This window comes from Myotis nattereri, assembly GCF_964212035.1.
Source record: "Myotis nattereri genome assembly, chromosome: 9".
In the NCBI taxonomy this organism is placed as follows: domain Eukaryota; kingdom Metazoa; phylum Chordata; class Mammalia; order Chiroptera; family Vespertilionidae; genus Myotis; species Myotis nattereri.
The window spans coordinates 10,512,838-10,655,796 of NC_138084.1; the positions used below are offsets into that span (position 1 = coordinate 10,512,838).

General features: G+C 48.0%; 2 protein-coding genes across 3 annotated transcripts; one reads left to right on the forward strand and one right to left on the reverse strand.

Annotated features, from left to right (window-relative positions):
* Positions 1-7,584: 7,584 nt before the first annotated feature.
* Positions 7,585-83,587, forward strand: PRR5L (proline rich 5 like). 2 transcript variants are annotated; one of them, XM_081099335.1, is made up of 10 exons: positions 7,585-7,713; positions 15,083-15,203; positions 39,431-39,719; positions 41,176-41,256; positions 54,897-54,945; positions 65,970-66,027; positions 71,570-71,661; positions 74,720-74,860; positions 77,273-77,399; positions 82,356-83,587. In XM_081099335.1, exons 3-10 carry the CDS (start codon positions 39,556-39,558, stop codon positions 82,748-82,750), a joined length of 1,107 nt encoding a protein of 368 aa, XP_080955461.1. In that variant the 5' UTR covers positions 7,585-7,713; positions 15,083-15,203; positions 39,431-39,555; the 3' UTR covers positions 82,751-83,587. The 2 variants fall into 2 exon arrangements, with proteins under 2 accessions (XP_080955461.1, XP_080955462.1); XM_081099336.1 differs by lacking the exon at positions 15,083-15,203 and having other exon boundaries at positions 7,633-7,713.
* Positions 83,588-101,952: 18,365 nt separating this feature from the next.
* TRAF6 (TNF receptor associated factor 6) lies at positions 101,953-122,309 on the reverse strand. Its single transcript, XM_081099059.1, has 7 exons — positions 122,120-122,309; positions 115,615-115,932; positions 112,068-112,218; positions 110,827-110,985; positions 108,691-108,762; positions 106,692-106,769; positions 101,953-105,605 (listed from the first exon to the last, which is right to left on the reverse strand). The coding sequence occupies exons 2-7, from the start codon at positions 115,908-115,910 to the stop codon at positions 104,748-104,750; spliced, it is 1,614 nt and encodes a 537-aa protein (XP_080955185.1). The 5' UTR covers positions 115,911-115,932; positions 122,120-122,309; the 3' UTR covers positions 101,953-104,747.
* Positions 122,310-142,959: the final 20,650 nt, after the last annotated feature.

A 142,959-nucleotide genomic window follows, 5' to 3' on the forward strand; every position in this document is an offset into this window, starting at 1 on the left:
AGAAAGAGCTTGGTCATAGAGTTTTAATAATAGCCTTTGTAGGGGAGGAAAAACTATTTCTCTATCCTCTTAGGTTCTGAGCCTCAGGATTGTAAATGACAGCATAACAGGGAAAAGCATACATATTTTACTGGATATTCATATTTTTACATGGCAGAGGGCTTCATAGAAAAGAAGTGATCAACTCAAAGAAACAGACTCAGGGGCTAACACACCATTTTAACAAAGGCGAGAAATTGTGGAAAAGAGATTAGACAAAGGAAAGGGGTGTAGGCCCCTCGGGGTGGTAAACTGGGGGAAAGTGACTAGGAAGTATATGGGGGAAACTAATGGAAGATAAGGGTCGTTTTATCAAGGGTTATGTGTGCAGGCTCATCTCATTGTCAGCTCCCTGTCTTTGGGTAATAAGAATGTTTATTTCTTCCTGGCACCATGGAAATTACTGCCCTGCTTTTAGGCAGAAAGGGGTAGTAGAGTGTGGGCAAAGAAGAGGCAAGTCTGCTGACTTCGGGGGACCACCATGAAGAAGGATTCTGAATCATCAGTGGCTCTCAGGGGAAGGTGGAGAGAGTGTGAAGAGGAGGGAAAATGTGCCTTCCGGTCACAACTGGGGGCTGCTGGTAATCCAGGCCAAACTCCTGCATCTCACAGGATTTAGCCCTGGAGAAACGGATGTGGATTAGGAATTTCAACCTATAATGCAGGTGGTGATAAGGAGGGCCTGAGGGGAGAAAGTCTGTCTGTGTGTGTGTGTGTGTGTGTGTGTGTGTGTGTGTGTGTGTGTAAGAAGAGATTGTCAAAGAGTGAAAAGAGGCAATTGCAAGAGATTCTTACAAGTAAATATAAAGCTTTACTTACAGAAGGATACAAAAGGAAGGGAGAAAGGGGGAGAGAGAAAGAAAGTTCAACTTTCAGAATTTGTTAAAACTAGAGAATTTTAGAGTTATGAGGGCTCACCCCAAACCTTGCCTAAACACCCCCCCTTTTCAGATGAAAAGTTGAGCCCAACCACTTGCAGGAAATCATGTTAGTTCCAGGTTTCAGGGTCAGAAATTAGATTCCTGGACCCCCAAGCTGCATCCCCAGTTTTTTCCTGTTCCCTTCATTAAAATAGCAGGGCAGTGCTAACAGGGGAGCTTACTGTCCCTGGCCCATTTCAGCCACTAAGGCACACGTTTTAGGAAGAACAAACTCTTATATCAGGTTTCTCAACCTCAGCACTATCAACATTTGGGGCCAGGTAGTTCCTTGTTGTGGTGACTGTCCTGTGTGTTGGAGGATGTTTAGCGACATCCTGGCTACCAGATGTAAAGTGCCATTGGCATTTGCCCCTGCTCCCAGTTGTAAGAATTAAAAATGTTTCTAGACATTGCTAAATGTCCCCAGTGGGGTAGAGGTGGGGTACCAAATCACCCCTGGTTGAGAACCAGTGCCTTATATCAATGTGCTTACAATGAGTTCCAGCATCTCATGGACTAAAAAACCCATAAAATCTTAAAGGTTGAGGGCCTTAGGTCATTCATCAAGAATTAAATTATTAATATATTCCAAATGATTTTTAAAAAAATGAATTTCTATTGATTTCAGAGAAGGGGGAGAGAGAGACAGAAACATCAATGATGAGAGGGAATCACTGATGGGCTGCCTCCTGCACACCCCACACTGGGAATCAAGCCCGCAACCAAGGCATGTGCCCTGACTGGAATCAAACCATGATGTCCTATTTCATAGGTCAACACTCAACCACTGAGCCATGCCAGCCGGTCTCCAGATAATCTTTAGAAAGGTGATTTGTTTATCCATTAATTCAACAAACATGTATTGTTTAAGGACTGTGTACCAGGGGCTGTGGATGACTTTAGAGAGACAGTGGTGAATGAGATGGCTTTCAAGGATTTAAAGCAAGACCAATGATGTGACAATGAATGGTCATCGTTAGGATTTAAAGGGTTCCACAAAAAATGGGAGAAGGGAAAGAAGCCAGAGAAGAATTCAATAGTTAGAGGATGTGGACAGAAAACCAGAGAACATACCGCCATACAAGTGAATCTAGGATTGGACTGCTGAGAGCATGGACTTCAAAGTCAATTGCACCTGGGTCTGAATCTCGGCTTGATATGACTTGAGCAAATGCTTTTCTTACCCTCAGTTTCCTTATCTGTAGAATGGAAATAATAACAATACTCAGTTCATGACTGTTTTTGAAGATTCAATAAGATAATGCATGTAAAGTTCTTTGCACATAGCCTGGGACCTGGTAAACAGTAATTCTGCAGAAGTTCCTCTACTCACCTTTCAGCTCTTACTAGTCTACAGTCAGGAACAAAGTCCTGCTCGAGGCAAAAGCACACGACTGCTACCAAAGAGAGGAATAAGTCCTTGGGCAGTTATTTTGATTTCAGGCATCTGATTGTCCCTTATTTATGGCCTATTGGTTGTATGTGTGCTTGGTTTTGAGGTGTCTTATGAATATTACAACATCCTTTATTTCCTATATGCACAAAAGCAATGAGAATGTTGAATGTGCTACTTTACAGGAGATGTTTGATCATAATGGAAATGCAAGTGGAGGTCATTTTTTTTTTAATTGAAAGTCAGATCATGGAGAATTTGCATGTGCATTTAAAGCAAAGCATTGGGCAGTGGGGACCATGATACATATAAAGTGCTTAGTAACTAGCTTGGCACACAGTAGGCACTCAAGAAATATCTTCCATCATCATCACCATGCAGAAAAGAGGGAATCCCAGAGTAAGTAAAAATTATAGAGATTATGCACTCTACAGTTACCAGCCAGAGGCAAGGAAAAGAGACAAGCAAGTTGGAAAAAATCTCAAATATGTGGCTAGAGTTGGGCATCAACCTCAGAAGCCTCATGCAAATTTAGGAGGCAACTGGGGATTGGAGACAGAGGGGCTTAGCTCCCAGAAAGTGGAACTTGCCGCTTGGAGATGTTTGTTGCAAGCCATGGGTTTTCCACGAATTTAAGGTTCCTTTCAATCTGTTCCTCGTTAAAATGAATCGTGGGTGGTTGGGGTATGGATCCCATAGATCTCTGAGCCCTTTATGGAAACCATCTGGGAAGGGAGTGTCATTTGCCTCAACAAACGTCCAAATTGATGTCTTTTAAGGAACTATGCCAAGGGAAGGCTGTATGACTGCAGCAAGGAGAAACAGTAACTTCAGAGCATAACACGTTCTCTTGCGTGGATATGCAAACTTAAACTCTGCTTGGTCACCTTACATTTACAACTCATTTTTATTGACGATGTAATATGTGCCGGACAGTGTTCTAAGCATATTTCATGGCCTTTCACCAAAACTCTATGAGCTGGATACTGTTATGTTCTCATTTTATACATACGGAAGCTGAGGCTCAACTCGCTTAAGGGATCCATGTAGTCAATTGTGCAAGCAAGAGGCGAGCCAAGCAGTCTGCCTCCCCAGGCCATTACCAACTGGCCCTTTAACACCTGACCTATTTTTATGTATAAAAGCTTCTGTAATATCATCATATCGCTATCAGGGAAACACAGTCATTGAATTGACGTCAAGGAGAATTATGATCAAGACAAAGCCATTTGATTTAGAAACAAGCACATCATTGACCCTTGAGTGGGTGAATTCTGTGAAGCTTAGGGAAGTCAAGGGAGGTGAGAAAAGGGAGCTCTGGGTATATATGTCACATCCAGGAGTTTGGCAGAAACAGGTGAAAAGAAATAGAATTTTAACTACAAGGAGCAGCCAGCCATGTAAAGGCTTGTTTCTCCTTCTCCCCAAGGTGAGGAAGGCACACTGGAAGGCAGGAAAGGAGGCTGGTAGAGGGGACGAGGATGAAAGGGAGGAAAGATGCTTCATGGGAACACGTGGGAAGGGATGGTGCTCAGGACAGTAGGGGGAGATTTGACGTCCAGTTAGATTTGGAGATGATTTGGGCTTTACTTGTTAACGATCCCCCGATGAATCAGTGGTTAAATTTTTAGTAATCTGGACCCACACCAAACTGAAAGCCCACATCCTCCCGGTGTGGATGGTTCATGTTCTAATTATTAGAGGAAGTGGGTGTGCCTCTCAGAGCTGCTACTAAATAGCTCTGTGATCTTGGACCAATAAGTCACTTCTTATCTCTGAGCCTCAATTTCCCCATCTGGAAAATGGCAGATTTCAACGAGAGATCCTAGGGTCTTTTGCAAAGTAGTAACTTCCAATAGGAATAGAAGAATATCCTGCCCCTTTATGAAGGATTAATACCCTTACTGTGTGAGCCTTACCTTAGAGTGGGAGAGCGGCCACAGTCACTTCCCTCCATGCTGAAGAGAGAGAGGTGCTTTGACCAAAACTGTAAACAAACCTGTATTATATTCATAAATGCATATAATGCTCATTGACATTGTCTAATTTGTTACCGGGATTCTAAGGGCATCATTCTAAATACTATGAAAACTCATGACCTTCATTAGCCGTGTACGTATCTGAGCCTCAGGAACATCATGGCTGTGGCTGGCTTGTTGCTGGAGAATGACATTATTGTCATCTGAACGTACAGGTCCACCCGTTAGTAGAGGGATTACTGAGCCCCCTACGAGGCCCATTCTCAGGAAGGAGACACATGGTGAATTTGTGTTGCCAACCACCAGCCATTAGCAGCAGCTAATAAGCAGAAGTTCCGCTCACCATCGGAACTATCCGATTCAGCTCGGCTAATGCGCAGAGTGCCTACTACGTGTCAGCCACCAAACAGGAAAATGGGGACCGTAGACACCAGTTTTGCTGATCAAAGCCTGTAACCACAATACAAAACACAAAACAGGAAACCCTGACAAGTATCTGACTAACTGGTATGCGACCATTAGGAATACAAGGGGCACAGCCCATCAGCTAGAGGGGTGTGTGTGTTTGTATGCATCTGTGGTGTGTGTTCAGTGTGACCAAATAGGCTGAAGGAGGTAGAAGGTCTTGAGGTAGGCCCCCACACAGAACACCTGCACTAGTGATGCTTTTTTTTTTTAATTTTATTTAATTTTATTTTCTAGTGATGCTTTTATCTCATTATGGATCTGCTATTGCTCATGACCATGTATCATGTATACCTGGTGTTCCAGCAGCTCCAACACACACACACACACACACACACACACACACACACACACACACACCTCTAGAGTGCCTTGCTGTACACTAATGGCCCTGAACCAGCCATTTGATTCAAGATGTAGGCAGTATATTACAGTAGCAGGGCCCCAGGCTCAGTCGAATGCCCTGCTGCAGCTGCCTGGAAATTCTTAATGACTTTTTTAATTTTGTTTTTAAATCTTCACCCGAGGATATTTTTCCATGGATTTTAGAAAGAGTGGAAGACAGAGGGAGAAACAGAAAGAAATATCCATGTGAGAGAAACACATTAATTGGTTGCCTCCTGCATGCCCTTGACCAGGGCCTGGGCCGGGGAGGAGCCTGCAACTGAGGTACATGCCCTTGACTGGAATCGAACCCGGGACCCTTTGGCCTGCAGGCCGACACTCTATTCACTGAGCCAAACTGGCTCGGGCCTTAATAACCTTTGAGCAAGGCACCCCACATTTTCAGTGTGCACTACAAACTATGTAGCTGCTCTTCGTTGCTTGATACCCTTTTGTGGGGCCCGTGAGCTTAAAACGATTTTAATAATAATAACAACACACAAGAATAATACACAATTTGCCTTTCCCACTCTCCTCTCACACAAGTCCACAGTGGCGTTTTCCTGAGGCCGCATCACATAGGTATTGTTACAGAGTGAATGCAGAAGCAGATACGAGAATCCAGCTGTTTTTGTCTGCAGGAAAGCACTGGAGAAACTTCCAGAAATAAACCGATGCCACTCTTCTCACTGTATGCATGGTATGCATGCTGCTTTTGGAAAATATAGTCAGTTTTCACAAAAATATGTTACTTGTGTTCTTAAAATTGTTATTAAAGGAATGAATAAACTTAATTTTTTCTTCAGTTTTAGTTTTTAACATATTAAAATATGGATAGATACAATTCACAAAGAAACAGGGTTTTTTTTGAGTCACAAATAAATTCTAAGAGTAAACAGAGGCACACAATGCAATATACAGATCATGTATCCTAGAAATGCGCCCTTGAAAACTATAGGATCTTATTAACCAATGTCACTCCAATAAATTTAATTAAAAAAATAAAGGGGTATTGAGTTCAAAAAGTTTGAGAGCCATGGTTCCACAGATAACTACTGTTTCTACTAGAAGAAAAGGACCATGAAGGAGTGTGATAAAAAAAGATACAGTGGGTTTGGTTATACTTGCTATATTAGCCAGGGTTCCACAGAAAAACAGAAAATTTGGGAAATGAATGTAAATGGAGGCTTAGGATAGGGATCAGCTCACGTGACTACGGAGGCCAAGAAGTCCCATGACCTGCCCTCTGCCAGCTGGGGACCTGGGAGAGCCAGTGGTGTCGTTCAATTTGCGTCCCAGAGCCTGAGAACCTGGGGCCCTCGTGTCCAAGGGAGAGAAGACGGCTGTCCCACTCAAGCAGAGGGCAAATTCCCCCTTCCTCTGCTTTGTGTTTGTTTTTGTCCTATTTATACTCTCAATGGATGGGACGATGCCCATCCACATTGGGGAAGGCCAGCTTCTTCACTTAGTCTACCAATGCACAGGCTAATCTCTTCCAGAAACGTCCTCACCGACACACCTAGCAATGATGTTTCATCAGCTCTCTTGGCATCCTTTAGCCCAGGCAAGTTGACACATAAAATTAACCATCATACTTGTTTATGTAGATAAAGATATGTCTATGAGGCACAGAGATCATCTTTTCCTTACCCTTGAACTTCTGCACAATTTCCCAAACTGTCATCTAACACAATGCACTTGTTTTTACTTGTTTTTCTCCTTCGTAGAAGTTCCAGAGTGGCAGGTTTGGGGTTCTACCTAGCCATTGGAGCGTTCCAGAATGGAGTGGCTGCTTAGAGAGGCAGAGAACACCCCTCCCCTCAGAGGGTTCCAGCAGAAGCTAGCTGCCCACTTCTGGGGGGTGCTGCCCACTTCTTGGGGGGAAGTGTTGTCCACTTGTGGAGGGGGTGCTGGAGAGGAGTTGAGCATGAGGCAGAGAATTGGACAAAGTGACCCGAGAGGTCTTCGGCACGTCTGGAATGTTAGCACATGACAGAGTGTTCTTCCTGACCACATCCAAACTCAGGGCTGAAGTAGTAATGAAAGGGTACAAAAGTTGAAAGAAAAGAAAAGGAAAGAGAGAGGCTATTCTGCCAGCTCCTAAGCAGTGGGTAGACACCAGAGGTTCTGGTCTTGCCCAGAACGGGCACCAGCTGGAGCCTGGGGAGGGGAACTTTCTCTGAGTGACGCGTGTACGTGAGGGACAATGGGGTGGGCAGGGCAGGGCAGGGCACAGTGGGAATGAAATGGCATGTTCTCATTCTCATGACTCTGACTCATGGAGATTGACATTTTTTAAAGCCACGGATCGCTCCCTTCCCTTTTAGGGGCCTCATTCCTCTACTTCTAGCACCAAAGTATTGACGTGCTTTCTCCCCACTTGCCCTTTGAAAGTCCATCTTGTACGGGAATGCTGAGGTGTTTGCTGTTGATAGTTCAACACCTCACCCCTGGGAAAGAAACAAGGAGATCCTGGAGACCCTGTCTTTACTGCAAGGAGCAGATCTCCCAAGGAGGAAATCCGAGGCACTGGGTAAGCGAAGAAGGCATTTGGGTGGGTGGGTAGGAGCTTCCTAGAATTTTTCCAACTGTGCCTACTGTTCTAAAGGCGTAATTGGTTACATCTGACCTTTTTTCTCTGCATCTATCTTTCCCTCTCCGTCCCCGCTTTCCCTCTTTTCTCCCAAAAAATCTTTTACGGAGCCTCTGGTTATATCCCAGGCATTGCCTACGTGCCATACTGGGGATTCAGAGATCGATAATGCTGTTATTCATTTTGTAGTTTGTGAGCAGAAACACAGGTGAGCTGATCACTGTGCCAGATGGAGGCAAAGGCTCTAGGGGAAGGAGAACCAAATGCTAGGGCGCCCCGCCTGGGATGGGGAAGGACACTCCTGGCCTCGCTCCTGGAGGGGAAGTGGGTGTTTAGATGGGGAACGAGAGGACGAGGCGCTCCAGGCCCCGAGAGGGGAGGTCGTGTGCCCAAGGCCGCGCTGGTGCGTGGCTGGACCAGCGCTGACACCTGGTTCCATAGCCTGTACCCTGGACTTAAACATAAGCAGCTCACTTGGCCCAGGGTGAGGAGGAAGAAAAGGAAGAGTGACCGGAATGAGTCAAACTTCACACCGCAGCAGCCCTGTCGTCACTCTGGTGAGCAGGTAGAGGGGCAGGCACGGATGGACCAGAGGCAAATAAAGCCCACTTCTTTGAGGTGCTGGGAGCTTGTAGTCACATCACAAGCTGTCTGGCATCTATCCACTGAGCGCCTGCCGTGGGCCAGGACAGACATCACTGCCTCCCCTTCCGGAGCTCTTGTCGTTCCCCAGTAGCTCCGGGCAGACTGTGCTAAGCAGGACTCACTGTTCACGGCTCAACATCATTTCTGTAGATGCTGTGGTTGCCACTTCTCACCGCTTCCTCAGAAGACCTCCTGCCCCTCCTCCTAACAAAAACCCCCCACTCACGCCTGTTCTCTCTCCTTTCCTTCCTCCTGCTCCCCCGTCAGGGGTGCGGAAGAGTTGGCAGCTGACCCCAGGGCAGGTTTCCTGCGAAGAGGGGAGGCAGGGGCCCTGTGGAATAAGCAAGAGTTGGCCGACGCCCGCCAGCCAGCTCGCTTGACAAAGCCATTTGGTCGCCTTTACCTGCCTGACGCCCCGCGGAGAGCTTACTCTCCCGGAACCAGCGGCCCAGGGAGAATGGCCACCCCTCCCACAAGAATGCAAATAAACAATTGGCTCTTAATTTCAAGTAGCAAGGACAGGAACCCATCCAGCCAGGAAATCCAAATTGAAGAGTGATTAAGTCATTCAAGTCCCTGGCTGGGTTTAACCTCCAGGCTTCCAGGGCCGCAGATGGCTCTGCATTCCTCTTAGAGACTGTGGTTGTTTGTTTGTAGCCACAGGTCTGAGGAGAGGACTTCACCTCTCAGTGAGGGGCCACCTTGTTCTTGTCTGGCAGCTCTCTGGGTGGGCAAGCCCGAGGACAAGGGAGCCAGACTGCTTGGGCTTGAGCCCTGCCCTGCCACTTGCTGTGGGACTTTGGGCAGATTCTTTAACTCCCTGTGCCTCAGTTTCCTCATCTGTGAAATGGAAATGATAATGCGGCCAGCCTCATACCGCTGTTTTGTGGTATGGGGAGAATGACATTAGTTGATATTGGTGATGTGCTTGGAACTATGTGGACGATTTTAAGAGTTAGTTAAACTCACAAAATAAATACATGATGCAGCTGTGGGTGGTACTTGCTTCTCTCTTGTCCTTCGCTCACGATGTCAGTGATTGGACAGAAGGAGTGGATTTAGCAAAGAGGCTTAAGGGCCAGGAACTTTGGGGTCAAACTCCGTTTAAATCCTGACTCCACCACTTAATTAGCAGTTGTCAGAGAATCTCTCAGTTTCCTGGTCTATAAAATGGGTTTATGACTGCACCTATTTCTTAGGATGGTCATGGGGAATGAGCTGTGTCAAGTTCTCAGTGAAGTGCATGGAAATAGGAAGCATGCACTAAGTTTTAGCTATTATTTTCAAGCATTCTGCAAAAAAAAACAACAACTGCTGTATAAACACAGCAATTTTAATGGCATAAGTTACAATAAGTCCAAAGCTAACACACTGAGCAAATGTGGCCAGAGCCCCAGCCAGCTCCTAGAAGCTGGCCCTGTGCAAGTTAATGAACAACTTGGCAGCTTGGCGAGGTGTGGACGAACTGCGCTGTCCTGCCTCTGACTCCTGGCTCTCCGGCTTGCTAGAGGCGCGATGTTGGGCAAGTTAACATCTCCAAACCTCAATCTGCTTCCTTCCGCCCACCCTTCCTTCCTTTAATAAAGATTTATTGAGTGTCGACTCAGTGGAGGCACCGTGCCAGGCTCTGGGTCTTCCCCTACGGGACAAGTCAGGGATGCAGCCCAGGCAGCTGTAAGGATGAGAGGAGTCACTGTCTGCTGGGGGCCCAGCCTGGGACCTGGGATCCAGTGAGCCCTGCTCATGCTAAGCTCATGTCCTCAGCTCACCTCTGTACTCGGGTTCGTCATCCCTTCTCGTGGCTGGACAGGTCAGGGGAAATCATTGTTCAAAGTTACTCGTTTTGTTTCTGTAGTGGCAAGTGAGCGGGGATAATTTTCCCCGTAAATTTAGGATATTATTGGTTGATTAGTCATCCAAGAAATTAAAAAAGCAGAAAGCACAGGCTACCAAGTAGACTCAGTGAAGATTTCCTCTCGATCTTATTTAGTCCTGGGCTCTTTTCAAGGCAAATTTGGCCAACATACAGGTCTGCTCTCTAGGACAGCATTTCCCCAATTACACTGTGGAATGCTAGATCCTCAACTGTTAATAGTATTCCAGGGAAAGAAATGAAATTATTGAATGTTTCTCCCCTGCAGACCACCACCAAGTTATTTTTTTGAAAAAAATATTTTTATTTTTTATTGATTTCAGAGAGGAAGGGAGAAGGAGAGAGATAGAAACATCCATGATGGGAGAGAATCATTGATCGGCTGCCTCCTACACGCCCCACACTGGGGATCGAGCCCGCAACCTGGTCATGTGTCCCTGACCGGAATCGAATCTGAGACCCTTCAGTCCACAGGCCGACACTCTATCCACTGAACTAAACCAGCTAGGGCCAAGGTCTTGATATACTCGTGCATATTACGCTATTGTATGCAGTATTTCCAAACATTATTTGACTAAGGCAGCAGTTCTCAACCTGTGGGTCGCGACCCCTTTGGCGGTCAAAGACCCTTTCACAGGGATCACCTAAGACCATCCTGCATATCAGATATTTGCATTACGATTCATAACAGTAGCAACATTACAGTTATGAAGTAGCAATGAAAATAATTTTATGGTTGGGTCACAACATGAGGAAGTGTATTTAAAGGGCCAGAAGGTTGAGAACCACTGAACTAAGGGATCTTTCTCCAGCAACACTGGGCACATCCTGTGGTATCAGCCTTCCTCGGAGACCAATTTAAGAAATGTCCAGCTGGGAGACCTAAGACAGACTTCAGTGATGAAAGCCAGGCCGAAACACCCAAACTCCGGTACTGTGAGTATCATATTTATAAGGAGAAGTGAAACAGGTGTTGAGTGAGGGGCTGGTCTGTGTTCTTGTCAGGCCAGAACTGCCCCAGTTAATGCTGGAGAACGAACAGAGAGTCTTTGTGAAGGGCGGCCATCTACACGCTGGCTCGGCTTACCTTGACTGGGGTGGACACCAGACCCTGCCAGGGACCGTTGTTCTAGCGGACGGGGCATCTTTGCTCCACCCACTTTCTGCCACTGCGGAATTCTCATTCCCCACATGCAGCAGGCAGGCAGCCTCCCGACAGTTGGTGGTTTGGATGAGAATATTTATCTTCCCCAAGCAGCAATGCAACTCCCTCTTCCTAAATTGGGAAAAAGTCGGGAAGAACTTACAATGGGAAAGAAAACCGTGTGCGTGTGGTTATTTCTACCTCTGAAGAGCTGTGTGACCCTGGGAAAGGACTAAACCACTTATTTTAGTCTCAATTTCTTCATCTGTAAAATGGGGATAATAATAGCGTGCATGTCATAGTGTTGTCTGAAGAAAGAGAGTTGTAATGGTAACCACGTGTGTGTGTGTGTGTGAGAGAGAGAAAGAGAGAGAGAGAGAGAGAGAGAGAGAGAGAGAGAGAGAAAGATTCTGTCTTTTTTCCTTTTAAAGGGGCCACTAATCCCATCATGAGGGCCCCATCTTCATGACCTCACCTAGCCCTCATTACGATGCAGAAACATTGATGTGAGGAAGACACATTGATTGGTTGCCTCCCACACGTGCACTGACTGGGGCTGGGGATCAATCCTGCAACCCTGGTACATGCCCTTGATCGGGATTGAACCCATGATCCTTTGGTGCGAGGGCCGATGCTCTAACCTCTGATCTGCATGCTCTAACCTGGCAGGCAGGCCAGTGCACAGGGGGGCAAGGAAAACAACTACTCTTTATCACAGTCCAGTGATACAGAGTGCTAGAGAGGAACCGCCAAGAGAGAGGATTTTGCGGGGGGGGGGGGGGGCGCGGAGAGGGTCCTCCAGGGAAAGCCAGGGTTCAGTTACAACAGTGGTTCTCAAAGTGTGGTTTGGGAACCCAGGGAGTCTCTGAAAACTCTCAGAGGCTCACAAATCCAAAAGTGTTTTCATGGTGATACTAAGATATTTTTTGCCGTTCATTCTCATTCTCTCAAAAATGTTCAGTGGAATTTTCCAGAGGCTACATGATGTGTGATAACACAACAGATTGAATGCAGAAGTGGTTGGGAACCCAGCTGTCTTCTATTACACCAGAAGTTAAAGAGTTTCACAGAAATGTAAATCAATGCCATTCTTCCCCTGACTTAGAAAAATACATAGTGATTTTTCATAAAATATGTGATAGTTTTATTAGTTATTTTATAATAAATTAATTTTAATGTTTAATTTCAAAATCAGGAAGTATTGATAGATATAACCCACAAACAAAAGCTCTTTGGGGTCCCCAGTGATTTTTCAGAGTACCCTGAGACCGAAGGGTGTGAGAACCACTGAGTTAGGGCACCAAGGCTAACAAAATGTTTAGAAAAAAAGGTGAAGATATAGGAGATTCTGCTGATGATGGACGATGAGTTGCAGAACAATAATTAATCCCAATGGGTTAAATCTGAAAAGAAAACAATAAGAATACTATACACACTGTTAAATGTGTATAAATTTTGGGGGGGACACCCTGTACAATCAGATGGAGTTAAATACCAGCCCTTTAGAACGGATGACAGATATTTCCAAAGACAAAGAAGAGAGTAAAAAAGCCAATATACCGGAAATACCCCATTGCTACCAAGAAAAGGGAGTGAAAACTGTTTTATCTGTATCATCCAAACAGAGCAAACTTCAAGGCTCTCAGTTTTCTTCTGGAAGTTAAGAAGGGAGCAGAAGGAAGGAAAGCTAGTTTTCATGTGCGCATGAAGCTTTGCTGCTGGGCCAAAGGTCACTGATTTTACGCCCTGGTGCCAGATCAGATGCTCAGCGTATTCTCCAATGGTCCCGTTTTTATGGAGGGTGCGATACTGCTGATGCATAGAGAGGGCTGATGCAAGTTCTATGTCTAGATGAGTATTTCTCATGAGTAAATACATTAACTTATTTTATGACTGGAGCTTGGAGGACCTGAAAAACTGTGTGTTTTAACACTGCCCAGGCCTGGGGGACCTACCTATACTCCTCACAACCTCTGTACCAGGCATCAGCAAAGGGTCTTCCCAGGGCCTCCATGTGTTCCATCTACATTAAGGAGCTAAGTTATGGAAGGATATGAGGCTTTCCTTCACTGGCATAAATTTTTTGACGTAGTATGAGATGTGGAAGTATTATGGAAGGAAGTCCAACCTGGAGATCAGACCTTGAACACCTCAGTTCAGTTTATTCCCTGCCTGTTATAGATCAGATCCCAAGGCATTAAGTGCCATGATTCTGTAAAACGGAAGTGGGTTTCCCTAGTAGTCTGGGGTGGACGCCTTCAGACCTGGAAGGAGTACAGTGTAGCTCAAGAGCACTGAATTGGGATCAGGGATCCCTGTCCTGTCCGTTCTTGTCTGTGTATAACTTTGGACGAACACCTAACCCCGAACTCAGTCTGGTACGTCTTTGGGGATGGATGTGCGTCACGGGCATGGGGTGGGCAGGCACTGTTCTGGAAACAAAGGAAAAGTAGAACAGGCCTCTGGATGAACAGGAAGTGGATGGTGCTTTTGATCCCAAGGCCCTAGGGGGGGCATCTGCTTCTTTGCCCTGTCTTGAGACGTGCCAGCTTCCCTTCTCTAGCTGCATTGCTGGCAGGGGAACGGGTGAGTAGGTTGGGAACAAGAGAAGGGGGGGCGGGTAGGAAGTGCCTGGGCTTGTGGCAAACTGGAAGCTGCATGCCCTGTCCAAGGGGAGAGGGGTGCCCCAGCTCTAGCTGACTGTGGCTGTGCGGGCCCACAACATGATCAACGCCAGGTCTTCCAGAGTGCTCAAGGCAAGCCGAAAAACCATATTTTTGCATGAAGTTTTCTGATGGTTACATGTGAGCAACTATTTTTTTAAATGTTGACACACTGGGGATCAAAAGATAAACACGGAATGTCCATCTAACTGGTCCACGGGCAGCCCGTCTGCAGCTGCTAGAGTCTGGAGTTCAGATGGTCATGACCTCTTAGCTTTTGTTCTAGATTCCTGCTACAGTGTGTGTGTGCACACGGGTTCACATTCCAGTACAGGAATCTGATGGCTCAGTGTACCTCTTTCATGCCAGCGTTTGTCACAAAGTTTGGCTGCATTTGGGTCAAGAGCTTAAAAGGGGCTGCCTGAGGCCTACCTTATCAGCAGGGACTGGATTGGGCCAACTTTCATTTCAGCAGCTGTTGTGCCTAATAAAGATCTAGGATTTTCCTCTTCCATAAATGAGTGTTTAAATAGTGATCTGTATTGGTTTGTCCTAAAAAAATTTTTTTTTTATTTCTTAATAAGAAAAGGCAAGGTTCCAGTGACCTTTAGTTAGAATTTTGGTAAAAATTTGGGTGGTGACAAGTACAATGTATTAATCATCCTTAGGGCAAAGTTCTGATTTCACCAAAATGTCAGCTACTTCTTATTTTAAGAAAATTCCGTTTACAGCCCAGCCAGTGTGGCTCCTTGGTTGAGCGTCGACCCATGAACCAAGAGGTCCCAGGTTCCATTCCCTGTCAGGGCACAAGCCTGGCTGCAGGCTCGATCCCCAGTATTGGGTGTGCAGGAGGTGGCCATTCTCATCCATGATTCTCTCTCTCCCACTCCTTTCCTCTCTAAGAATCAATAAAAACATATTTAAAAAAAATTACCAACCTCTAGGATTAGAAGAGACTTTAACCTCTATAAACCTTTGTTCCAGTCTCTGAATACTCTTTTATGGCATCTCCACGGAGCTGGCATCGCCTACATTGTGGATACTCCTCTTTACCAGCCAGTGTACTTCTCCCAGAGGGAGCTTCTTTTATCCTTGGCTAGGCCCGGTGAGTATGTTTTAGCTTTTTTTTAAAAAAAAAGTTAATTGCACAGTGCCCAACCCGCCATAAGCACTCAGTATAGAATAAATTTGCTAAATGAATCCACTTATTCCCTTATCATCATTTACTGGGTGCACGGGATATGCCAGGCACTGTTCCAGAACAGAACAAGCCCACGATCTTGTAGAGTTGAGTTGGCCTGGGAAGGAAGAGGTGGTGCAAGCCACTTTTTTAAAGAAGTAAATTATGTGATATGTTACAAGTCACAGATGCCATGGAAAAAGAAAAAATAGAATTGAATGAAGGTGGGGGAGGGAGTGAGTTACCATTTTAAATAGACCCAGTAGGATGGAGCTCATTGAACAAAGACTTCAAGGAGAAGAGGGAGTTTGCAACATTTAATGAATGTTCCCAAGCCAGTCTTCCTGTAGCCCTGTAGAAATAGTTTCCTTTTCACCTCCCGGACCTGCGGGATAATTATAGTCATAATAGCTTAATATCTGTTGCACCTCAGCAGAAACTCTAAGCACTTTCTCTGTATGAATTCACTGAATCCTCATAACAACCCTCAGAGATAGCTACTCTGTTATACCCATTTTCCTGGTTGCAAACTGACACACAGCACGATTAAGTAACTGGCTCATACCCTGCAGCCAAAAGAAAGACGTGGCACACGAGCCCCCACCTTCCGGCTCCGGGCTTTGGCGCCGAAGCCCTTGGAACAGCTGCCTGGAAGACATAGCTCAAATTCCCTCCCAGCCCGCACTGCCCCCTCAAGCCTTTCTTTCTTTCTCAGCCACGTGCCTGGCGCCGCGTTCCTTTCACTGGGTGCGATTCTTGGGATAAGATTTAAAGCGTCTCCAACATGCCGGGGTTTGTACTGAGAATGCTTTAGCTTTCACTGATGTCACTGGACAAGTGAGGCACCCAGAGCTCCACCGGTTCCGCTCCCCTTTGGGCGCACCATGACCAGCCCCTTAGGTAGGCATTGTAAGGGCGCAGTGATAAAAATAAACACGATTCTCTCCCCTCTCCCCCCCAGTTCTGACTTAAAAAGACATATCTTTTCTTCAGCAAATGTCACTGTGGTTTCAAAGACAAAGTGTGATGTGTAAGTGGGCAGCATTTTTTAAGTATTTCCTGCTCAACCATTGGGTGAAATTATGCAAGGCAGTGAGTCCTGAAAAACAGCTGCGTCTAATTCTTAACACCTGCAAAAGAAAAAAAAAGTTTTGAAAATAATTTTACGTTGTTTTTCATTTTGGGATTGGGTGGTTTTCTATTGTTTCAAGCTCCCAGGGACCTTCCAATTCATGAAACCTTCATCTGGAAAGAGACTTTGGGAGCTTTCAAAGAGCTCTGCCCATCTAAGGGACAGGCTGCACTGAAATGATACTTGCATTTACAAATGCACTTCGAACAACTTCTGGAATGGGCCACGGGGCTGCTCCTTAAAACAACAGAAGCTCTAATTCTCTAGGGAGCCTTAGAATCACCCCTTGGCTTATCCGTGGTGTTTCTAGTCCCGGGTGGGGGGTGGGGAGGGATGATCCTGTCGTGGAGGGGGAGGGGGCAGGGGAGGGGGTGTGTGGTCTTGTGTGAGGGAAGCGCAGCACCGGCTTCCCAGACCTGTGGCATCCTCCCAGGCTTTTCAAGTTCAAGAGTTGGATTTCCTGAAATTGTTGAACTGGATGTAAGTGCAGGCGCCCCCCTCCCCCTTCTGCCCTCCTGCCTGGCAGCGCGAGAGTGGCTTCTGGGGAGGAGTGGGATGGAGGGAGGTGGGGACCCTCGGAGAAAAACTGAAGGGATGAACACTGAACAGGAAAAGTGGGAGGAGGGGGGGGGGGTGGAGAGGAGGAGGGGGAGGGGGAGGGGGAGGAGGAGGAGGAGGAGGAGGAGGAGGAGGAGGAGGAGGAGGAGGAGGCTGTAAGATGAGAGAGGAGGGAAACGTGTCACCAGCCCGGCTGTGGGAGCTCCGCAGCCGCCTGGTTTGCTGACTCGCGCTGGAGAGGACTGGAGGCTGGACGGGACCCCGCGGAGGGCAGAGCTGGGAGGGGACGGAGGAAGGAGAGCTGGGCAGAGCGCGGCGGGGAGAGCCCCCCAATCCCTCATTTCTCTCGGGTGAGAAAACGTTCTCGGGAAGACAGGAAACTTTTTCCTAGGCGCGGCGCGCGGCGTCCGGGGAGGCGGCGAGCTGCGGGTGTGCACGACTCGGAGTGACTCACCCCGGGGACCCCGAGGGCGTGCGCGGGGAAGTCTCCCGCGGGGCCGGAGTCCTCGGCTCGGCAGTGGCACGGGATTGAGAACAAAATTTCCGGGCACAATCGGGTGGGGCACAGGGAAAGGGGACTTGGGGAAAGCGTCACTTTTGGGGTCGACCGGCTGGGGATCCTCCAATCAGACGCTGCGGGCGGGCGTAGAGGATCGGACTGGAGACCCCCCCCCCCCCACCTCGTGGGGCCGGGAGAAGGCGCGCCCGCGTCCGCGATTGGGGTGGGCGAGGCACCCATGTGGGCGTGGGGTGGGGGATGCCGCCGATCGTGGGCGGGCTGAGCCCAGAGATCGAAAAAGAAAGTTCGCTTGTCTCTCTCACCCTCCGTAGGCCGGTGGGGCAGATCGCTGCCGTGCTCCGGCGCGGGCGACTCTGCGCCCCCAACAGCCCATCTTTTCCTGCCGCCCCCTTTTTCCGGGGGGAGGCGTGGGAGGGGAGGGCCGGGAGCGCCGCCGCTTTGTCCCGCGCGCGGCTGGACCTGCGCCGACTGGGGGCCGGGGCGCAGCCCGCGGGACGCCCTGCTGGGGCTGGCGGTTCTCGGCGCCGCCGGGCGTCCCCTTTCGCTTCATCTTTCCCGCCCGCCCTCCATTCGGCTAGGCTTTCCCCCGCGCGCCTACGGTGCGTGCGCCGTGTGCTCACCGCGCACAGGGGGCGCTCTGGAGCCCCCGCCCGAGCGCTCGGACCCTCCCTTCCCAGCCCTCTTCCCATCCGCTGCCGCCCCGGATCGATCGGGCTGTGTACTCGCCAACAGTGCTTCAGGAATCGGCTCTGGGGTGCCTCCCTGGTCGGCAGCAGGGTTTTCCCCTCTTCTACCCGGCCCCTGCCGTCGGTCACACGCCGCCGCCTCTTCCCCCGCGGTGGCGGGAACCCGCGTTCCGTGCGTCAGCAGAAAAGCGGTGTTTATGGAGACCACGGCGGCCCCGCGGTGCGCGCGGTTTCAATTACTGCGATGCGCACGTCGCTTGCAAGACCAGCACGGACAAAGCTCTGGGCCCGGAGTCTCCAGGCGCCCTTGCTGGGGTGCTGTTCTGGGCCAGAGGCGACGGGCACATTCAAATGACCCGTGCAAAGGACCAAAGCGGTCAAGGACGCTAAAGGTCCAGTGATCCCCAACCTCTGCCCTCCACTCGCACCAAAGGGTGCTCACTGATCAAGCTCGGGAGCCTGCCCCTTTTGCCCACCCCCCCCCCCCCCCTCCCCGCCGCTTTGGTGACTCCGACCACCCTGCTTTGCAGACTTGACATTTCGTTGGCCTACATGCAGCAAAATGTCACAGTGCCGCGCTCTGGCACACTGCTCTGGGCTGGAAAGCTCTATTATTGACAACAGGCAGCAGCGAGTCAGGAGGGGAAACGGAGCTTGCAGAAACGAATTTAGCCACATTTTAAATTTAGCTCGCGGTGAGGTTCCTAGTGCGACTGAGAATGGGGCGGCTAGCTAGCCTGGCTGGCCTGCCTTCTCTGCTTGCAGGATTGAGACCCAGAATCTGACCTGGGTGCTGCGCAGAGCCTAGGAGGTATGCAGCAGATAAAGGAAACAATGTTGTCCGTTCACAAGTTGTCTTCCGGTTTTCCAACCCCAACCACTGTCCTTTCAGTATTTCAGTGAAGCTTCTAACAGCCAGAAGCATTAATGGTGTAAAAAAGAAAGGCATTCGAGAGAAGTTTGTACAGTTGGCTTATTTCTCAAGGCCTCAGTTCAGACCAGCTTGTTTTGAATGAGACCTCATTTCTTTCAGATACAGAAGGTTATGGATGAATATCTCAATGAGTCAGATTTCGATAATAGTCTGTATTTAAACATTACAAAAATGTTCCCTATTTTAAAATGGTTCAACATCACACACACACACACACACACACACACACACACACACACGAGGTGGAGTTGAGAATGGATTCCATTGGCTACTCCAGGCTTACAGTGCCAGCCTGTACTGGAGCTGTCTCTCCCCTCAGCTCTTCAGCAGTTGATTAGAGTATAGTTGATTAACCCTTTAGTTCCATTCCTTCCCTTCCCTTCCTTCCTTCCTTCCTTCCTTCCTTCCTTCCTTCCTTCCTTCCTTCCATCTCATAATACACAGAATGGCTCAATTATTGAAAGAAAAAAAAATACACCCTGGTTGGTGTCCTCCCACGCCCTGAAAAGTTGCTGGTTTGATTTCTGATCAGGGCACATGCCTGGATTTCGGGGCTGGAGCCCTGGTGGGGGGTGTGCAGGAGGCATCTGGATGTTTTTCTCTCACATTGATGTTTCTCTCTCTCCCTCTCTCCCCCTCCCCCTCTCCCCCCTCCCTCTCTCCCTCTCCCTTCCTCTCTCTAAAATCAATAAAAACATATTTAAAAAGAAAAAATCCTAATATTGTCTTTAGAACCCTGTTATACTGGTATGTGAAAACTTCATGCTGGCCAAAACCGGTTTGGCTCAGTGGATAGAGCGTTGGCCTGCGGACTGAAGGGTCCCAGGTTCGATTCCGGTCAAGGGCATGTACCTCGGTTGCGGGCACATTCCCCGGTGGGAGATGTGCAGGAGGCAGCTGATCGATGTTTCTAACTCTCTATCTCTCTCCCTTCCTCTCTGTAAAAAATCAATAAAATACATTAAAAAAAGAAAAAAAGAAAACTTCATGCTGGCAATCCAGACCTATAGGTCATAATCTTTTTTGTTCATTGATGATCTATATGCAATATTTAAACTATTTATCAATAGAAAATTGAGTTTAGTAAGGACTTCGTGGCTTTCTTAAGTATTTCTCTACCCTAAGGGTTTGTATGCATGTATATATTTCCCTGTGTCCTGCCCTTGCGAAAGGTAAAATGTACCAAAATCTTGATTGAGTTGCAGCCTTTTTTCTTTTAATCTTTTTGCAGAGCTAGATCAATACAGAATTGATTGGAGAAATAGAGTCCGAGTCCCTCTGAAAGTCCCCTACTGTGTTTAACATCCGTCATTAAAAGGTTGTTCCCTGAGTTGCCTCTACATGCAGAATGTAAATGCTTGTTAAAAGCAAAGCTTACAGAAACAACCAGTGTGAAGTAATATCTCAGTTGCTGAAATTTGGGAATCAAACATTTTGTGGGGTTTTATGGAGGATGGGATTAGGAATTTGGCAACAGAGAGAACAGTGACCGGTTAAGCAGAAGGCACGGTTTTACAAGGGGAGATCCCACTTTGGTGCCTACAAGGAAGATGGGAGCGTGGATGGTGCAAGGTGATGATGGGGCATTAGAGGTGAACTTGATTCAATTTACATGTTTGTTAAGGGCTGGGGGGTTAAATGAGCTAACTGATGTATTGGGGAAATACTGTGAACCAGGTACAGCCACGGTTATGTTATTTGAGCCACCCAACAACCTGAGCAGATAGATATTCTATTCTCTGAGGTGTAAAGAGGTTCATAAGTTAATGTCACACAGCCGTTAACCTAAGCTCCTTCCCAGGACATTTTGACACCTAACCTGGAAGGCCTTCCATGAAGAACCCAGGGTCCCAAGTACTCAGGAAGGGCCTAGTGATTCACCTGGAAGTTTCTGGATCGGAAGTCAGGACCAGAGCAGTGCAGGAGCTCTGAAATGAGGGGACAGGAGGTGGGTGGACAGCGGGGGAACTGAAGGGACGGTCAGGATAATGCTGACAGTAGTAGTTATTCTGCAGAAGGAGAGAGGCCCTGTAGGAAGTGTGACGATAGAATTACTAGCACTGATCTGGCAGGGGATGGCTGTCATGTTGCAGAGCAGGACCAGGCAGGCGACTGGCATGCCAGACGAGGTGCCCAGAGGGGAAGACGGTGGTGGTGTCGGGGGAAGTCCCCTTGACCTCCTTTGGCATATAAATGAGGGAGCCCCATGAGACCTGCTTTCATTTTCACTGGACTTGGCCCTTTAACATTTGCCCAGTCACTCTCTTTCAATATTCTTTTCTTATGCTTTGCCAGTTTATGGCCTTTGTAGGTCAATTCTTGCATTTTATTTAGGGGAGAGGGAGGGAGGGAGAGAGAAAGAGGAAAAAAAAGCAAAGATTACTGATTACCAAAATTGGATTAAGTTCTGTCTGGCAGGGTTTAAAGAAATAGTGTTTACTCTCTAATTACCATCAACTAGGAATTTAAACGCTCTATTAAATTTGACTTATTTTTTTTAAAACTCTCGATTGTTCCAGCTCTAACGTGTTCTGGGATTTGGGAGGCTTTTGCTATTCTTCAAATGTCTGGAGGAAATTCTCTGCCTCCCCCCCCGCCCCGCCCCCCCCCATACACACACACACTGCTTTTTAAACATATTATATATCTGTAGCAGGATAGTACATATTATATAGACTGGCTTCCTTAAAAAGCAGAAGCTTGCCCAGCCAGCATGGCTCAGTGGTGGAGCATTGACCTATGAACCAGGAGGTCATGGTTCAATTCCCGGTCAGGGCACATGCCCAGGTTGTGGCTTGATTCCCAGTGTGGGGTGTGCAGGAGGCAGCCAATCAGTGATTCTCATCATTGATGTCTCTCCCTTTCTTTCTCTCTCTCTCTCTCTCTCTCTCTCTCTCTCTCTCTCTCTCTCCCCTGTCCTCTCTGAAATCAATATGAATATATATTTTTTAAAAAGCTGAAGCTCACAGCCAGGTGCAGCTGGCTCTGCCAGCCTCTGGAGAGCAAACGGTTCACCAAGTTCTTGGTCAGAAATTTAAGGACGCCTGAGTGATGCCTTTTGGATAGAGTGTGGCTTGTTCATCACCCTCCCCCCCTTCTGTAGTAAAAGATTATGCCTAGAATGAAAACCAACCACCTTTATTGTGTGTTTGAGCTTTGGAAAAAAGGTATGAGTATTCCTTATCAAAGCGGGTGGTGTGTGGGCATGGGACTTGGCTGAGGCAAGAAGGGTGTAAGCCTGACCCTCAGGGAATGCCTCGCTGGCCTGACCCTGTTCTCCAGGGCCTCATGTGCTCATGGGTCGACTGTGCCTTGAAGGGTTTGGGGAGCTACGAAACTCACCGAAAGATCTCTCTCCCTCTTTATTAAAGTAGGTTTTTATTGGTTTTCAGAGAGAGAGGAAGGGAGAGATGGAGCGAGAGAAACATCGATGAGAGAGAAACATCTATTGGCTGCCTCCTGTGCGCTCCCTGTTGAGCCCGAAACTGGGACGTGTGCCCTGACCTGTAATTGGCAACCTCTTGGTGCATGGGATGATGCTCAACCAACTGAGCCACAGCAGCCAAGACGCTCTCTCCCTCTTTAAAAAAATGTGTTTATTGTTTTACTTATTTATGCGCTCACTGGTTGATACTTGTGTTTGCCCTGACTGGGGAATAAACCCACAACCTTGGTGTATCTGGACAACGATCTAACCAACTGAGCTCCCAGGACAGTTCGTTCTCTCTCTCTCTCTCTCTCTCTCTCTCTCTCTCTCTCTCTCTCTCATGGCCTATGGGAAAACCTGGTCAACATCTACCCCGTTCCTGCCCAAACGGCCTAGTGTAATTATTTGCGCAGTTTATTTTGCGTATAATCATAGGTTACATGAAGGCATCTGTTTACCTCTCCAGGCTTTCATCTGTTTCCCTCTCCTCAATTCTGAGGTGTAGATTTCTGTCATGCACCCTTCAGTGTTCTGTTTCATTTTAGGGGCTTGCCACACACCAGCAATACCTCCAGTTTCTTTTCTTTAAAAAAATTTTTTTTTATTGATTTCAGAGAGGAAGGGAGAGGGAGAGAGAGAGATAGAAACATCAATGATGAGAGAGAACAATTGATCAGCTGCCTCCTGTACAACCCACACGGGATGGAGCCTGAAACCCGGGCATGTGCCCTTGACCCGAATTGAACCCGGGACCCTTCAATTTGGAGGTTGACACTCTACCCACTGAGCCAAACTGGGCAACACCTCCAGTTTCTTGCTTCTTTCCTCACTGGTTCCAGAACTTTCTCCAGTTTGTTGGTTCTTTTTGACACAGGCCGGGTTCTGTTTTTCATTTTTTAATAGTTTATTGCTTTTTAGAGAGAGAGAGGAAGGGAAGAGGGAGAGAAAGAGAGAGAGAAACAGCGATGTAAGAGTGTAGTGACTCCATCAGCTGCCTTATGCATGCCCCCTACCAGGGATCGAGCCTGAAACCTGGGCATGTGCCCTGACTTGGAAGCAATCCCACAACCTTTCAGTGCATGGGACTACACCCAACTGATGAGGTACACCAGCCAAGGCCAGATTCCGAGTTTTGTTGAAGGCCTCTGTGTCAGCAGTTCGATCTCAAGCAAAGACTAGGGTTAAGGGACCACTCGGGCTCCCTGGCCATTCAGGAGCTAGACGAGGTGTCCGCTTAAGCCGAGCCTGGGAGAATACCCGAGCGAACTTGTTTTTGTCTTTTTCCCAAGGACTGGGGCAGAAATCCAGCAAGGGCTGTGATGTGTGTCTGCATTATTCTGCACTAAGCTGCCTGCCACCCTGCCACAACCTGCTCATGACCTCAGCTGCGTAAATCCTCCGGGGAAAGCCTTTAACACTTGCTGCTTCATTCTGAACCCGGCTCTGGAACGGGTTTGGGACCGCTCCCCAGGTGTCTCTGGGGGAGGCCACGCCAGCCGCTGCGGTCATTTTGGAGAACTCTGCTGCGGCCTGCTGGCTGCTGGCCGCTGGGGCCCACCGCCGTGGGAGCCGCGTGGCCACCTTCATGGTAAACGTCTGGGGTCAGAATTAGCGGGCAAACATGGTAATCCTTTGCGAGGTTCTGAGATAATGAAAAATGTCATTGACTGAGAGGACAAGCAGTTCCTTCTAAGTTTCCCAAAAGCTCTCAAACCACCCAAATGTCCTTTCCAGTCCCCACGGGCCACACTCTCCTGCAGAACGGGACGAGGCAATGGAGGCCTCACCTTTTTCGGTTGACCTTGCCTTAGTTTTGCCTTGTAACTCGAGAAGAGGATGTCACCTTTCTGCCTCCGTCTTGTTTCAACTGCCCATCAATCACAGCCCTTGGTGTGTCCAGCTGCATGTATAACATGGCTTTGGAGTGTTTCCTGTGAGCCCCGGAGCCCCTGGGGCACGGGAGCCCATACTCCCTTCTTTGCCCCAAACGGCTTCCTCTCCTCAGATCCTGGCACCCCGTGAGCCTTCCATCATCTGGTGTTTAATGCACCGGAGTTGAACTCGTGACCTCCGGGCAGTGATGGCTCTGAGAGCCCATTCGGCTTTTTGACCCCCCGATGTTCAAGGCTGTCAGGCCTGACGGCGTGACCCGGGAGAAGGTTCCTTCCCCTTCATCTCCTTGTCTTCTGAACAGGCGTTTCATCTGTCCGTGCGGCTGAGAGCGCGCAGCTAAGTCTTAATAAGTAGCACATGTCCGTCTAGAGCACATTTCCCCGTCGTTAAAACTCCCGCTGGCTGCCAGACAGTAGCGTTGGCCTGCTCTGTCCCCCACCGAGGTTTTGTGTATGTTACGTGTCAGAAATGTAATTGCTCCCATAATGGCCAGTTAAGCTCCCGCTGGCCGATGTCTAGACTTTTGGTTTATCATCTGCGCCAGGCACTGCAGAATCACCCTGGACGGCGTGTCCGAGCCACGCCCAAACGATTTGCACTCGGAGAAACTCGGTACTTAAACGTGAGGTTTAGAGATGAGTAAGTAAGATGTGTGGTTCTTCCCCACAGTTTTGCTTGACTGGTACCAAAGCGGGGGTGGGGGGTGGCAGAGAGGGAGAGGATTTCTGGTGATTACACAGTGGCTTGCAGGCCAGGGGGATGGTGATGGGGTGATGAAACGATCATTGCTAGACGGTTGGTGTTAGTTGTCAGTGCCTGGAGTCCTGTGGACGTTTAGCGAACGCTGTTAAGCAGACAGAGACACTCGAGCTTGCATCCTGTGCGCGCAGTGTTTACTGCCTCACACATTCGGACTTCCAGGCTCTTCTGTCTGCACTCGCTTTCCAGTGAAGTGCTGAGGAACTTGTCTCATTCTTCCTGGGGAGCCTTTTCCGTAGTCCAAACGCGACCTTAACATTTTCTTCTTTGTAGGAGTGAGTGTCTGTCTCCGGCCGGCCTTTGTCTCCTAAGAGTTGGGAAGTTGGTCCTCGATCAAAACAAACAGGCTGCGCTATGCAGAAGGCCTGTCTCCTCTGCCAAGTTTGTAGGCTCCACTAGCCAGCAAACAGACCCAGGGGCCACGTTCAATAACGCTTAGGTGGCCCGTGTGGCTCAGTGGTTGAGCGTCGACCTATGAACCAGGAGGTCCTGGTTCTATTCCTGGTCAGGGCACGTGCCCGGGTGGTGGGCTCAGTCCCCAGTGAGGGGCGTACAGGAGGCAGCCGATCGATGATTCTCTCTCATCATTGATGTTTCTATCTCTCTCTCCCTCTCCCTTCCTCTCTGAAATCAATACAATTATTAAAAAATAATAATGCTTAGGTGGACCTGAGTTCAGTCCACTGTGAAGGGGATGTTTCTGGTCCCTTTTAAATGGGAAGACCGTTCTCCCTGGTGGCTTGAAAGTCCACGTTTCATTCCGTCACTCAAGACTGCTTTCCTGTGGCCAGCGCTGCGCTCACAGCAGGATGCTGCAGTGAACGAGCCGGGCAAGGGCTGTGACTTTGAGGAACTTGCATGCTCTCAGGGCTGGTCAGACGATGAACAAGTAAACAAGCACGGTGACTTCAGCTCGCTTCGCAAGTGCTGTGAAGAAACAGCCTCCTTCCTGTAAGGGCAGAGAGCGCGCGCTTGCTGCCTGGACAAGGTAAGAAGCTGTCGGCGACCTTCAAGAAGGGAAGCCGCGGGTGGCGTTCAGGTCTCGTCTCTTGCACTGGCAGACGGTGTTGCTTAACAGAGAGGGCTTAGGAGCTCAGGCCCTGGAGTCAGAGAGCATTTGACTCTGCGTCCCTCTGACCAGTCTTCTGACCTTGGGCAACTTAATTCCCAAGTTTCTTCATTTACAAAATGGGAATATAAAACCTACCTCACTGGTGTAGGGTGGAAGTGAACTGAGATGTTAGATGCCAAGAGTCTTGGTGCCCTCTGACCATCATGACCAGCCTGTGATGGTAGATGCTATATTCTTATCAGCAGTAAATATAATACAACAGTCTATGATAGGCAATTGATTTGCAAAATGGTCTCACTGCTCTTGAAAACCTACTTCTGATTTGGTTTCCCTCCAGTGGGCAGGGCGTGGTGTGGAGTTCAGACCCCGTTTCTCAGGTTGGCTCAGTGGGCTCTGTTCGCTGTGTGTTTCTTTCAGCCACAGCCCGGGTGCTGCTGGCTTGCCCTGTTGGAACTGTGGATCTGTGGGTTCAACGCAAAGGGGAATTGGGGACTCGGTGGTGGGGTAAGAGTGAGATGAGACCGAGAGCTGGTCAGTTGAGAGGCTGGCCAACTAGATGCTGTGGTAGGTGGGAGTGAAGCCTCAGCAGAAGGTTCTGGGTTTGCGCTGTGCCACCTGCTCTCTCAGAGGTGACCAGGGCTCTCGGGCAGGGGCTGACTGTATACCTGGTGATGCTGAAAGATCATCATGGCCATTGATTAGGCTGAACTCTGAATGGATAAGTCAGAAACCCCAGGGAAGGGAAGGGACTGGCCCAAGGCCACAGTGGCAGCGTAGCCCTTGGGTAAAAGGTGTGAGAAGGCTGGTGGCCATAGCTGGGATGGGATCAAATAAAAGTCACACACCTATAGGTCAGGCTCCTAAAGTGCCTGTCGGCTTGGTGAATTCATTGCCAACACGTACACAAAAATCGGGTGATTTTGCATTTCTAAAAATCTGGATTTCTTGAAAAAGTCAGACCTGGCAAAAATTGGGCTTCTATCCTGAGACGGTAAAAACCAGATTGGATGAGTCGTGGCTGCCTCCCGTAAGCAGGTGGTGTTGGAGGAAATGAAGGCAGGCCAGGGAGCTGGCACACTGTGGCGGGAGGGGAGGGTGTTGAGAGGATGGACTGTAATGGATAGAGCGCTGAGCTTGGGATCGGATCAGAAGCCAAGTTGGAAGCCTGACTCCCTCCGTGAGCTGAGCGATGTTGAACAAATCCTATAAGCTGTCTTTCTGTCTTTCTTTTTTAGGGGGCAGGGCAGGGGGCCCATGGCTGTTCTCACTTACGTATTTGGATAAGTCCTACATTTTCATGTTTCAAGATCCAAAGGCACAGGAAGGTTTATAGAGACAAGTCTTCTCCACTGGGTTCCTGCCACCCAGCTCCCTCCCCCGGGAAACCAGTGTTAGCGGTTTCCGGTGGGTCCTTTCAAAGGCGTCTTACTCACATTTGATGAACTATGTAAACGCTCTTCTCATCTTTCTTTTATGTCGATGGTGGCATGATGTGTACACCCACGGTTCTACGTTTAGCTTTTTAGCACCCTTGCATTCAGTGTGTCCCCTGGAGAGCACCCCGATCAAGGCAGAGTTTTCACCCTTCCTTGAGCTGCATGGGGTTCCAGCGCAGGGGACACGCTAGGTCCCACGGCCAGCCCTCTGTTGGCCGACATTTAGGTTCTTTCCCATCTGTTCCCGTCACAAAGAAGGCTGCAGTAAAATCCCTCCTTATGTGGGTCACTTGACACGCCTGGTGTAAAATTCCTGGAAGTAGAATTGCTGGGTCAGAGGCGGTAGCTTTTGTCTTTGCGGTCGGTCTTGTCAAATTTCCCTCCATAGCAGCTGCCCCACACTGCTGCCCAAGCAGTGTGTGAGAGGGCCCATTGCCCCATACCCTGGCCCTGTGTCACCTTTTGGAGTCTGTGAGGGTTTAGTGAAGAACACAGTGTTTTATAAAATGTTAATGCTAGCTACAGTTTTTGGGGGACCCTACCATGGGCCAGGCTATGATCTAAGCTGTCTTATTTAATCTTCACAACGTTGAGAGCAGTATCACACTCATTTGACACACGAGGAAACAAGATTCAGGGAGTTTGAGTCATTTACCCAGGTCACGCAGCTCATACATTGTAGAGGCTGAATTTAAACCTAGAATGATCTAATTTCAAAACCAGGATATTTGCATCGGTAAAGCCCTAGTTTTGGGTGTTGGTGTTCTCAGGTGATACTTGCTTACAGTTCCTGTGTCCCTCCCAGCCACAGCTCGCCTCGCATGGCTGGTTCCTTTGCTCATTCATCAAATATCTGCGAATCTCTGCACTGCAGTAAGCCCTGGGGATGCATCTGAGAACAAGATAGACATAGTCCCTGCCCTTATGGACTGAACCAAAGCAATAAGAAATAGATCCGTAGTCATTTATTGTGGTAGACTGTGACAGGACAAAAAAGGAGGTGAGGAGAGTGGTCCATGGGGTGATGTGATCTAATCAGGGGTAGAGGTGAAGGAGGGCCTCTGAACAGGTGATAAAACGTGTGCAGGTTTGACCCTGGACAAGTGGGGGAAAGTATTTCACACAGGGGGCACAGCATGTGCAAAGGTCCTGGGGTAGGGAAGAGCAGGTGGTGTTGGAGGAAATGAAGGAAGGCCAATGAGCTGGCATGCAGTGGTGGGAGGTGAGGGTGTGAGGATGGGGTTTGGGGATTTATCCTGAGAGCTCGATGGAACCTTTGAAGGCATTGAAGCTGCAAGGTGATGTGAGTGTAGTGGGCTCTGGACTGTTGGGTTCTTGCCCCAGCACCTCCTGTCACAAGCCGTATGACCTTAGACAAGTTAATCACCTGGCACTTCCATTTCCTTCTCTGTAACATGAGGATGGTAATACCATCCTGGAGGTTGTGAAGATCAGACGTGGGGGCTCTCACACATTTTGACTGCTACATACAGTCTGAAGTATGTGATACATTTCCTGTGGGTTCACATGAGTACACATGTAACCTATATGTCTCCCCAACATGCGATTGATGCGCTCTGATGTTTTCTATTCTAACCTATTTCATTAAAGATTGTTGGTTGAGACCCTCTCCATTCATTTTATTTTTAAATATATTTTATTGACTTTTTTACAGAGAGGAAGGGAGAGGGATAGAGAGTGAGAAACATCGATGAGAGAGGAACATCGATTCAGCTGCCTCCTGCACACTCCCTACTGGGTATATGCCCACAACCAAGGTACATGCCCTTGACCGGAATCGAACCCGGGACCCTTGAGTCTGCAGGCTGACGCTCTATCCACTGAGCCAAACCAGTTAGGGCCTCTCCATTCATTTTAAAAACACAGAAACGATACATGTCGAGTGCCTGTCCCACAGTTGGCCTCATGAAAGGGTCCTGTTGCTCTCATCCTTGTCGTCATGATAAAGGTAATTCCGGCTGCAGTTCGAGTGGATGGGTCGAGGTCAATGACAGTGTCTGAGTCCCGGTGGCTGAAGGACGCTGGCCTCCCTGCCCCTGTCCCGGGACGGGGAAGAGCCCCACGCTGGGCCTCCTGACTGCGGGAGCTCCCGAGGGGCGCCTGTGAAACGGGCCGCCTGGGTGGTTTCCTGGGAACTGGCTTTCCCTCCTTTTCAGGCTGCCACTTCAGACTGTGCTGTTTTCTTTGACTTCTTTGTTACTTACGCGCAGAGTGGCTTTTTCCTGGAAGCCTCAGTCATTACCAGCCTCCCACTTCTTTATTTCAAGTTGTGCCATGATTCGACTTCCCTTTTCAGAGCCAAGGGTCGCTGCCTTAGTGGAATTCATTTGCATTTTCCACGAAGGGTACCACCTTCTTCTGCCCGCTGGCCCCGCCTGCTGGCTGTGCCTGGTCCCTGAGCCCTGCCCTAGGCCGCTGGGATGAGAAAGCAAGATCCCACCTTCTTTGTCTCCAGGAAACACATCCTGGATTCTGAGTGTGGAGGTTCTCAAGGTGAGCCTGGAGACCGAGGGCAGCGATCGGGCCCAGTCACCCCGTGTCCGCCACAGTGTGTCACGAGCCCAGCACCCCAGCTTTCCAGGCAATGGAAGCGAACCCTTTAAGCACCAAAAACTTAACCTTGAAATCACATTTTCCTAAAAGTTAACCGCCTTGGTCCTTCAAAAGAGAACACCTACCAAAAGACAGTGGTTTCTTTATTTTTATTTTTATTTCCAATATATTTTATTGACTTCAGAGCGGAAGGGAGAGGGAGAGAGATAGAAACATCCATGATGAGAGAGAACCATTGATCGGCTGCCTCCTGCACACCCTCTACTGGGAATCAAGTCCACAACCCGGGCATGTGCCCTTGACCGGAATCGAACCTGGGACCTTTCAGTCCACAGGCTGACACTCTATCCACTGAGCAAAACTAGCTAGGGCAACACTTTGGTTTCTTTAACTCAGAGACATTAGATAAAGAACTTTTTGTGATGATGATGATGATGATGATGATGACAATGATGGTGGTAGTTGTGGTGGAATTGTGTCCTCAAATTCATATGTTGAAGAGCTAGCCTCCAGCACCGCGGAATGTGACTGCATTCGGAGATAGGGCCTTCAAAGGGGAGGGTAAGTTAAAATGAGGTCGTGAGAGTGGGCCCTCATCCAGTCTCTCTGGTGTCCTCATAGGAAGAGATTTGGACACACAGGGAGACACGCCAGGGATGCTCACCCACAGAGGAAAGGCCACGTGAGGACACAGTCAGATGGTGGCTGTTTGCAAGCCAAGGCGAGAGGCCTCAGAAGAAACCAAGCCGGCTGCCACCTTCACCCTGAGCTTCTAGCCTCCAGAACTGTGAGAAAATTAACGTCTGCCGTTCAAGTCTCAGTCTGTGGTATTTGGTTACGGCAGCCCTAGATGGTGGTAACAAAAATAAACAATAGGTACCCTTTACCAAGCACTTACCGCAGGCCAGGACTATTTTAAACCATAGTTGAATCATCTCATCCAACCCCTTAGCAATCCCGGGTTACATGCCCGGGTCACACAGGAAGCCTGGTGCTGGCACCTTCGCTTGACCCTCCACTGCACCTGTGTCTGGCACCTGCATAGTTCCGGGAATCCTGGCAGGCACTGCGTAGGCAATCTTTCTCATCGCCACAGCGGCTCGCCAAGGTGGCTTCCTATTCCCACTTTTCAGATGTACACACTGCAGTTCAGAGTGGTCCCACAGTGAGTGAATTCCTTTCTTGTGGCTGCCGTAACAACTGTGGCTGCTTTAAACAATAGAAATTTATTCTCTCACAGTTCTGGAGGTCAAGAGACCAGAATCAGGGTGTCACAGGGCCATATTCCCTCAAGAGGCTCTCGGGGAGAACCCCCCAGCTGTGCCCGCTACCCCCCCCCCCCCAGCATATCAGTTTCTAGCTGATACTAGGAAATCGGGGAAATCGGTTTCTTTTCTCTTCCAGCTTCCTTGGCTTGGGGCTGCATCCCTCCAGTCTCCGCCTCCATCTTCACATCACCTTCTCCTCTTTGTAACTGTGTTTTTGTTTTCCCTCTTCTGTTTCCAATCTCCTCTGCATCCCTCTTACCAGGATACAGGTGATTATATTTATAGGCCCCCCCGGATAATCACATCTTCCGCCATCGAAGGTAATATTCAGAGGTTCTGGGGACTAAGAGGTGACTATATCTTTGGGGCGCCACTTTTTCTTCCCACCACAGTCAGTGAGTGGCAGAGTAAGCATTGATGCCAGGGGTTGTCTGATCCCAAAGCCTCTAGTGACTGCTCATGCTTTGGAGCTCCAGGCCTGGCGCCTCTCGGCTCCTTTCTGCAGGGGCGGGTGTCGCTAGCTAAGAATTCCCCGGGCGCTTTGACCCTGCAGTTCCACTGCTGGAATGCATCCACACGAAGGGTCATGCGGTTGCTAAGACTGGCAAAAATGCTCATTCTTTGTGGTAACAAAAACTAGGAACTACTGAAAATCCACCTGTAGGGGACTGGTTAAATGAAGTTTGGTAACCCTTAAATGAAATAGTTAAGAAACTATCCTGTATAATAAAAGGCTAGTATGCAAATCGACCGAACAGCGGAATGACGGGTCACTGTGATGCGCACTGACCACCAGGGGGCAGACGCTCAATGCAGGAACTGCCCCCTGGTGGTCAGTGTGCTCCCACAGGGGGCACCGCTCAGCCAGAAGCCAGGCTCATGACTGGCACGCACAGTGGTGATGGCAGGAGCCTCTCCCGCTCCACAGCAGTGCTAAGGATGTCCATCAGTTGGACTTCTCCGAGGGCTCCCGGACTGCAAGAGGGCGCAGGCTGGGCTGAGAGAGGGCCCCCCCCCCCCGCCCGAGTGCATGAATTTCATGCACCGGGCCTCTAGTTAAAAATAATGAAGTAGGTAAATGCATAGCAAGTGATATGGGAAGATGTCCATGATATATTATTAAAAGGAAAGAACAAATTACCCATTTTTTAAAAATATATTTATTAATTTGTATTTTTTTAATATATTTTATTGATTTTTTACAGAGAATAAGAGAGAGGGATAGAGAGCTAGGAACATTGATTAGCTGCCTCCTGCACACCTCCCACTGGGGATGTGCCTGCAAACAAGGAACATGCCCTTGACTGGACTCGAACCTGGGACCTTTCAGTCCACAGGCTGATGCTCTATCCACTGAGCCAAACCAGTTAGGGCAAATTACCCATTTTTATTAAAATATTATGTGTGCACTTGAGTTTGGCTATTAAAAAGTAAATTAAAATTTAGTCCCTCAACCATGAAACAATATTTCAAGGGCTCAGTAGCCACATATGGCTCATGGCTATCAGATTAGACACACAGACGGAGAACGTTTCTGTCGTCTCAGGAAGTTCTGGCCAGAGCTTCCTACGTTATTACGTGGCCAAAGGGAGGCCTTTCATTCTGTATGTGGTGGCCTTCTGTGAATTTACATTTTTTTATAACAAATCAGCAGGTTTGCCATTATCAGAAAAATAGAAGCACATTCTATTTCTAAGAAAACATTCTATTTCTTAAGTTGGCGGTAGTTTATTACCATTATTGGAGGTGTATGTGCTGGTGGGTGTATAGCCTCCTTTTAAAGTATGTGTCATGAAAATATTTAAGCATATACGGGGGGGGGGGGGGGAGGAGACTTGCCTGGTGGGGCACAGGTGGCAGGCCAGGCCTGAGGCTGGAGGACTTGCAGCCGAGTCTGGTTCCTGAACCCAGGGCTTCCCAGCTTGGCCACATCACTCAGCCAGTTTGAGACTCAGTTTCCTAATTTGACAGAATTCTGCTCGACCTGCTTTATAGGGTTAGAGTAAATCTTAGAAGTGTGATGATCTGTGGAAAACTCCGAAACTGCCTGGCCTGCGTGGCTCAGTGGTTGAGCATCTACCTAGGAACCAGGAGGTCACGGTTCAATTCCCGGTCAGGACACGTGCCCGGGTTGCAGTTTGCTGGTTGATCCCCAGGAGGAGGCGTGAGGGAGGCAGCCAATCAGTGATTCTCTCTCATCCTTGATGTTTGTATTTCTCTCCCTTCCTCTCCCTCCCGCTCTGAAATCAATAAAAATATATTAAAAAAAAAACACACCACATGAAAAGAAAAACTCTGAAACTGAGGAACATGCTACAGAGACTGGAGGAAGGGTCAGTAAACAACACGTGGGTTACTAAAGGCCTGGGGAGGTGAGGTCCCAGTACAGCCCTGTGACCACCACTGGGACCAGCGACCTTGCCTGCTCCCGGATGTTTTCTAGGTCTCGCTGAGGTCGCCATGAGCAGGAGGAAGTGTTGCCACAGTCCCACTAATGACCTCGCTTGGAGATTTAGAAACAACCGTTTATTGTATTTATTGGACAAGCAGTGATGTGGCGTTTGCTGTTTGCCATGCACAGTTCTAGGTGCTTTACAAACACGTACTCATTTTATCCGAATGCAACCCTGAGGTAGCCACTGTGAGCATGCTCATTTCATGCAGGAGGAAATAGAGGCTCAGAGAGGTCAAGTCACTTGCCTGAGGCCACACAGCTAGGGAGGGGTGGCTGTCCAACTTAGGCCGTCTCTGCTTTCTCCTTTCACCCTGCTCCTCTTGCCCCCATCAACTGTGGTCAGAGAGTCCCTTGTGCCAGTTTCTCTATCTCAGGGGCACGAGGTTCAAATTTTGATATGAAATCTCGTGACTGAGTGTTCCTGACTAACCTGTTAGGCGCGATTCCGATGTTCTGGCTGAGCTTGGTAGCATGACTAGGTGGGAGTGGGCTGTAGCATTAGGCCAGTCCGGGCGCCGGTCCGTGATTTGCCACTCATTCGCTGTGTGACTTCTGGCAAGTTGCTTAACGTCTCTGATCTTCCAGGGGGGTTTGTAAAGGTGACGTTTACAGACTGTGACAGTGCTCATCGTCCTGTCGGGCAGGCGGTCGAGGCCTCCCTAGTCGCTCTCCTTTCCTTCCTCCTTATCTGCAGCCGCAGTGTGCTTCAGAGATGAGGTCCCCATGCCTGTCTTCCAGGAGTCCACAGAAGGCCTAGGTGGGGGCTGGGGAACCTTTGAGATCAGGAGTCAGGGGACTTGCGCTGGTGCCATTGGACAGGTTTCTCTGATTACCTGTAAGTGGGCGCCTGGGCAGGCAGCTTTCTGATTTGTCACGTTTAGGCCAGGACAGGCCTGTGCTGGCGGGGCCAGCGCCGCGGCGGGTGGGCATGGGGAGCGTCACCTTTTCCCTTCAGGCCACTCTTGTCACCGCTGTGCAGCTTCCTCTCCACAGAGCTCTGCAGAGCCTGCTGGCTCTGTCCAGAGTCGGAGTGGCGGGAACACAAGCAGCTTCGGGTGCCCTCCGCCCGCCAGGACCTGGGGGCGGCAGGTTCTGCAGGTGCAGCATGAGTCAGATGCAGCTCCTCATGTTGTGGGTTCCTCTGCTGTGAGGTTGGGGTGGTGGTGGGGAGGCTGTGGGAGCTGCAGGCATCGCCCCTTTTGGCTGAAAATTATGGAAATGGGTCATTTGTGTGGATGGGGCTGCCCATGGGTCTTGCTGGATATGCCCGTGGCTTGGCGTGGGAGGCCTGGGGGACACCAGGTGGGAAGTGGAGGGGGACTCCTGGTGTCACGCAGCCTCCTGGAGAAGTGGCCGTCTTGGCAGGCAGCCGGAAGGTGAACACGTGGAGGAATCCATCCAGCTCACTTTTCTACTTGCCCGTACAGCTGCCACTGAAGGGGAGGCGGTTCCATCACCCCAAGTTTAAGATTCTCGTAAAGGGCGTTAATATCCTGTGATGACACAGAGGAATTGCACTTAGCAGGCCCATTTAAAGAGGGGCTGGGAAATGGACCGTCTTTTACTGAGCAAGTTAACTCCTTAAGCCAGCCAGTGTCAGGATCTGAGGGGGTGTCTGTGGTTTTAGGGCTTCTTTGCCTCATTCATTGATTTGTATAGATCTTTCCAAATTCCGGTGGCACCTGTGGGGTTATGGAGAGCCTCTGAAATGTGAGCATGCGTATGATGATGCCCCCAGCATTCACTGATAAATCTTCGTCACCACTGACTCATTCTGAGAATGGGGTGGAGGGGCAGGAGACTGGAAAAGAAAATGGGGCATGACTCTGCTTTCCTCTAAATTTCACAAGTGGAGGACAAGCCATTCCCTCTTTGGCTCTTGGTCTCACAAGTTCATTGTCACTGGGCCCATTGCCTGTGGACAGCTGCAAGCCCCTCCTATGCTCTCTGGATGGCTGGCCTCAGTGCCTGTCTGACAGCCTCGTTCCTCTTCTGACCAGAGCAGCATTGAATTGGGAGGTGACACCTCCATGTCTCTTTCTTCAAATGTAAAACCCTCTCCCCCTCTCAACCCGAGGATGGACATTTATGGCCAAAATGTCTCCTTTTCTTTCAGCGTTGGTTTTTGGGTCATAGCAGAGTTAGCTGGTGAGAGAGGTGGCCATGGGAATACTTCTGGGCTAACCTGTAAACCCTGGAGAAAAAAAGTGACCATAACCCTGGTGATGTTTCCTTTTGTTCTTCACTCTGATGGGATCCAAAACTCACTCTAAGCCACTGACTGAGACTTGAGGTTCACTAAAGAATAAGCGACTGACAGGACAGGTGTAGAGGTGCCAGAAAGAATGCAATTGGTCTGACAAATTGGCAATTACAAAGTAGTCATGGGGCGTAAAGTGCAGCATCAAGAATACAGTCAAGCCCTAACCGGTTTGGCTCAATGGATAGAGCATCGGCCTGCGGACTCAAGGGTCCCAGGTTCGATTCCGGTCAAGGGCATGTACCTTGGTTGCGGGCACATCCCCAGTAGCGGGTGTGCAGGAGGCAGCTTATTGATGTTTCTAACTCTCTATCCCTCTCCCTTCCTCTCTGTAAAAAATCAATAAGACATATTTAAAAAAAAAAAAGAATACAGTCAATAACATTGTAATAGCTGCGTAAGTGCCGGTGAGAATGGAAATATCGAGGGGAACACTAGGTAGAGTATATGATTGTCTAACCACTAAGCTGTACACCTGAAACCCAGCCATATATATAAAAGCCTAAGCGACCATCTGATCATTTGACCATCCGGCCCATAGCTATGATGTGCAATGACCACCAAGGGGGCAGATGCTCATCACAGGAGCTGCTGAGCTGCAGTAACTTGGCAGCTGGTGTTCTCGGGTGACACATCCAGAACCAGAGAGGAGGGAGCCCAGTTCTGGTGTGCATCACCTGAGAACTGCCCTCTTGTAATCCAGGACCCCTCGGGGGATGTTGGAGAGCTGGTTTCGGCCCGATCCCGGCAGGCCAGGCCGAGGGACCCCACCAGTGCACAAATCTGTGCACCAGGCCTCTAGTACCAAATAAAATTGAAAGGTAAAAAGGAAAGGAAAGCTATCGGTCTGAATGGAAATAGACAATTCCTGTGGGTGTTGGGTCTGATGTCTGCTGGGTATGTCATTTCACATCTCGTCAGCCCTGTGAGGTTGGCGGCTGACAGCTAAGGACTCTTAGACTCCGTGTACCCAAAGTCTCACCACTTGGGAGTGGCCTCATTAAGACTCGAACCAAGGTTCACTCCAAAGCTATTGCCATTAACCAGGAAGCCATAAAGTCTCCCAGGAACTGCTCAGGGGACAGTATCCATGAACTCAGTTAGATTTAGATACGCAGAGAGGAAAAGGAAGAGAGTTCTGGTCAAGAGGAGCAGTCAATACAATCAGAAAGCCTGAGAAAGGGAATAGAATGAGGACATGGAACAGTGCCTGCTGGTTGTAAGCTACAGAGGGCAGAGGTCGTTCTCCAGGGTCACCGTGGTCTCCCCAATGCCTGAGTGAGGGCCTGCTGCATAGTTGGTGCTCAACAGATATTTATTGCATGAATGAATACACTGACAGTTATCTTTTCCACAGACAAGGAGCCTCTTGAGGGCAGGGACCAGGCCTTGGAAATCTTTGGATGGCCTACAGCTCCTGGTGGTGGTAAACACGTAATAAATCTGTTCTGATGGGATGAATGAATGAACGGCAGGTCAGGGATGGTGGGAGATGTGCCCGAGTGAAGAGACACTGAGCAATACTTTACGAAATCCTGAGTACTGCACATGGGCTGGCACGGTGAGGGCATCCCTAAAAGGCTTTCAGTGCCAGGACAAGGAGCTGTTGTGTTCTCCTCAAGGCATTTTTTTAAGCTATCTTTTAATGCACCCTCTGGGGGCTCTGCAGAAACCCAGCCAGTGCCTAAACTTTGATGGCATTGCAAGGGAACTACAGTCAAGCATAGCTTAGGAATCACGTTTCTTTTTTCGCTTTCTTTCTTTAATATATTTTTACTAGTGACCCAGTGCACTGCTTCGTGCACATCGGAAGGAAATTAATTAAAATTCCTGGGGCAACATTGTGGCTCAAAGGGAGTGTTTGGAGTGAGGGGTGGGGGAGGAGAAAAAGAAAGAAAACTCACGCTCGGGTCTTCCGGCTCGCAGCACTGGCTCCAGCACAGGGACTAATGCAGGCGGTCCAGCGTGGTGGCCAGGGGGATGGGACTAGGCAAGATGGACAGGACACGCCCTGGAGCCAACCTCCCGCAGTCCCTCCCCAGCTGGCTGCACCTGGGGTGGCGCCACAGCTCAAGGGCATCTGTGGAGTGAGCGGGCTCCCTTTGGCAGGTGGGGTCCCTTGGCCTGGCCTGCAGGGGTCGGGCCGAAACCAGCTCTCCGACATCCCCCGAGGGGTCCCAGAGTGTGAGAGGGCGCTCTGCAAAGTTGCTGTCGCACAGGGTGTGGAATGCAAACACAAGTGTGCAGTAAACCAGATTCGGCTGACAGTGCCCCAGCAACAAATAACCCACGGCCAAAGGTGGAATTGCATGGCTCTGCGAGGAATTGGGCTCTCTCCTCTCTGGTTTCGGGGTGCGTCACCTGAGAACCACCACTGCCAAGTCACTGCAGCTCGGCAGCTCCTGCATTGAGCATCTGCCCCCGGTGGTCAGTGCGTGTCATAGGTGCCAGATGGTCGGACGGTCACTTGGCCATATATATGTATGTATAGATTTCAGACAGAGGAAGGGAGAGGGAGAGAGAGATGGAGACATCAATGATGAGAAAGAATCATTGATTGGCTGCCTCCTGCACATCCCCCACTGGGGATCGAGCCTGCAACCCCAGCATGTGCCCTGACCAAGAATAGAACCATGACCTCCTGGTTCATAGGTTGATGCTCAACCACTGAACCACACTAGCTGAACTAGAAATCACTTTTCTTTCTGGTTGGTCTCAAACTGACCCCCTTCACTCCCTTCCTACTGTGGGGTGACCACACTGTTTAAACCAGTGGTTCTCAACCCTCTGGCCCGTTAAATACAGTTCCTCATGTTGTGACCCAACCATAAAATTATTTCTGTTGCTGCTTCATAACTTTAATGTTGCTACTGTTATGAATCATAATGTAAATATCTGATATGCAGGATGGTCTTAGGCGACCAGGGTGAAAGGGTCGTTCGACTGCCAAAGGGGTCGTGACTCACAGGTTGAGAACCGCTGGTTTAAACCAAAACAGACCTGTTAAAACTTCTGGATGGGACCCCGTAGGGTAGAGGTGCTATGGGGGGGGGGGGGGGCGGGGGGGTGTCTTGGAGTTGTTTTTAGGATCGTTTGGCTCGAAAGTCCCAGCTGACTTCCTCCAAAACGTGGTCTCTCAGCCCAGGATTTCTCAATAAACGCCGCCCTCTCTTTCCAGGTGTTGGCTAAATTTGTGGTTTTAAGAAAACCCGAGCCTGCAGGCAGCCGCCCTGGGAGAAGCCCTTTCCGTGGGCAGTCGGAACCTTCTGGACCAGAGGAGAAGCCGTCCCCTCACCTGGACTTATGACCCGCGGCTTCGCCCCCAGCCTGCCTGCCGAGGTCCACAAGATGGGCTCCTTCCGCAGGCCCCGGCCGCGCTTCATGAGCTCCCCTGTGCTCAGCGACCTGCCCCGGTTCCAAGCCACCCGCCAGGCCCTGCAGCTGAGCTCCAACTCGGCCTGGAACAGGTAGAGGAGGCGGCCACGGGTGGGGTGGGGGCCGCCCGGGCCAGAGCAGCGCCGGGGCCGGGCTTGGCGTCTGCTGCTTCCGAGGTCTCTGCGTCAGAAGGTCATGGTTACAGGGACAATGGACGAAGAGAGGATGCTTTCCTACAGGGACTGTATCCGAGCTGTCCTGGTTTTAGCAGGGGCAGAGTGGACCCCTGGGGGCCTCCAGGCCAGCAGAGCCAGTTACCTAGCCCTGGACAGTGGGGTGGGAACTGACAAGACTGTTGATGCTCATTTGTCACATCCCTACTCAGAGGACCCACGGGTGGGACCATCTAAGTAAACTCAAGTCACCTTCTACCTATGTGGGAAGGTAAGACGTGTATCTTTGAACTATGTGGGAAGGTAAGACGCGTATCTGTGAAAAGCTAAGAGACCATCACATGACGTGAGCCGCAGGCGGCTGGGAGAGGAGACACTGGGCTTTTTTATTTTGTTTATTTTATTACTGTGTCTACTCCTCCATGGAGAGTAGCAAGTCTAAACTCTAGAAAGAGAAAGTCCTTTGTGCTGTTAACATTTCCAAGTTGGGTGATAAATAATTGCTACCCATTTGCTGAGGTGGTTCGGGACACTGGGCTTCTTTGTAAGGTGTCTCGCCGACCTTTTGCACACCAAGCAGAGGAGAGCATCAATACTCTGCCTTGCACTCCTGTGGCCACTATTTTTCAAATCTCTGCACTTACTCTCCGGATAAATTAAAGGCAGCATTCTCTGGAAGCATCACTGACTGCTTTGGGGTCAGAAGTTGTGGATTTTCTCAGTGAACGTGGCTCTTATGATGGGGAAAGAGCGGAGGCTCTGAAATGTTTTGATGTTCACTGGATCCTTGTTCTTTAAAAAAGGCCTGGGACCCTTGGAATCAGCTCCTTGCGGAACTATTGGGGTCCCAGAGAAGGTGGAGTGGAGACTTGACTGTGGCCCTTTAAGAGATTAACTTGGGCGGGAGCGGAAGGGGCAGTGAGGCTGGCCCCAGTGAGATTCTTCCAAGGAAAGTACTGTTAGAAAAAGTAAGACAAGGAATGGTCATTTCCCACGAGCCCCAGGCTGCCCTCTGAAGACAGGGCCTCCTGGGAGAAGGAACCCCAGGCCTAGGTCCCCGCTGCTTGCAGAAAGCACCATCAGGTTCCTCCAGGCTCAGCAGGGCTGCCAGTGAGGGAGGAGGAAGGCTGCCGGCCTGGAGAAAGCAGGGCGGGGGGCGGGAGGGGGGGAGGGCTGCCTTGGGGTCCTCGTGACTTCAGTCTTCCTTCCTCTCCGAGGGCCCTGGTCAGAAAATGATGGGCTCCGGGGATGAAAATGTGGCCCTGTTTATGCCGCGTTTTTTTCCCTTCCAGCCCCCCTCATCCCCGAGCTGTTTGTTGACATGGCTGTGGGCAGATCCTCTAACCAGAACTTGCTTCTATTTATTTCCCTGCAGCGTGCAGACCGCCGTGATCAACGTTTTCAAAGGCGGAGGCTTGCAGGGCAACGAGCTCTATGCACTGAATGAAAACATCAGGTACGCGCAGGCCCGGCCAGAGGGCAGATGGCGCTAGCCCACCCGGGGCCTTACCTTAAGTTTTGTTTTCTGCTTGATTCTTATTGCTGCTTCTGCTGGCTTTGTGCCTCTTATGGCTGTTCAGTTCTGAGACCCTGATTGGTCTAGGTCAGGGGTCCTCAAACTACGGCCCGCGGGCCACATGCAAACACAAATGTTGTATTTGTTCCCGTTTTGTTTTTTTACTTCAAAATAAGATATGTGCAGTGTGCATAGGAATTTGTTCATAGTTTATTTTAAAACTATAGTCCGGCCCTCCAACGGTCTGAGGGGCAGTGAACTGGCCCCCTGTTTAAAAAGTTTGAGGACCCCTGGTCTAGACTTTTACTCCAGAGGGGCCCATCCATTTGTTCATGGATGTAGTGTGTGTGTGTGTGTGTGTGTGTGTGGCGGGGGGGGGGGGGGGTAGAGGGCTCATGGATGGTAGCTGTCTTCTGTTCTATAAACACTGACTGTGCTCTGCTTAACCTTCAGGCACCATGTTAGGCAAGATGCCACGCAGTTGTAATCACTCTGCTGGGGATTTTACTGCAGGTCTTTTTACTAAGTGAATGACGGACTTTTTTGTGCCTCAGTTTCCTCTTATGCGAAACAGGGATAGAAAACATGTCTACATCCATAGGACTCATGTGTAGATTCGAGTGAGTTGTTACACAAATTATCCGTTAGAACACGGTTGGAACACACTAAGTACTTGGTCCTTGTTGCTCTTTCTGTTGTTGTAGTTGAGGCGACATTTATTCTTTCTTGTTCTCCCCATGTGTGGACTCACTTCATAATTGTTACTATCAGAATACAGGCTGCTGTCAGGAGCAAAAATCTGACAAATGGGACTTCAGCAAGTAAGGGATTTTATTGTCTCACTGTCTAGGGAGGCCGGTCCAGGGCTTGAGTGGCAGCTACACTTGTCCTTCAGCTTTGCCATCAGAATCTTGGGGCCTTTGTGCCTTGGGCACCTGTGGGCATCGCTTCTTCATTCAAAAAGAAATTAAAGGCCAAAACGCCATGCAAGTCCAGTTTTCCCAGAGCTCTTCAGGCAGGACTGGGGCCCTTAATTGCAAGGGAGTCATTTTTACTGGGCACATTACCCTCAACAAAAGGAGCGGAGTGAACACCTAAGCCATCTTCCTCCTGGGGGCTGATGCCACTGGGGTGTGTGAGTCCTTGTAGTTCTTAACATCGTTATCAGTTACTGTCATTCCTGGTAGGTTTTGGGGATACAAGCCTCAATAAGACATGGTCCTTGAGGAGTTCATTGTCTTCCAGAATCTTCCCAGTGGAGTAGTGTCAGCATTCATTCATTCATTCATTCATCTACTCATTCCTACATTCATCAAATACTTGAGTCCCAATAGGGTAGTGTCAACTTTCATTCATTCATCTACCCATTCATACATTCATCAAATACTTGAGTGCCTCCCTACTGGCCAGGGACTAGAGAGACATCTGAACAAAGACAGACATGGACCTTGCTCCTCTGGAATTTATAGTCTGTCAGGGAGATAATCATTAGTCAGCCAGTCACGCTTGTAAAATGTAGAAGTGCAGCTGTGACAGCTGCTACCACACAGCTGATTGAGGAAAGCATATGTCCCCATAACCCGATCCTGCCCAGGAGGCCAGGAATGGTGCTGGGATGCTTGTGCTGTGAGTTGAGGCATCAGTGGGAATTAACTAGGCGAAGAGGGCTCCAGGCGGTGGGAACTGCAGGTGAGAGGTCCCGTGGTGGCAGTGAGCAAGGAACTGGGTAAAGACCCATGTGCATGGAGCACCAGAGGTCGGGTGGTGGTGGTGGGAAGTGAGGGCATTGAGGCGGGCAGGGCCCTGAGCCCCAGGGCCTCCTGGGGGCAGGAGGTTAAAGATCAGATCTTTTCATGCCCTGGTGTTCATTCCTCTCTGCTGTGTTAAGTACAGACATGAAGGCAGAAGATTCCACCCTGGAGTGGGCAGAACAATAAACAAGGCCATTATTCAGGTCCTGTTTACATTTAGTCAAGGTCTGTGTTAAGGGTCAACGAGGTGTTTGAAGAGCCCTGCTTTCCTGAAAACCTTTCCAGCTCAGAAGTAAACAGGGTTGTGTTACATTTCTACCCAGGTGCTTGAATTTCACATCATAATTACACAAATATGGGAAGAGTCCATGGAGAGCATCCAGCGCAAGGGCAAGGCCTCCTCCCGCAGAGGAGGAAGCCCAGGCCCCAAGACAGAGGCAAAGCTGGGTCAGCCAAGCCCAAGGTATGGGAGCTCAGTTTTCCGCTCAGAACTCAGGCCCTGGCCTCTCCTGGGGGTTCCTCAGCTCACAATCAAAGCGTAAATAAAAACAGTGACTCAGGAATGTGCTAATTGTTCCTCACCTCGGGAGACCTATCCTGAAATTGTATTTAAAACCTTTGTCGGTGGGCAGCCAGGAAAAGTGGAGGCCTGGCCAGATTTTACCAGCTCAGGGCTGCTAACTCGGAAGCCTCTGGGTGCCAAGCAGGTCTTCCACATGGGTGAGGCCGGCCTGGTGCAGGGAGGCGAGAGCTCACCCCCTGCGAAGGGGATTACCCCGGCAGAACACAGGTCCAGCGACTTGTCATCTTATTTCTCAAGAAGAACAGGAAATTGGGATTTTTATGTGAAATTTCCTGGCTTTTAAATGTTGATAACGAATCCACATTTCCTCAAACATTGGCGCAGGCCAAACAAAACACATCTGTGGGCTGAATTTGACCAACAGGCTACCTGTCTATTAGGTCAGCTGTGGCCTGCATAGGACAGGCATTGCTGATGGGGATGGGGGGGGGGGGCGTGGGGGGGTGTCGCATCCCAGAGTCTAGTCCAGGGGTGGGCAAACTTTTTGACTCGAGGGCCACAATGGGTTCTTAAACTGGACCGGAGGGCCGGAACAAAAGCATGGATGGAGTGTTTGTGTGAACTAATATAAATTCAAAGTAAACATCATTATATAAAAGGGTACGATCTTTTTTTTTTTTTAGTTTTATTCATTTCAAATGGGCCAGATCCGGCCCGTGGGCCATAGTTTGCCCACGGCTGGCTCTAGTCTCAAGGCCTCTCGAGGGGGAAGAAGGGAGCCTGGAAAAGCCAGGCACCTTTCATATCCATCAATACATTTACTCTCCTCACTGCCCTGTGAGGCAACCACTGTCATCAGTAGCTTATCCACAAAATTGTGGATAAGTAAAACCAAATACCTTGTCCAAGGTCATGCAGCCAGAAGGGTAGAATCAGGATTCGAACTCCTGTCTGACTTAGATGCCTGTATTAGTTTGTTCAGGCTGCTATAACAAATGCCATGGACTGGGTGGCTTAAACAATAGATATTTCTCACTCTTTTAGAAGTGGGAAGTATGAGATCAAGATGCTGGCAGATTTGGTTCCCAGTGAGAGCACTCTTTCTGGCCAACATCTTGCTGTGTCCACACGGCTTCTTTCTTATGTACACCAGCGGGGAGAGAGCACGCTCTCTGGTGTCCCTTCTTAGAAGGGCACTAATCCCACCATGGGGCCCCACCCTCATGGCCTCATCTAACCCCAGTTACCTCCCAAAGAGCCCATCTCCAAATACCATCATATTGGTGGGGGTGGGTGGAGGGCTTCGATATATGAATTTTCCGGGGGAACACAATTCAGTTCATAGCAACACCTGTGCTCTTTGCACTCTACTGTAGTGTCAGAGAGAGGGGTTTTAGGTTGGAAGAAGGTTAAGGCGATGGTCTTGAACTTCCTGCCATCGTCCCTTTCATGAGCCTGTGAGCCCATCCCTCATCATGTGCTGTGATTCTCAACACCCTCTGAGGAGCATCACACACACACACACACACACACACACACACACCGCTGATGGGTTTTGGGGGCTGCTGGAGGTTCCCTTCTCTGTTTTGAGTGATTTTCAGGTTGATGGGAAATACATATGGTTGGGGTTTGTTCCTATGTGAATTGAACCCAGAGTCAAAGCTGTTAAAAACCAGAGCTTCTGTTACCCATGTTCTGAACCGTCCATCTCCTGGCCCTTCTCTGGGAGGGTGGCCCTTCTCTGGGAGGGTGGCTAGGCTGGAGATGGGCTTTCACATCACGGGAACAACTCAGAGTCTAACTGAGAACGTGAAACACGCCCCAGGCCTCGATGTGACCTGGTCATCTAAGTTGAATGAAGCGGGCTAACCTTCACATGGCCCACATCTGTAAGTGCCTGCACAGAAATGAGATAAGGCCCTTCTTTCAGCGATTAAAATGCCAAAAGAGACACGTTATTCTCTACTTAACATTCACATCGAGAGTTGGGTTTTGCTCTTCCTTTTCTCTTCTTTTTCCTTTTGGAACACCTGTTGGCAGCCTACATCCAGAAACCCCACAGGTTGAGGCATGACTGGTGGGGTGCGTGCATGGGGCGGCGGGGGGTGGTGGGGTATAGGATGGTAGGAACACAGGGAAGAAGATGTGGATGGAGAGAATGTAAGTTATTCTCAAGCCAGTTTTCAATCCATTGTGACAGTTCTCTGTGCAAGAAGACCTGTGCCAGGTTCAGCAGGCTATTTTTTCACTTGTTAAAAGAGTAGCTTTTGGATTCAAAGAGACAGGGGATCCAGATTGGACTAGCTGGGCCTTGGCCAGTGTGGCTCAGTTGGTTGGGCATCATCCTGTGCTGAGAAAGGTTGCCGGTTTCATTGCCCAGGTTTGGGGCTTGATCCCCAGTGAGGGCGTGCAGGAGTCAACAGGTCGATGTTTCTCTTTCACATTGATGTTCCTGTCCCTTTCTCTCCTCTTCCTGTCCCTCCCTTCCTCTCTCTCTATAAATCAATCAGACATCTTTTTTTTTTTTTTTTTTTTTTTTAGATTAGACTAACTGTAGAACCTTGGGCTCAGCACGTCATATTTCTACGATTCTTTTTTTCTTTTACGTAATGGGGGCAATGATGACGTCAATCTCAGGGTGGTTGGGGAGTGAGATAATGCTCAACATGTCACTGGTACAGCGTCCAGTGCATAATAAGCCTTGGCCATTATTATCCTGTTACCATGGACACTTAGTCATACTAACGTGATAAATGATGGGCGCACCCCGCGTGGGAGCACAGGGCAAGGCATTTACCCTCCTCACTGCCCTGCGAGGCAACCACTGTCATCAGCAGTTTATCCACAAAATTGTGGATAAGTAAAGCCAAATACCTTGTCCAAGGTCATGCAGCCATAAAGGTAGAATCAGGATTCGAGCGCCTGTCTGACTGAGATGCCTGTATTAGTTTGCTCAGGCTGCCACAACAAATGCCAGGGGGCAAGGCGATGGGTTTCTCCAGCAGCTGGATGAGGGGAGCCACTTTGAGGAGAGAGACCCTGAGGGGCTCCTCCAAGGACGTACGGGATTTGACATTTGGGTGAGGCTCGGTTCCTACGCGCAGAGCCAGCTGTGTCTCCTTTGCGCAGAGGAAATGACCCTCTCAGTTCTCCGTTCTACTTGGGCCAAACGGTGGTAAATCTTGTTGGATTGTACAAGCTCAAGGTCAAAGCCTCCCTCCACCAGCTTCCCCGGGTCACCCCAGCTGGCCCGACCGTCTTTCTAACTGTGGAGTTCGCATACTCCCTGGAAAACCTGAGTTCCCTTAGATACAGGAACTCAGGTTTCCCAGGCAAAAGTAGGTTTGCAGTTGTTTGTGTGGCAAATAATACAACCATTAATACAGAATAACACGGGAATAGATTCTCTTTTGCGTATTCACAACTGTAAGCCTGCTTTTGCCCCACCCTGTGTTAGCCAATGCGAAGTTTTATGTCATGGGGTCCTGAAGTGCAGTTGTTACAAACAGCTGGTCCTTTCTTTTAAGATATGTCATCAGAAATGAACCCCAGGGTACATTTTAGCAGGTAGACTTTGGGCCAGCTATGAGGGAGAACTTGGGACCGAAGATGTCAAATTCTACAACATGTTGTTAGCTCAAGAGAAGGATGAGGAGACCCTATATAGTTTGAGGGGTCCTCAAACTACGGCCCGCGGGCCACATGCGGCCCCCCGAAAACATTTATCCGGCCCGCCGGGTGTTTCTGCTGCCGCTGTGTGCATAGGAATTTGTTCATAGTTTTTTTTTTTTAAACTATAGTCCGGCCCTCCAACGGTCTGAGGGACAGTGAACTGGCCCCCTGTTTAAAATGTTTGAGGACCCCTGCCCTATAAGAACAAATTCATCGGGAATGGCCCCACTCAATAAAGTGGCAAATTTCCCCCAGATTAAAAGTCAGGGCACGTGCTCTGTTGGTGGGAAGAACATACTCTGAATACTTTCTATTGAAACTGCCTTAGGAAGCAGGGTGCACTCATGTTATATCCCTCAAGGCAAGGAAAAATTGACCTTTCAGAATAGACACAGTCACCCTGGTTAGGTTGGCTCAGTGGATAGAGCTTCGGCCTGTGGGCTGAGGGGTCCCAGGTTCGATTCTGGCACATTCCCGGGTTGTGGGCTTGATCCCTGATAGGGGGCATGTAGGAGGCAGCCAATCAATGATTCTTTCTCATCATTGATCTCTCCCCGCCCCCCTCTTCTTCTCTGAAATAAACAAAAGTATATATTTTTTAAAAAAGAATATATACAGTCTAGTCATCATGACCTACCCTCTACCTGCTCTGAATTTCTGTCTGCCCTGGCTTGGGTGGGTCCTGTGTGTCTTCTTGGCTTAAGTTCTCTGTGGGACATCAATGTGGTTTCTCCCGCCTCCTGCCAGCGGCGGCTGCGTTTTGGCGGTGGGGACGAGTCAGGTTAGAGCTGCGGGTTTCAGGAGCTCTTCCAGGAAGAAGCATGGCCGAGCTCTGCGCTACCGGAGCACGCTCTCCCGAAACAGTCTTTTCAGCCAACCATTCTACCGATTGTAGGTGGCCACGCGGAACTGGAGACGTGTGAGCAAGCTGCGGGCTCTCTGTCTGGTTTCCTATAAGAATCTGTGCAAACAGGTTCTTCAAAGTGCTTTCCCTTTTGGACTGGCTGGAGCGGGTGTGTAGAGGGGGAGGGTAATCAATTCCCTGACTCATGGCTTCAGTGGCTATCTGTGGAGTGTCTGCCAGGTACGCGGCCAGGTTCTGGGGCAGCGTGGAGGTGTGCGGTTCTTGTCCTTGGAGAGCCGACCGCAGAGTGAGAGGGGGACTGAGCAGGCTGTTATCATACGATGTTCTAGGTGGGGTGATGGCCAAATGCGGAGGGCTGTGGGAGTGCGGAGGACGGGCGCATAATTAGATTTAGGAGAAAGCGATGCCCCAGTTGAAATTGGAAGGAGGAGCAGGTAGGAGTCCTGAGGAGACTGTCTTGCCACCCTTCTCTCCCTGCCCTCCCCCCCTCCTTCCTTCCCTCTCGCGGGATATTGTTTCTTTGCAGAAATAAAAACGCTCGGAGGTGAGGTTCCCGGAAACCAGAGATGAGTTATCTGCAGCTGGCCTGAGGCAGGAAACGCACATTTCCCTCCTCTCTCCAACCACCCTGCTTCTGTCCGTGCGGGGAGGGGGTGTCAGGAAGGAAACCCCGGAGCTTTTCAAGGAAAGAGGAGGTTCCAGGAACTGTGCTCGACCGTCACCAGGTCGGAGTTGAAACGTCCTCCTTCAGCTCAGTTGGCTGCTGAGCCCCCGAAGGGACATCCACCTCCGATTTTTTCGTCCCCCCTGAGGGAGCCTCTGGGACCCACAGCTGGGGAAGGGCTGGGAGGAGATGGGAAGGTGGAGAGCCGGGAGAGTAGACAGCGAGGTGGTGTTCCGTGAGGGGATGGTAATTGCAGACATTTGTGTAGTGTTTGGTAGGAGCCGTGCTTTAGATATGGCCACTCTTTTAAAACTCACCACATTCATATGGGACGGGTCCTATATCCTTTGCCTTATAGATGGGGAAATCGAGGCACGGAGAGGTGGATTGACCTGCCCAGAGTTGCATAGCCAATTAGTAGCAGAGCTGGGATTTGAACCTGAGCCTCCTGCGTTCTTAAAAACACAGGAAGTAGGCCGCAGGAAGTACACAGAGCTGGCATTGTCCAGGTTTTGGCCTGACGTACTGGGACATAGATGCGTTCATAGAGCAGAGTTGGGGAGGTCACCAGCCTGGACCCTAGTTTGGGAGGGGGTAAGTAAGGTCTTCTCTCATTTGGGCCCAGGTGACTGCCTGTGTGTTGACACCTTTTGTCTGCTCTGGTTCAGAAACACACTTGACTTTGGGGGTGGGATGAATAGTTAGAGGGAAGTGGTAAATCTGAAACCTCCAGGGCTGGCTTGGATGCTGTTTGGCCTGCACAGTGTTTAGAAAAAGACATCTCCCCTAAAAACCCAGGCCTCTCTGGGACGTTCATATAGGGCAATGCCGGACCCACAGTCCGGCCTGGTACCCGTCAGCGTGAGCCGGAGCCTGGCTGCTGGCTATAGAGGCGTTGGCTGCAGCCCCACTCTTTGTGCCCAGGCACCTCCCCCTGTGGGCACAGGAGGTGCCACTGGCCGGCGTTCAGGCTGCCTCAGTGTGAGTTGGGATCTTCCCGTGTAGGAAGATCTGAGCATTGCTCCCCTCACCTGCACAGCGAGGATGCATTCCTCCCCGAGAGGCTGTGGGAGAGCTCGGGATGCCGAGTGCCAGCATCTCCTAGCACCACAACCCGGAGCTCGGGAAATGCTCTTTGTTGGTTTTCTCCACCTTTTCCACTGTCCCCACTGCCACCCACTGGGGGGCAGAAACAGGGGTGGGGGTACTAGCATTTCACCGGCCTCCGATGGGCCCCACAGTGGACCGAGGAGGGAAGGAGTGTTTCCATGTGCTACGGCTCGAAACATTTCCTGCTGCAGAAGCGAGGTGGGTCATTTGAGGGGGGAGGGGGGCGGTTAGCGACCAGGTTGGGTAGGTACTGACCTGCTACAGGCCAGGCCCAGGTTCCCGGGGCCCCTGCTGGTCCCTGAGGAGGCCGCGCAGGATCCCACCAAGGGGTCAGGGCGGAGGGTCTGGCCACTTGGGGGTGGCCCCTAATTGCCGAATGGCACGGAGATATTGAGCAACTGATAGGTGTCCTGACTTGTGCTGACTGACCTACCTCTGAGCTGCCTCGTCCTCCTTTGGGGTGTCGCTGCCTTGGGTCTTTCTGGGTGCACACGGGAGACGATGGCTTGCATCAAGGGATTTCTCTACCTTGTTTCTGCCGCTCCCCACTCTCCTGCCATCCTGCCACCCCTGTGCCTCTCACCCAGCCGGACCCCAGCTCCGGTTACGCCTCCCTTACCTTCAAGCCCCAGAAGTGGGAAGCTGAGTTGACAAGGGCATGAGGGGCAGGACGGCGGGTCGTGTAACAACAGGAAACCCTGTCCTCCACTGCGGTGTCTCACCGGGTCAGCCTGGGAGGGACCGGGGATGAGATAATGCAGACAGTGAGCAGTTCCCCATTTTTCGTTTGTTTGTTGTGGTCCTGTTGGTTTCTGCCTGAACTTCATGCCACGCTTCCCTTTGGGGCTGGGTCCCACAGAAGCGTTCCCTTCCCACCGTCTCAGGCCCCCACTTCCCTCTCCTTGCGGCTGGTGGGTGGCAGCAGGATCCTGTTTTCAAATGCAACCTGGACGTCCAATGTGTGAAAGAGATGAGTGGGAGCCGCGCAAGCTGGGATGTTGCTTCCACCACAATCTTCCCCTGAGCTCTGCCCCCATCGACTTCATTCCACCTTCTGTCGGGGTGGTCTGGCCCTTACGCTGCGGCCCCCTTCGTGAGCTTCACCTGGGTCCTTAACGCCAGGTTAATCGCTAGTCTGGCGATACTCTTAAGAAGGTGCCAGGAGCCAATCAGAAAGGATATATGCACCCCTATGTTCATAGCAGCACAATTTACAATAGCTAAGATTTGGAAACAGCCTAAGTGCCCATCAGCAGATGAGTGGATTAAAAAACTGTGGTACATCTACGCAGTGGAATACTACGCTGCTATAAAAAAGAAGGAACTTTTACCATTTGCAACAGCAAGAATGGAACTGGAGTGCATTATGCTAAGCGAAATAAGCCAGTCAGAGAAAGATAAATATCACATGACCTCACTCATATGTGGGATATAATGATCAACATAATTTGATGAATAAGAATAGATCGATCTAGAGACAAATGGTAGGGGAGAGGTGGGATTAGAGAGAGACTGAAGGACTTGTATGCATGCATATTAGCATATTAGAATAACCAATGGACACAGACACTGGGGCAGTGGGGGCTTGCCCGGGGTGGGAATGGCTGGCGGGGGCTGGGGGGGGGGGTCAATTGGGGAAAAAGGAGACATATGTAAAACTTTAGACAGAGAGAGAGAGAGAGAGAGAGAGAGAGAGAGAGAGAGTATGAATGGAGCTGTTAGAGGAGTATGGGCTTGGGGGTCAGACGACCTGGGTCGAACCCTCCCAGCTGACGCTCACTGCTGTGCGCTAGGAACTCCCGGTCTAGGGTTAATTCCTTCAGCCCCTGCAGCATCCTATGGAGTCCGTGTCTCTCTATCCCCAAGTTCCCACTGAGGAAACAGCCACAGGGACTCCCCTGTGACATGCACCTGCGCAGGTTATCGCTCAGGCTACAGCCCCCCGCACTGCCTCCAGGCCCTTGCCGTGGGCGAGGTTCCTCTCCGGGATGGGCTTGCTGCCTGCGCTCCCGGGTCGCCTCCGAGGGTCCCTTTCCTTGGGTGTGGAAAGTGGAGATGTTACTGCTACTGATGTTACTGATGGAGAGTTTTGTTTTAGCCTTAAATGAGGAAGCACATGGAGCTTGTTGACAACGGTGCCTGCTAGTTAGTAAGTGCTCAGTAAACTTGAACTGGGGGGGAAAGCCAGGCCTCATCCTAGCAGCAATTTGGTTTTTATCCCTTATTCATTTATCTGCCCGTCCGTCCGTCTGTCTGTCTGTCATCTATCTTTGCTCCAAGAAGTCATTCCTTTCCTGTTTCCGGGGGAAGGGTGGGAAGGGTGGAAGGAGACTGCGGGATGCCAGGCGGCTGTGCTGGGAGGAGCGCACAGCCTAGCATGGGGGTTTTCGTCTCTTTGCATCCAGGCAACCACAAACCACAGGCTCCTTCACTCTGTTGTTTTCCTCCTGCCTCCCTTCTTCCTTGTGCTCTCCAAGCTGAACTGGCTCACTTCGTGGGGCCGGGTGCGGGGCGAGTTGTCCCTCTGCGATTTTAGGTCTGGGACTCCCAATTTTTGGAGAAGGAGGCGCTAGGAAGAAATCTGTCCGAGCTCCGGGTTTGTCCTCTCCTTCTGGCTCCTAGCACCGCGTCTAACACAGCGCAGGCTTTCGGTAAAGGCTAGGAATTCCCAGCCTCCCTATTCTCCATCAGTCGCTCTTTCCTCCGTTGGGGGAAGCCACTGCCCCCTGCCCCCTGGAGGCGGTGCTTCCAGTCAGAGGGGTGGAAAATCCCTCTTTCTCTAGAGTTTTCCGAAGCATCCTTTCCTTGTAAACCAAACCCGAGCAGAATAAACACAGAGTATAGAAATAGAAGGTGGATTTTGCATATGACTCAGCCCTGGTCTGTTCCCTGGCAGCTGGGCCAGCTCCGCCCTCTCCTCTCCCTCCCCTCGCTCTGGGTTAAGCTCACTGGTTACCAGCCTGAGAGGCTGTGGGATTCTCTGAGGGCCCTAGGACAGCCTGCTTCCTGCTCCTGTGCCCTTAATGGGAACTCCCTGCCACCACTTCTTCTGGGCTTAAAGCCATCCAGGTCACCTTCGTGGCGGTGATTGTTAATAAAAAGATGTTTTTTTAAAAAAAATACATATATATTTTTATTGATTTCAGAGAGGAAGGGAGAGGGAGAGAGAGATAGAATGATGAGAGAGAATCATTGGTCAGCTGCCTCCTGCCCGCCCCACACTGGGGATCGAGCCCACAACCCAGGCATGTGCCCTGACCGGGAATCGAACCGCAACCTCTTGGTTCATAGGTCAGTGCTCAACCACTGAGCCATGCAGGCTGGGCAAAACCGAGGGCATTTATACATAATATTTAAAATGTATGTGTGTTGTGCGTGTTTAAAAAGCAAGGTGCTCATTTCAGCACCGAGGGCCTCCTGGGAAGCAACTCACGTAGCCATCCCAGAGTAAGCAAGTGGGAGCAGTTTTGACAGATGAATTGGTTGACATTGTGTAAATAAAAATGTGTATTGTTCCCTTTTTCACAAGGGAGCGTGTTACCCACATGGTTCCGCATCCTGCTTTTTTCTCTTTCCTTCACGTAACTTAGAGCTTTTCATAGCATTGCTCAGCGCACTTCTGCACCCCCTCTTGCTTTCTCACAGTCGCGTGGAATCCCATTGTCTGAAGGGAGCACACTTTTTCTGGGAGCACCTCCGTGGTGCCCATTCAGGTTCTGTGTTTTGCTGCAGGGGACACTCTGCACACACAGGCAGAGACCTTGTCTAGCCTGTAACGTGCTCGGGCAGGAATAAGACGGGGTTTCGTAAGGGACAGAGGAGCTTACTGACTTGCCCACCCAGGACAAGAGAGGCAGGGCTTGAATGATCAGAGAGGGCCAACACTGTTCAGATAGATAATTCTACGTGACGATACCCGGTGGGGAAGGTCTTGAACTCAGGAAGCCTGTCCCAGGGAACTCCCTGGACCTGGAAGCCAGTTAGTCTTGCTTGTAGCTCCCTCACCTGGTTTGGACCCAATTAAGGGAAGAGCAGTAGGGAGAGTCCCGTCATCTGTCACAAGGAGAAGGAGTGCGGTGCCCACAGCCCTATTTTTCATTTTTTTCTTAGCACTGGGACTCTCTGAACTCACCTTGTGAGGGTGTTGATTGACAAGCTATCTGTCCACTCTCCTCCCCCTGGAATAGAAACTGCATGAGAGCGAGGCCCCCCCTGTCCCGTTCACTCCTGTGCACCAGGGGCCGGAAAAATCTACGGCACGTCACAGGCAGTAGCTGTTCGCTGCCTGGATACATATGCTCTGTCCTCCCCACTGTGGTCCCCTCCCCGCTGCCACAGTCCCTCGGGATGGGTGGTAGGACCACCAAAACCATGGGACCACGTTGCATGTCTCCCATGGATTTGGAGGAGAGACGGGGTGGGGTTATGTGAAGAGATGTTGAGTTTGTAGAAGGTCTGGGTTTGAATGTTAACTCGGCCATTGACTTGTGTAGGGGACCTCTCTGTGCCTCAATTTCTTTATCTATGTAGGAGGGGTAATCATTGCCCCTCCCTCTAACCAGACTTTATAATCCTTGGTTGAAGAATGCACGAAAAATGCATTTAGGCTGTAAAGTCTGTAAATGTGGGGGCTTGCACAATTGTGGTCTTTCTCTTTCTTGGTATTGTGTTTGTTGGTTGGTTGGTTGGTTGATTTCACATGAAGCCAGGTGCCCTGACTGCCTCCACCAGCTCCATTTCTGGGACCTCCGGTGACTGCCTTCCTGAGAAGGCTGTGTTTGTGAGCTAAGGAGCCGACCCCCTGTAGGATGTTCATCACCCCAGTTCCCTGAGAACATTGGCGGAGCGGTATCACCGGGGCCGGGGAAAGTTCACCCGCCGAGGCCTGGCCGGGCCCCTGTCATTGCCCAGCACCCGTCATTGTGTTGTGTCCGTGACCCAGACAGCGGGAGCTGTACCATCGAGGGCTGCTTGACCGTGTTTCTCTCTCCCCAGGCGGCTGCTGAAGAGTGAACTCGGAGCTTTCATTACAGACTATTTCCAGGTAAGTGTGTGGGTCTGAGCATCCATCATTATTGTGCCTGTGGGGACATGTACCTAAAAGGATGGCTCCTACTCCTACTGTACGCCTGGGTCTTCGTTCAATGTCCCGAGTTCCTGCAGGGCACGGGGTGTGGAGCACGTGTGGTCCCGCTCTTAACGGACGTCACCATCTCAGGCTGTGGTTCCTGGGGTCTTTGGTCTCAAGATCCCTTTATGCGCTTAAAATGTTACCTTATTGGATTAGCTCTACCTTCATTCACCATAGGAATTAAACCCAAGAAATGTTACAATGTGCCGTAATTCACTTAATCATAAGCCTAGTACACGTTGGCATAAACAGCGCTTTTATGAAAAATAACTTTCAGTGTAAAAAGTAGAAGAGAGCATTGTTGGGTATGTTTGCAAATCTCCGCCCCATCTGGCTTCCTAGAGGGGCGCTGGAACCTCGAATCTTCCCGCTCAGCCTGTGTCGATCTGTGGGGGGTGTCTCTGGAGAACCCCGCAGGACACGCCCGGAGGACGCGAGGTAGATAGCAGCCCGGTGTCACTAAGGAAATAGTTTGGACCATGTGGAGAAGGTCTAACCGGTGCCCCAGGGAACCCCAAACCACACGTTGAAAACTGCTTCTCTAGTGACTTTCCCTCCCGCCCCTCTGTGTGGCAATCTAATTGGGTTAATTATATGTACCCTTTAGCCAAGTGATTTCTTGTGGGGAAGCGTCTTGGTCTGCTCTGTTAAAGATGGAATTGTATCAGATGATGTAATGTTTCTCCTGCCTAAACACGATTGTTATGGGGCAAATGAGTTCCAGGTTCCATTAAAGGATGGTTGCTTTCTTTCTTTTTAAAAATATATTTTTATTGATTTCAGAGATAAAGGGAGAGGGAAAGAGAGATAGAAGCATCAGCGATGAGAGAGAATCATTGATCAGCTGCTTCCTGCACGCCCTCCACTGGGTACCAAGCCCACAACCCGGGCATGTGGCCTGATTGGGAGTCGAACCGTGACCTTCTGGTTCATGGATTGACACTCAACCACTGAGCCACAGCTTCTGGACAGAGAATGGTTTCTAATCACTGACACAGCTGCCTTCCTGACTCTACCCAAAGGGACATGAGGAAAGGGTATGGGGAGGGGTCCCATGACACCTGAATGGAGTCAGAGTGCCCATCGATTGGCTGAGTGGTCTTGGGGCAAGCTGCTTTGCCTTTCTGTGCCTCTGTTTCTTCATCTGTAAAATGGGAATAAAAGTATGATCTACCTTATAGGTCACTGTATGGTTTCTATGACATAACACATGGGAAGCACTCAACACTAGCTATGGGGGACAATGGAGCGGGGTGGTCAAGAGCATGGCCCTCAGAGTCAGGCTTCTGGGGTTCAGCACCCATCATAGCCATTTACTAGCTGTGTGACCTTGAGCAAGTTGCTTTACCTCTCTGTGTTTAGTTTCCTGTTCTGTAAAAATAGGGGTCATAGGACCTAACCTTATAGTTGTTGTGAGGATTAAATACATTATTATTTGTAAAGTGCTTAGAACAGGACTAGCACAGAGTAGCGACATATTCATTAAATTTTTATATATTCACCCAGGCTGGCATGGCTCAGTGGTGGAACATTGACCTATGAACCAGGAGGTCACGGTTTGATTCCTGGTCAGGGCACATGCCCGGGTTGCAGGCTCAATTCCCAGTAGGGGGCGTGCAGGAGGCAGCCGATCAATGGTTCTCTCTCATCATTAATGTTTCTCTCTCTCTCTCTCCCTTGTTTCCTCTCTGAAATCAATAAAAAATATTTAAAAATGTTTATATATTCATATTTGTTATTCTAAAGTGTAATCCACCTCTTTTAATGGGAAAGTGACAGAAAAATAGATAACATCTTGGTTTCAGGTTGATGGTATTATTCTGTATCTGAGGAGAACGTACTTCTAAGGCAGTTTAAAGAGTTTTTAGGTTTTAAAAACAGCACAGACATCCTTTTGTTTATTTTTTTAATGATTCAGGAAGCATAAACTTTTATGTGTACTTTAAAAGCATGACAGATGCCAGGCGTTTCGTGCGCACACAGTGGAAAATGGCCACTCTCAATGTGGACCAAGCAAGACCTTACAGAAGCCTGGGATTCTGCTGGGTCAGATGTCTCACTGCTGGACAGAAAGCTCCTGCCCCGAGAGACGGACATAAAGATTAGGAAGGAGATAATTAGTCACAAATGTGAGTCGTTTCAGGTGCCCTTGACGTTAAGGTCAGAGTTGTCCTCACTCCCTCCTCTTGCTGCCTCTAATGACTGATTTTTAAATCTCACTACAGGGAAGTGGGTTTACAGTGGGTCTTGGAGAAGCCTGCCGGCCCAGCTGCCTTCCCCGTTGACATTTAAAATAGACAGGGTTTGGTGTGGTTTCAACCAAGTTGTAAATGTCAGTCGCCTTTTGGCACTGGGGGGGCCACCCTCAGGACAGGTGGGGCAGGACATTTGGGGTGGGGGGACTTGTTTATCTGAGGAGGCCCTGAGGTTTGCTGAGTGGTTAAGGCTGCTTGCGAAGCATGCCAGACACTTCGCAGCTAATAACCACATGGCATTTTCTATTGCGAGCTTCATCAGAGGAACTGCTGGGTGGATGCTGAGTCGCTGGGGGTGTGGGGTGGGACCAGGTTTTTGCAGTTTCGAATCTGGGGTTTTCCTGAGCTTCAGGTGCTAGACTGGAGAGAAGGCTATCCTAGACACTTTATTTAAATATAGGTTTTATGTCTCATGTGGGTGCAGAGCCACTTTATTTTTAATCTTTTTTAAAAAGAATATTTTTATTGGTTTCAGAGAGGAAGGGAGCAGGAGAGAGAGAGAGATAGAAACATCCATGATGAGAGAGAATCATTGATTGGCTGCCTCCTGCACGCCCCCTACTGGGGATCGAGCCCACAACCCAGGCATGTGCCCTTGACTGGAATTGAACCTGGGACCCTCCATGGCTCGGCTTTTGGAGGTGAACACGCTTTTGGAGGTGAACACGTTGAAGTTGCAGCTTTAAAGAAAGAATCACAGGAAGAAAATCTTCAGCGGAGAATAATGAAAATGCCCCGAAGGGCGGGCAGGGGGAGCGCGCGTGGAAATGGTGCTTATCTCCGGACTGCACACAGAGAAGGCGCTGTTTGATCCGCAGAAGCACAGAGAGATTTCCGTGAGACGCTGGTTGGCAGAATCCCTGGCGTTTCCAGTATTGATTTTCCTTTCCCCCCTGTCTGTTTTGAATTACGCCTGGAAGGGAAATTGGGGTTTCTAAGAGGAACTCTATATCCTAGTGACAGCTCCGAGAGATAGTTGGTTCCTTATAACTCCGGAAACTGATGCTATGAAACGCTCTGCATTTTTCTGTCACCTAATTAGCTACCGTGGTGTTCAGGCCTCAGGATGGGAGGTTTGTACTTGCTGTCTGTCTGCATCTGCCGGCGGCATTGAGTTTGCTAAAAGCTTTTCCCGGAGCCCAGGAAGTTCAGCTCCTTGTGGTTGGAGTTAGCTTTGCTTGACACAGAAACTCTCTTGTCAGTGGCTCTGCATAAGGCAGCACTTAGGAGAAGGAAAGATTAGTCACCACAATAGCCAATAGGTCATGGGCCTCGTAGTGTTTGATATAAAGATTTCCATTTTGCGACTCACGTCTGAGAAAACTGGCTTCCCCTTAGCTCATTATGACCAGAGGAGATGCATATGCTTCTGGCACATGCTGGAATGCCAGAGGAGACCCCACGTCCTGGCTTCCATGGAGTTTGAAACCGAAGACGGTGCAGCGATAGGGATGCATCCACATGGGTGGCACACAGTAACACACAGCGTTGTGTTAACTGAGCACCCGAATGGGCGGTGAAGGCCCAGAAACAGGCCCAGATTGAATATATTTTGCAGGGACAAAGATGGGACTTGGGTAGGATTCCACAGAAAGTTGCGGGGAGAGATGATAAAGGGTAGGGTGGAATTTTTTTTGATGCTCAACCACTGAGTCACGCTGGCCGGGCCAGCTCTTCTTTAATCAATCTGGGAAGGTTTCCAAATTGAGTGGAATTCCCCAAATGGGAAAAGAGACGGAGGGTAGTAAGGGACAGCTCACCTGTACTCTGCGTTGAAGGTAAAGTCGGGGCCAGTGTACAAAAGGGCTCTGAACAGGAGCTGGGCTGCAGTGAGGGGACAAGAAAGGGAGAGGATGGTGGCTTTGGTGCGAAGGTCATGGTGAGGGGAGGAGATGGGGTGGCGCCCCCTGAGGGCTGCGAAGAGGACCCCCGATGTTTCAGGCCACTGTCCAGGGGGGCTGCCCGCCAGCCAGCGGTTACCTTCCAGCATCTTTATTCTACTTACCAGTACTCTCCCTGGCCGTTACAATGATCTGAATATTTTTATTATACTCTTCTCACGTTTTATGAGGATAAATAGAAAAATGAATCTTGAAATTGATCACCACAGGGCTCAATCTAATTGAGATAAAGGTGAAAATCAATGGGCATGCTGAAATGGCAAATCTTTAGCCTCATTGGACTTCGGTCATTGCCCATTTTCGACTGTGAAAGAAAGAACCTGTGGGTACAAAATGCCGAGAATACATCACCCGGAGATGAGCTGAGAATACGAGGTTAATTAGGGATTTTATAGTCCTCTTCAGCTTTATGGGCACAGAACGCCTCCTTCTATCCGGTAAGCGTCTCCTGCCACATGAGCACTTGTTTTCAGGAACCCATTACGTATGAAATTGGTGACTTCCTACGGACTAGGCAAGGAATCCAGGAGCCAGCTTTAGTGCATTCGGAGCGGGGGTGGGGGTAGGGGTGGAGTGGGAGGCAGGGTTAGACACTGGAAATGAGATGTTTAAATAAGTGGAGACTTTGGGCACCTCAGTGGCCGTAAGAAGTAAAGACTGAGCTAGAAGGGCTGAGGAATATTGGTCAGACAGGACAGCTTTCGCGGAGGCTAGGAGCGCTGAGGAGGGCACAAGTAATGATAGTCACAAGGGCTAACACTTTCAAGACTTCTGTGCCAAGCGTTGTTCTCAGCCAGCGGTTCTCAAAGCGTGGTCCCCAGACCAGCATCTTCGGCCTCACCTGGGAACCTGTGGGAGACGCAGATTCCCAGGCCCCATTCCGAGGGACTCAGAAACGGTCATGATTCCGACGCGCACTCCAGTCGGAGCCCTTCTCCAAGCAGCTTTCCCGTGCTACGTCTGACAGCCCGCGGGGAAGATGTTGTTCGTGCCCGTTTGCAGATACTGCAACTGCAGCTCCGAGAAGGGAGGTGATCCAAGATTGTAAAACTAGTAAAAGGTAGAGCAAAGATCAAACCCAGCCACCTGGCTACGGATGAAAAGAATTTGGATTCTACTTTCAGTATTGAAATGCCCTTAAGACAGCCCCTGAAAACTCCAGAGAAGAGAAATTTCAGTGTTTTTTGTTTTTGTTTTTTAGCGGGGAAGGGAGAAGGGTGTTCAGCAAAACAGGCATGGACTGTTTTCCGGCTTCTTTGTAAAATGCCTTTTTCAAGAAAATCCCCATTCACCTTTTAATAACCACTGACCCGGTGCCGAAGGAAGAATTAGCGTTTGTGCCAGGTTTTTCACCTTCTGCGCTCCCCACCTGGCCTTTCTCTTGGTCTCATCACTCGCACACACACCCCAGAACCGGTTTATTAGAGACTCTCTGGGCCCGGCGGGGTGAGCTGTGTTTATACGACTTTTCGTGGCTTATCTTGGAAGGATCAGGGTTCACAGGAAACGCAGGCATCCTTGGAGGTGCTGGCTGCACTTTCAAAGTCACGGAGGGAAAAGGCAGAGGCGGCTGCGATTTCCATCACTGGCTGGGCGCCAACCACAGGAACTTGCGTAGTCTCGGGTGTCCCTGCAAACAACAGCCGGGGGTGGAATTGCTGGTTCCTACAGCTTCTCCGTAGGCAGAGTGACACACTGCTCGGCCCTCTGGGGTCGGCAAGAACGCCTTCTTTGGGAATAGACTGCGCCTGGGAGCCAGGTAGTCACCGTGTTAGACATCAACTTTGGACGGTGGAGACCAAGGGCCTGGGAAAGACGTGGGCGAGGCGTAAGTTGGGAAGCTGGGAGCAGCAGGAATGACCGGGTTGGATGGAAGCTGTGGGCAGGTGGGGGGAACCCAGTTACCTGGCTGGAGATTGCCCACCCAACTGCCCCCAGCATCTGGGAACCTGAAATGGGTCTCTTCTACTTCCCCCCTCACGGGCAAGAACCTAAGAAACTCCTCCATTGGACAGGGCAGGAGAGTGTGAGGCTAACAGCGCCAGCCCTTTTGCCAGGTAGGTCTGGATTCCAGTCCTTGCTAGAGCACGTATTGGCTGTGTGACTGCAGGGAAGTCACTGAACCTCTCTGGGCCTGCGTTTTCTTAGAAGTAATCTCGGTGTAAACATGGTAACTTACTTCAGAAGGTTGACGAGGCTAGTAGGTGAGATGCCATATGCAAAGTGCATGGTACATAGAGAACAGTCGACAGAGGGTGGCTCTTCGTACCTTAGTGCCTTTTTTTATTATCATTGCTAAAGTATAAACCAGAGGAATATATTGGGGGAAAAACATGGGCATTGGCATCAGACCAACTAGGGTGCAGATTCTAGTCTCACATGTGCTAGTTGCTTCCCAGAGTCTAGTTTCTTCGTCTGCAAAAAAGGGAACAGGATTGTTGCAAAGGTAAGTGAGATATGCATGAGTAGGGTCTACTACAGGGGCTGACAGGAGTAAGAACCAGTACACAGCTCTGTCATTCTTCCTGTTATTGCCATCGCCACCGCTAAAACATTAGACGTGAGGGAGGGCTAGCAGCCCTTGCATTTACAGAACTCCTACCGTGTGGAAAGTTCTTTCTTCCAGAAAGATACAGGCAGTAGCATCACTCTCCCTGCCCCCTAGCCTTGTTGGTTCCCCGGTGTCCTGAGTCCCCGTGGCCGGTTTGCGGAGGTGCCTGCTTGACCAGCCCCGCACTAGGGCCACCCACCCTCCCACCCTCCCCCCTCTGCTGCCCTCCCTGCCTCCTCCCGCCCACCCTGTGTGATTACCCAGAAGGAGCTGGGTCTCCCCAAGCCCCTGGTGGTGGGATGGTTTGGGGTGCCTTTCCCCAGACATCTTTGTTGTTTGCCTTCTTCCTAGCTGAACCTCATTTGTGTGTGTGTGGGCAGCCCATTTTTCGATGCCTTAGAAAATAGATGTCAGCTGTTTTTCGTTCTGGGCTTGTCTGCCACTTCATTAAAGTGCTGTGTATTCCATGTCTAAGTTCAAGTAACAACGGCCCAGTTCCAAGTCCCCAGTCATTTCCTAGGTGGCTGCTACTTAATGCAACTGTTTCTTGGCTTGAAGCCTTTGGCTGGGGAAGGGGGGTGGCTGGTGCCTCGGGGCAGGGAATGGACGGAGAAAAGCGGGCTCTTCTGCAGCCCGTTGCCATCTGGCCCCAGCCTTGATGCCTGCGGCAAACGTCGCCCAGCCCCTCCAGAGTCCGGCATTTGTCAGGGGCTGGGAGCACTGGGAGGTGAGGCCCGGGGAGCACAGATGCTTAGAAAGACGAACACGGTGCAGATCGCGGCCCGAGTCAAGGCCAGTTTTCTTTCCTTCTTTCTTCCTTTCCTCAGGTCTCGCAGCCTTAAGCCCCCCAGACATCCAGCTGGCGTGTCCTTGGGCATCATCATTTGCAGGGCCCAGTGCAAAATGAAAATGTGGCCGCTTCCGCTGGGCCCTGGATGGGTGACCCCCAAGAGTTTGTCACCGCTGCACTCTGGGTACATAGTTTAGGGGGGTCAAGAGGCCGCTGTGGAGTCACCAGTACATGCATCAGGGCATTGCCTGCCCAGGTCAGGGCGGGCTACACCAACCGGAACCTCCCTACCCCTCTTAGCCCCAGTGCCTGAGCCCCCCCGCCCCCCCCCCCCACACACACACAACACTGTCACATTTAGGGGCTAGGATGACAGTAATGGGGCAAGGTGGTGGCGACCCCCCTGGGCCAGGCTCCAGGAGGTGGGGAGCAGGAACCTAAAACCCTTCTGTGGAGGTGGTAGGAGGCAGGTCCATGGGTGAGCTGAGGCCCCAAACCCCCGTGCCTGCTCCATTGCCCCATCAGATGTCACTTACGAAGCACAACATCAAAGGTAAAAATATTAGGAGTGTAGGTGGCGCCCTCACAGGTATGGATCAGTGGATAGAGTGTTGGCCTGTGGACTGAAGGGTCCCAGGTTTGATTCTGGTCGAGGGCATGTACCTTGGTTGCGGGCACATCCCCAGTAGGGGGTGTGCAGGAGGTAACTGATCGATGTTTCTCTCTCATCGATGTTTCTAACTCTCTATCCCTCTCCCTTCCTCTTTGTAAAAAATCAATAATATGTATTAAAAAAAAAAAAAAAGAAGTGTAGGTGGCAACGGCAGAGCATTGAGACCCAAGCGCGGGCCCTTAGGCAGGCAGGACCCATTGGGGTCAGGTGACTGCAGGTTCCCAGGAGAGAAGATGATTGGCTCAGTCTGAGACCAGGTGGGCAGGAACCAGGCCAGTCCACAAAGAGGGAAGATGGGGGTGCAGTCGAGGCAGTGAGCATGCATGATGGGGCTGACTCCACCGCGTGGATGGCGGGGCTGGCGAGGCCAACCCAAAAGAGCCTTCTCTAGTGGCCTGTGCTCCAGCCGTAGGAGATGGAGAGAGACCCTACATGTAGCCTCAGCTTATTCAACTGAGAAATAACAGCATCTGCCAACTCCCAGGAATCTGAGCCTTTTCCAATGAGTTTGGAAGGTGCTTGAGCTCCCTGGAAGGCGGACCCACCCAACTGTCATCAAAACCGCATTGACCATTGGATTTGACCTCAGGACTGGGGAGGGGGAGCAGGAGAAAGACTAGATGTCTTTGAGGCGCCTTTTAGCCCCAGTTCCAGGATTTCCATGCTGTGTGTTATGAGGATTTTAAAAAGAATGTTTTCCATTCTCTACAAGACACAAGCACCTTCTTTTCCTTAAAAAAAAAAAAAAAAAAAAAAAAAATACCCCCCGCACCCCCAAGCCCCGCCTGATGTCTTCTTAAAGGAGAAAGAACTGGAAAGAAAGGAAGGAGAACCCAGGCCGTTTGTTAAAGTTTATTCCTTAGGCTACAATGTGATTTTTGTATCACGCGGCGGAAATGTCAACAGACTTGAGGACGGTTTTACTGTCTAAGTCTGGTTGGTGCTCAGGGCTCGTCTTGCTTTCTGACCCGGAAGCTGCTGGCTTACCTTTGCTTCCAGGAAGGTGGAGAACACAGTTAGGGTTTCACCTTAATGACCTGCCCATCCCATCATGTTTTGTGAAGGAGTTCTTTGTAAATCACTTTGATTTTAGGCTTTCGTCTGCCATCTGGAAACTAGTGACCAGTTTTTAAAATTAGGCCGTTATCTTGTGAATTTTACGAGGACCTATGAAATGTGGTTTATGTTACATTAGTCACAAATGTGACAGTACCTTTGAGAGAACATTTTAATGTTTTGGATGTAGGCCTATTTATTGTAGACTCCCGTTACTTCCCACTCCTGGTATGAAGATAGCTGGGCTAAGAGAGCAATTCTTGTCATCACTACCCACCACTGATTACTAAGGACGTAAAATAGCGTGTGTGTGTGTGTGTGTGTAGCGATTATTATTATTATTTTAATATTTTTATTGATTTCAGAGAGGAAGAGAGTCTCGTTAAAGTGCTGAAGCCTTCGGGCTGGGGAAGGGGTGGGGCTGGTGCCTCAGGAGAGAGAGACAGAAACATCAATGATGAGAGTGAATCATTGATCAGCTGCCTCCTGCACACCCCACACCGGGGATCAAGCCTGCAACCTGGGCATGTGCCCTTGACTGGCATTGAACCCGGGACCCTTCAGTCCACAGGCCGAAGCTCTAGCCACTGAGCCAAACTGGCTAGGGCATGATTATTCTTATCAGAACTTTATGATATTGCTGAATGATGCCATTTTCCAGAGGAGGAACTCAAGACTCAGGGAAATTAAGTCCAAGACCACAGAGCTTGAATGTGGCCGAGCTGGGACTTGAACCCTTGGCCTGATTCACAGTTCTTTCCTCTCTGCCACCCATGCCCTCATCATCTCTGTAACAGGGCTCTTTATAAAGGAGAGAACTAAGAAATGCATGAAGTTTTTATAGGATATTGGTCATCCTGGGCCCCCCACCGCATAGCGTAGGCCTTGCATAACCTGGTAATGAGGCGAGTGGAGAGGCGGCAGCTCACTCTTGCTCTCTGAGCTGCTGGGACTTGCAGAGAGGCTGCTCCGTAGCTTAGGGGACCAGCTTTCTGAGGGAGGGCAGGGGTCTGCGGGAAGCCTTGCTGGAACGCAGCAAAGCGGAGTGGAGAGCACACAGCTCCTGGAGCCAGGTGGACCAGCGCTGTCTCCGGTGGGCAGGCCTCACTGTGCGCACCAGTAAAGTCAGGGGAATGGCGCCGGCTGACAGGATGATCCGGAGGGTTGGAATTGGGTGAGATGAGGGGCCTGAGCCCTCTAACAAACACAAAACGTTTAACTATGGTTAGTTGCAAAGGGACTAAATCTTTCTCTCCCCACAACCTTCCCCTGCAGACACATGACGGACACATCCTTCTGCTAATGATTTTGTGTGTAGTCTTTCATGCCAGCCTGAGAAACCTAAATTTATCTTTTTGAAAAACCTATTCTTTCTGCCTAATTTCCCATTGCCTTCAGGTTCTCTTTTCTGAGTTTAGATGAAAGGCTGGAAGGACATTGGGCATCAGTGTCCATCCATAGAATCCAGCCAGGCTCGCCGCCTGCCCCCTCCGGGGTTGGAGGGATGGCCATGGTGGAGGTTGGGTTTGGCGCGTGTCTCACTCTGTTGCGATGGGCTGTCTTCTCCTGGAGCCTCGGCCTTCCGCGAGGACAAAAGGCTTCTTAACCTTGGAGGCCCGGCGAGCTCCCAGCGCCCAGGACGCTGGCAGGGGGAGAGGGCTGCCACCTGCAAAGGAGCTCAGCTCTCGTGTTCTTTGTTCTCTTTTGGCAGAACCAGCTTCTTGCGAAAGGACTGCTGTTTGTGGAGGAGAAGATTAAGCTGTGCGAAGGCAAGTATGAGGCTGCCCTCGCAGAGCGGGGTTCCCCGGACTCGGGCTTTGAGGTTTGGGCAGCCGAGGCGCTTCTGTCCAAATGCGGCCGGCCCCACGCGAGGGATTCACCCCAGCCGCTGCCTGTCCGGCGAGGCGGCAGCATTTCCATCCGAGTCAGCCTCGCGTGCCACGGCAGCTGCCACTGTGCTTCGAAAAGGGAAGTGGAACCTGGAGGTCGCTTTGCAGACCTCGTGTAAGGGGGCTTTTCCTGGGGTGTGTGCAGCCGTCCCCTGTGATGGGATGAGTTACACGGTAGGTCTGGTTATGCTGTTCTCTCTCGTCTGATCCAGGCTATTTCCTATTGGCCTCTGTCCTGTTTCTTGTCATAAGTGACCAGGGGTCTATCCGCTAGGGAAACGTTAGGCTAAGCAGACGGTCACTTCAGGGGGTCTCGTTTGATAGGCAAAGGAACGTTTTCTGGCTGTAAAAGAGGTTTAGAGCCCATTGAACAGGACAGGATGGAATTGGAAGGTGGGTCCCAAGGCAAGAATCGCCAGCCCCTGGGACTAGCTCCACCTGGGACTACGTCAGCTCCCACCCGTGTGGATCCTGACCTCGGCTGCCCCTGCGTTCATGGGTGACTGTTTGGCAAGTTTCTAGTTTCTCTGAGCCTTGGTTTTTAGTGTCTTTAACATGATAAAATGGGGGTCGGGATGGTAGGGAGGATCAAGTGCATCACCGGCACAGCACCATACCCAGCACACAGTAGGTACACAAACCGATTCCTCCTTCTTTTGTTCGTCCTGCTCTAGCCTGAGTCCTCTGGCTGTAGGACAGACTTACTTCTAGACCCAGACTTACCAGGCATTAGGTCACCCCTTTTTTCTCCCATTCCCTGGGAAAGAGACTGGCGTCCAGGGAAGTGGCTCCCAGTCAGGCAAGGCAGGAAGAGAAATGCGAGGCCGGCAGGGCAGAGGGCGCTGTCTGGCACACAGTGAGTGCTCACCAGCCTGTGAAGATCAGAGATTAGACACTCGCCTCTCTCTCTCTCTGAGAGCTGCCTGAACCTGTGGCCTTGTTTCCCTTGCATCCATCTATGCTGAGACTCCTCACGCTTACAAATACCCACCGACCCGAGGCCTTGCTTACAGCGACTGGCTCTGATGAGCACTTAGTGGGCCTTTTGCATTTTGGTGGCAGGCTAGGACACCTGTGTGGAAGGTGGCAGGCTAGGGAAGAGAGGAAACAGAAGCATGGTCTCTGGGCACATTATTTGTCTAAGTCATTTGGGGAATTTTTACAAGCTCTTGCAAATATGGACAAATACCAGCTCTAGGAAAAGGACGCTGAGCAAAACCAGAGATCTGAGTGCCCTTAAAAAGGAAAGGGGACCCTGGCCGGTATGGCTCAGTGGATGGAGTGGCGGCCTGCGGACTGAAAGGTCCCAGGTTCGATTCTGGTCAAGGGCACATGCCTGGGTTGCAGGCTCGATCCCTAGTGAGGGGTGTGCAGGAGGCAGCCTATCAGTGCTTCTCTCTCATCATTGATGTTTCTATCTCCCTCTCCCTTGCTCTCTAAAACCAATAAAAATATATTTTTTTAAAAAAAGGAAAGGGGAATGTCTCTCGCCCAAGTGATGCTCAACAGATGCATCCAGAGTGAAGCCTCAGAATGAAGCTAGACGGGTGAGCAGGTCATCCGGGCTATTGGGCCACAGCCCCACCGTGGGCCGGCGAGTTCGGGGCCCGGGTGGTCTCTCTGTGGCCCCCTGGTCCCGGGTCTGGGTGCCAGGGTCCTCTCTGCACAGCGAAGGGGCCTGAGGGGAACTGTTAAGGGTTTCATCCCTTCAGCCAGAACGTCTCTGCTCTATGTTATGCATGACGGCTCCAAGCAAGATTTCGTTTGGGGAAGAGGACTCTCTTTCTATGAAATAGAGTTTGGAAAGGACTGAGAGGACCCTTCCTGTCGCTGAACAGACTGCACTTTATTTTTTTATTTTTAAAAAATATTTTATTAATTTTTTACAGAGAGGAAGGGAGAGGGATAGAGAGTTAGAAACATCAATGAGAGAGAAACATCGATCAGCCGCCTCCTGCACACCCCCCACTGGGGATGTGCCCGCAACCCAGGCACATGCCCTTGACCGGAATCGAACCTGGGACCCCTGAGTCCGCAGGCCAACGCTCTATCCACTGAGCCAAACCGGTCAGGGCCAGACTGCACTTCATTGACCTTTTTGCTAATATACATCCACGCCGCCTCCTGGCCGCAGACAGGGCAGAGGCAGCTCCTCTCCGCGGGGCGTTCTGTCGAGGGATGTGCCAGGTGACTCGCAGCCGTCCCTTCTGAGCTTTAGTGACCTTGACTTGAAAGGTGTTTCCCGTACCTATCCTCCGGACCTCTGGTGATCTCAGCTCTCATGGTGCATTAGAGGAGAGTTTTCTAAGAGAGTCATCTAGAACCTTCCATCCAGGGAGGACTTGGCAGGGAGCTAAGTCCTTGACGTGGGGCTGTTTCTGGAGGTGACGCCACCTCCTTCCTTGAACTCTTGCTTCCCCGGGGCTACCCTGTGTCTGTCTGAGGTTGTTTTCTGAACACGTTCCAAAGCCTCCGTTCCCCTCTGGAGTCTGCAGCCAGCAATTAGGCCCAGGCTCCCGGGACAGGCGCCTTCCGGCTGTGGGGCTGAGGGATGGCCTCACGTGGCCACGAGGGTTCCATCTGGGTGGGGAAGGGGAGCAGACAGGTGCCGGCAGGTCCGGCATCGACCTGCAGGATTCACCTCCCTTCCTTCAGGGCAGGGGGGCCTCTGCTTGTCCGTACCGAAGGCTTAGCCTAAGGCAGTGATGGCGAACCTTTTGAGCTCAGAGTGTCAGCATTTTGAAAAACCCTAACTTAACTCTGGTGCCGTGTCAGATATAGACATTTTTTGATATTTGCAACCATAGTAAAACAAAGACATATTTTTGATATTTATTTTATATATGTAAATGCCATTTAACAAAGAAGAATCAACCAAAAAAAATGAGTTCGCGTGTCATAGGTTCGCCATCACTGGCCTAAGGGCTGTCAGTGAGGAGCTGGAACAGCCTCTTCTCCTGGGAGGCACATTCATCTGGGTGTGGGGGTTCACCTTGGTTTTAGGTACCGGGCTGACTCATTCCTGCAGAGAACTAGCATAGCCTGCATTTGAAAAGAGGATGCTGATGGACTGAGTCAAACATTTATTGATTATCTTCTATCGACCAGGTTCTCTCCTAGGTGCTGGGGACACAGGGGTGCACAAAACCATCCTAGGATTACAGGCCCTTGTGGCGCTCCCAGCCTGGTAGTGGAGACAGATATTAATCCAATCATCACCAAATGTAAAACTGCAGCTAGGCTAAGTACTAAGACTATCTTGCCATCCATAGTAGGAGAATTTGACCACTTTCCTGTGGCCCAGGGCACATGCCTGGGTTGCAGGCTCGATCCCTAGTGAGGGGCGTGCAGGAGGCAGCTATCAGTGCTTCTCTCTCATCGTTGATGTTTCTATCTCCCCCTCCCTCCCTCCCTCTCTGAAATCAATAAAAATATATGTTGGAGCTGAAACTACAAAGATAAACAGATGTAGGTTAGGCAGAGAGCAGAGGGAAAGAACAGTCTGGGCAAAGGGACTGGCCCCTGCAAAGGGCCTGAGGCACAAGGGGACCTGGTGAGTGGGAGGGGCTGAAATAAAGCCCACAGAGTGAGGGCTAGAGGGTGAGGGGAATATAGAAGATGATGACGACACAGAGGGAAGCAGACTCTCCCTGGCCAAGAGGCCCACATTATGGAGGTTTTCTTTAAGCAAAGGAGAGTGTTGGAGCTAATCAGGAAGTCCTGTTCTATCCTGTCCCAGGTCTGGGTTAAATGGTAACCTCCCTCCACTCACCAGCCCTAGTGTTTGCAAAAAAAAAAACACAACAAACCACAACCGCCTGGCTGGCATGTCTTGTGGTTGAGCATCGGCCTATGAACCAGGAGGTCAGGGTTCGATTCCTGGTCAGGGCATCTGTCCAGGTTGCAGGCTTGATCCCCAGTAGGGGTGCATGCAGAAGGCAGCCGATCGATGATGTTTCTCTCTCACCAATGTTTCTATCTCTCCATACCTCTCCCTTCCTCTCTCTCTGAAAATCAATAAAAGAATATAAAAACAATAACAACAAAAACAACCCCACAACCCTGTACACTTAACACTTGCCATTCATTCATTCATTCATTCATTCATTCATTCATTCCAAGACGCCTAGAAATTGATTTATCATGCTAAGCACTAGAAATATAATGGTGAGCAGGACAGAAAGAGCCCAGGCACTCACTCCCGTCCTGGTGGAGTCAGAGAAGTAAAACAAGCATAAGCGATCCCAACAGAGTGTAATTAGCGCTGTGAGAGGGAAAGGGGAGGGCGCTAGGGGTTTGCATTTTCCCCACGTACATCTCGCACTGACCTTTCCAGATCTGCATGCCTTCGGCCCTGCTAGCTGCCGGTCATGCCCTTGCTCTGCTCTCTCTCCCAGCCACTGCTTTTATTGTCCATTAAACTAATAGATGGAACGTACTACATGGAGCTCTGTATCAGTTCAGTGCAACTGGCGGTGTTGGGCCAAACGCAGCTCTCGGTGTCTAATCTTGGTTGACCCAGTTTCTCTGCCTCAGATGAGCAAAGACAGTGCCCAATCAGCTCTGTTATCTGGGTCATTAAACAGCAGCCACCGTGCGGGCCCCTCTCAGCCGCGCCCCCCGCCTTTCCTGCAGGTGCAAAGTTCCTCACACAGCCTTCCGGTAGCACTGGGTGACCCGTGTCATCTAGCCGGGGGTGGTGTGTGGCCACGGCTCAGGCTCCCTGGTCCCAGGAGTGAGAGTAGGCCCTGCCTCGGGATTCGAGTCCTGTGTCCCACAAGGGACCGAAATGCTGAAAAGCAGTGGGTGGAGGTGACAGTTTCTTGGCCCTCTTTCCACCTCCCTCAACTGATAGCTCAAATCCAGAATAAAAAGCCATTGTCTTAGCGATCAAAAAACAACCACCAAAGCAATATATAAACGAGGACAGCGTTTGCCCAGTTTATGTTGCTCAAAGAGCACGGTTCTGGAATCCCGACTCTGCCTTTTTGCTGTGTGACTTTGAGCCAGGTACTTGACCTCTCTGAGCCTGTATCATAGGGTAATAGAGTCTACTTATGAGATGTCTCATGGATGAGTAATTTAGCACAGGGACTGATAATGTAACCATTCTCGTGATAATAACAATTGTTATACGATTTTCAAAATTCAGCTCCCTTTTCTGGGTTGGGGCCAGAAGGCATAGTTGCGTATTTCCAGTTGAGTCTCTATCCAACCCCGTGGTTACTGTAGTAACACCTTACAGATCAAATGTAGGTGAGGGGCCTTTGTCCCCCGCGCTCCCCTCTCCCCATGCCCCCCCTCTCCCTATGTGCCCCCCTCTCCCCATGCTCCAATAGATGGAACTGTCTTCTGGCCTCTCCTGCAAGTAATGACAAGTTCTTCTCTTTCTTCCCCCTCCCGTCTTCTCGCCCCCGTGTAGGTGACAATCGCATTGAGGTTCTGGCTGAAGTCTGGGACCACTTCTTCACTGAGACCCTCCCCACCCTGCAGGCCATATTTTACCCAGTTCAGGTCAGTCTCGCCGGAACAACCTCGGCTTGGCCTTTGCCACTTGCAGCCTCCTGGTGACGGGGGAGGACAGGAGGTCGGGAGCCTGAGTTGGCTAAGGACTGGGAGGTCTCTGCAGGGTGCTTGGTTCCATCCTTAGCATCTCACCTCCAGCAAAGAGGAGGCCCCGCAGAGGTAGCGATTCGTAGGCCTGCGTCGCCCTGTTGGTTTGGAGAATGTCCGCATATTCCTGGAGTGGCCTGCTTCTTACTCTTCCTTTTCTTTCCCTTTTCCCCTCCTTTCTCTGAAACCCGATTTTTAAGCAACTTCCCTGTTGCTCCCAGATTGTGGGAAAGGAGTGGTGTTCCTTGCGCTCCACAAAGGGTTCCTGAAGACCACGTGGCAGAAAGAACCCTGACTCGGGATCTCGTGGGGTTTGGGCAAACTCATCTCACTTCTCGGGACGTAGCTCCATTTCGTCTCCTGCAAAGGGAGGAATTTAGGCAGAAAGAGCAGAGGTGTCTCCTTCTGTGACCTCAGCTCATTCTCCCACTTATTTCCCGCCACCCTGCTGCAGGGCTGGTCAGTGCCAGGTCAGTGTGGACATCCCCTAAGGCGGGTGGACCCAGGTGTCACACCCCTGCGCTGCCATGCGCACTGCCCCACTCCTGCCCCCCGTGTTCAGGGTCCTGTCTGCTCGGGCTAATGGGCGCAGCCACCACCCAGCCGTTAGCCATGGTGGGAACTGCCTGGTGCCAGAGGTAATGACTCACCTGCTTTGTTTGCTCTGAGTGCTGTTTTAAAGGAACCTGGAATTCTCTGAACTATTTGTCAAATGTTTAAAACTTGGGAGGTTATGCCTGTGGAGTCCATCTCCCATTCTGGGCCTGCCCCTGACAATTGTGGTGGAAACCCCCAGCCTGCAGCCCACAGCTCTCCTCCCCCCATTCCCAGCTCGTCCTGCTCCCCTGAGAGAGGACTGAGAGCATTGATGTGGACAGCTCAGTCCCCTCCTTCCACACCCCGTGTTCAGAAGCGTCTCCCTTCCCTGCTGTGGTCACTCCTCGGCCAGCAGTGGGTCTTAAGAAGGCAGTCCTGGGAGGTGGGGTGGGCAGATCTAGCCAATGAAAATACAGGATGCTGAGTTAAATCTGGATTTCAGATCAACATAAACAACACAAGGTCTGAGACATAGACTAGAGAATCATTCACATATAACTGGACACCCATCTGCAGTGGGTTTGCTGTCCTGGGTGTCTCTTAGGGCCATCTGGGCGTGAAAATCCCAGGTGAGGGTGCCCAGATGGGTTTAGGATGGGGTGTGTGGGATCTGGGTGGGCGTTGTCCTGACACAGTTGCAGGGGGCCTAGAGGAGCCCAGCTGTGCAGGTCTGAGGCTGGTACCGCCCCGCTTCTCTTGAAAGATTGTAAAATGTGGCAACAATTGGTTTTGTTCCTGTCCACTTCCCCCTAATTTCCCAAGTGCTGCTGCTGCTGCTGCTGGTCAGACACCCCACTTTGAGAACCCCTGACTTAGGAGTGCTCATTATTGGTAGTAACACCCTCTGAGGTGTCTGTGAGTCCAGTCGGATCCTTCTCACAACTCCCTGTGGGTTGAGGTGTCTGCCAGACCTACTCCTCATGGGACAGCTGTGTTTCTGAGCGCCTGCTGTGCTCAAGGGGGTGGAACTTGGCCTTTGGTTTTCCTCCTTGTAAACTGAAAGGCTCTAGGAGATAAAGTGAGGGCAGATACCTACCAGATAAGTGGTCAGTGCCAAGTGCTGGGGCATGATGCAAAACATAGAAGCTACAGGACCTTGGAAAAGATTGGGGAGGGGGTGGACCACTGCCAGTGAGGTGGTCAGGGAAGGCAGTCCAGGGGGTGGTGGAACTGGGTCTGGAAGGCGTGGGTGGCGTTATGTGTGTGTGTATTGGGACTGGAGGGTAGAGGGATGCAGGGTTGGCCACACCACTCTTGCCCATGTTTCTGTAAAACCTTCCTAAGGGCTTACAAGAAATGCTAAACTTTCTCAAGCTTTGGTAGTCTTGAAGGGTGAGAACCCATATCCTATTGGCAGGGCATACTCGAATGATACCTTTGTCTCTACTGAGAGCAATTGATTTTTGGAGTGTTCTGTGTATATATGTGCAAAGGAGAGCCTGGAACATGGGCCCTTCTTTCCCTTTCTGTTTTGGCAAACTTCGGGAACTCCAAAACCAAATAGTTTAGGTTTAGCCCGGCTGGTGTGGCTCAGTGGTTGAGCATCAACTTATGAATCAGGAGGTCACAGTTCGATTCCCGGTCAGGGCACATGCCCAGGTTGCAGGGTCCATCCCCATTGGGGGGGCGTGCAAGAGGCAGCCAATCGATGATTCTCTCTAATCATTGATGTTTCTATCTCTCTCCCTCTCCCTTCCTCTCTGAAATCAATAAAAAAATATTTTTAAAGAAGTTTGCCATCCAGCTGTATGGGCTTTAGGATTTTTCACCTTGAAGTGTGTTTTATAATAGTACCTCTCTCAAAGGGTGGTCATGGGTGTTCAATCTACATCAAGAATATCTAGAATCATGCCTAGCCATGGTCAGAGCTTAGTGTCAGTTCTTAGGATTGTTAGCTGTTATTTTCTTTCTCTGTCCCCACCCCATGTGGCTGAACAAGTCCCTTCCTTCTACTCCCACAGTTCTTTTTCTTCCTGAGTTACTTGCATTTATATGAATCTAACAGATCCCTTGCTTTCCTCCTTCACCTGGCATGCGACTGGTGCTCAAATAGTTAATGGATGAAGTTGAGGAAGCAGCCTTGAATGTGGGGAGGAGGTGGTGATCTTTGCTCTTGTTTCTCCCATCTGCCTCTCTCTTCCTTCTTTCTGACCCTCAAGGGGCACCGGGACAGCATGGCCCCCAGGACAAGCGTCTTGTATCACCTGTGGGTTATTTAGGCAGGTCCAGCCGCACCTTATGTTAAGCAAAGATTTCATTCTGAAGGATGGAGGCCAATTCCCGCCTCTTGGACAACACCCATGTGGCTGGTGGCAGGTCCAGGGAGCCCTCTCCTCCCGACACCGCCTCTTCTCTCCCCCAGGGCCAGGAGCTGACCATCCGCCAGATCTCCCTGCTGGGCTTCCGTGACCTGGTCCTGCTGAAGGTGAAGCTGGGCGACCTGCTGCTGCTGGGCCCGTCCCAGCTGCCCCCGTCCATCGTCCAGATGCTGCTCATCCTGCAGGTGAGGCCCCGGGGGAGACGCCACCCCAAGGCCGAGGGAAGGAAAGAAGGAAAGAGACTGTCGCTGTGGACACGGGGGAAGGAAGGAACCGAATGACCAGAGCGCCTTAGCTTAGTGTAGTGTCCTTTCGTTGTTCATGTCCCTTAGCTCATTTTCCTTTTGCTGGACAGCAAATGAGCATCTCTGAGGTCCGGGGCGCTGAGCTCTGTGCTGGGGTCCCGGTGGGAGGGAGACGCTGTCCGGTCATTCAGGCTGGGGGCACCCCCCCTCCTCCCCTGTTCTGTCAGGGAGTCAGGGGTTACAAGTAACAGCAAGAACCCACCCCGACCTGGCTCAAGCCAGACCAGGGCTCCCTGGAAGGTTCCTGGGGCAGGTGGGCTTCCTGAAAAGACAGCAGCCAGAAGGGAGACCGTGTCAGGCCTCCGAGGGGCTTGGCTCTGCCCTTCAGGTCTAGGCTCAAGGCTCCCGGGCTAGGTTGGGCCCTTCGGGGCTAGGGTCACCTGTCAGGGACTAGCTTTACCTTCTCAGGCCTCGAAGCGACTCCTTGGGGCTATGCTAGGCCCCTGGGGACTAGTCTCCGCCCTTCAGGACTTGGCTCAGCACTCTGGGACTAGGCTGCGCTCTTAGGCGCTGGGGTTGTCCCTTCGGGACTTGCTTCAGCTCTTACGGCTAGGCTCGGCCCTTCGGGGCTGGGCTCGGCTCTCTGGGGTTAGCCCAGAAGACTGTTTTGCTTGTTTTTTAAATATGTTTTTATTGATTTGAGAGCATTAACCCCTTGAGTGCCGGGGAGCGCGATCACGCTCCTCCTGTCTTTCGCCGAAAGTGCCGGGAGCGCTATCAGAGCTTCGAAACGGCGTCCAGTTCTAAGTCTGCTCTTATTAGTGATGATGATATTGCTGAATATGTCAGTGTAGTAAAGGTTTCCTTAAGTTTTTGAATATGTAACTTCATTTACTTGCGATTCATAATTTTTTGTCCTAAACTGCTGTAAAATCAGCAAAAAACGCCTTGGCAATTTTAGCATAGTTCCTAGGATATTGGTTGGCACTCAAAGGGTTAATTGGCTGCCTCCTGCACGCCCCCTGCTGGTGACCAAGCTCACAACCCAGGCACATGCCCTCACCGGGAATGAAACCAGAGACCTCCTGGTGCATGGGAAGATGCTCAATCACAGAGCCACACCATCTGGGCACCATCTTGAAATTCTTCATTATTTTTGAACAAGGGACCCCGCGTTTTCATTTTGCACTGGGGTTTGCCGGGTGGGAGGGTGTTTTAAAATCCAATCCACTTTGAGAATTTGACAGGACGGCCCTTGGGCTGAGCACAACACCCATGGTCCTTGCCTCTCTGCTCCCCGGCAGCCCCTGGGCCCCAGAGCATGGCTTGGTGTCCTTTCCAGGGATCAGCTGGGTCCCCTAGGAGTCTGCTGGTCTTCTAGAAAACCTTGGTCACTTCTGGCTCCTTTCCGGACCTGGCGGCTGTGGTCATTGTTTCAGCTGGTGTTTGCTCTGGCCTGGGCTCTGAGGACGCCAGTCAAGCTGGGCTTTTGGAACCGCCTCTTCATCTTGGGGCTCAACACGCATCTCGTTCCACTGTGACTCCCTTTCTTCTGCTGCTCTGGACTTTTTCATATTTGGTCCCCCTTTCTTTTCTAGCCTGTTCACAAGTGGCAGGAAGATGTGCTCGGAGCCAGACAGCCTGGGTTCCATTCCTGTATTTTCTGTTTTTGTTTTATTGATTTCAAAGAGGAAGGGAGAGGGAGAGAGAGTTAGAAACATCAACGTTGAGAGAGAATCATTGATCACTGCCTCCTACATGCCCACTACTGGGGATCGAGCCTGCAACCCAGGCAGGTGCCCTTGACCGGACTCGAACCTGGGACCCTTTAGTCCGCAGGCCCACGCTCTATCCACTGAGCCAAACCGGTAGGACCCATTCTTGGGTTTTTGCCATGGACCGGCCGTGTTCTCCTGGGAACTTGCTTAAGCTCCCTGGGCCTTCATGTCCTCGTCTGTAGCAGGAGATGACGAGACTGTCACCTTCCTGGGGTTGGTGGGAGGCCTCTGTGCTTTGATGGTGTCACGTGCTTCTAGAAAGAGCCCGCGTGCCGAGTGTGACCGTGGGGGTGGGATTCCTTTGGTTGGGGCCAATCCACAACCTCGGAGCCGGGGTGGGGACTGTCCACCCAAGCTGCATGGGTGGGACCGGGGGAGAGGCACCATGGCACCCTCCACACACCGTTCTGATCACGGGGACCCGTGGCACGTGGCTCGGGCTGCAGGCCTCGGTTCCCTGCGTTCCAGCCACGGGGACCTGCCTGCTGGGGCCACTGCCTTGGACGTGGCCGGAGGGCCCGCTGGCCTTGGCGACTCTGAGTGACCTTTGCCCCTCTTGGATGTTTGTTTCCAGAGTGTTCACGAGCCCACGGGCCCCAGCGAGGGCTGTTTGCAGCTGGAGGAGCTGGTGAAGCAAGTGGTCTCTCCTTTCCTGGGCGTCAGTGAGGACCGCGGCGTCTCGGGCCCCACGTACACGCTGGGTAAGGGCCACTGCTCTCGAGCTGCCCAGGGCCTTGATGATAATGCTACCGGCCACAGAGATGTGCCGGGACTGTGGCTTCGGATGCAGGCCTGTGCAAGTGTGTGCACGTTCACCCTCACGCTTCCCCAGTGGCCTCTGTCTTGGTAACCTGCTCCCCACTCTGGGATCCCCCCCCCCCCCGGGGGCCCCTCTGTGCTTGTCTGGTCCGCATCTCTGATCTGTGGTTTTGATCTTTCCCTCGTGCCTGCCACGTTCATGTCTCCTGGATCTGCTACCAGAAGCTGCCTGATTGCACCCGCCTCCACTGAGTGGAAAAACCGCCCGTGGTGGATTTCCCTCTGAAATCACCGGGAAACGTGAGGCCACTCTTTTGCACGTGTGGTCAGATGCAGTGGAGCTGCTGCTCCCGCCTCCGTGTCTGTAGGTACCGCCAGGGCCTGTGCACCAAGGAAAGGTCGGATTTGGGGACCAACCCTTTTGGGGCTGTTTTCTGGTGCCTGGAAAGTTAGCATTAGTGAGCGCCAGGCTCGGGAACAGGCCCCCTGGAGAAGCTAGAGTCGGATTCGTTCCTTCTCTCAGTGCGACCTCCGTCTAGATAAGGAAATAGCTCGATACTAAGGCATTTTTATCGTGAAAGACGGTTCAGTTACCCTCTGAAACAAAAGTTCCCTAAAAGTAGGAACTTTCTGTTGGTTGTTCTATCTCCAGTAACTGGAATGGTGCCTGGTATACAGTAGGCACTGAAACATGTGTGTTAGATGGATGGCATCTGTACCCCGAGGCCAGGGCGGCCAGCACCCACAGAGGGGTGCAGGGCCGGGAAAGGATTCCCTGGGTTGAGGACCTTTTGCCCCTCTCCTTGCTTGACTGGAGTTGGAGCTGCCCTCAGAGCACAAAGCGGAGGGGCAGCCTCCAGCGAGGTTCTGCCCCTTCCCAGGCCTCCCCTGCAGAGAGAGAGAGAGAGAGAGAGAGAGAGAGAGAGAGAGAGAGAGAGAGAGGTCTGCCCCTTCCCGGGCCTCTTCTGCAGAGAGAGGCAGGGCTGCCGCGGTCTTCACCACCCCTTCGTGTTTCTCTGGAGACATGAGCTTAACCACAGCCACCGCAGACGGGGTGCTGCCCCGGCCTGCTGCCTGCCAGGTCCCCCCCTCCCTGGCTCGCTCATCACTTACTCATTCCACCCAGGAGCTGGAAAGAGGCAGAGTAGAAATGACAGCTGAAGGAACCCTGCCCTCCCAGCGGTGCCTGGGCGCCCTGTGGCCGCTCCCTTCCTGGAGCCCAGCTTCCTGCTCGGGTGGCCTATGGGCTCACCTCACGGGGCGGGGTGGGGGATCCAGGCCGAGGTCCAGGATGCCAGCAGGTTGGGCCGTGGCGGGACTCCATCCATCATCGCTGGGCCTAGAGCCAGGAACAAGGGTAGACCCAGCAGTTTGTTCAGTGCAGGACTTACTCTAAGAGGCACAGCTCCAGTTTTCCAGCTAAAGTAATACAGTACATGCTTTTGTCCAATTCGAAAGCAGAGGCGGGAGGATTCATTCTTGAACCAAGGACCACCTTGTCTCCCGGGTGTTGTCTCAGAGGGCGCCCAGAGGGGAGGAAATGACCCTCTTTGGATTGCTTTGGTGGTGTTACTCCAGCAAGGCCGTGCTGAGACCCTGTCCAGGCACCTTGCGAAGTGCTGCAGGTCTGTCCCTGACCAAAGCTGACCCACCCCTGCCTTCTGGCGAGCACGGTCAGGTGAGGAAGTCACAGTCAATAGCTGACGACTCATCTGTGTACAAGTGCTCCGAGTGGGGAAGTCCAAGGGTGTTGGTTCCCCACCACCGGGGGACTTTACCTGGACGGGGAAATCAGGGAAGGCTCCCTGGGGGAAGCGATATCTGCTGGGGCCTCTAGGATGCATATGAGTTAGCTGAGTGAACAGGAAAGGCAGCCTGTCCCCATAGGAGGGCTTTGCAATGGTCCTGGGGCCTGGCTAGGGGTGGGAGCGGTCAAGGGCAGCTGAATAATCATCTGAAAAGCCACCACTTACCAAATGCCTGGCACATTCCAGGTGCTTGGCATGTATTCCTTTCATCCTGGCACAACCCGCTGGGGGTGGGGACTGTGGTTACCTGGGTCTCAGAGTCATTAAGAAACTTCACACAAGAGGGGAGGTGACCAGGGCTGGGGAAGTGGTTTTTTTACATGTTTGATCTGGGATTCTTGGGATCTCTCTCTCTCTCTCTCTCTCTCTCTCTCTCTCTCTCTCTGCCAGCCAGGCCCATGGGCTTGAGGAACAAGCCTCATTCCCGGGATGTACAAGGCTCGCTTCAGAGAAAAGATGAGTCGGAGGCCATGATGGGTTGTGTGTGTGTGTCTCCGCTCCAAAGCCATCATTTTTCTGAGCCAGTGAAATCTTAAATAGGCCGATATGTCAGGACCTAGCCCTCACCCTGCCTTTCTGTAGAATTCCCAAAGTTTCCAGGCCGCTGCCCGGGCTACTTCCAGGGCCCTCTGAGCAAACACAAAAGCCCTGGCCTCCCCCACCCCTCCCCCACGGGTCTCCAGTTGTGGGGGGGCGGGGGGAGGGAGGTGAGAGGGGGTTTTGCCTCCAGATACCATCCTTCTCTTCCTGACAAGCAGGCATTCAGGGCTTCAGGTGCTGGGGCCTGGTGGGGATGCCCACAGTGGCCTGGTGTGCAGGGTCACAATGCCCGCATTATGGCCGCCCCTCCCATGGGGCCCAGCCGGTGAGCCCTGCAGATCAAAGGCTGGGAACCAAGTTCCCAACAAAGGGCCAGGGAGTGCCTCACCGCTTTCTTCTCTCTGGGGTGTGAAAGGAACTGCCATCACTGGCTCTGTGCAGAGGGAACCGATGCCAGAGCTCACGGGGGAGGGCCCCCCCCCCCCCCCCCCGCAATGGGGCCTGGTACGGGAGGAAGGAAAAGAGGCCTCCCCTCCCCCACCCAGTGTGACAGGCAGGAGGCGGCCTGGAGGTAGGTGCCAACAGAGGGGGCGGACCCGGCCCCTCACCCTGCTCAGAGGGCCCCAGGCCCCCGGGGCACTGACAGCTTCATCCATCGCTACTTGGGAGGTTTTCTCCTCTGAGTGGCAGGGCCTGGCCTTCCCTGGTGTGAAGAAGACAGTCGGAGAAAGCAAACAGGGACAGTGCGAGGAGCGTCTGTGAGCTCCGGGCCTCCATCAGTTTTAAGGCCTCCCAAGCGGGGGCGGTGGGGGGCGGGGGGCGCCTTTGGGGGCTGACCCCACTGGGGAGGCAGCTGACATTTGTCTTGGGGTTGCCTCTGGAGTCTGGTGGGAGTTTAGCGAGCAAACACTGTCTTCCCAGGGGACTTGACACAGCCCAGCGGCTCTGTGGTCTGGGCTCTGCCCACACCCCGTCTTGAGAACCAAAACATGTTGCCCAGAAAGCAGAAGGAAGAGCAGTAGGCCTCTTGGGTGAGTCATCGCATGGAAGGCAGAGAGCAGCAGTGAGGAGAGAGGTGGGGCCAGCCGAGGAAGGAGAAGGGCCTTGGAAACGACAGGCCTGGCTTCAGCTGTGTGGCCTGGAGTCCGTTAATCAACCTCTCTGAGCTGAGCACCACGGAGAAAGAAGCTGCCCTGCCTTAGGGCAGGACCCAGGCAGAGCTGCCACCTGCCGGCATTATGGGCCCAGCTAGAGACAGCCTGGCCCCAGGGACCATTCCCAGTGAGGCATGTGTGTGCCTCTGCCTCCCTCTCCGGGACCCCAGGCCACATGCCGAGCCCTCTGCAGGACGTCTCTGAGTCCCTGGAGTGCTGTGTTGACCTGTGTTTGAGTCGGGGCCTCCCAGTGGAGCTCTCCTGGCGGCCTGGGCCTGAATGTAGATCTCAACCTCGGGCTTCTTTTCTACAAAATGGGCTCATTCATGTCGATGAAGTATGCTCTTCTTTGATACAGAACTTAGCACATAATAGGTGCTCAGTTAATGACTGCCCCTGAGACAGCTGCCCACCACACATACACACACACACACACACACACACACACACACACACACACACACATGGGCACTGGGCTCAAGCCGCTGTGGCAGGCCCCACATCACATGTATGCTTCTCTTTCTCCTTCTGTGAGCACAGCATTTCACATGTTAGGAAGTGTCTATTGCAGGAGTCATGGGGACCCCCTCCTCCAGGCTGCCCACCTCACTCTGGCTCCAGCTCTCAGCAGCAGCCCGGCAGGCCTCTCTTCTCAGTTTGCTGCCCGTTAACCTTCCCAGGGCTTTGGGCTGCTGGACTAACAGCGTCAGAGAGGTGGGCGACTTCCAGGCACCCAACCGAGACACCTTTCCTGGCTCATTCTACCAGGTTGGGGTCCCTGGGTATCATCCAATGAATTCCCGTTTCTTCCAGAGATACTGCCTGGGCCCGCCCAGCACATCTGTCCCCTGTACCCCCAAATCCCCTGTGTCCTGGGCCCAGCTTCTGTTCTAGCTCTTTCCTCTTCCTGGGCCTGCACGTAGGGAATGCTCAGCGGACAGCCCAGCCCCACCTCCTGCCTGGCTGCTTGTAGAGTTGGGGCCACAACACGGGGTCTTCCAATGGCCAATCTCAGGTGCTTGCTTTTGGCAGCAGTGGGAGAGACATGAATTGTGTTCAAGGGCGTTTTTAAAGGCTGGTTCTTTAACGGGGTTGCTGCTGCTTTGAACTCCCTGCTGCTTCTGTTTTATAGGTATCGACTTTTGTGATCATAAAAGTAATGCATGGCGATTGTAAAAAATGTGGGAACATTACAGAAACGGTGCCTCCAGCCTTCCGAGAGCACCTCTGCCACAGGCTGGCATAGATCCTTCAGTCTTGGTGGCCCCTTGGCATGTTGCCCCCTAGTCATTCTTCCCCATCGATGAGGCGTATTTGACACTCTCCCCCCCCCCCCCCCAACACACACACGCTATTTCCTCCTCCATGACAGCCTCTGTTGCTTTCTCTCTTGCAGCCAGGCGCCACTCCCGGGTCCGGCCCAAGGTCACGGTCCTGAACTATGCCACCCCGATGGCCACCGGCGGCCGGCCCCTGAATGAGATGGCCCTGACCCCTCTGACGGAGCAGGAGGGGGAGGCCTACCTGGAGAAGTGTGGCAGCGTCCGGCGGCACACCGTGGCCAACGCCCACTCAGACATCCAGCTGCTGGCCATGGCCACCATGATGCACTCGGGCCTAGGCGAGGAGCCCGGGGCCGAGGACCAGTGCCTGCTCCTGCCGCCCCGCTTCTCGCCGCCCCACCGCCAGTGCTCCAGCGAGCCCAGCATCACCGACGGCCCCGAGGAGCTGGAGGAGGTGGCCGGGGGCTGCCCGGAGGACTCGGAGCCCAACTGTGCCTCCCTCAGCTGACTGCCCACCGGGGCACCTCCCAGCTCTGCCCAGCAGCCAGCCTGAGGACAGCCCCATTCTGTGACTCACCAGCGGGCGCTTCCTTGGGGGCAAGGCTGCCTCGTGTCTTCTTGGGGACAAGCCTAGTCTGAGTGCCCGGGGGGAATCCCTGTTGTCAACCTCTCCGTTTTTGTGCCTGTGACCACCTGTTCGCAGCCACGCAGACCCAGCGGCCTGGTGCCCACTTTCTGATTTCCAGCCTGGCCTGCCTGACCCGGGGTTCATCTCTGGGCTTCCCCCCTCAGATCCTGGACTGCCCAATGCCCCCCAGGACACAGCCCGGTGCCCGTGGCGTTGCTGTGGCAGGAGGCTGTCTGGGCCATGCCTAGAGCCCAGAAGGATGTGCGGGAGTTCCCCTCTGGGTCTGGTGATGCAGAGGCGTGTGGGTGAAAGGTACCTCTCCTTCCCTGTTTGTGGGGAGTGGATGGAGACGCAGCCCCTACCCAGCAGGGCCCTGGGAAAGCGCCTTCCTCCTTTTAGTTTCAGGATTGCAGGGAAAGAGTTGCCCCCTGGCGCTGAGGGTCCCCTCAGTGACATCACATCGTCACATCGTCACATCGTCACATCCCGGAAGCCACCAGGTTGGATGAAGCCTCTGCATTTCCCCCCAGGCTTCCTCCCAAACTCACAGAACCAGCCTCCCTGGGGGTGGTGCTGGTGCCTTCATGCCTCTCTGACGTCAGAAACTGACCGTTCTCCTGTTGTGGGTGAAGGGCCGAAGGGCCGGCTGATACCAACCAATTAGTCTTGTTCCTGGATTTGACTTGAATTTTTAAAATGTGCGTCGTTTCAAAACCCATTGTTTGCGAGTATTTGCACGGAGGGTCTCGCACTGCTCCTTCCCACTGGAGTGTGTCTTCAGCACCCTCCGGGAAAGGGGACGGAGCGTTTGGGGGGTGAAGGGGATCTGCCGTGGGCAGGGCTCACGGGCTGCAGAACTCCGGAAGCAGCTGGGCTGGGGTCCAGAATGGCCTGTGTTTGTGAGTGTCGTGGTTTGTAGGAGAAGCCGCAGTGAGGTAGGGAGACAGCTGCCCCCTGAGCAGAGGCTGTAGCAATGGAAGGTCTCGGTGCTTTACCGTGGGGATGGGGAGGGGGGGAGCGGGGGGGAGTAAGGTGGGAGTTTATAGGACCTTTTGGAGAGATGTTCATTTCCTGTGAATACAGGGAATTCAAATGCCTGGAGTTTCTAACCCCTGAGGCCTCCAAATGCCTTTCGTAGCGCGCTGTCTCCTTACCGCTGCTGCCAGGGCTGGGTTTCTGTCCACCAGGAACCTCTGTTCTCTTTGTCTTTGCCTATTGGCCCCACTCGGAACAGCTCCAGAAGGGAAGAGAAGGCTCCCCGGGACCCTTCTGGCACCTTCTGGGTATCCTGTTAGGCTTGGAAAGTTTGTTAATAAAAATCTGCGAGGCGAGAGCCAGCTTGGCTTCGAATGAGGCGGGAGGAGGCCACGGGGGGATGAGGGCAGGTTTGCCACCAGGAGGGGAAGGGCCTTCTGAGCGCCTCTGAGCCTGGACAGCATTCCCCTCCCGGGCGGAGATCCAAACCATGACCAGAGCTGTGCTCTGGGTGGCTGCTAATTTGGAGCTTGTGTTTTAACAAGTTGTTTCATGTTCATCCTTCCACGAGAGTGACGGGAGATCTGAGAACGTCAAACAAACACAACCAAAATCTCAGTGGGTGTGCGGCATAAAACCCACACGTTGGCGGATGTGCGTTAGCAGACGGAGCATCAGTAGGTAACAGCACGGGATGTGCTTACTGGATGGCTTCAGTCCGTTAGCACACGGAGCACTTGAGACTGGGCTGTATTGATCCAGGCAAAGTAATGAATCATGCTTGGGTTTGTTTGTGGGCTTTTGGTTTTTTGGTGTGTTTTTTTCATTTACAACGTTAGCACTGGATATGTGTTTCAATGCCTTTTCCATATAGTAAGTGGCCCCGATGCAGATAGCGGTCAACGAAACACGTGCGCTCCCAGGTGGAGAAGGGAAGGGTCAGTCCAGACCCAGGGAACTTGACTTTGCTGAGTGCTGTTAGCCAGTTTCACCTCTGATGTCCACACCGGGTGTTTGCACAGTAAACACTTCAGACTGTACCTGTCCACACGTTACTGATGTTCATGGGCATTCCAGCCATCAGAGGGCCCGCAGGAGGAGTAGCTGGCGTGTTTTAACACTTTCTCCCCTTCATGACATGAAGATCCCTTTTCGTCGTTGATCTTCCTGTGGCTGAGGTTCAAGGACAGGAAGCGATCCCTCTAGACTCCCAGTGAGCTCACAAACCCACAAACCTTTCATGCTGCCCGTTTCCAAAACGGATCCAATAAACGTCCTTTCGTCCACGCCATCTTCCCTGCTCCCTGGGGTGGCGCCTGGACCGGATCTGCCAGCGCAGCAGAGCGTTGGGCGTCCTGTCCTCACGCTCTGTCCCCGCTTTTCCTGCCTCCACGTTCCTTTTCCTGTTGCCTCCCCTTGGGGTTCGGCAGCGGCCTTGCCCAGCTGGCCTCCCGGGGTTTTGTTTGCCGCCCTTGTCTGGATGGGCAAGTCATTTCCTGGAGCAACGGCCTGTCTACGGAGCCTGGAAAACACCATACAGAGTCTGGGAAGGCGTTAGAACCTCTGCCCAAAGCAGCCAGGTCTCTTCCGGGGTGTTTGGGTTCAGGGGGATGCTCACCCTACTTACTCATGGGTGTCTCCTGCATTCCCCTCTAGTTAGGTTTGGCAGAAAGAATTTATAATGTTTTATACTCTCTGCCTAAGTTTTCCTAAGAGGGCGAGAGCAGCATCAGCCTGAGGCCTCTGAAGGCTTAGGAGGCGCATTTATAGAGGCGTGACCTGAACTGAGAGACGGTTCTGGAGGATGGAGACGGGGGAGTGTGTACACTTTTGTTGAATCTTCCAAGGCTGGGGATACAGTGAGTGATGTCTCCAAGTGCCTGTGTTTTGGGAGCTTACAATCTTATTTGGCCAACAAGAATTTCAAATAAAGAATCACACCTGATAGAAAAAAATGGCAAAAGGCAGTTGACTAGAGGGATACCTGAGGTGAGGTGGCTAGAGAAGTTTTCTCTCTTTTTAAAAAAATATTTTCAAAGAGTAAGGGAGAGAGATAGAAACATCAATGATGAGAGAGAATCACTGATTGGCTGCCCCCTGCATGCCCCCTACTGGAAATTGAGCCGGCCCCCTACTGGGGATCAAGCCGGCACCCTGGGCATGTGCCCTGACCAGGAATCGAACCGTGACCTCCTGGTTCATAGGCCGATGCTCAGCCACTAAGCCATGCCAGCCATGCCAGCCACGCCAGCCATGCCAGCCAGGTGAGAATGTCTCTCTTAACATCGACTTGAATTGAGACCTGAGTGATAAGGAGCCAGCCTTGCAACGTGCTTTTATTCTCTATGGCTGGTGCAACAGATCGACCACCGATTGGTAGCTTTACACACACACATTTATTGTCCCTCAGGGCTGCAGGCAGGGAGTCTGTCTCCCTGGGCTGGGGTCACGGTGTTGGCAGGGCTGTGTTCCTCTCTGGAGGCTCTGAGGAGGCTCTACTTCCTCACTTGGGAGCCTCCAGAGGCTGCCTTCTTCCCTGGCTCCTGGCCCTGTTCCTCCACCTTCAGAGCCAGCGATGGTGGGTGGCCTCCCTCTCTCCAGCCTGCACTCTGCTCCTTCTGCCACTTTGAAGGACCCTTGTGTGCCCATCGAGCCCATCCTGGTAACTCAGGGTAATCTTCATGTCAGGGTTTCTGTGGGCACTGCCTTTGCCGCTCCCTCTGCAGACGTCTATCTCAGTAGGAAACAGGCCAGCCACATGGTGTGCTAGGCACCCTTGGAGAATGAGACTGCATCGGGCGGGTGGGTGGGTCTCAGTGTCCAGGGCGCACTGGCTGGCCTGGCCCACAGGCCTCGGAGCCCAGCTCCCACCCATCAACGCCTGGACTCCCCCATTGACCGTGATTCTGGAATTTCTTGCTCAAATCTGTTACTTCTCAGCTCATATGCCTGTCGGGCCCTCATCACCCCCATCTGGACCTCTACGACTTGGTACCAATTTGTCTGCAGATTTCATCTCTCCTGTGGACATTCCCAACTGATTTTTCTAAAACTCAATCCTTACTAAAACGTCTCCCTGCCTTCCAATTAAAGCCACACACCTGAACTTGTCTTACACCGTTGCCCAGTTCTTCACTCTACCTTCAGAAGTATGCCTTGTCACCAAGTCACGCATTCAATTGGTTCATTTTTTTGGCCCTTTGGCCTACATTTGAGGGCCTTTGAGAAGAATCCTAAGCAATGTGAATATCTTGAATCTTAACAGTCTCCTGAATTCTTTCGTACTCTCAGGACCACATAACTTACAAGAAATACCTAAACTTCTGTCCTATATCAGTTAAATATCTCATAGTTTTGTCTGGGGGGTCCAACTTATGAGGTCATTCGATTCTCTGCAGACTGATCTAGGATCAAGTCAATTGCCTGTCAACAAAAATGCTGGCTGCCCATGCTAAGGTAGTTTGGAGACGGGCTCAATAAATAGAAACAGCATAAGGCTTCTGGTTCTGGCTATAGGGGAAGGGCTTGTCTCAGATTAATCTTCCTGCCAAAATAATTATAAAAGTTGGACAAAATATATAAAACATCTGTGTGAAGGAATTGGAGAACACCAAGTCCAGAGGGGATCTGAGAGGCTATGACCTCTAAGAGAAGGGAAATGTATTGGGCAATCTTCACATTCACCCTGGTTTTTCCTGAAGGCATTTTGCCAAGTCACTGGTGCCGGTGGGTGGAGGGGAAGAACGGTGATAGCAGAAGCAGCAGTCCTACGGGGCTGAGATCAGAATTGAAGGCTGCCAGAGTAGCTGGGACTCAAAGGGAGAATGATGGAGAGGACTTAATGAGACAGCTATTTTTCAAGCTGTTGGCTGACTTCTCAGATGAGCATACAGTGAGAACTCCAGGAAACCCAGCAGGAAACAGCAGCTGGGAAGCTAAAGAGCTGAACAGATTTGAGCTGTTGCACAATGGTGAGGAGACAGAGGTTCAAGTCCCACTGAGGTAGAGGGGCTTTGACAGACATCCTGGGCTTTTGCTTAAGACCCCAGAAGGGCCACACTCTAGGAGTAAAAGTCATGCTCAATAGGAAGGTGGTGGACTAAAACACAACTATATCAGTAATTACCTTAAACATAAATAGACTAAACATTCCAATGAAAAGACAGAGACAATCAAACCAGATTAAAAAACTAACAATATGCTGTTTATAAGAGACACTTTAAATGCCGAGACACAGAAAGATTGAAGATAAAAAGATAGAAATATATATACCATGTAAACACTAGCAAAAGAAATTTGGTGTTGCTAATTTAGTTATGCAAATTTCATAATGATAAAGATTCAAAAGAAAGATATAAATGATAATACATTAATTATCATTTATTGGTCATCAATTACTAATATATGCTAAACATCACCCAAAGTATTTCACATTCATTGTTTTGTGTAACCCTCTGAGCAATTTTGTGAAGTAAATGTCACCTCCATTAGATGAAGAAATTGAAGCTCTGAGAGACTGAGCAATTCGCCTCCGGTCACACAGCTGGAAAATAGAGGCAAGATTCAAACCTAGTTCCTTCTGACCTCTTGCCAAAGGGCTTTTAACTATTGCTCTGCTTTCTCAGCACCGTCCTGCCATTTGGAGAGGACCGCTGAGGGCACCGGAGAGGACGTTCTGTGGGACGCCTGGGTCTCTGCCCGGGAAACCCTTTAAGAACTAAGGTTATCTAGCTGACTCTTGCGCATGCGTGCACATCACATCACATCACACACACACACACACACACACACACACACACGTAAATGCTCTGCTCTTGCATATACATGATCCCCCAAAGGTACAGAAACCTTCAAGTTGATGGACTACCTCTTTGCATTTCTTAGTCCAAATTCTCAAGAATCAGGTCTGGTTAAAGAATCATGTATTCGTCCCTGATGCAGTCAATCGCCAAATCCACAGAGAAACCAGGGGATGCTGTTTATAATTTAATCTTTCTCCTCAGACAGCCTGCTGCCACTGTGGTCAGTCAGACCCTTTTCCATGTCCAGGGACTGGGTGACCTTTGAAAAGTTACTTAACCTCTCTTTTCTTCTTCTGCAAAATGCAGTTAATTATACCTACTTTGCAGAGGAAAACACACACACACACACACACACACACACACACACACACACACACACACTGGAAACAAACATCCATCGATGGATGAATGGGCAGACAAAACGAGGTATGTCCTCACAGTGAAGTTCTATCTGGCAATAAAAAAGGAGCAGCTTACATACGACATGCTACGTCATGGACAGACTTCAAAGACGTTATGCTGAGTGAAAGGAACCAGACACAGGAGACCACATGGTGCATAATTCCATTCATGTGAAATGCCCGGCAAGGAAATTTATTGACACGGAAGATAGCGTAGTGCTTGTCTGGGGGGTGGGAGTGGGGATTAACTATACATCGGCCTCAGGGTTCTTCCTGGGGGGATGGAAATGTTTATTCTAAAATTGATTTATGACTTAGTAACTCGTAAAGTTACTAAAAGTCTTTGACCTGTACACCTAAAATTGCTTTTTTTTTTTAACCTGTGGTAAGAAATACATAACAAAATGTGCCATTGTAATCACTGTTATGCGTGTGGTTCTGCAGCATCAAGCACATTCACATTGAACCCTCATTGCTATTCACCTTCAGAACATTCTCATTTTCCCCAACAAAAGCTCTGTCCCATTAAATAACTCCCGACAACCCCTCCCCCAACCCCTGGCAAGCACCATTCTACGTTCTCTTCTATGGTTTGATTATTCTAAGTACCTCATGTCAGTGGAATCATACAATATTTGTCCTTTTGTGACTGCCTTATTTTGCTTAGAATAGTGTCTTCAAGATTCATCTGTATTGTAGCATATGTCAAAATTTTCTGTTTTTTTTAAGGCCAAGTAATATCCCACTGTAGGTATACAACACATTTTGTTCATCCATTCATCCATTGATGAACATTTGTGTTGTTTCCACTTTTTTTTTTTACTATCATGAATAAGACTGCTATGAATATGGGTATATGAATATCTTCAAATTGGTGGGTTTTATAATATGTAAAACATATCACAATAAAGTTATTATGAAATAAAAAACAAAATATTTTTTTCAAAATCCAGAGAGCTAATAAATGGTAGATGCTGTTATCAATAACTTAAAAAATGGTAAATTTGATCAAGAAATTGAGTGTTTAAAAATTAAGTTAATTTAATAAAAAAGATATGTTCATGATTAAGAAAAAGGAAAAATACAGAAAAGTATAAAGAAGTATCTGTAATCTCACTTAGAGATAAATAAACACTGAAAGGTTACTACACAAAAGCTACTAGATTTTAATTTTACTTTAACTGAGTAGAAGAAACTGAACTGAAATGAAGAAGTTGCTGAACTCAGGTTCTCCATTTACAACAAAGCTATTCATTCCTAAACTACATCTCCAGAGGCAACATAAGTTTTAAAAAATATTGAGTTTGTTTTTCTATGTAAATACATGTTTCTTGAGGGTCAGAGTTTAATTCCCCCACATGGACAATTGTTTCATAAAAATCAGAGGACATTTCTGATGTTTAAACAAATAAAGTTGTCTGAGTTTTTAGATGAAAAACAAAAGAACAAAGTTGAAAATCTTAGCAAGCTTTTAGATAAACTTCAAAGAGAAATTACTAGGGAATGACTAGTTTGCAAGCCAAATAACTACAAAGATGACGGATCACTGATTTAAAAAGCAGGAAGAGCCCTGGCGAGTTTGGCTCAGTGGATAGAGCATTGGCCGGAAGATTGTAGGGTCTCAGGTTCGATTCCGGTCAGGGGCACATGCCCAGTTAAAGGCTCGGTCCCCAGTAGGGGGTGTGCAGGAGGCAGCCGATCAGTGATTCTCTCTCATCATTGATGTTTCTAGCTCTCCCTCTCCCTTCCTCTCTGTATTCAATAAAAATACATATTTTTTTAAAAAAGCAGGAAGGAGTGATTGTAGCTGATGTCTAAAATAAATCCCAGGAGGCTGTACATGAATTCTGAATGTCAGTCCGTTTTCTCCTCCCTCTGAATTGATTGGTTCTTGGTTTTGAATGTGTCTGCTTCAGCCTGAATGTTCGCACTCAGAGGTGGAGAGTAAACACACTCCATGTTCAGCTTTCACTCACTGCAGAAAAGGATTACTTAAAACTTGGAAATAAGGCAAAAAGTTAGGCTGCACGTCCTTTTGAAGTCATAGTTCAGGCTTACCTCATTTGCAAGGAGAATGTGTCCATGTTTTATTTTGCTATTTATCTATGATAATAAAAGGGTAATATGCTAATTAGACAAAGTCTTCTGGATGTCATTCCAGACGCTCTTCCTGATGAAACTGGGGCCGGAGGGAAGCCAGCCTGGGTCCTGCATGCCCAGCGGCTGGAGGAGGGAAGCCCGAGTCCTGGGTGCCGAAGGGAAGCTGGTACCGGCAGCCGGGGGAAGGAAGGCCTACTTTTGCACGAATTTTCATGCATCAGGACGTTATTTCATGATAGCCCAGATACTGTGAAGTTACATGTTAATCTGTATTTTTTTTTCTATCTGGTAGGAAGGAAAACTCCAAAGGTTATAATTTTAGTAGCCTGAGGGACATGAACAGTTTCTTCTGTAATCTACCAATCTTATTCTAACACTAGAGGCCCGGTGCACAAAATTCATGCAGTGTGTGTGTGTGTGTGGGGGGGGGGTGGGGGGGTCCCTCAGCCGGCCTGCACCCTCTTGCAATCCGAGACCTTTCAGGGGATGTCAACTACCAGTTTAGACCTGATCCCACCAACATCCCTCTCACAATTCAGGACTGCTGGTTCCTAACCACTGGCCTGCCTGCCTGATTTCGCCCCTAAAACTCAAGCTTCTTCTTTTTTTATTTGAAACATTTATATTTTTTCTTTACCAGGTGTACCAGTTAATAATGCAGTTTTTTTCAATAGATGGAGTTACACATATGTTGATATATATGCGATTTGATATGTATGCTATTTTGTTGTATTGACAGCAAGCTTCAAAACTTCATGTCAAATTTGCTGAGGTGTTAACATCATAGATATTTTTACACTTAAAAATGTCGAATTTCGTGCCAAAAAAAAAGAGCATTTGTGGGAAGTTTTAATTCATTACTTTATTTTGAAGAAAAAGTTATCATATACTTTGGGAAGCTTATGGTGAACATGCTCCAGCTCAAGATACTTGTGAACGCTGGTTTAAATGCTTTAAAAGTGATGATTTTGATGTGAAAGACAAAGAACACCCAGGTCAACCGAAAATAAAGACGAACAATTACAAGCATTATTGGATGAAGATGCGTGTCAAACTCAAAAACAACTTGCAGAAAGATTAAACGTTGCTCAGCAAACAATTTCTGATCGTTTACAAGCAATGGGAAAGATTTTAAAGGAAGGAAAATGGGTGCCACATCAACTGAACGAAAGACAAATGGGAAACCGAAAGTCATCAGTAAAATGTTGCTTCAACGGCACGAAAGAAAGTATTTTTTTGCATTGAATTGTGACTGGTTATGAAAAGTGGATTTATTTTGAGAATCCCAAATGCACAAAATTATGCGTTGATCCAGGTCAACCATCAACATCAACTGCAAGGCCAAATCGCTTCGGAAAGAAGACAATGCTCTGCATTTGGTGGCATCAGGAAGGTGTGGTGTATTATGAGCTTCTAAAACCAGGTGAGCAGCACTTCAAAACGTACGAAGAAGTGGACAATTGGGTCTCTGAATGGTTTGCCTCAAAACAAGAAACGTTCTTTTGGGATGGTATCCACAAATTACCTGAAAGATGGCAGAAATGTGTAGCTAGTGATGGACATTACTTTGAATAAAGCACTTTTGATGTTTCTCTTGAAATTACCATGTTTTCTTTGATTACAATATCCACATTAACTGGACACCTAGGATTTTTTATTTTAAAATTCAAGTTTCTTGAGCACATGAGGCGTTTAACATTATTCCATATTCCGTACAGAGAGCTAAGCATGGTAAACACAGCAAATACTTAATACTTATGGGCTTCTATACAAACACCTTCCAGCCAGGAATGTTTGATAGGCCGTCTCCAAACACGTGAACTGGAAACCCTAAAAGCAGAGTGCTCAGATTTCAGGCATCAGGTGCTATTAGCAGGATTTCTATCCCAATTAAACTTTAATTCTGAGCTCTCAACAGTCTGGACACACTGCCCTCACTATCCCCAAAGTTTCTTATTTGTCACTATCCTATTTTCCCTTTGCTTCAAACCAAGGTAACAAACGAAACCTTTCATTCGGATCTTTCTGGCCGCAAGGGAACAGCAAACCTCAATCGAAATAATTTCCCACCAGAAGTCACACTGCAAGGCTGAGGACTATAGGGCTAACCATGTCCCTGGTACATGCGCAATAACACGCTCACGTTCTAGCGGTAGGCGCCCAGGTGTCCTCCACAATCCCACAATCCTCTAGACGCCCAGGTGTCCTCCACAATCCCACAATCCTCTAGACGCCCAGGTGTCCTCCACAATCCCACAATCCTACAATCCTCTAGGCACCCAGGTGTCCTCCACAATCCCACAATCCTCTAGGCACCCAGGCGTCCTCCACAATCCCACAATCCTCTAGGCACCCAGGCGTCCTCCACAATCCCACAATCCTCTGGTCGCATACTTCCGGCTCTTCTAGCTCCTCCTTAAGTGGTGTTTCCTTCAGTCTCCTTGCGAGTCCAGGGCCTCTAGTGGGCGAGGACTTTTGTGTTCTTTGGCGTGGATAGCTGTTTTCTATCTGGAATCGGTGAAGTTTCGGGAGAACTGCCGCTGCCATGAACATGTCAGTCCCAAGCGCACTCCTGAAAGCACCGCCCATTCAGTGCCCGGCTGGCGCTGTCCAGGTTTGCCATGAGAAAGGTACTGTGCTGAGTAGTTCCCAATCGGATCTTCCTCTTCCTTCCCCAGCACACTCCACAACTACTCCGGGCGACCACCCCAGCCCCACAGACCCTTAAGACCTTACCCCCTATGTCGTTGACTTTCCCCCAGCAAACTCGCACCCTATCGTGTTGCCTAGGGGCGCCCCTACCCGCTCCCTGGGGGGCGGGGCCAGCCTGGGCGAGGGGCCGTGGTGTTCTGGTCTCTGGTATTCTGGTCGAGTCGCTGGCCTTTTATATATATAGAAGATTCTGTTTTGTTTTGAAAATGCTTTTCCTGGTGGATTACATGCACTCTTTTCCCTGGAATGCTCTTGGAGTCAGCTTGGCCATCTAATAGTTCCATCATAAGTGAGTGAGCTGAACAAATCCTGTGACACGTGTCCATTCTCCATCTAATGAGAGTCATAATTTTACCGTTTTAACAAAAATACTTAATGCAGTAGACAGACCTCAGATGATGCTTTCTCCTCCCATTTTCTGTGACTGTGTGTGTAGTATGTGCTGTTGGGTCGGCTCTGACTCTGGCAACTCTGAATGAGTTACATCCTCAAAGCCTTGCCCTCAGCAGCCCTGCTCAGCTCCCGTAGACCATGCCTATGGCTTCTTTTATGGAGTCGGTCCATCTCATATTGGGTCTTCCTCTTTTCCTGCTGCTTTTCTAGTTTCTGAACATTATTATCTTTTCCAAAGAACCCGGCCTTCTCATGAGTGCCCGGGTAGGACAGCTTCAGTCCTGCGATTACTTACTCTATTTTGCAGAAGACTCACTTGGATGCCAATTTAGTATGCAGATTCCCCAGTACCCCGTCCACACCCCCCACCCCCAAGTCTAACTCTGGGAGTTTGGTGGGAGGTCTAATGATACGCATTTCCATAGGCACCCAGCAGACCCCAAGGCTTTGGTCCTCAGGCCAGACACCTTGAGCAAGCCCTGCCGTGAACCGCCTGGTGGCGGTGGTCCTAACGCCGACTTGGCTCTCACTGTTCAGCGTGGTCAGAGATGAACAGGGTTAAACACTGGTGCCTTGGGATGGACTAGAGTCCAACAGTCCATTTTCCTAACCCTCAGTTTGGTGATAGCAGTTCATCTCAGATGTTCATCTCCCATTGGGTGTATCAGAACAGGGGCAGGGGAGAGGGGGTGACCAGGAATCAATCAATCTATCTATCTATCTATCTATCTATAGGCTGAAATTGCTGATATTTGACTCTTTCTGACCTTACAATAATGGTGGTTTTGTACAGGTGGGCCTAATAATTTCTCAGGTGTTTCCCATTTGAAGCAAATTTGGCAACCAACTTGTGAATGTGACAGTTGGGACATGGGCTTCGCACTCTCTGGGGGAAGTGTTTTGGAGCTTTCATCAGGCTTAAAGCAAAAACGAAAATAAAAATAAGGATGCTCTTCCCATAAAAATGCACAAAGTACAACTTTCTGCATCCAATCTCGGGGAGATTGCTGGGCTCTAAGAGGCCAAGGACTCCTTATTTGTTAACCTTGTTTCACAGATTCCTTTCAGAAGGCTGCCTCCTCTAGGGGTGGAGCTTTGCTGCCCCCTACTGCCACCTGGGTCTCCAACTGGGTTGGCTCTATTCAGGCCTGGGCTCGGGCTTGGAGTTTTGTAGGAGCTAGAACCAGCTGTCATCTCACACCAGCTGATTGACAGCGGTCCCATTCTGGGCAGGCGTGGGCACCACAGATGCACGGTTTCATAATTCACACATTACACTGAACAGTACTGTTGGTACAGGGTGTGGGGAAAGTTTGTGCTTTGACAGAACACCCATGCATCCCTTCAGGGTCATCAGATGCTGATTCTAGGGGAGCTGTTTTGTAGCTCTGTGCTGTAGATAATGGAGAGCGAGGCAAAGCAATTCTTGTTTCCGGACCTCTTGACTTCTCTCCCCTACCAAGAATGAAGCCAAGTCTTGCCTCCATGTGCACATTCATTTAGATATTCCTGGGCGGTGTGTTTGTTCTTTGAATTCTCCTTTGTCTGGGTTATAGCATCTGCCTGGCCCCTTCAGTAAGAGTTAATAACATCTTTTTTTTATTATTGCTTAAAGTATTACAAAGGGTATTACATATGTGTCCATTTCTTCCCCCCCCCCCCCACCCTAGACAGTCCCCTAGCCTCTCCTATCCCCCAGTGTCTTATGTCCACTGGTTATGCTTATATGCATGCATACAAGTCCTTTGGTTGATCTCTTACCCCCCTACCTCCTGCCCCCCAACCCTCCCTGGCCTTCCTGCTGCAGTTTGACAATCTGTTTGAGGCAGCTCTGCCTCTGTATCTATTATTGTTCAAAAGTTTATAATGGTCTCTATTATCCATGAATGAGTGAGATCATGTGGTATTTTTCCTTCATTGACTGGCTTATTTCACTTAGCATAATGCTCTCCAGTTCCATCCATGCTGTTGCAAATGGTAAGAGTTCCTTCCTTTTTAGAGCAGCATAATATTCCATCATGTAGATGTACCACAGTTTTCTAATCCAATCATCTACTGATGGGCACTTTGTAAGAGTTAATAACATCTTTAACACGTGCTCATTTGATATCTGTCTAAGAGCCATCATTGGACTCTGCTCTGGAAAATGAATCTGTAACAAAGGCCGGGATCCTACTAGAGATCTCTGGTTGCCATCTGAGATATGGAAGAGCCCGCCCCTTCCTTGAAAATCTAATTAAGGAGACACTCAATGTTGCCAGCAACTCTGAGATTTAAAGAAACCCCCCTCCTCTCCCCACCCCAACTCCCCTTATCCAAACAGGTAGCCCACCATGGCATCGTTGCCTCAGGGGAGGTGTACTGGCAAAAGCAAAACAAAGGAGTCTGCAAGTATGTCTGGATGTTGTTTCCCTAAAGCTGGAGAATTTAGAGGAGCTGGAGCAGACCCACATGTTGGAGAGAGAGGAGATGGGCCTTTCCTTTCAATAAAGCACTGAGACTCTACCTCCTGCTGAGGGAAGGAGAGAGAGGCAGGAGCATCAGGACCAGAAAATACCAGGATGTAGCAGATGTAGTAAAAGCAAGTGTTTCATGAACTTTTCATTCCTGTTGAGATCAGTGTACATATTATATCTATCTATCTATCTATCTATCTATCTATCTATCCATCTATCCATCCATGTATGTAATTCATTGTAGACAGTGAGAAAAAAAAATTGCAAACACTGACCCTAAAGACATAAAAAAAAGCCAAATTCGGCTCTATCAGCCTAGTTGTATTCTTTCCTTTTCTTCTTTAACAATGACTCCTAAGGACTATCAGATTAGGTTTGAGATACATTTTACTTTCAGGCTCCTAACTGTTCTAAAGGGAAGGGCAGCTACCTTCTCTAAGGACCTTTGGTGGGGCTTTGTCTACTTCACCAAGTTCAATGACCCGCTGCGGGGAAGGCACCTGGGATTGAGACAAATTAAGACAAAGAGGCCAGAGCTCCTCAGACAGGGTCTCTCTCTTCCCCTTTCCCTTTCCCTTTCCCTTTCCCTTTCCCTTTCCCTTTCCCTTTCCCTTTCCCTTTCCCTTTCTCTTTCTCTTTCTCTCCCCTCCCTTTCCCTTCCCTTCCTCCCTCCTCCCTTCCCCCTCTCCTGTGCCAGTCAGGATAGAGCAGAATGGAAAGCTAATTTTTCAGGATTTTGGGATCTACTTTTCAATGTGGTTTTATTGTTACGCTTTCAGGAGCATAAATTATGTGAGGATCAGACTTGCTGACTCACATATATGTTAAAATGTAGAAATCCCTACCCACCAAGCCAAAAACGTGTGCTTATGGATCGATCATTCCCCAGCAAGGCTGCAGTGATTACTTTATCAAGTAACCCTGTTGCTGTTGGTCCCCATACCAAAGTTAATTTAAAAAATGTGACAAAATAAAAAGTGACAACAGTTTAACAGACACTCACAAGAATGAGTCAGAAGTGTGAAGGAGTTACCCCAAAATAGAGGTGGAATGTTTAAAAAAAAAGTATGGTTAATTCTGAGATTAATACTAAGTAGTTCAATTTATGGAGCTTAAAGATTACAGTGGAGTTTTATAAAGCATTGACACGTCTCACCAGCTTTCACACCCCACTTAGGGCAACTGAGTCTGTTTTAGAAGAGACAGGGGTGGGCCCATGGAGAGCTCACTAGAGATGACTCTAACTGCCCCACAGTAGAGGCAGCCTCACTTACACTCACCCAGGGGGCTGGCCAGGGGGAGGATGCCGGCAGCAGGAGCCCTGGAACCCGGGGGTCTGGGTCTTTCGTTCATTAGTTGGAAAGAAGTTTGGGCTGTTATCTGTCCGGTTTCACACTTTCTATTTACCTGTTTAGTATCCTCTCTCCTAGGGCCTGATTTTGTTTCGCCCCACACTGGGGATGGAGCCCACAACCCAGGCATGTGCCTGACTAGGAATCGAACCGTGACCTCCTGGTTCATGGGTCGACACTCAACCATTGAGCCACACCGGCCGGGCTCACTTGTGTTTTAATAGATACAATGATTTCATTTTGATTCAGAGTACTTTCTGGGTAAAGATATGAGTGCAATATACAGGCTGATAGGAGAATATCAACAACAAACAGGAGGAATTAATCCTGTCAATCGAACATTTGTTTTCTTTTACCTAATCTATAATAATAAAAGCGTAACATGCTAATTAGACCGGATGTCCTTCTGGACATCCTTCCTTCCAGACAAAGCCACAGTGGGCAGAGGTGGCAGTGGCGAGCGGGGGCCGGGGCCAAGGCCCTTGCATGAATTTCATGCCTCTAGTATTCAGTAAGGGGTCATTCAGGAAACACTGTTTTGGTCATATCCTTGCAACCTCAACTAAGATGTCATCTAGTAAACAATCCTTTGTGCCTTCGGGAGATCACAGTGATTCTTCATTCGTAATCTGGGCTTAGAAAGAGCAGGTCATGCATCTACTCAGTGGAGCCCACTGACCCTGTTACCCCTCAGGCAACCCTCAACTCAGTGGTTGGCCTGAGGGAGACCCTCTAAGGCTAAGCCACAGGCAGACAGGCCAGGGCTCATTTTTCACATTGCGCGTGGCGATGGAGTGGGAAGCCTCGGAGAGTGTTGCAGTAAATCTGAGTAATTTCTTTAAGCTCCTCCCCCTTCCATACAACCTGCTCTTCAACGGAACCCTGATTTTCAGTCTTTCTGTGCTTAGCGTCCCTTTTCTCCCAAATTTGTGTTCACTCCTTCTCACAAAACACATTAATGGCAGAGTCCAGATGGGTTAGGAAGACCCACTCACAAATTCTGCCGTGACAGTTAAGTTCTAAGAACAGCAGTGCGTGTGTGTGTGTGTGTGTGTGTGTGTGTGTGTGTGTTTTAATATGTTTTCATTGATTTCAGAGAGAGGCAGGGAGAGATAGAAACATCAGTGAGAGAGAATCATTGATTGGCTGTTTCCTGCACGCCCCCTCCTGGGGATTGAGCCTGCAACCTGGGCATGTGCCCTGACTGGGAATCGAACCTGTGACCTCCTGGTGCATGGGACTATGCTCAGTCTCTGAGCCACACCAGCTGGGCAACAGCAGGTTTTTTGATAGAACTCTTGCACCGTGTGCTTCGATTTTTCAAGTCAGATTTCATCCATGCGTTAATAAGTGTTAGCCATTAGATAACAATATCTAAATTTCAAATTCTGGTCCCCACTTTACAGGTATTTTATAATAATTCGAATTTCCAGGGAGGAGAAAGCTTTAAAGCATTAAAGGCTTAGGTGGCATTTAGCAAAAACAACCCAGCATTGTCCACTAACAGTGAAGGCTGTGATTCAAGGTTACAATCTGCAGATCCATCTTGCTGGATTTCACCAGATCATCTCTCTGGATACTGGGAATCTGAAGGTGCCAACCCCACTCTACAGATGCAACGGCTGCAACTGTGAAACTAACTACAAGTCATCATGCGAACCTGGGAACTTAAAAGAAAAGTTTTTCAAAAGAAAAATACAAATGACTCTTTATTTTCCCTTTTTCATTTCCCTAAAGCCATGGTCGGCAAACTGCGGCTCGCGAGCCACATGCGGCTCTTTGGCCCCTTGAGTGTGGCTCTTCCACAAAATACCACGTGCGGGCACGTACAGTGCAATTGAAATTTCGTGGCCCATGCGCAGAAGTCGGTTTTCGGCCTGGGCGAGTCTGTTTTGAAGAAGTACTGTTGATATTTGGCTCTGTTGACTAATGAGTTTGCTGACCACTGCCCTAAAGGCATTGTACTGCCAAGGAGCTAGGCATCCCCAAAACACCTGATGGTATTTTTCTAGAAAACAATGAGTAGAATTTGAGGCAAGCCAAGAAAAGAGCAGCAGTAACTGAATGAAGGAAAAGTACTTCAAAGTCTTAAGTTAGAGAAACCTCTCAAATAATGAAACACATCTGGTGATCTGAGACCGGAGATTCTCTGGAGAGAGGAATGACAAGCCCGGGCTCTCCCTGCGGAGAATGTGTCCTAATTGCATGCACAAGTCACAAATGTTCTCCTAGTTTATCCAAGACTTCCTGGCGTGAACAGTGATGCAGGGACATTTTATAATCTCAAACCTGCCCCCAAACTACCCACCCAACATCTCTTCACCTTTCATTCTATTTCACTTTTTTCTCTTCTGTTTTTATTCCTCAGAATAAAAGTTGAATCATAGCCACAATTCTCAACCTGCGTCATCTCCTGGCACACATAAGCGAATGACTAAAATTCTGCAGCACCCCAAAAAAGGTATTTTTTGCCGATCTGACCAAAAAATCGGTGTGATCTTTATTCATTCACACCAGTGGCTATTGTTGTGTTGGCCATTGTCTTTTTTTTTTTTTTTAATTTGATAATCTAAGGGAAAAGAGGTCAGTGCCCCTGACTAAATAGTCAGGTATTGCATGTTTTAAAAATTCTTGTGGCACATGGGTGAACATCGTTGTATTATGATATAGCCAGAAACTATCTTTGCTGCAACAGCCAAAGGGTAGTAAGAAACTACCCAACTACAAACCAACATCCCAACTTGTTTTCCAAGAGCAAAATGTATGTCTTGAGGCAAGTTTCCTCTAACATTGGGTCAGATATGTCTGGGAAACGAGGAAACAATTTATTTTCAATTTAGCAATGTCCAAGAATAATGTTAAGCGATAAATACGTTAAAAGTTGATAAAATATAAACACATGGCCCAAACACTTGTAGGCCAGCTGAGTGACACCAGCATGTCTCAGAGAGGGGGGCAGGAATTTGAAAAACACACCTGCTTTCCAGGAAAGACTTGATTCGGAGTTGAAGTCTTAACAAATGTGTCTATTTGGAATGACAGTTTGATCATTACTTTTAGTCTATAATCACAATGAATGACTAGTCTAAAATAAGGGCTGGTGTATTACAAAATGCCAAATGTTAGGGATTAAAAACATTGCTTGTTAAAATTACAGTGAGACCCAGCTGACAGACCCAGTTGAAGTATTCTGTCAGCAAAAAATAAGCTAAAACAATTTTCTACTGGCAAAACCCTTTTGTAAGGATTATTGGTATGCTGCTAGTTAGAACCTAATGTCTTAAAGCAGAATGTTATGGCTGGCGTGGACCTTAGAAACATCTAACTCAGTGGTTCTCAACCTTGGCTGCACATTAGAATTACCTGGGAATCTTTTTAAAATCCTGATTTCTGGGCCTCATCCTCCGGAAATTCTGTTTCTTTGTTATGGGGTGGGTCCACAACATTAGTAATAAAGAAACAGAATTTCCGGAGGATGAGGCCCAGAAATCAGGATTTTAAAAAGATTCCCAGGTGATTCTAATGTGCAGGCAAGGTTGAGAACCACTGATCTAACCCAACTCCACATTTTACAAATAGGAAACCTGGAGCTGGAAATTAAAGTTAGATTAAAAACACTCCTTACTATTTGGATTAAGATTCCTGAGTAGAGAAAAAAAAAAAAAAGACAAAAAAATTAAAAAACCCCACAAAGAACAAAGCAGGAAATGACTCCTCAGTACCTAATGCACAGACATGCTTTTAATAGAAATTTGACCAGACCAGGAAGCTTTTAAATACCATTTCCTTTTTTGGTGAGGTTCAATGTTTTGTGGCAACATTTAACTTTTTCTGGTGAAAGTACATGTTTGTTATAGAAAATGTAAAACATACAAGGAAGCACAAAGAAAATAAGCCATCAAAAATAGTTTATTATATTTCCTTCAGACATTTTTCTAGGCAACAAAAATAACCAGCATTTACTTTGTAAATGGAACATGACGATTACTTTTCCTCTGACACACAATCACAGGGACAGCAGGGGTTCCGGGGTCCCTGCCGAAAGAGAGGGAGCCAGTTGGAAAGCGGGGTGGCTAAGGGACAGACTGCCACCTAGTCGATGACCAGGGGTACTGACAATGCACTGGGGAACAGGGTCTCTGCATGACCTTGATTTTCATTTATTATTTTTTGTTAATCCTCACTGGAGGATATTTTCCCATTGATTTTTAGACTGGAAGGAACGGGGGCGGGGGCGAGGGGGACACAGAGAAACATCCATGTGAGAGAGATACATTGATTAGTTGCCTCTCGCATGGGCCCTAGGGCTAGGATGGAGCCTGCAACTGAGGTACGTGCCCTTGATCAGAATCAAACCCGGGACCCTTCAGTCTGGGCCTGATGCTCTATCCACTGAGCCAACCGGCGAGGCGTGATTTTCATTTTAGAACATAGACCCACCAGAGCAGGAGCCTAAATGTGGGTGGGGAGGGAGGGTAGAGAGGTGAGTAAAGGTAAAGGTCAAAGTGACTTTCCAGTCTGGCTCTGCCTGGAACCGAAACCTTTCTTCTCCACAAAGTCTCTGCTTCCTCTTGAAATTGTGGCTGATCTTTTTTTAAAAAAAAGTTATTAAATTTATTGGGGTGACATTTGTTAGTAAGATTAGTATTCAAGTGTAGATTTCTCTGATACATGATCTGCATTGTGTGCCCACCACCCAAAGTCAAATCATCTCCCATCACCATACTTTGGCCCCCTTTACACTTTACTGCTTCTCCACCCTTCCTTTTGGTAACCACCACAGGGTTGTCTGTGTCTCTGCGTTTCAGTTTTATATCCCACATGAGTGAAATCATACCGTTTTTAGCTTTTTCTGAGGCTGATCTTGAACACTGGTCGGGGGCTCTGAAATGGCTTCTCAGGGGAGGCAGTGCAATCTCTCATGGCCACACAACTTTAAACAGCCTTGTGCCAACTGTATAGTGTATGGGTCCTCTTAGATTCTTTTTTTTTTTAAATTTTATTATGCACCACATACTACACTGCATGCTACATAATAACCTTCCAGCAGGGGTAGATCATTATAGCTGAGTTATTTTTCATCAATCGGGAAAATGTTTCCTTAATCATTGTTCTCTAAACTCTTCAACATATAGTGACAATTAACTTCACAGGCACACCCTCTGTTTCCCACAAAGTGCACTGACAGGAGTAATAGGCAAGCCTTTTTCCCTTGCCCCGTGAGTGAAGCTGCGGGTATGTGCAGTGGCAGCCTGGGGGTGGGGAAGTGCGCATGCATGGTGGCGATCCGGGGAGAATCTCGAACCACTTCGTGGCAAGGTACGAAGGCCCTTAGATTCCTGAGAAGAGCCCATACTAGCTGGAGGACACCCTGAGAACTAGATGTCACCATGATAATACCTACAGGCCAGGGTTTAAACTAGTCCCTGAATATCCTTAGTAACACCCTGGAGGGAAACGGGGTGAATGAGAATTTAACAAACATAGAATGACACAGAAGTCATCTCTCCCTATTAGGAGCATTTAGCCACTTTAATGAATTCTACATGGTCCTCCCCAGGTATGGACTAAAGCAACTGCTCAAGCCAAGTCCTGATGTAACACTATGACTTCCAACCTTAGTTTAGTGACAGCTCAGGGAGCACCAATGATCTCCCAAGTATTAAGAAATTTTGCTCTTTGACAATCAATTTTGTTCCACTTAACTAAACCAGAGGGTGTTCAGAAAAGTTGAAAATGCCTGGTTCAAACAGCTTTTGTCACCACCACTGAGAAGGCCTATTAGCCGACTAGCTGAGCCATTTTAAATTGTTATGTTGGTAATTGTGTGTGCCTCTCCTTGTCTACAGCGTTAAGCGTCAGAGAACATCTGCAGGGCTGTGGACCACACTCTGTATTGACTAGACATCAAGGGGTTTATAGCACAACACTGAGCCGTAGGCATTCTAAACTCTGAAAATGCTACTTTGTAGTATTGAAGAAATAAGTGAGCAAGGAAGAATGAAAGGCTTTAACAAGAATTTTTCAACAGACATGTTCACACTAAAAAAATGAGGTTAATAGCCAGGGTTTTTAACTAGTCCCTGAATATCCTTAGTAACACCCCGGAGGGAAATGGGGTGAATGAGAACTTAAGTTTTCCAAGGATTGAAGTTCAAATCCTCTGAAGGCTACCGGTGGTCAAATAAAATGAGAACTCAGCTTTATAGTAGCAACTTCCCACTGGCCCCAGCACAAGGTGGTAGTGATTCTCAAGTTTAATGTATTACATACAATACTAGAAAAATAAGCTAAAGTTTTAAGGAGCATCCATTACTATTAAAAGGGCTGAGCTTTACTACTCCAACCCTGGGCTTTTGACAGAACTTTCTGGAAAAAGGCCCATGAAAGCACAACAAAGAGGTATACTAATGACAGGTAGCTGCTACCATGTGCCACAGGTGCTTCAGTAGTCAGTAGGAACAATCTTGAAAAAGCAGGGGACATGCAGAGTCCCAGGGAAAAACTGCTTTAGGTATTTGTAAGAGAAACAAGTACAAGTGACAAGAGCGACCTCCTTCACCACATTCACTGGTGGGTTCCCCCTTTTTTCCCACTGCTTTCGTTGTTTACATATTATTATTGCGAACAGGGCAAGAAAAGGCCGTTTTCTCCAGGCTTTCAGAAAAACAAACCAACGAGGGACGCTATATCCCTGAGTCCGTGCTCCGTGGCTGGAAACCCTCCCTCCGAAGACTGCCCATGTCAAAGCGAGTAGAAACCTCACAGCGCACTAACAAAGTATCATCCTTAATGAAGGTTCTCTGTCTTAGGGCTTCCAGATGCATAAAAGTCACATAGCCAAAACCTTTTGGGTTCCGCGGGATTGTGGGTCTCTGGAAGGCAAGCAGCTCTGGTTTGGCATCCATGATCTCCTCATGGTTTTGCCTGATAGGTGCTTCGGACTGATCGAGAATTGTGAGGCGTATTGTACCCTGGAAGGGCCAAGGGAGGTGGCTGTCATACTCTCCTTGCATGGTGTGGACAAAGAGGGATATATAGTTTGCACAGCGCTGAGCAGTTGGTAACTGAAGGTGCAGGCGCATGCAGAGTTTGTATCCGGGTTTGCCTGTGTAGAACCCAGGGCTGTGAATGACAACAGGTTTCTCCTCTTCTTGAGATTTCAAGTGCATCCCAAAGTTACCAATCTTCCAGATGTAAATCCCATTGCACTGCTGTGCTTCTATTTCAGCAACCTTGTCCTCAAGGGTTCGAATATTTCGTTTGAGCTCACTGACATACATGCTCTGAGTTTCCATTTTCGCAGTCAGCTCCCGGATTTGATGGTCTTGTCTTACAAGGCGACCCTCTAACTGTTGAATGATTTCTTGAAAATTGTACACCTCTGAGTTACACCCAGAGGGTACCCGAGCCAGCGATGCAGGCTCGTATCGTTGAGGCATGGGAGCTACAGCCAGGTTTAAGCTCTGAACAGCCTGGGCCAACATTCTCATGTGTGACTGGGTGTTCTCTTGTAGGTGGCGTGCCAAGTGAATCCTCTGCATCTAAAAATTAAGCACAAGCCTTAGGCTGGGAATAGATACTGTGAGGATTAGGAAAGGGGCCTAGCCACGCCAAATAAAAGGTTTTAAGTAACATCACCATTTCTCTCAATCCCCTACAACCTTCTTTGTCTCCATCATTCTCAATCCTATTGCTACTGGACAGGGTCTGGGCCCAGGATGGTCTGACCATGGAGTGTGGGCTCCTGACTTTGTGTAGTAAAGACTTCACAACATGAGTCTGGGTGGCTTTTGAGAGTATGTTGACTCAAGCTGGGGCAGTAAGGTAGGAGAAGCAATAGGAGAGAAAAAGTCAGAGAAAAGGGGTCTTGGAGACAGGTTCAGGAGGGTAGCCTGGGTAGAGCTGCCACTGCGTGTTGTTCCCCTGGTTGCAAGTCCCATGGGATCCCTTAAAGTTTAGGAGAAAAACAGCAAAGATACAAGGCGTGGGGAAGTAACATGAGAGAGCCTAGATGGGGCTGTTTTGGCTCTCTGAGAAATTAAAGTCACAGTGACAGTGAGCTCACTGGGCAGTCAGAGAAAATTGGGGCCCTGATGACAGGTTCAAGGGGTAAGCCTGGGATGAGCTGCCACTGCCCGCCGCTCTCCTGGTGCAAGTCTTGTGGGATTCCCTTGAAGTTTAGGAGATGCATGCCTGTGGAAGAAGCTGGGGAAGGGAAAGGTGTGGGTGTGCTCCTGGGAGGGAAAGCGTGCCATATCCTTTGTCTTGAAGCTTTTATTTAACCTCTCTTTGGCCAATGGAATCCTGGGGGAGGTCTTTGGGAAGGAGCGAACAGAATATTCATTAGCTCTTCAGATGTGTCCCTCAGGATGCTGATTCATCAAAATGTGTGTGTAAAGGGGCCAGCTTTATTTTCTGGTTGTTTAGCTTTTTGAGTGTATTGAAGAGGGACTGAGACCGAGCCCAGTCCAGAATGTGTACACCAGTTGCTCCTAAGTGTCCTTGGTTATGAAAGATAAAACCTTGTCAGGTACCTCCATTCCCACTGGTATTCTCCACTGCACTAGACAAATGAATTTTCTTGATCTATATTCAAGAGTCAAAAGAAAAAAAAAGAAATACCTTACCTTTTCATGGCAACCGAAAGAACTGAAAGTGCATGGAATTGGGGCTGTAGGACAGTCTAGGTCAAAATGATTAGGCATCTGAAAACCAAAGCAGAGGTTGAAAAATGTTTTTCCCTGCATATCATGTTCTAGTTAATGAGATCACACTTGAAATAAAGATTTACATTTCATATAAACAAAATCATGTATTATCTATGGCTGTCTCTATATCACAATGGCAGAGCTGAATAGTTGCAACAGAAACCAGGTAGCCCACAAAGATTAAAATAATATTTACTTCCAAAAGTCACAGAGAAAAGGAAATACCAACATCACATACCATCCCCCAAATCACTCAAAATTCAATTCAAGAAAATGAATTTGTTCCTGTTGCTGGGAACTGGAACGCTATAGTGGCATTTTAAGAAAAAGCACCTTCTGACGTCAGCCTCAACTGCAGACTTCACCAGGACTCTCACTGTGGCCCAGGCCATATAACAGGGACCAGCCAACTGTACACATTGAAGCCCCGGACTGTAGCCGGTACTTCCCTCATGACCGCCTTTCACAAACCTTCTAACCTTTTGTTAGCCTGGGCATGTTTTGACCACAATGGGAGACTCAGCTGTTAGAAAGTATTTCATAAGCACATTAATAAAGGTTCTAAAGAATGTCTCAGCTTAGGACTCTTCAAGGTAAGATCCATTATGGAGGATCATATTTGAAATTTAGGTTAGCTATAGTCATAAATATTTCAAGCGGAAATATTAAAGACCATTTAACCCAGTCTTTCAATTTTGCATAATCCAGAACAGTGGACAGCAACATTTTTTAGAAAGGGTCAGACAGTAAGTATTTTCAGCTTTGTAGGCCCTATGGTCGCTGTCCCAAGTATTCACCTCTGTCACTGTGGGAGAACACCAGGCACAGACGACGTGCGGACACGTGGCATGGGTGTGTTCCAATACCACTTATTTATAAAAGCAGGCAGTGGGCCAGACTGGGCCTGCAGGCAGCTCTGCTGATCCTTATCTAGAATTTCAACTTTCTTGCCAGAGATCAGCGGCAAGTCAGTGGCACAACCAGGGTCAAAACCTAAGTTTTCTGTTAACCAAGGATTTTTTCCTACATTAAGTTTTATTTTTGCTGGGTTTCAGATGCGCTGCATGGTTTCCTTTAAATATTACAGCAGAGCAGAAAGAAAAGCCAGGGAGGTGAGATTTCATTAGCAAAACAAAGTTTAACACCTTCACATAAAGACGGTTGGAAAAAAACTACAGGACTCTGTTTAGACAAATGGAAAAGTTTAGTGGAGGGACAGGTTTTGCTTGCTTCTAGTTATTATTAAGGTAATCAATTATGATCTTTGGGTTTGCAGATTTCATGGGTGTATAAATAGTGACTAGTATTCAAATTGGTTGGGTAAATTCCCCAAATGTCAGAAGATAGCAATCAGGTGGAATTTTCCTATCTCTATTAATAATGTAAATGCAGTTTTCTACTGTAACTGCTGCTGCTGCCCCATCAGTGGTCTATAGGACAACTGAACAGAGCGGTACAGATCCTGGGAGTCTCAGAATCTCTCAGTGTGTCCCAGGGCCATGGGGACAAATAATGCTCTACCACTGAACAAACCTGCTGTCCTCTATTTCATTGGTCTTTTGGCTCGTCTCTGGATACCTACGACCCTTACCGCACAGTGCGTAAATACATATTTAAGGTGCGTTTTTTTTCCCTTTAAATGGGAATTTTGATGATTTGTATCTTAAAAATTACCTGGTTTTGTCTGGAACTTGTATAAATATACATAAACATGGAGATTATATTAATGACTTTAAGTACTTAGGGCTGAGTATTTGTTTTTCTGAAATATTCATATTTATTAATTTTATGAAAAATTTTCATAGTTCTAACACTTCTTCAACCTGTATTCATTTTGCTGTATTGATTTAATAAAAAACCAAGCCCACTCCTTTAATCTATTATGGAAATATTCATTCATGAAAAGAAATCATTATACCTGTTCTCTGATGAGCATGGTACTGCAGTATTCACAGATGACATTTGCCAAAGGACAGCTCTGGTCATGGCTCTAAATTTTAATAGAAAAACATAAGAAAAACATGAGAAAAATCTGAAAAAGCAAAAACACCCTTACTTTTATAAAAGTAATTTTTCACCATAAACAAATTAAGGACTTTGATGTGTGTTAAATAAAAAAAGTGAGAATAATATGTAAAGGTTGTTTTCTCTCCCTCTGCCAGTATAGTAAGTAATGAGATACATCTTGCGTTTCAGCTCTTTCAAAGAATACAGTACACAAAAGAGAATCTTTGAAATCACTTCTTTTAACCGGAGGCAGGGCATCTGTGACTAGTTTGGACATCATTGACCAATACTATATCTAATTCAAGCTCTTAGGGGGTTAGAGAACAGAGCACTATTAGGGCAGGAGACCCTGGTGCTCAGATTCTCACAGGCCCTGGAAGGGTGAGCCTTGTTTTCTAAAGTACAATGAGTTTGAGAAATAACTAACCCTTCAGGTTACATCCATTTAATTTACTTAAGTTCAGGAAAACATCAATTTGTTCTAATTATGCCTCAGCCTTCTCCCCATTTTTAGCAAGTTAGCTGACTTTTTTGAACATTTCATCAACTTAATGAGTATAATATGCTTGATTGCATAAGAAAGTAGGAAAAATTACCAAGATAAACTTATAGTGGAACCTTGGTTCTCGAACTTAATTCCAGAAGCAATTTGTTTGAAAACTGAATCATTTTTTCCCATAAGAAATAATGTAGATTGAATTAATCTTTTCCAGACACCCAAATGATTCCGTTTTAACCTTTCTTACATCCAGTACATGTCTAATGTACTGTTTAATGTATAAATACACTTCTTTTCTTAAATTTATCGAACCACCCCCTACTCGCCTTAAAGGAATCACTTTTAGCATTGGGTCCAGGATGTCTTTCAGGTCAGCATGCAGTATCTTGGCTGGTTCAGTTTTTCTACCTCTTCAGTTGACTGTGATTATTGCTTCTTTCACACCCTTAGCAACATCAGCACTCTTAATAAGGCCGCTTTATGTTCTAAAATTGTGCTAATTGTTGATTTCTGCCAGCAACAAAAGCATTCTCTCCTTTGTTGCCTGAAAGACACTTTTTGCCATGCTGAGGTATCAGCATGAAAGTGTTGTCAGGTTGAAAGCCGTAGTTTGGTTCCACAACCCAGACATTTTTTCTGTGAACAACTTGGTCAAGGACTGAATTGTTTGAGATGGGAGATGATCAAGAAACAAGATTTGACTATATAAGAAATAAAGTTTAAGGAAGTATGTTAATAGTTATATGAAAAAACTGTTCTATCATCATGATGCTGTCAGGTGCCACGAAGTTTCTTTTTAATGATAACATTTTAACTGAAGTGTAACATACTCCCAGAAAAGTGAATTCATATGTGCATAGCTCAGTGATTTATCACCAAAAAACACACGTTGTGAGATTAAATTTAATTATTCTCCATAAAAGTTTTAACATCCCATTCTCTTTTTCAGAGAGTAAAGCATAAGTCTTATACAGGCATCATTCTACTTATTTGTCTCAAATCCAAGACTGATCATTAAAATATCACATAGGAAAGCAGATCAGCACGTCTTTCCTGGAAGGTTTTGTTACTTGCAGATCTACTATGCTGTTAAGTAGTATAAACAATGTTTTCTAAGAAAGTATACAGCCTGACCAGGGTGGCTCAGTGGTTGAGCACTGACCTATGAACCAGGAGGTCACGGTTCGATTCCCGGTCAGGGCACATGCCCGGGTTGTGGGCTCATCCCTAGTGTGGGGCGTGCAGGAGGCAGCCAATCAATGATTGTCTCTCATCATTGATGTTTCTGTCTCTCTCCCTCTCACTTCTTCTCTAAAACTAATAAAAATGTATTTTAAAAAATGATTAAAAAGAAGATATACAAATATAAACCCCACATTTAGTCACTAAAATGGTTTACTGAACTTTCTTTCTTAAAAATCAATCTTCCCACAACTTGATAATATAGACTCAGAAATGGAACAGCATCCTCATCTACTGTGAAGCCCTTAAATGTACATAAAAACAAATTAACAAGTAGTGAAATTAAGAAATCCAAGTAGTACATGCCTCTTTATCTTCAAATGCCATTGACATAGCACAGTTCTTACAAGAAACCTGTCTTCTTGGACACTCCTGGAGAATGTGAGTATTAAGTTGGCACTTTTGTAACGGACGGTTGCATTGAAGACAATTCGTAAGAGCAAACTCACAATGTGCTTGATGATCCTATAATAAGAAAAAAAAGAATTGATGAGCACCTGCTAATCTTTAAGAAATCTCTTAAATATAATCTCTTCTGACTATATACTGTTCTCTCTCAAAACAGCTACTCCTTCACAAGGACCTAAGGAAAAGGGACAAGTTGTAAATGTTTAAACACTTAATTTCGAATAAATCATAAACGATACTTAATTTCTCATAAAACCACCAAGCTAAAAATGAATTTAATTTAAAAGCAAATTCTTTTACCTGATTGCTTCAGTTCATCTCAAGTTATAGAAAGACTCCATTTAGTCAATAATAAAACGCACAATTTAGAAAAAAAAGAAAAAAGTATGAGGGTACCAAGATGATGGCTATGAGACTTGTTGCTTATTTCAAAATGAGAAAAATAGCCCTGGCCGGGTGACTCAGTTGGTTGAAGCATCATCCCATACACCAAAAGGTTGAGAGTTTGATTTCCTGGTCAGGGCAGACACCAAGGTTGCGGGTTCCATACCCTGTTGGGGCATGTACAGGAGCCAACCAATCAATGTTTCTCTCTCACATTGACCTGTGTGTGTGTGTGTGTGTGTGTGTGTATGTGTGTGTCCTTCCTATCCTAGGGTGAGGATTAAAAACAAAAAGATAGAAATAAGTGAAGTTATGGGATTGAAATGTGACACTTGTATTTAAAATGCTCTTCAGTATTATAGTTAATAATGTTCACCCCAAAACTTAAAGAATACTGATTTCTTTATCATTTGGCAAGGCCAGAGAAGATGGAATTAGAAATTTCTGGTTTCTACTTATATCCAACTAGAGGCCCAATGCATGAAATTCGTGCAAGGGGCTTGGCCCTCACAGCCGCGGCATCTTGCCTCGGCCTTCACAGCCCTGTCTTCGTCCAGAAGGATGCCCAGAAGGTCACTGGGCTGCCTGGTCTAATTAGCATATTATGCTTTTATTATTATAGATGATGAAAGGATTGGCACCTCACTAAGCAATTATATGCTAGGCGTCGGCAATACACTGATGGACACAGCAAAGTCTCTATTCTCTAGGAACTGCCTTGCCTATATGCTAAGGCTAAGAAATAACTTTAGTACCTCAAGATGCCGCAGTTCCATCTTGTGCATACACCCTTCATTTGGACACCTCACCATCAGAGAAAGAATCTCTCGTTTTGCAAAATTGTCAGGAAAGAGTTGAGTTTCCAACAGTATTTCATTATCAATAGGACATTTGTGACCGGCATCCCTAAAAGAAACAAATAAGATACATACATTTAGTAGACTATTAACATTAAAAAATACAAACAACTTTTACACGTTTAAACGAGTTATATATGTGTATAACTCACCACGTATACCTTCTCCATTTATTATTTCCTATGGAAAATAATTTAACACATTCTATTTCATAACATTACCCTCCCCCGGCCCAAATAAAAAAACCAACACCTGTCCTTTTATGGACAGTTCATGAACTGTTCCTTTATGCAATGAATGCAACTAGTACCATATTGGTGACCTATAAAAAATTATGGGATTTTATTTTAATTTTAACTTTAAAAAAATATTTTTATTGATTTCAGAGAGAAAGGAAGAGGGAAAAAGAGATAGAAATATCAATGATGAGAGAGAATCATTGATTGGCTGCCTCCTGCACACCCCTACTGGGGACTAAGCCCGCAACTCAGGCATGTGCCCTTGACCAGAAATGAATGTGAGATCCTTCAGTCTGCAGGCTGAAGCTCTACCCACTGAGCCAAACCAGCTAGGCCCCAAAAAACTATGGGATTTTAGACTGTGGGATAGATTTCAACAACAACAACAAGAAAAATGAGAAAAATTAACTCAATAAAGTCCTATTTTGATTGTCCTTAAATGAAGCCAAGCTAAGGATGGGGATTTTGCAGTCTGGCAGGCCTCTGTTCTGTCAGCAGCTACACAACATGCTAGTGAGATCAACTACATATGCTGCTCGTAATGCCAATAACACTTCACTAGCTCATGGACAACCAAAGTTCTCCTTTGTTTTTATGTCTAGGGGACAATTTAGTAGGGAATTAAAGGACCTCTATTTCCTCCTTCCCAGTGGTTTCCCAGTGGTTACTTAATCTTATGATGGGGAAAACCATCCCCAGGAAGTTTGGTTATCTGTCACTTCCCTTTAACTTTTTGGGATGTCTAAATCTTCACTCACAAAATGTGGCAGGTCAGGTAGACCACTGAAGCATTAATCAATCACTCAAATCATTTGCTGAGCAACTCCTGTGTGTAAGCCACAGTGGAAATTGCCATGGTATGTAAAAAACGGGTCTACTGTCAAACGCCTTAGAATAAAGGTGAGAGAGATAGCCAATCTTTAATGAGGCTTCTGTCAGAATAATGGTCTTCATATAGTCAAATCTTTTATGAGAAGCATAGGACACTATAAACAAATTTATTGACATCTATACCCAAGATCTAAGTTATGGATGTCAAAGAGGAAAAAAACAAAAACAAAAACAAACTTACAAAGTAAACTGGAAACCATTATCCACAGCAAATGGAACTGGATTAGCATGTATTTTGGTTTCCTGAATGATTATAATGGATGAGTAAGTTTGAAGCTATTCTTTTAAGAACATTAGACTCAAAGTAAGCGGTCATTTTTAGCTGAGAGGGAGATAGAAAAAGAAAGCCTCAGACTTCCTTTTGTGGGTTTTACTTCCTTTTAAGACCACTGTCCATTACTTTCATGAATATCTTGCTATTAAAAAACTGCTAAAGATGATCTTCTTGGGCATATGACACTAATAAAATACATCTCTCTCTCTACAAAAATCAGTGATCCATAATATGGTACATACGACCTATGAAGACTGAATCATGAAGAAACAGAAAATCTGATGAGCAGATTGCTAGTATACAGAGTAAATCAGTAATCACCTCCCAAAAAACCCACACCTCTCCCAACCAACAAAAGTTCAGGAGCAGATGGCTTCACTGGTGAATCCCACCAAACATTTAAAGAAAAATTAATACCTACCGTTCCTAAACTCTCCCAAAAAATGGAAGAGGAAAGAACACTTCCAAACTCATTTTATTACCCTGATACCAAACCCATACAAGGACGCCACGAGAAAAGAAAAGTCAATTTAAAAGTTGAAAGAAAAATCTGCAAGATAGCAAGTAGCCAGCTTTACCTACTTACAAATGATTTCACCAACATAACTCGATGCTTATTTACTGAACAACATAAAATCCTCCCACTACTTCCTTAGTCACCTAAAGTATTCCCATCTACTTTTGAATTAAGTAAAATGTATTTACTTCTTGGGAGATGAACTTGAATCATCGATGGACTCCCACATAAAGCAACCATGATACTGAGCACTGCTGGGTGTCAGGCACTACTTCCGGCACGTAGGAAATATCCAGAAATAAAATAGCTCTCAACCCCTGCTCTCAAGGAGCTTCTTTCTTTCTTTCTTTCTTTCTTTCTTTCTTTCTTTCTTTCTTTTTTTTTTTAATATATTTTGTTGATTTTTTACAGAGAGGAAGGGAGAGGGATAGAGAGTTAGAAACATAGATGAGAGAGAAACATTGATCAGCTGCCTCCTGCACACCTCCCTACTGGGAATGTGCCCACAACTAAGGTACATGCCCTTGACCGGAATCAAACCTGGGACCCTTCAGTGTGCAGGCTGACGCTCTATCCACTGAGCCAAACCGGTTAGGGCTCAAGGAGCTTATTTCTAACTGGGTAAGAGAGGCTGGGAGTGTGGGGGGCGACAGAGGGGAACATGCTGTGGTATAAACAGGGTAGCCAGGGCACCTATGAGAGGTGAGATCTGAGCCACACTGGAGGAGTGAAAGGTGTTAGCTAGACAGTTAACTGAAGAAAGAATGTTCCACAGAGAGAACAGCAAAAGCCAATTCCCCAAGGCAGGAGCATGCTTGGCATGTTGAAGGAACAGCAAAGAGTGACTTGGTGGAAGGAGGGAATAGTGGACAGGAGGTCAGAAAACGGATTATGGATATAAGAACAGGGCCTCACACGCAGATGACTTGCTGCAATGTTCTGAGCAGAGATGACCAGGTTCCCTCTGGCTGCTACCCTGAGAACAGTCTGGAAGGCAAGGAGAGAAGCAGGCCTGCAACTGAGCTGACGGGGATTCAGAATAGGGTGGCAGCAGTGGAGGCAGCGAGAAGGGATTGAATTTTGGATATATTGTAAAGGCAGAGGCATCGACTAATACTTTCTTTAAAAATACTGGTTATTTCACTTTTGTCCACAGATATCAGATAACAGACAGAATTTAATGTGGCTAAAACCATCTCTGATCGATTATAGAGTCAGCATTCTTTGTATGGTTGAGCTGATCATACTCCACTATCATTTAAGGTGTTATATTATTTTCTTAAAGCATAGAGAACTTATTTATCTGAGGATCAGAGGAGGGTAGAAGACAGACATTACCTTTTATACCACAGTAGGAACTAGGGTAAGAATGTAGATGTCTCAAGTTTCTGTCCAGTGTTCTTTTTCCTTGAGTAGGTGTTTACATATAAGACTACTCTTGGGATGACCCGTGTCCTGTGCAATATCGTTCTCTGTATTTGGTTCTGTTATAGGACACACGGTTCTTTTCTTATGCTCACGTACCTTATTGATTTGGTGATGCAGGCTTTGCAGAACCTGTGGCCGCATGGTGTCTGCACTGCTTCCCGTAACGCCATCAAGCAGATGGGGCATTCATACTTGCTTTCCAGGGGTGGATCAAACTCGACGTCGTACCCCTGGATCTCTTCCATGAAAGAGCTGGAGAGATTCCCTGTGCTGGCAGTGGCACCCACGCTGTCGTCTTTTGCTGCAGCACTACAGGAGCTGGCCATGGCCGCGCAGCAGTCGCTCTCAGACTGGCTGGAGGCACAGCTGCTTTCAAAGTTTAGCAGACTCATAGTAACGAGCTTATCAATTACTCTGTAAAAATAGCAAGAGAAAAATGCCTTAACATGCATACACATACACCGTAGCTTATCGAGGCAGGTCACCTCTTCGTTGATATAGAAAAGCTGCATTAATATTATTTATAGAAAACTTTACAAGTTTTTTGAGCTTTACTTCATGACTAGTATTCTATAGTAAGTTAAGGCGTTCAAGATCTAGTAGGTAGATAGAATGTAAAGTTAAAAGAAGAAATGACCTCCATTGATACTGAGCTATCTCACAATTATGTTTAAATTCTGTTTCCTATGACTGAAGTCAAGAATTTACTTTTCATATCCTTAGTACTCAGCACAAGATCTTTCACATAATAGGTGTTTATTAAGCATCTGCTGAAGCACTTACTACGCTGCTGAAGTTCCCTCAAGTATCCTGAGCTAAAGAAAACAGGACCAGCAGGCAGTGCAAGGAAGAGCAATGTACAAGGGATTAGATCAGGGGTGGGGCCCGTGGGCTGTATAAGGCCCTTGAAATCATTTGGTCCAGCCCAGCCAAGGCAACCGCAGGCAGGACTCAAAATGCAATAAATCTAGGAGCTTCTTTCACAGCAACGTAAAGTTACATGAAGTGAATTATATTAAGCGAATGATGCTGTAAATATCCAGATGGCCCTCAGCAGAAAACAGGTTCCCCACCCCTAGGTGAGATGATCATGTGCAAGTATTAGGCATGTGGTTTGGTGCCATTTAGCCATTTGGATCTTGGTTTCTTCTTCTAGATCTGAAATTCCACGAGTACTTCCAAATGTTCAGTGTGGAGATTTCTATTATGTAGAAAGAACAGAATTTTGAAAAAGTATATTTGTATGTCCTTCTGCCTTCAGTCATGTCAAGTGACTCTATTTCATCATGTGACAGGAAAAACAAGTGAGGTTTCTGTTGTCTATGGAAAACTACTGGTTTCGTGGGTAGGTGGGACGCCTTCAAACTCTAAATCATATGATATTATTGAGTGAGAGACTAATGTCTAAAGGCAATTCACGGCCTATTGACCAGGTCTCTGCAGTAGACTGTGGAGAATTCCCAATATGTGCCAGATATAGTTCTAGAAACAGAACGCAAGCTTCGGGTCAGAATGGTGAACAATCTTCCCCCTGGGTTAAGAAAGCAACCCTCTAGCCTTGTTTTGGCCACCAGAGGCATCTTTTTCTTCTGCTCAAAAAGATTTTGCGTACAGTCTGATGAGCACCTACAAAGGCCGAGGCCCTGTTCTGGCTTGGAGGGCAGGACAGCCAAGTGGTGAATGGCAGAGAGGAATCAATGGGCTGGTATGTGAAAGCACTCAGAACTGTGCCTGGCAGTAAGAACGAGTCACTGTTCTGTGCAGCTCTCTCGAGCAATTTTATGCAGTAATTTCACTGCCCCCTCCCCTTTAGCAAAGTGGAAACCCTGGAACTTAAAAAGGTGAACTAACTTGCCCAGGACTATTCAACTAATCAGTAACAGAGCTGGAATGAGAACCCAAGTCTACCTGACCCCAGAGCCTGTGCACTTGGTACTATTACCATGTTTGCCTCTTCGAGGTGCGACAAATTTGTCTATAAAGCTGCATTTAAAATTTCTTTCCCTTTATTTTTATTACACTAGACCAGTGGTCGGCATACTCATTAGTCAACAGAGCCAAATATCAACAGTACAACGATTGAAATGTCTTTTGAGAGCCACATTTTTTAAACTTAAACTATATAGGTAGGTACATTGTTATTAACTTAATTAGGGTCCTCCTAAGCTGGCCTTTGCTAAAAACGTCTTCAGTCTGATTGAGGTACGTTCGCTGAGGTCAACCCCTTCCAACTCTCTCATCCACACTCGTCTTGTATACTTGTTTCAGATAGACTGGTGTGGATGGGAGAGTTGGAAGGGGTCGACCTCAGCCAACGTACCTCAAAACAATGTACCTCCCCGGCGCTGTGTATCCCGCGGCCCGCCTGCGCCCTGTCTCCCGTCGGACCAACACCCCCCACTTCTTCTAACGCCACTTCTTCAAAACAGACTTGCCCAGGCCGAAAACTGACTTCTGCATATGGGCCACGAAGTTTCAATCGCACTGTACGTACGCGCCCGCAAGTGGTATTTTGTGGAAGAGCCACACTCAAGGGGCCAAAGAGCCGGATGTGGCTCGCGAGCCACGGTTTGCCGACCACTGCACTAGACTAAGGTGCTGACCTTCCAGCTTCTACAAAACATGACCTGTCTAGCATTGTCATTCTGGATTGATAGAATTTCAAAGAATCAATAGAGAAACAAATGGCATTTTATTTTACCTTTGACATATTATTTTCGAAAAGTTAAAAATAGCTCCCAGGCCCTGGCCGGTGTGGCTCAGTTGGTTGAAGTGTTGTCCTGTACACCGAAGGGTCATGGGTTCGATTCTGGGTCAGGGCACATACCTAGGTTGTGAGTTTGGTCTGGTTCCCGGTCTGGGAGAATACAGGAGGCAACCAATTGATGTCTCTCTCTCTCTCTTTATCTCTAAATATTAATAAACATATTCTTGAGTGGGGATTAAATCAAAAAATAAAAGCTTTCAAAGCCTTGTTATAGCTAATTCGGATCCCTAGGGAAGACTTGGTACAAGCTGAGAGGCAGCAAGGGATGGCAAGATAGTGGCAAACAGAACTAGTCATGTACCTGTGGTCCAGGATGGGGCAGAAGGCCCTGATTATACCCTCCAAACCTGAGGACATGTGACACTATTATGCTACACGTAGGGCTTATAGCCTTTGTTATTTTTCTTCCCATACACATTTTTGTGTCCAGTTACTTAGGTAAATCTCCTAGAAGTAGAATTATTAGGTAAAAGGGTATGTAACTTTCTAAGGCAACCCACTGATGTCTGGTTATCCAATATGTATCAAAGGCTTTTTAATTCCCACTCCCCAAAAAAGTTTGAGAGAGACCATTTTACTACATACCTTTGACAATTCTAGGTATTTTTATCGTTTGGATCTTCAACCACTTATTTTCTAAAACAGTAAAATCACTTTTGAGAAATTAGTATTTGTTGCTTCGTTGTACAGAATATATCAAAGTCAGAAGAAAAAAAGCAACTTACTGAGCAAAGTCTACTTTTTCTGCCCAACTGTTCAGTTAAATTCAGTTTACTGGGTAGTCTATATACTGCCCTCTTGCAGTCCAGTTTGAAAGAGTTGAAGGTATTTTGATTTAAAGAGACCTTTTATAGCGAATGTGTTGTTAAGAAAACCTGTCTTATCAGTCACAATTCCTTAAAACAAATTCCACTGTAGGAATGCAGTGTTAAGAAATGGAAGTGAGCACTCTAAACATCTAGATCAGTGGTTCTCAACCTTCCTAATTCCGCGACCCTTTAATACAGTTCCTCATGTTGTGGTGACCCCCAATTTCATTGTTACAAATTGAACATAATTAAAGCATAGTGATTAATCACAAAAACAATATGTAATTATATATGTGTTTTCCGATGGTCTTAGGTGACCCCTGTGAAAGGGTTGTTCGACCCCCAAAGGGGTCGCGACCCATAGGTTGAGAACCTCTGATCTAGATGTATTCGATTTTCACATTACTTTTCATGCTTTAAGAAGTAACACAGAAGCTCTACATCCTCCAAATAAATTTTTCAGATAGTCACGCTCTGTGCCTGCAGTATATAGACCCACGTAATTGTACTGCGAAGAAAAAGTTAAGCTAAAAGAGTATTTTGAGTGCCATTCAGTATGTATGTTCACTCTTTCTTTCTAGCAAGTTAAAACATTTCCCCCTTTATTTTAGAGACTGGCATAACGACTTAAGTGAAAATCACTTTCCTAACTACAATCACTATGTTAATTAGCACCGAGGGAAGAATAAAAAGTGCTTTGAGTCCACTGTAGACGGGAACAGAACACGATCCGACACCCATGCAGGAAACGTGCTCTTTCAGGAGTCTTTTTACTTTATATGGTGTCACGGATATCCACCTCATGAGCTGCTCCCAACGCAGGCTTTGCCTCTACAGAAGCTCTGAAAGATGGCAGGGTGGGGCCGTATTATAATAGAGCCAGAGCAGTCATTTCAGGGGAACTGTCCTGCGTGTCTTGTGTTTCTTTATCTTCCAAACTTCATATTCCACCTATTTGTCTCTGGGAGTGTATTATAATCCAGAGAGAATACTGTTAAATGTCTTGGGGGGGTGGGGAGTAGGGTTTCCCTAAGATCAACAGGTGCTAATGAGAGAAATGTCTAAGCTAAAGAAATCAACAGGTCCTATCATGAATTGGTCAATTTTAAGTCAGCAGAAATTCATTCGTGGCTAAACAGATGACTCATAAAGTAAAACCATGTAAAAGGATCATGCATCATAGAAATGTACACTTGAAACCTACATAATCTTACTAACCAGTGTCATCCCAATACATTTCATTTACAATATTTTTTAAAAGAAAAAGAAATTGCCTTTAGTTTGCTGCTAGCTTCAGGAATAGATAGGAACTGTTTGCTGACTCCTTAAAGTCTATTCTTAAAATGCAAGGACCTGCAGAGATGCAAATGCTGCCCAACAGTCAGCTGTCTTGATTTTGAATACAGAGTCCAGGGGCAGTCCCCTGCCTCGGCACTAGTGGTTCACACGATTTCTTTCAAAATCCACGGGGCCCAAAACCGATCGATCGGCATCGTTCTCTAACAAAAGACCCTCAGGTTGCAATCCTGCAACACCGCGAAGGACACGCACAGCGTGTGCGGGTGGAAACTCGGATCATCGAGTGCCCACAAGGGCCTGAAAGGCACCCCTCCCTGGAGCTACGGAGAGCGCCCCCCCCCCACCCCCGCCCAGGGCAGAAAAGCCCCTCCGCCTCCCCCGGAGTCGCAGGGGGGCGGGCCCGCCCGGGGCCAGGTGCGCGGGCCGGCACGAGCCCTTCTTAGCGAGTTTTTCTGGTTCCGGTGGCTTTGGAGCGAGACGCTGAGTGACGCGCAGTTCCCGAGAAACGGGGGGAACGCGGGCACGGCAGGCTCCGCGGCGGCGCGGCGGGTGCTTTCTGCCCGCGCCCGTCCGCGTCCGGCCGAGTTCCGCTAACGCCGGTGCCGGGAAGGGCCCGCGCCGCGGCTGGAACCTGGCCCGCGCCGCGCGGGGCGGGGAGCAAGGCTCGTGTCATCGAACCTCTTTTATTTTTTTAAACTTGCTGCCTGGGACCTCAAACGAGTTCACCGGGGAGCCCACAAATAGCTCTCCATGACAGTGGCCGGGGCACTCGCTGGGAACTGAAAGGGATTTTTCCCTTTTTCTTTTAAAGCCGGTGTCGGCTCGGAGGGACGGGAAAATCCAGGAGGCAAGTGCCTTTGCCGGGAAGGGGCTGAGCGGGTGGGCGCGGGGCTGGCTCCCGCCCGGGAGTGGGAGGAGCTGCGAAGGAGGACCCGCGGGCCTGGGGAGCAGAGGGGAGGGTCCCCGACCTGTGGGGGCAGAGGGGAGGGTCCCCGACCTGTGGGGGCAGAGGGGAGGGTCCCCGACCTGTGGGAGCAGAGGGGAGGGTCCCCGACCTGTGGGAGCAGAGGGGAGGGTCCCCGACCTGTGGGGGCAGAGGGGAGGGTCCCCGACCTGTGGGAGCAGAGGGGAGGGTCCCCGACCTGTGGGGGCAGAGGGGAGGGTCCCCGACCTGTGGGGGCAGAGGGGAGGGTCCCCGACCTGTGGGAGCAGAGGGGAGGGTCCCCAACCTGTGGGGGCGGAGGAGACAGGGGAGGGTCCCCAACATCGGGGGAGCGGAGGCACAGGGGAGGGTCCCCGACCTCGGGGGGAGTGAAGGGACAGGGGGAGGCGTACCCGACCTCGGGGGAGCGAAGGGACAGGGGAGGGTCCCCGACCTGTGGGAGCGGAGGGTCCCCAACCTCGGGGGAGCGAAGGGACAGGGGGAGGCGTCCCCGACCTCGGGGGAGCGAAGGGACAGGGGGGAGGGCCCCCGACCTCGGGGGAGCGAGGGGATAGGGGAGGGTCCCCAACCTCGGGGGAGCGAAGGGACAGGGGGAGGCGTCCCCGACCTCGGGGGAGCGAAGGGACAGGGGAGGGTCCCCGACCTCGGGGGAGCGAAGGGACAGGGGAGGGTCCCCGACCCCTGGGAAGCGAGAGGAGACGGGAGGGGGCGGCGTCCGCCACCAGCGGGAAGCGAGAGGAGAGGGGAGGCCGCGGCTGCCGGGGCCGTCGGAAGGGGACTCACCGCTTTCGTCCTCTGGCCGCCGTCTCCTCCGCCCGCACGACTCCGCTCAGCCAAGGCAGCAGGAGAGAACGGACACTGCGCTCCAAGCCGAGGCGGCCCGGACGCCGATCTTTCGGCCCGCAGGCCGCCGCTCCCGCGTCCCCGGGCCTCCGGGAGCCCCAACTCCAGCCACGGAGGCCCCTACTTCCGCCTTCCCGGCCCGCCCGGGCGCTGGGGCGGGGAGGGGGCGGGGAGGAGCGGCCGGGCCGGGGCGGCCCCTGGCGGCGGTCCTCCACCTCTGCATGCTGCGTGCTGCGGCGCATGCGTAGGCTGGGCCAGCTGTCAACCCGGAGCTGGGGCTGGGCTTTTCTCCCACAACTAGGGCGAAGAGACCTGCCTAGGAGAAACCCCTAACTGGGTTAGATCACTTGACCATCCAGAATTCTTAAATAACTCCCAGACTCCACCTCCCTTGCCAAGAAAGTTTCCATGATTGGCAGAATCCTCTGTTATCACCTGGTCCTTCCCCTTCGACCAGTCCAAGCACGCAAGCCCATATATGAAACATTTTCCCCCTCCCCGAAACTGCTGCCAACGATACCACCGTTTTTCCTGTGAATGTCACCAGAAAGCTATTTTGAATTCCTTGTTTAACTGATGCAAATCTCTAAGGAATGTAACAGGCTCTTTGCAGGGAAGGCACACAGGATTTCCACCCACCGCTGCAAACTTGCCTCCTGAGAGAGGCATCACAGGGTGGTGGTTTTTACATACACATATTCTAAATCCAGAGTACTTCATTTAACTCTAGCGTTCCCCCCTTTATAAATTATAATCTACTTCAGTTTTTTTAAATTTCATATTAAAATGAGGATGATAATAGTACCTACCTCACAGGTTTGTTGGAAAGGTGAGATTAACTAGCTAGTAATGTAAATAGACTATGTATAACTATCTAGGTAAGCAATTTTCAACCAGTGTGCTGCAAGAATTTTTAAAACATATGATACCTGACTATTTAGCCTGGGGCACTGACCTCTTTTTCCCTTAGATTGTCAAATAAAAAAAATGACAACCGCCAACACGACATAGACATCCGGTGTGAATGAATCAAAATTACACCTTTTTTTTTTGTCAGATAGGCAAAATATGTAATCTGTTTTTTTGGTGTGCCGTAGAATATTAGTAATTAGTTTATGTGTGCTGTGAGGTGAAAACGGTCGAAAAGCGCTGGTCTGTGATATAATATGTGCTAACAATACTGTATTCCCTGCTTTCTAGTTGCCAGGGTTCATAGCAAATGCTTGTTTTTAAGATAGGAACCTGTCACTGGCTCTCAGACTCCATCTGCCCCCCCTTTCTTAAAAACATATTTTGAAATATTTAAGACATAAAAAGAAGTACACACACACACACACACACACACACACACACACACACACCCCTGTGTGCTTGCCACCCAGCTCAAGAAATAAAACATTGTCAGTAGACTTGCCAGGCCCTATGGGTCCCCCACCCACCTCTTTCTAAAACTAAATCACTTATGGATGACAAAGAGAACATTATATGAAACTGAGAGATGGAGAAAAGGGAGAGCAAGGGAGTTAGACTCCCCCCTCTGGTTAGCATGAACTCTGGAGCAAGTTGTTTAACCCTCATGGGCTTCCGCTTCCTAAACCATAAACGCAGGGAGAACATTTACCTTCCAGGCTGTACAGTCACAATGCCCAGTTTTCTGAAATGCTGCTAATTTAAAATATTTTGCTCAGCTGTCCTTCTATAAGTACCTCAAAGTGTACAAAAACATCACCACATTCCAGGATTGATTTTTTTTTTTTTTATGTTTTACTTGAGAAATGAAATAAGATACACCTTGCAGACTATTGCAGGTGAGGGTGGGCAGGTGAGAGATTCTTTCCCCAAAACATTTGGCAATTAAGGCAGATGTTTAATTATAAATAAGAGTTAAATTATAAAATTAAAACACAATTCATTTGCTCTGAACACTTATTGAACAACCATGATGTGAGTGTGGCCGACAGCCGCGGAGATGTATTTATGCCCTGTGTGACCCCCTTCTACAGTGAAGAGGCTGTAACCAATAAGATGTGAAAATGACAGAGTGTGCCTTCCTAGGCCAGGCTGACTCCTGGGTTCCCAAGGAGCCTCGTCAGGAATTCGCAGCTGCTAAGGGAGGGTTTCTTGGACAGCCAGGAGAGATTCAGGAAGAAATATTCTAAGTGACTGCATCTCATCTCATTCAGAAAACAAACTCAAGGCAAACCAGTTTTCTTTTTCTTAAAAAAATATTTTTATTGATTTCAGAGGAGAAGGGAGAAGGAGAGAGCGATAGAAACATCAATGCCTCCTGCATGCCACCCACGGAGGGTCCAGCCCACAGCCCTCAACCAGCCCACAGCCCGCAGCCCACAGCCCGCAGCCCGCAGCCCGCAGCCCGCAGCCCGCAGCCCGCAGCCCGAAACCAACCCTCAACCAGCCCGCAACCCGGGCATGTGACCTTTCCAGAATCAAACCTGGTACCCTTCAGTCTGCAGGCTGACGCTCTCTTCACTGAGCCAAACTGGGTAGGGCAAGACAAACCAGTTTTCTATCTTTCCTTCCATCAAGCTAACACACACACTCTCTTTCTTTCTCTCTGTCTCTCTCATTCTTCCTTTCATCTGAACATCCATTTGTTTATACACTCATCTATCATATTATGTTTATTTCAGAGTTAACATTCACAAATAAGATGGTTTTCCTGATGCATGCTATTAGATTGATTTTTGACTGAAAACTGATGGAAAGTGAATCTGATTGGTCGAATTGGTTTGTCAATGAGGACTGGCTTGGTTAATTAGATTATATAGTAGATTTCCCTCCGTAAATTGAATGAAAATTGAATAATCTATCTGTGGAGCTCCAAACTTTTGTCAAAAATATGTAAAGCACGTGTGAAATATACACCATGGTAGAGTTACATTCTTTGCAATTATTTGAACTTATAAAATATTGTCACATGCCAACCTAAAAGTATGCACTGGAATATGTCATCTTACAAGAGCACCTTAAAGTCGGAATCTTTCTCACACCAGACACAGGAAGAGCAGGAAAGTAACTATAATAACCCTTTGATCCAGTTACAGACCAGGAAAGACGCAGTTCATCAGAAGAGGCATTAGTGATGATGGAGCCTAGAAAAAGGTCAGAGCGATGCAATGTGGCATTTCCCACCTGCATTCTGCAGGGAGGAGACGTGCCCTGCCTTGAAATGTCCCCTTTGTTGTCCAGGAGTTTTGGAGATGGCCTGATGCCTTGAACCTTTGACTTGCGAAAGCAGTTACCTGTTGAAGGAATGCACTTGCGTTAACAGCGGCCAAATGGAGCCGAAGGAGCACGTGAAGGGATGTCATCCAAGAGAGGATTCTGGCCTTGGAATAGGTTTCAAGTACAATAAGTTCCAAGGTAACCTCCACCATTTCTCCCTCCCTCTTTCACCCCATTCTACCAAAATAAGGGAAAGATCTCAGAGGGCAGAGGAGGGAGAAGGGATGACCAGTGAAGGGCGTGTGGGGGGTAGGGGTGGCAAAGAGGGAAGGTGAGTGAGTTGTGTAGTCTTGTGGGTGTGTGAGGTAAGGTTCCTGGGGGATTTCAGACAGTAATAACAGGCTTGGGTGGTGTGCCCTGGGTTCAGTCCACACTCTAGGCCAGTGATGGCGAACCTTTTGAGCTCGGCGTGTCAGCATTTTGAAAAACCCTAACTTAACTCTGGTGCCGTGTCACATATAGAAATTTTTTGCTATTTGCAACCATAGTAAAACAAAGACTTATATTTTTGATATTTATTTTATATATTTAAATGCCATTTTTAACAAAGAAAAAGCAACCAAAAAAATGAGTTTGCGTGTCACCTGTGACGCGCGTGTCATAGGTTCGCCATCACTGGCCTAGGCTGAGAGCTGGCAGCCAGTAGGAGGCAGAAGCTTAGTGTTGGAACCCGCCTTGGAATCCGCGGAAGTTCCCAGTGCTGTCCTTGGCAATCGGTAAAGCCTGTCTACTAGCAACGGGGTAAAAATACTTGGCCTTCACTCTTCACCTTCTTCCCAAGTCCCAATCAAGAACCCAAATGTTTTGTGGCACAGTCTTTTTTCCTGCTCTTAGAGAAAGGAGGGGATTTTTTTCTTCTTCTCCATTTGGAAAAATGGGGAGGGCAAACAAATTTCCACTGCCTTGAGACCAGTTTTTTCATAGTTTCACCACTGCTCATCAAGCAGTGTTGAGATGATAAGTTGACCCAATTTATTGCTTTCCTTGAGGGAAAGAATGTACCGGCCATAGGATGCAGGTATCTGATCTGTTTGTGAGCTACATTTTTGATATAAATGAATTGCTTTTGTCTGGGTTTGTTGACTCACTCACCTTCCTTCTTTGCCACCCCTCCCCCCCGAACCCTCCCCCCCATACACACTTCACTGGTCATCCCTACTCCCTCCTCTGCTCTCTGAGATCTTGCTTGCTGACCATTTTCTAAGGCACACCTGGTGGATAAAATCAGTTTTTGGACTGACAGAGCCAAGGATATAATCCCTCATGACTTCTCTTTGTACATTCTTTTCTGGATACCTTACAAACAATTACTATTACAAAATCATCCAAAACATGAAATATAGCTGGAAGAAGACTACTGTCCTTTAGTGTCATTGTTTAATGTGTTCCCCTAATAATTATTTATATATGACCGAGAATTCACCCATGTTTGACTTTGCTATTTACTATTTGATTAGAGACCGGACACTGAGGTTACACATTAACTTAGATATTTTTGTCCAGTAAAAAGCCAAACCCCGGAGGTTAATGCATTAGAAGATATTAACTGGTTTCATATCTATTTAGCAGGGAAACTAATTTCAGCATTCCTTTGACTGACTATATAAAATCTCTATTTTTCCAAGTTCCCTTTGAACTAGCTTTATCCTCTTGCTGATTCATTAATTAATGGATGGAATAAAATATTTGATGTGTTCATTCTATATGTTAATTCTTATTTGTTTAGCAGTTGTGTTTAATTTTTTGAAAATTATTTTGACATTACAACATTCCTGCTTGAGTCTGCTTCTTTCCAATTTTTGCGTATCGAATAAATCGCTCAGTCAGATTTTCGCATGTTTGACCTCTTGAATGGGAAATGTTGAATCTTTCCGGACATTGGGATCCCTTATTAAAAACACACACAAAACAAACAAACAAAGCAAACTTTAGCCCAGCGGAGTGGCTCAGTGGTTGAGCATCTACCTATGAACCATGAGGTCATGGATGAGGTCATGGTTCCATTCCAGGTCAGCCTGGGTTGTGGGCTTGATCCTCAGTAGGGGGTGAGCAGAAGGCAGCCAATCAATAATTCTCTCCCATCATTAATGTTTTTATCTCTCTCTCCCTCTTCCTTCCTCTCTGAAATCAATAACAAAAACCCCAAAAAACTTTAATCATGACATCGTAGCACAAAACCAAAAATGTAGGTTTAAAGTTCTGGCTTATGCATATTCTGGAACAACTAGAGGCTAATAGTTTAGGAAGGTTCTGAGTTCCAAAGCCTCATTTGTGTGCGTTCTTACTGGTTGATGGTGTGGAGACTCTCACAGGAGCAGCAGGAGAATCTGAGACAGGACAAGAGGAAATGTCCTGACTGTGGCTTGAGCAGCGTGGTGGGAAGAACAGGAGACATATATATTTCCAGTGTTCTTGATGCTAATTTACTATGTAGTTTCCCCCAAAAGGCAATTAAATGAATAATATTAGTTTCCTTGAATTGCCCAAAATGTAGTTGAAATAATGTCTCTGATGCAACAGTATTATTTTCAGTAATTGTGTCTTTTCATTTCAATATGAATCAAAGTCTTTTGCAGGGCAGACTTGTAAACCAGTCTCAATGTATAACACTGTTTTTATAGAAAATATATATTTTGTTTGGAGCAACTAAATAAAAATGCTTTGGGGGAGAATATACAATTCTATTATAGATTGCGAACAGCCAACCATGAGACAGTGAGGTTCTTTACAATGACAAATTAATTAAAATCTGCTTCACTATAAGAGGGAATAGAAAGTGTGTGTGTGTGTGTGTGTGTGTGTGTGTGTGTGTTAATGCTATTACACCTTTTAGAGTTTTGTTTTGTTTTTAATCATATAGAGTAGGTCACATTCCAAGTTCCTCTGAAGCCTTTGCCCGAATTTGCATTTTTCCTATGGTGTAAATACATTGTTATTTTAAAGAACAAATTAATTTTCAATTTCAGTATTTCATCCACCCAAAATACCATACTTTCATCCCAATTTTTGCCAGAATGGAACATATTTCTTTCTAGATTTTCTAAGTAGAACATTGCTTGAATGAATAACACGAAATTGACCACTTCCTTATAACAAAGTAAATTTCTGTTCTGGGTGGTAGTTTGTATTCAACCACTTTCCTGAAGGAGATTCTGTAGGGCATACAACATATAGTAACGTTAAGTTAATAATGATCTTTGGAGATTGGATGCATGCACATTGTAAGATTTATAAAATGGTTTTCTGAGGATGGTGGTGGTGGTGTTTTCTTCTTACAGAATCTATTAAAAGTCATTTATAGTTTTTGTTTTCTGTACCAGTGAACTAGAGATACAAAGGGTCAATGCCAGAAATCTATGAGCAAGAGATCATTTTAGCCATGATCAGAGGGGCAGGATTTCTGATAGGAAATCCCTTCAAACTAAATTGGAAAGAGCCAAACATCATATTCCGGAGAGGAAATAAAGTATTAGAAATTGGAACACAATTGGAAACTGGAATGATTCATCAACCTTAGTTCCCTTGCTCTTAAAATAGTTTATATTTCATTTCTTATATCAAGCATTTCCTATGTGATTGAAATGCCTCAAAGTAATGTTAAAGAATGTATAGTTTTCTATTTATATAACTATGTCTATGGTAAATGAACTCTTCCTCTAAAGTTATTTTTACTATTTTTGCTTTTGTAATGTGTCAATGAACTTTTGTGTGTGATTTTTTTCCCCTCCATTTAAAATTATCACTTTAAGATGGATTCTTTCAATGGAAATTGGTAGGTCAAAGGCTGTAGATATTTATGGCTTGTGTTACAAAGGACTTCCCAGAAAGACTGTCATTTTTGTTTTCCATCTGTTTCTCGGCATGTATTTTACTCATTCTCCCTAGAATTCTAGGATTGAGCATTATTTTAAAAAAATAAACACACACCAATAATTTAAAAGAGAAATTATAATTCACACATCACATAAAATAGTCACGTTACAGAAGGCTGAAAAACAAAAGGAAAAAGTTCTCTCCTTATATTTTTGAAACTCAGTGCTACTTTCCCGAAGCAACCACTGTGAAGGAAAAAAAAAATATGACCAACTTAAAATGTAAAATGCGGGCCTTGCTATTTATATAACTACATTGAGAGTGAAGGACATGCTTCCCTGCTGGGGCTTGGGTGTTGGAGCTGCCAGGGTTCAGGAAGTCCCACTTCAGGCGTCATTTATTGTTGGTGTTCTTGCCCCAGCATCACGAAGGATTCAGGAATCTGGAAAAGGGGCTGCGCGTAGATGACATATAAATCCAGAGACTAATAAAGAGTCAGGAGACCAGTTATAATTTTGAAAGGCATTGGAGGTCACAGGACCTTCAGCTAAAGGAACTGAAGACTCCCTCCTTGTCTAGGACCCTTGCTTTTATTAACACAATTTGTCCTAAGGCAAGGTGGAGATAATACACTTCAAAGGGTAAGGTTTCAAAGGGCACAGAAGCACTGTCAGTTTGGGGAATAGCCTCCGGCTGTTCAGGTGTTTGGCCAGTAGGAGGCAAAACATGTAGATTAAGATGCCCTTCAACTGTCTGGCAGCCACAATCCATTTCCTATTCAGGTTTGGGGAAGTGCCTTTAGCCGTTCCCAACAGGTGACTACATGTGTGACTCAAACCTGTTGAGTCCCCAAGTTTCAGCAACCTTTTGATGAAACTCTTGAAATTATGACATGCTGGAATTGGCCTACGGCACTTGGGGACCACTCCTGCACAACCCATGCATTCATCAACGTCACAGCACAACAACAGGAGCACAACCTGAAGCCACCTCTAGGAACTGCCTTGCCGTTTGCTGACAGTCCAGCGGGGGAGATAGCCCTCAGCATGTTCAGTCAGGAGGGGAAGGGGGACTTTGAAGCCATAGGCTGGCCAACTTGAAAAGGCTGTTTAGAGGTCCTGCTCAGATGCTTTTGAAAAAGGGTGACATGACAGTATTTAGTCAGCAAAACACGATTTCTAAGAAGCTAACAGCATTTACCTCAGAGAGTGGAAAAGGAGCCCTTGTGCTTGTCTAGGGAAGGAAGACATTAACCATTCCGATTACAGGAAAAAGTTCGTAACTGTTAATTATGGAGGCTGTTTGCCTCCCCACCACTCCTGAGTGTCTTGCCTGTTTGCTTATCTTCCAGAAATATTCCATGTTCTCCCTCCCTGCCTCCTCTCCTCCCTCATTCCCTACCCCCTCTAAATTATTTGAGAAGTTTTTATTTTTTAAAAAATTTCTGAATTACTGGAGAGTTAGGTGCAGATGTTATACATTTTCCCTAAATTCAGTATACTAAGAATAAGTGCAGTTATATAGTCTCTGAAATAACTGCAACACCATTATCACACTCAGAAATTTAACTTATACAATAAATATTTTATTAAGTTTACCAGGGTGACATTGGTTAATAAGAGTATATAAATTTCCAGGGTATAATCCTATCCTATATAATAAAAGGCTAATATGCAAATGGAACAAACGGCAGAATGACAAGTCACTGTGACATGCAATGACCACCAGGGGGCAGACGCTCAATGCAGGAACTGCCCCCTGGTAGTCAGTGCGCTCCCACAGGGGGAGCACCTCTCAGCCAGAAGCCAGGCTGAAGGCTGGTGAGTGCAGCGGCAGTGGCAGAAGCCTCTCCCACCTCCAGCAGCACTAAGTATGTCTGACTACTGGCTTAGGCCCACTCCCCATGGATATCCCCTCAGGGCTCCAGGACTGCAAAAGGGTACAGGCTGGGCTGAGGACCCACCCACCCCCACCCCAGTGCACAAATGTCGTGCACTGGGCCTCTAGTATTATTATAATACATCATCTGTATATTGCATTGTGTGATCATCAACCAAAGTTTAGTCTCCTGTTGCCATTTATTTGATCTCCTTTACACTTTACTAACCACCCCCTGCCTTTCTCTTCTCCTCTGGTATTCCCATACCATTGTCTGTGTCAATAATTTTTGTTTGTTTGTTTTGTTCATCCATTCATTGTTTTCTGTCTTATGACCCACATGTAAGTGAAATCATATGGTTCCTGTCCTTTTCCACATGACTTATTTTGTTCAGCATGATACTCTCAAAATCTATCCACTTTGTCACAACTAACAGTATTTCTTTTTTTTTTTTTTAAATATATTTTATTGAGTTTTTACAGAGAGGAAAGGAGAGAGATAGAGAGCCAGAAACATCGATGAGAGAGAAACATCGACCAGCTGCCTCCTGCACACTCTTCACTGGGGATGTGCCCGCAACCCAGGCACATGCCCCTGACCGGAATCGAACCTGGGACCCTTCAGTATGCAGGCCGACGCTCTATCCACTGAGCCAAACCGGTTTCGGCCACAACTAACAGTATTTCATCCTTTCTTATGGCTGAGTAGGATTCCATTGTATATATGTGCCACATCTTCCTTTTTAAAAAAAATATATTTTATTGATTTTTCACAGAGAGGAATAGAATTAGAAACATCGATCAGCTGCCTCTTGCACACCTCTTATTGGGGATGTGCCCGCAACCAAGGTACATGCCCTTGAACGAAATCAAACCTGGGACCTTTCAGTCCGCTGGCCGACACTCTATCCACTAAGCCAAACCGGTTAGGGCGTGCCACATCTTCTTTACCTAATCATTCATTGAAGGACACTTGGGTTGTTTCCATGTCATGCTGCAATGAACGTAGGGGTTCTATAATAAATATTATCTAATATATATCCAAATTTAAATTCCTCCAATTGTACCCCAAATAATCTGTTAGAGCTGTTAATTTGGTTAGGTTTTCTATCCAGGATTCAGTTCAAGTTTGCAATTGCTTGTAATTAATAAAAGTTAAATTTTAATTTTGAGATAATTGCAGATTCACATGCAATTATAAGAAGGGTGGTGGGTTTGATTCTGGTCAAGGGCATGTATCTGGGTTGCATGTTTCATCTCTGTCCCCAGTCAGGCCCTGTGGGGAGGCAACCAATCAACGTATCTCTCTCACATCGATATTTTCTCTCTCTCTCCTCTCCCCCCCATGTTAAGTTCTAGTTTTGAGAGAAAAATCAGGTTAAAGTAACAAGCTGGGTTTAACACATACTAAGATTAATATGGGTAGTTTTATGTAAGTATAGCATCTTCATTTTCCATTACACACTGGCCTTCCCTTAGTCTCCTCTGAAACTTTACATTTCTCCTGGGTTTTAGCATGTAATTTAACAGTTATGTCCTATCTTCTCCCATTCATGAATAGCAACAGCTTTAATATCATCTACCCAGTTAACCCGAAGCTGGCAAGAGCAGGTTAAATGATGTGATGCCTGTCTAACACAATACGCATGCGTTTAAAAACGTTGGTTGATTGATTATAACCTCAAATTGGACCCAAGGCCCAGGGATATTCTCCATCCCTTATGTTTCCTAGGTGTAGTAGACGGTGAGTTCAGAGTCCTGAGGAGTGAAGGCAGGGGGATGGGCCATCTCCCACCAAATGGTAGTATTTTGGAGCCCCAGTCTGCTTTCCGCATGAAGTGATATGCTCGCCTGTTGTTTTCCTCTGGGACCAGAGGAAGATGCAGACAAACAGCAGGTGGGGCCACAAGAGCTGTAAACAAAGGGGCTAAATTAAGAAAGTGCATCTGCAGTGCTTGCTCCTCTCAATCCCGCCACCCACTGGGCATGTTCCTGAATTGACTTTCTGCAGCCAGCCAATCAGCGACAGTTATGGAGTGATTGGCAGTGCACACAAGTGGCAGCATTTTAGAGCTGGAAGGTTTCTTAGACATCACACGCTGGCGTTTTACGAAGTCTCATTGTGGTACATGGAATATTGTAGGTAGGTCTAGCACACAAGAGGATTTTAGATGGGGACACATTAACATTGGGTGCACATTAACACTGAATGGCTTTTCCAAATTTTGTCAATCCTTTTGATTAGGGGAAAGGGAGAATATCTGTTTGGGGCTGGTAGATTTTTATGCTCACTAACCTTCCTACCTTAAGTAAGCAGGGCGACTTCCTTTAAGGACAAATATTAAACAAGTGATAGCACAGGTGCTATTTGGATAAAACACAATGCAGGTGATACAGAGTGAAATGACGGAGATACTGGCATCTTATCCCCGCCCCCTTTTGCCTCTACAAATAAACTGAGCTCCCCTTTGTAAAGTTTCACTGAGAGGCTGACTTGGAGTAGTCGGGCTAATTGACTAGTGGCCTCTGTTACGACCAATAGTTGTCCAAGAAGAAGGAGAGGCTGCCCCAGAAGTGGTCAGGGTTTGGTGTCTGCATGGACCTTTCCAATGGCAAGGCCTGACACACACACAGAGGTCTCTGACCAGCCACCCTCCCACGGGTCACCAGAAGGCAAAGAGAAGGACAGTGCGAGGAGAAAGGACATGACGTCCATGGATGTGTGGTCTCTGAGGCATTAAGAGGCACGGGAAACAATGAGGTGGTAGTGCAGACAAACCTCCTCTATGACAGTGGTCGGCAAACTCATTAGTCAACAGAGCCAAATATCAACAGTTCAATGATTGAAATTTCTTTTAAGAGCCAAATTTTTTAAACTTAAACTATATAGGTAGGTACATTGTTATTAACTTAATTAGGGTACTCCTAAGCTGGCCTTTGCTAAAAACGTCCTCAGTCTGATTGAGGTACGTTCGCTGAGGTCGACCCCTTCCAACTCTCCCATCCACACTCATCTTGTATACTTGTTTCGTCTATCTCCTTTCGTTCATCCTCTCTGTATGTCCAAACCATCTCAACATACCTTTCTCAATCCTCGACACTACATCTTCTTTCACTCCACAATGTTCTCTAAAATTAACTTAATAAACTTTACTTAAAGTTTTAAGTCAACTTCGCACTGTACGTGCGCACCTGCACGTGGTATTTTGTAGAAGAGCCACACTCAAGGGGCCAAAGAGCTGCATGTGGCTCGCGAGCCGTGGTTTGCCGACCACTGCTCTATGACATTGATATGACTCATTTGCCACAATTAGTGAGCCGGTAGGCCTCCTGTGGCAACTTTTTAAAGGTAGATACAATAGGCTAAATAAATAATGGCCCTCAGAGATGCCAGGTTTTAATTCTTGCAAGCTCTAAATGCTATCTTCCGCGAGAAGATTTTGCACATGCGATTAAATTAAGGCTTTTGAGATGGGCTGATTATCCAAATGGGTCCTAAATGGGACCACAAGAGTCCATGTAGGAGGGAAGCAGAGGGTTGTTTGACACAGTGAGCAGAGAAGGCAGTGTCTTACTGAGGTTGGAGTAATAGAGCCACTCCAGTGGAAGGCAGGGATGCAGCTCTGGAGGCAGGAAGAAGAAGGAACGAATTCTGCCATAGAACCTTCCAAATCAAAAGGTACTAGAGGCAGCTGGACGTTTCTGTCCAGGAGTTCCCCTTTCTGAAGGAAACCGGTGTTACTAGATTCTTGTGTGTCTTTCCAGAAATAATAGATGCATATATAAGCTAAAAGGTATTTACATGCATATTTTGCTCACTTTTTATCTATGTGAGCCTGAACATTGTTCTGTACCCCACTTTCCTCCTGCTTTTTTCCTAACAGTAACTCTTAAAGATTATTCCATATAAATTCATAGTATCCTTGTTACAGTCCTTGTAAGAAGAGAAAGAGACCCTAGGAAGTCTCTTAAAGAAGAAGATAAACTGATGAACAAAATAGATCCACAGACATAGAACCATGAACAGGCTGATGATTTACAGAGGGAAGGTGGGGGTGGGGTGTGTCTGTGGTGGGGGGGAGAGATTAACCAGGGGAACTTATATGCATATATGCTCAGCCCATGGACACAGACAATAGTGTGGCAAAGGCTTGGGAGGGGCGGGGGTGGAGAAGAGGAGGTCAGTGGGAAAAACAACAAAACAAAGGGGACATCTGTAATACTTTGAACAATAAAAGTCAATTTAAAATAAAAAGGCCAAGTGAGGACGCAGTGAGAAGGCAGCATCTGCAAGTCAAGGAAAAGGACTCATTGGAGACCAACCCTGGATCTTGAACTGCAGGAAAATAAATTTCTGTTGTTTCTGGGGTTAGCTGTGGGGCCTATGACTGCCTAAGCTTTGGGGGCTGTTTCTTAATCAAAAGGGATTATGGGGGATTTCTAAGAGGTAGGAAATAGTGGAGGGGTAGGGAGGGAAGATAGAAGTTGGGATAAGGGGAGGAGAGAAGAAAACCAAACGTATGATTCCTTCCAAGCCAGTTCACAGATTCAGTTAATTTTGGAGACTTTTTCCGATAGCTCAGTGATATAGACCTTTTTGCCCACATGATGGCACTAGCTGTTTAGAAAACAGCCTCGCTAACCTCAGAAAGTCCGCTGCGGCACTCCCGAATTTGTGGGGAATGAGCTGCAGCTGACGTCTAGGGCAATTAATAATGCATTAGGAAATTTACTAACAGGGATAATCAACGTGGAGTTAATTAGAAAGCAATTGCAAGACTGGGGTAGCGAGGGAGAAATGAGCGTGTGGGGACGCTGGCTCTCACCATCAGGACCAGGGCAAGTTTGGGGATCACCGAAGGCGCTAATCGAGCAATGAGCTGTTCTGGTTCTGCTGCATTGCCAGCTCCAGCTCCTTCGCTGGCTGAAGAAACAAACAAGGTGGCATGGAGAGAGGGATGGTCCTGGGACCCAGAAGGCCGGGTTTGTAATGCTCTTTCTGCAACCAGCTCCCTCCCGTGACAATGAACAGGGCGCTTTGTCCTCTGGGGAGACTGTTTCTCACCTAATAAAATGCTTCCATTGGGTCAGAGAACCTCTAAGCCAGTGGTTCTCAACCTTCTGGCCCTTTAAATACAGTTCCTCATGGTGTGACCCAACCATAACATTATTTTCGTTGCTACTTCATAACTGTCATGTTGCTACTGTTATGAATTGTAATGTAAATATCTGATATGCAGGATGGTCTTAGGCGACTCCTGTGAAAGGGTCATTCGACTGCCAAAGGGTCGCGACCCACAGGCTGAGAACCGCTGCAAGCCCTAGCATTCAATTTGATGTTAGAAGACAAGAGTTTTGCTAGCTGGGCATATATAGATACATGCTTATATTTGTAATCATAATGTCAGTAAGCAGCATCTGCTGGATGATGATAAGAGCACAAAATGCTGTGTTCACACACTCAGACCACAGCAGCGGGAGTAGATCTTGATTGATATCAGCAACCAGAGCTGGCTGTCTGGGAAGAAATTGAATTTGAAAAGGTCTCTTAGAAGGGCCTACAGGGAGCCAAGGGGAGTGTGTGTGGGCAGCTTGCTAAGGAGGGACTGGGGTCTGGATGGAGAGGTGGGTGCCAGGAGGAACAGTGGGGTGTAGGCGCCCAGTGGGAGCCCGGTCTGTGTAGGGCCTGCTGGCACTACTAGGATTAACCACAGCTAATCACTCAGCGGGCGGGCTGCGCTGGAGGCTGGAACCTGGCATTGAGTCTTTCAAACTCTAGTTTGCCCTTTTCCACTTGCTAAATTGGCCGAGATCTGTCAACAGTGTTTTTATTTTTAATTTGCCTGGAACAACGTAGAATCTCAGGTAGCTCTGACTTTGCTGTTTCATGATGGAAGTCAAAGTTTGCTTCAGGTGGAATTTGTTGTGTGGAAAAGATTCCAAACAAGAACAGGTGGGTGGCATTTTAGTGGCCAGGCAAAGGGAGAAGGGCCCCTCACTCGAGTTGTTTTTCTTGGTGATCCAGTGGAGGACCCATTTCACAGCTGAGGATAGGTTATATACAACAGGGTTTCAACATGAATTGGAGAAAGAGCCCCCAGGTGTAATGGAGAAGAACAAGAAAATATTGGAAATCCTGCCCTTGAAGAATCTGACATATACAAATCCAGACTTTTATGAAACAAAACAATGAGAAGAGTTTCTTTTCTTAGGCACTCAACATTTTTGTCTTCTTTTAAATTCATTATCAACACTTGTGTTTATTTATGAATCTTGTGTTTTTTCTATTTATAAAAGCAATACATGACTGATAAACATGAAACAATACAAAAATCAATGGTTAAATATGATAAAAAGAGAACGCTCTCCCATTATCTGGTCTGACCCTCATGCCCTGTGCCCCATGGACTGAATAATGTTCTTTGATGGGTCTCTTTGAACACTGACTTCCCCAAGAAAAATTGAAAAAGATCTCCTTTATGAATTTTTGAGCTCAGAACATTTTTTAGTTCTGGTTTGGAGCTAAATGGTGACCAGCTGACCCAATTTGCCTTGTACTTTCAGGGCTAAATCCAGGAAGGTCCCGGGCACATTGGGTCTATTGGTCACCCTGGTGTCACTAAACTTCTAAGGCAGTCTGTGGACTAAGCCTGATCCTTGGAAGCTGGCACCTGCTACTTTTCCCCAATTATTTAAGATTTTATTTTCCCTGTTTCCTTTGAAGTAAAGCTAGAAAATCTGGCCCTTTCCTTCTCTTTCTGTGAGTTCAGTGGAGATGGAGGGTTCTGGAGCATGGAGGATGGACAGGAAGGGCATCTTCTCTCATGTCAGCCACCTGTGACTCCTCTGTACTTGACCCCATTGTTCAAAGAGGACATCAAGGCACATCCTGGAGGCCCTGCTTCCTGCTGACTTGAACATGTGCGCTGTCAGCCAGGAAATACTCTGTTCCCACCTGCCCAGCCTCACAATGTCACGTGAACCTCAGGTGAAGGTTCCATCCCCTTGGGCATAAAATCACCAAAGCTCCTAGAGGTCACAGGCCAGTTCCCCTCCCTCTCAATATTATTGCAATGGCTTCTGCCCTGTCTTGAGTTTATTTACTGAGCAGAAACTGTGTCCCCAGGACTGTTGTGTGGCTGGATAGGCCCAAGTGCAAACTAGTGGGGATATAAGAGGAGCATCTAATAAGGGCTGAAGAGCATGAAGAGATCCTTGCACCTGCCTCTTCAACAGTTCCTGCTGAGGACCCAGTGAGAGCAAGGCCATCCCTCACATCTTAGCTGAACACAGTGGTACTTTGGGGATAAAGCTGGTCTGAGAATTATAAAGGGGATTTGAAATACAGATTGCACTAGGTATACTGATGTTCACTTTTCAGTCATCCGCACACCATTGCTACAAGTGGCCTTCAATAGTCTCCATTTACAATAGAGTGGAGTGCTGAAGAACACAGACTTTTTGCCAAGCTGGTGTGGCCAAGTGGTTGGGTTTCGACCTATGCACCAAGAGGTCGTAGGTTCAGTTCCCATCAGGGCACATGCCCAGGTTGCGGGCTCGATCCCCAGTGGGGAGGCATGCAAGAGGCAGCTGATAGATGGTTCTCACTCATCATGGATGTTTCTCTCTCTCTCTTCTTCTCTCTAAAATCAATAAAAACATATTAAAAGAAAAAGAACACAGGCTTTGGAAGCCTACCCCACCGTCACTATGTAGTGGCTATGTGACCACCGGCATGCTGTTCATTGTTCTAAACTTCTGTTGCTTCTCTTTAGAGATGAGAACATCAAATGTGTAGGATTGTTGTGGCAAATGATATTAAAGCACTTAGAAGCAATAAGCACTCACTTATTGCTCTCAATAATTAGGAGCTAATGTTATCAACTTAGGTTAGATGAAGAAATTGTGACATCAAAGTCTGTTGACTTCAAAACTCTATTAGTGTTTAAAGTTAGTGTTGCTACAAGGAGTCCAACATCCCTGGACTGAGAATTGACCAGGTAGGAGCAATTCTGGGATGGTTTGAAGACCATTTCAAAATCATAATAAAAATTATTGTATAGTTAATATTTGATGGATATCTACCAAGGTCAGACACTGTTCTAAGCACTTCACTATTAAATCTCCCTATATAACCTCACTGACTCTTTGAAGTATATACTCTTAGTATTTCCATCTTGCAGATGTGGAAACAGAGGCACAGAGCTATAGAATCTTGGCAGAAGCCAGAGCTTATATTGACAAGATCATCTCCAGCCAAACAGGGGAGTGAACTGGCAGCCGCCCCCCCTGCTCCCCTCCTCCCCCCCCCCCCCCGCTCCCACCCCCCTCCGCCACCAATGCAGGGTTCTACACTCAGTCCCCCAACAAAACTTCCTGAAGAGCCAGGTGCCAGCTGGAGCTGGGGGCTCCTGGGCTGTGATTGGCTGCCATTATTGTGGTTAGCCCTCCGTGGTGGGGGAGGCTGGGAAGGGCAGTGGAAGCTGATAAATAATGCAGCAGTCTGTTCTGAGGGACAAGAGAGCCAGGAGGGAGAGGAGAACACACTTGGCTTTCTTGTTGGTATCCAATAATATCAACCGAACTACAGACATCCCAACACTTTGCCCAGGCAGCCTGCTGAGCAAGGTAACACTCAGACTTTTCCTGCCTCGAGTTACATATTTATTTACATTTTTATGTTTCTAATCAGAAATACTTGGGCTTTTTTTTTTCCTTGTAGGGGATGAAGGGAGGGAGAGAGGGATGCTGACATCAATTGGATTTGGCTCTCCAGTGTATGACAATAGAAAAGAACAAGATACCAAGTTTAGGAAGACACAGTAGATTCATAGAGAAGATGCAGACTATCTGAGTGACTATAAATGAATGTTGCAGGCAGAGGAAGGGTTTAAGGTATGCTTCTTGAATGAACAAGTCAACAAAGCAGCAGAAGGAAAGGTGTGAGTCTCTGGGGGGAAAATGCTGTGCTAGTCCAGGCAGGAAGGATGATCAGGAGCAAACAAATGGCAGGGTAGGAGGAAATGTGTACTTTCCCAGCTATTGCCAAGTATTGCCGGGATGTGTTTGAATCAGATTGGACTAAGGAGGAGACCCGTATTTTTCAAAGGGTGACCTGTGGGCCACTCACAGCAGGATCACTAGCATGTGTGTTAAACAATACAATTTCTGGACTCCATCCCTTATAAATGGAATCAGACTCTCTGGGAGCTGATGATCTGCATGTGTGTGTGTGTGTTTCTTTTTTAAACACAAGCTCCCTAAAGATTGTGATACCTAATAATTTTGAGACCACTGTAGAAACCCTGCTTTGACGTTATGGCCTTGAGCCAGGATTCCTGACCAGGGCTTGTAACAATACACTTCTCTTTCTGAAGTGGTTCAAGCAATGCATGGCCTGGAGGAAACCTGGGGTTAATTTGTTGCTGCCTGAGACTTAGAAAAAGGCTTTTGATGCTGCCAACTTTGGGCTGATGGTGCCGGGCAAGTTGTAGACAATAGTATGTGTGGAGTGAATGCATGAATGAGTGGAACAGATGCCGCAATGAGGGGTCATATATTAGTCACTTAGAAATTGTGTGTAGACCAAGTTGAATATGTTAAGAGGGGAAACTGAGGACCAAGTACTAGGATGTACGTGTGTGTAGGGTGGAAAGCTGCTGCTGCTGCGGTGGCCCAACCTCCCGAAGGAAGTAATGATAGTGGTCACCACCAGTGACAGCTCTGCCCCGTCCAAGCCACACCAGACTGGTGTGTACAGATGTCTCTGTGCCTTTTTAGAATCTGAGGCTGGTCTACTGCAGAGACCTTTTGTTAGAAGCGAGGAGATCAAACATTTGCAAGATTCCCGAGGATGAAAAAAATATGATGACAAGAGAACTCTTTTCTAACTTCATGCTGTCTACCAGTTAATATTTTAGTCCCCTCTCTACATGCTTCCCAGAAAAGAAAGATAAACTAAGGATGGTGGTCAGATTTGAGATTTAGCCAGGTCTGAAACTTCCCTGCAGGCAAATTTAGAAAGAAATATGAAAAAGTGACTATGGATATACATGTAAATCTAGTCTTTAAAACATTTCCCCCTAAATTGAATTGATGACAAAAATTTTAAAAATAATGTTCGTTGTGAAAAATTCAAATGATATAAGAATGAATAAAATAGAAAATGAAGAGACCTTCTTACCAGCACCAATTCTATTTTCTAAGGAGTGGACAAGGTTAAGATTTTAGTGCATGTCCTTCAGAATCTCTGTATTTTCAGGTACACTCAAACATGAACAAATTTGCATAAAGGAGCTATATGCTATTGCTATATGCTATTGTTGCTCTGTTCTCTGCTTTGTCATGTGGGCATCTTGCTGTAATGTTGATGCATATCGAAATTGCACGTATACATCAATACATATAGAAATGTTAAATTTCTGTCTTGTATTCCATTCTATACTGGACCGTAGTTTAATAATGATCTATTGGTGATTATTTGTACTGTTTCCTATTTTTAAAGTAACAACTTTTAAAAACAAATCTTTCTTTCTATCTCCACGTATGTGGGAATAACCTATGGAATGTTTATTTCCACAAGAATAACATGTGAGCCCTGACCGGTTTGGCTCAGTGGATAGAGCGTCAGCCTGCAGACTCAAGGGTCCCAGGTTCGATTCCAGTCAAGGGCATGTACCTTGGTTGTGGGCACATCCCCAGTGGGGAGTGTGCAGGAGGCAGCTGATTGATGTTTCTCTCTCATCAATGTTTCTAACTCTCTATCCCTGTCCATTCCTCTCTGTAAAAAATCAATAAAATATATATTTAAAAAAAAAAAAAAGAATAACATGTGGGAATGTTTCTATAGCATAACTTTCTAAAAGCAGATATATTGCACCAAAGACAATACGTATTTAAGCTTTTTATAGGCATTGCTAAGTTTTCCGCTGGAGATATTGCACCAATGTACGTGCCTCCCTAAAATGTCTGAAGATGTTTTCATTTCCCCATGCCTTAATTAAAGCTGAGTAATATCAATATTTTTAATCTTTGCTAATTATATAGATAAAAATATCTCATTATCTCTTAAAAGTTCTATCTTCTTTTAAAAGTAATACATGGCAATTTTAGGAAAAGTAAAAAATCATAAGTGAGGATAAAAAAAACCCCAAAATATCTATAGCTTCCACAGATCACTACTATTAGCATTTTGATGAATATTTCCTAAAAACAAGAATAACAGCTCCCCCCTCCCCACCTTCTTGCTTCTAGTTTGAAAAAACTTTTAGAAGTTTAGTTGAAAAACAATCTAATAAATACATTTGCTTTGGACCTCAAGCACTGATAACTGCTTGTTGATGGCACTCTTTCTATGATGGTATTTAGATAAACGTATTTTGGTAGACTCTGGTATATCATTACAGGCCAGTGGGAGTCAGCAGAGCAGCAGGGAGGGAGGGAAGATATAGATACAGAGACCCTTCCAACATGCCTGGTGCTTGACTAACTCAACTGTAATTAGCTCCAGAGAGGGTCATTATTATCTTGGAATTCCAGACAACGAGTGCATTCAACAAAGACTTGGAAAGGAAAGGCTAAAGGAATGAAAAGACATGTGGGAATGTGGTCAAACCAACAGGACAGGGTGACCTGACTCAGGATAGAATTTAGGAACATCAATGAAGCATAAACCAATTTGAGGTATTTGTTGGGTTGCTGCTGAAATATTTTTGAGGTTAACGAGACTTGGAAATAGTTTGGAATTTGTTTAGTTCTCACACAATTCTGCATATGGAACAATTTAACAGGATTTTCCCTTTAACCAAGTCTTGGAAATTGGCATTTAGCTTTTATGAAAAAAT

What these genes read in the sequence shown, in the direction of transcription:
- TRAF6 (XM_081099059.1), bottom strand. Translation starts at nt 115,910, where the DNA reads ATGAGTCTGCTAAACTTTGAAAGCAGCTGTGCCTCCAGCCAGTCTGAG. An exon ending in CCATGCTCATCAGAGAACAG is followed by an intron (nt 106,770 to 108,690) that starts GTATAATGATTT and finishes TTTGGTTTTCAG; the next exon opens with ATGCCTAATCATTTTGACCT. An exon ending in CTTTCGGTTGCCATGAAAAG is followed by an intron (nt 105,606 to 106,691) that starts GTAAGGTATTTC and finishes CTTAATTTTTAG; the next exon opens with ATGCAGAGGATTCACTTGGC.
- PRR5L (XM_081099335.1), top strand. Translation starts at nt 39,556, where the DNA reads ATGACCCGCGGCTTCGCCCCCAGCCTGCCTGCCGAGGTCCACAAGATG. An exon ending in GCACTGAATGAAAACATCAG is followed by an intron (nt 41,257 to 54,896) that starts GTACGCGCAGGC and finishes CTCTCTCCCCAG; the next exon opens with GCGGCTGCTGAAGAGTGAAC. An exon ending in GGGCCCCACGTACACGCTGG is followed by an intron (nt 77,400 to 82,355) that starts GTAAGGGCCACT and finishes TCTCTCTTGCAG; the next exon opens with CCAGGCGCCACTCCCGGGTC.